At 33.7% G+C, this 110159-nt stretch overlaps 12 protein-coding genes, 3 long non-coding RNA genes and 2 pseudogenes across 24 annotated transcripts in view; 7 read left to right on the forward strand and 10 right to left on the reverse strand.

Moving 5' to 3' along the window:
• Positions 1–44, reverse strand: part of LOC105125636 (uncharacterized) — a 362-nt gene extending 318 nt beyond the window's left edge. The window contains exon 1 of the long non-coding RNA XR_842274.1: positions 1–44. This exon is cut by the window's left edge and continues 24 nt beyond it. This is a non-coding gene — a long non-coding RNA (uncharacterized LOC105125636).
• A 1913-nt stretch (positions 45–1957) lies between these two features.
• Positions 1958–11705, forward strand: LOC105125637 (pre-mRNA-processing factor 39-like). 5 transcript variants are annotated; one of them, XM_011026179.1, is made up of 14 exons: positions 1958–2230; positions 2425–2840; positions 3712–3821; positions 4211–4440; positions 5065–5232; positions 6635–7001; positions 7489–7632; positions 7912–8064; positions 8149–8265; positions 8477–8557; positions 9470–9619; positions 10143–10445; positions 10607–10720; positions 11367–11705. In XM_011026179.1, the coding sequence occupies exons 2-14, from the start codon at positions 2444–2446 to the stop codon at positions 11469–11471; spliced, it is 2439 nt and encodes an 812-aa protein (XP_011024481.1). In that variant the 5' UTR covers positions 1958–2230; positions 2425–2443; the 3' UTR covers positions 11472–11705. The 5 variants fall into 5 exon arrangements, with proteins under 5 accessions (XP_011024481.1, XP_011024477.1, XP_011024479.1 ...); XM_011026175.1 differs by having other exon boundaries at positions 1959–2230; positions 11364–11705; XM_011026177.1 differs by having other exon boundaries at positions 1959–2143; positions 11364–11705.
• A 971-nt stretch (positions 11706–12676) lies between these two features.
• LOC105125638 (Nuclear transport factor 2 (NTF2) family protein with RNA binding (RRM-RBD-RNP motifs) domain-containing protein) lies at positions 12677–17606 on the forward strand. Its single transcript, XM_011026181.1, has 9 exons — positions 12677–12933; positions 13040–13174; positions 13765–14116; positions 14457–14713; positions 15147–15330; positions 15834–15955; positions 16032–16100; positions 16607–16688; positions 17111–17606. The coding sequence occupies exons 1-9, from the start codon at positions 12889–12891 to the stop codon at positions 17245–17247; spliced, it is 1383 nt and encodes a 460-aa protein (XP_011024483.1). The 5' UTR covers positions 12677–12888; the 3' UTR covers positions 17248–17606.
• An 880-nt stretch (positions 17607–18486) lies between these two features.
• Positions 18487–20625, reverse strand: LOC105125639 (uncharacterized). The gene is made up of 4 exons (XM_011026182.1): positions 20457–20625; positions 19259–20131; positions 18887–19059; positions 18487–18799 (listed from the first exon to the last, which is right to left on the reverse strand). The coding sequence occupies exons 2-4, from the start codon at positions 20117–20119 to the stop codon at positions 18652–18654; spliced, it is 1182 nt and encodes a 393-aa protein (XP_011024484.1). The 5' UTR covers positions 20120–20131; positions 20457–20625; the 3' UTR covers positions 18487–18651.
• On the forward strand, positions 20334–23004 carry LOC105125852 (uncharacterized; annotated as a pseudogene).
• A 1252-nt stretch (positions 23005–24256) lies between these two features.
• Positions 24257–26906, forward strand: LOC105125640 (cytochrome oxidase complex assembly protein). Of its 2 annotated transcripts, XM_011026184.1 has the most exons (5): positions 24257–24485; positions 24567–24701; positions 25827–26014; positions 26476–26686; positions 26735–26906. In XM_011026184.1, exons 1-4 carry the CDS (start codon positions 24427–24429, stop codon positions 26667–26669), a joined length of 576 nt encoding a protein of 191 aa, XP_011024486.1. In that variant the 5' UTR covers positions 24257–24426; the 3' UTR covers positions 26670–26686; positions 26735–26906. The 2 variants fall into 2 exon arrangements, with proteins under 2 accessions (XP_011024486.1, XP_011024485.1); XM_011026183.1 differs by having other exon boundaries at positions 26476–26906.
• A 5046-nt stretch (positions 26907–31952) lies between these two features.
• On the forward strand, positions 31953–38504 carry IAA11 (indole-3-acetic acid inducible 11). Of its 3 annotated transcripts, none has more exons than XM_011026187.1 (5): positions 31953–32599; positions 34826–35133; positions 37325–37460; positions 37959–38030; positions 38147–38504. In XM_011026187.1, the coding sequence occupies exons 1-4, from the start codon at positions 32244–32246 to the stop codon at positions 38026–38028; spliced, it is 870 nt and encodes a 289-aa protein (XP_011024489.1). In that variant the 5' UTR covers positions 31953–32243; the 3' UTR covers positions 38029–38030; positions 38147–38504. The 3 variants fall into 3 exon arrangements, with proteins under 3 accessions (XP_011024489.1, XP_011024488.1, XP_011024487.1); XM_011026186.1 differs by having other exon boundaries at positions 31958–32599; positions 34823–35133; positions 37959–38041; positions 38147–38475; XM_011026185.1 differs by having other exon boundaries at positions 31960–32599; positions 34823–35133.
• Positions 38505–39044: 540 nt separating this feature from the next.
• LOC105125643 (Leucine-rich repeat transmembrane protein kinase family protein) lies at positions 39045–42789 on the reverse strand. Its single transcript, XM_011026188.1, has 2 exons — positions 39771–42789; positions 39045–39660 (listed from the first exon to the last, which is right to left on the reverse strand). Exons 1-2 carry the CDS (start codon positions 42418–42420, stop codon positions 39254–39256), a joined length of 3057 nt encoding a protein of 1018 aa, XP_011024490.1. The 5' UTR covers positions 42421–42789; the 3' UTR covers positions 39045–39253.
• Positions 42790–46438: 3649 nt separating this feature from the next.
• Positions 46439–47623, forward strand: PSB28 (photosystem II reaction center PSB28 protein). Its single transcript, XM_011026190.1, has 2 exons — positions 46439–46629; positions 46844–47623. The coding sequence occupies exons 1-2, from the start codon at positions 46554–46556 to the stop codon at positions 47311–47313; spliced, it is 546 nt and encodes a 181-aa protein (XP_011024492.1). The 5' UTR covers positions 46439–46553; the 3' UTR covers positions 47314–47623.
• A 179-nt stretch (positions 47624–47802) lies between these two features.
• On the reverse strand, positions 47803–50570 carry SDD1 (Subtilase family protein). The gene has a single exon (XM_011026189.1). The coding sequence runs from the start codon at positions 50458–50460 to the stop codon at positions 48151–48153; it is 2310 nt and encodes a 769-aa protein (XP_011024491.1). The 5' UTR covers positions 50461–50570; the 3' UTR covers positions 47803–48150.
• Positions 50571–58413: 7843 nt separating this feature from the next.
• Positions 58414–61085, reverse strand: MUR3 (Exostosin family protein). The gene has a single exon (XM_011026192.1). It carries the CDS (start codon positions 60538–60540, stop codon positions 58747–58749), a length of 1794 nt encoding a protein of 597 aa, XP_011024494.1. The 5' UTR covers positions 60541–61085; the 3' UTR covers positions 58414–58746.
• Positions 61086–69911: 8826 nt separating this feature from the next.
• On the reverse strand, positions 69912–73803 carry LOC105125649 (uncharacterized). Its single transcript, XR_842276.1, has 3 exons — positions 73366–73803; positions 73161–73219; positions 69912–70131 (listed from the first exon to the last, which is right to left on the reverse strand). It is a non-coding gene; the product is annotated as an uncharacterized LOC105125649 (long non-coding RNA).
• A 682-nt stretch (positions 73804–74485) lies between these two features.
• On the reverse strand, positions 74486–75988 carry LOC105125648 (uncharacterized; annotated as a pseudogene).
• LOC105125647 (uncharacterized) lies at positions 75273–75529 on the forward strand. The gene is made up of 2 exons (XR_842275.1): positions 75273–75349; positions 75392–75529. It is a non-coding gene; the product is annotated as an uncharacterized LOC105125647 (long non-coding RNA).
• A 1100-nt stretch (positions 75989–77088) lies between the features above and the next one.
• On the reverse strand, positions 77089–81633 carry LOC105125650 (NAD(P)-binding Rossmann-fold superfamily protein). The gene is made up of 12 exons (XM_011026193.1): positions 81436–81633; positions 81253–81349; positions 81018–81082; positions 80727–80812; positions 80500–80584; positions 80342–80412; positions 79987–80118; positions 78486–78601; positions 78275–78398; positions 78132–78200; positions 77547–77667; positions 77089–77454 (listed from the first exon to the last, which is right to left on the reverse strand). Exons 1-12 carry the CDS (start codon positions 81527–81529, stop codon positions 77315–77317), a joined length of 1200 nt encoding a protein of 399 aa, XP_011024495.1. The 5' UTR covers positions 81530–81633; the 3' UTR covers positions 77089–77314.
• Positions 81634–82630: 997 nt separating this feature from the next.
• Positions 82631–91176, reverse strand: ABCC5 (multidrug resistance-associated protein 5). 3 transcript variants are annotated; one of them, XM_011026195.1, is made up of 13 exons: positions 90988–91176; positions 90637–90760; positions 88162–90427; positions 87709–88029; positions 87546–87632; positions 86355–87050; positions 86041–86205; positions 85050–85344; positions 84733–84947; positions 84195–84500; positions 83737–83800; positions 83403–83642; positions 82631–83239 (listed from the first exon to the last, which is right to left on the reverse strand). In XM_011026195.1, the coding sequence occupies exons 3-13, from the start codon at positions 90256–90258 to the stop codon at positions 83127–83129; spliced, it is 4599 nt and encodes a 1532-aa protein (XP_011024497.1). In that variant the 5' UTR covers positions 90259–90427; positions 90637–90760; positions 90988–91176; the 3' UTR covers positions 82631–83126. The 3 variants fall into 3 exon arrangements, 2 of the variants coding, with proteins under 2 accessions (XP_011024497.1, XP_011024496.1); XR_842277.1 differs by lacking the exon at positions 90988–91176 and having other exon boundaries at positions 82633–82820; positions 82859–83239; positions 90637–90973; XM_011026194.1 differs by lacking the exon at positions 90988–91176 and having other exon boundaries at positions 90637–90973.
• A 10708-nt stretch (positions 91177–101884) lies between these two features.
• Positions 101885–103108, reverse strand: LOC105125653 (myocyte-specific enhancer factor 2-like). The gene has a single exon (XM_011026196.1). It carries the CDS (start codon positions 103106–103108, stop codon positions 101885–101887), a length of 1224 nt encoding a protein of 407 aa, XP_011024498.1.
• Positions 103109–110159: the final 7051 nt, after the last annotated feature.

The following is a 110159-nucleotide window of genomic DNA, read 5'->3' on the forward strand; positions in this document are numbered from 1 at the left end:
GTACTAGTTGCCCCTTCTACGATTGGAGATAAATACTCTTTTCTGCGATCGGAGATAAATACTCTCTCTTCTTCTATCTATATCCACAAAAACCTTAATTCATTATCTTTTTTGGAAAAAAAAAATGGATGGATTGTGTTTTAGCCCTTATAGCTTAGAAATGTTTCAGTTTGCTTTCGTAGGTTAAATCTTTCTAATACTGACTCTTTGATTTCAAAAGTTGAAGATGGAGCGGTCATGGCAATTAAACGTAGAGTTATTAAACTTGATATAAGTTTTTAGTTAAGCGAGCTAACTCGGATTGAATGGGTCAATCTAAAATATTTTTTTTGTAAAGTTAAAATGATATCGTTTTAAAAAATAAAAAGTACTCAAATCAAGATTTAATTATACTGTGGATTGACTTGTCGTATCAACCAAGCTAGCCTTACCTGATTTAATTTGATACTTAATCAAAATTAGGTTAATAATTAATAAATTACCAGGTTAATCTAACAAGTTTTAAACAAATTTAATAACACTGGTTAAACATTGATACGAAGATGCTTGTCACTTTATGTTAAACAAATAAAAATAAATGAGCTATGGTTTAACTTTGGTAGTTTAAAAATGTCTCCTTTTGCTTCCATGTTAAAATTTTCTAATATTGACCTTTTGATTTTAAAAATTAAAGATGGTTCGGTCATGACAATTAAATATGGAGTTACTAAACTTAACACAACCCATGACCTAACTCAAGGTTTTAGTTGAGCAACTTAACTTAGGTTGATTAAATCAATTTAAAATGTTTTATTTTTTATTTTTTTTTAAAGTTAAAATAATATTATTAAAAATAAAAATAATCAAATCAAGTTTTGACCATGCTATGGATTGACTTATAATGTCTATCAAATTAGCTCCATCTAATTTAATTTAAAACTCAATCCATGTTAAGTTAATAATCAAATCAAATTAACCTAATAAGTTTAAAATAAGTTTAATAACACTAATTAAACATTTAGCTAACTGTAACTTTATGTTAAACAAATAACAATTGATTCAATTATGTAAAATTCATGTAATAAGAATCAACCTGGACGCCATGTTATGATGAAAGATTCATGCAACAAGAATCAACCTGAACGTCATGCTATGAATATATTTTATTTAAATGATATATTTTAACATCTCCTTTTTAAACTATTAATTGATTTTTGATATATAATAATTCTTTTCATATTGTTTGAAAGCTACATTAACTTGTACCATTACTCTATATATTATATTACAACTACAATTACTCTATATATTATATAAGACAACTACAGTAATTCTTTTATGTTAATACGAATCATTATTATGTATGTGTTTGTGTTAGTGGTGGAATTTGTGGTTTGGATATGAGATCCACTAAAAAACCTAAGAAAAACAAAAAATATTAGTTTTTGTGGTTGAGTTTTGTGCATAAATGGGTTGTACCCAACCACAACCTCAACCACAAAAGTTAAATTAAACACTTTCTATATATATTGTTTCAACTGTATGATTAGTATTATGATGTAAAATATTTTTTCAAATAAATTTTTTAATTAAAAATATATTTTTAAATTTTTTTTATCATATTAAAATTATAAAAAATATCAATTGAATATTTTTTTAAAGTGAAAAACAATGAAAAAGGGTAATAATGCAAAAACAATCACCACTCTGTCGAAGCTGATGGATAGTTTATTCGGCCTATATCTCGGCCCATGAATTGGGCCCACTTGGTAAGTCGGGACTTCCTTTCCTAGCAGCGGGGAACCCTAACTCATGATGACGTGGCAAGTACCTCACAAAAAAGACCATGAAATCACACGGTCAAGATTACACCAATCCGCACTCAACAATCTAACGGCTCAAAGTTAGAGCATCACGGAAACTAGAATCGACAGCAACACACGTCACCCCGCTTTCTCAACTGTATAAAACACTGATCTCCAGCTCTCTCTGCTCTCTCGGCGTCCCAGGAGTTTAGTTCCCCACCAAAACACGAAACTCAAAACACACAACACAAAAACCAAAGCTCTCTCAATAGAAGACAGAACGCGACGTCGTCTCTGCACCACCAGGTTCCTCCATTCGCTCGCTTGCCTCTTCCCCTCCATTTCCGCTTCCTCCTAAGGTCTTGCTTTACAAGTTCGTCAAATTAGGGTTTATCCATTGTTCTTATTGCTTATTAACTGAGAAGCTACTAGCGATCTACTTTTAGGTCTGTAACTGAATCGAACGGTGGTGCAGTATTTGCAGTCTTTTCTTCGAATTAACTGTTAGCTTAGCAATTAATTAAGTGCTGTTTATGCTATCGTAATAATGATTATGGATTTGAATGCTTTGATTAAATCCTTGTGATTTTAAGGCCGGAACGAATTGATAATAGAATGTGTTTTGTTTGTATAACTGCAGACTGTATAAGTTGTAGAGTATGGGAGATAGTGAGACAGTAGTAACTGAACCGTCTGCAGTCATGGATTATCCGGCAGCTGTGTATGCGTCTACTGGCTATGCTGATTCTGGTTCAGTTGTTGTTCCTGGCCCTGGTGATTTTAATGTGGAAGGCACTGGAAATTTTGCTGCTTCTACTGTTGCAGCACAGGGAGGTCATACGGGAAATACATATGGTGCGGACTCTAGTTCTGGTGTACCAGAGGCGCATGTTGGAATAAACAGTAGTGCTGAAAACACAGCTGCTGGTGGTTATGATTCGGCTGTGAATGGAAATATTGGAACTGAAGCTGGAGTTGCTGTATCAGCTGAGAATGGAAATGCTGGAGAGGCTTTGGGTGGAGCTGCTCCTGAGCAGCATTTTGTGGATGGTTCTGGTATGGCTTCTCTGGCATGCTTGTTGTCTGTATATTTGATGATAGAGGTTGCAGTCTAGGCTTTTAAAGAATTTGGCTTGCACAACATGGTATGCTTGCTATGTAAGATCTTGTTGTGTTGATCTTGCTATATGAAAATAGGAGGGGTTTATTATTGAATCATGGAAACTTACATGATTCTGAAAAAAACCAGTTAGGTAGAATCTCCCTTTTTTTTCATTTCTTGAATAAGCTCACAAATGACTGGTAATTTTCCTCATAAGGTCATCCAATGTCAATTAAAAGCAAGTTTTTTTTATGATTTCACGTGGCATTTTATTGGTCCATGCGTCTTTTTACTCGCGCTGAGACACTTAAGTATTGTCTTTTCTTTTTCAAGTGCTCTTAGGCATTTCAACGTTCATTTCTTTTCGAGGCATCTTGGTGGTTTACATGATGGGTTTGTTCCCATGCATGAAACATAGTGGAACTTGGTTGGTCACAAATGCTTCAATCTAAAGTTAAATGTGAACAATAAATTGGTTGTTGAGCACAGGAGGCTGTTCACTCATATCTGGTTGAAAGGTAGATGTAACGTAGAATCCTGAAAAAGTTTGTGTAATTTTATTTAGAGTTTATGACAAATTTAGGAGTCCTTAAATCCTTACTTCAATAATCACTGATGAATGATTTTGTTAAACTCATAATCTCGACTTCCTTTCTTTCCCTTTAAGGGTTGACCGGAGTGTCTGTTTCCTTGTGAAGTAAATGTTTTTGGCTAATCCTTGTTATTGTTTTTCTATCCCCCCCCCCTACCCAACAAATCTCTATGCAGACGATTCTGTTTAGTAGTTCTTAGGTGTTACCTAATCAATTTCCCCAATCTCTTTAGTGCCAGAAATGTCAGCTGAAGAAGACCACCTGTGGAGCATTGTTAAGGCTAATTCTTTGGATTTTGATGCATGGACTGCCTTAATAGATGAGACAGAGAAGGTGGCTGGGGTATGAACTTTCATTCATGTGATGAACTGCTGGTTCCTGTGCACATATTTTTACCGCAATCATGTTTTCTCATGAGAAATAAAGATATTTTGAATTTTCTGGAAAAATTGTGTTTGTTTGATCTTCCTTAAGTTGGATGAAAAGCAGTTGACCTTTAAGCCATCTTTTTAGTTAGATCCTAGCTGTCCTCAAATGATTGAGCTATCAATAATGCTGTAGGATTCTAGCATCTGACATTTGAATGATGGAGGGAAATGAATTAACATGCTATATCATTTATCAATGAAGCTAATTTCTATCCTTTCTGATCTTATTCTTTGATGTGTATGTATCTGCAATCTGATTTCTTGTTCTAGTGGAGCTAACATGTTCACCTATAAACTATGCAGGACAGGATATTGAAAATTCGAAAAGTGTATGATGCTTTTTTGGTGGAATTTCCTTTGTGTTATGGTTATTGGAAGAAGTATGCAGATCATGAAGCACGCCTTGGTTTTATGGACAAAGTTGTTGAGGTATATGAACGGGCTGTTCTTGGGGTCACATATTCGGTGGACATTTGGTTGCATTATTGTATGTTTGCCATATCCACATATGGAGATCCAGAGACTGTCAGAAGGTAATAGCTGTTCACATATTTGTTCTTTTATCTGCCCACATTAGAATCATGGTCATGCGGTTTTTTGTGTCACAAGGATTTGGTGACTTGTTTTGCTCTCTAACACTATTTCAGTATGGCTGCAACAGTGGCTTCTCACATAATGGCGAAAGGTTTGATGGAGATGCTTTAGAAATAAAATTATTTTTTGTGCAAACCTTTTGATTTTAGGCTGCTCTATGGGTAGCTGTTTGATTTTTAAGAATGTCAACTCTATTTTTTTTGGTCTCATCATATCCCATCTCTCCTTCCTCCTTACAAGGGCCCCATCATAGTAATGTAGTTAATTATGAATTATGGCTGTCTTAAACTGAGACTCTGTGGTGCATCAATATGCAAAATGCTGCTGGGAAGATCTCATCCAGTAAGGGCTAAGATGGCCTCATTCAGTGCTCCGTTTTCAGACTTTGTGTGGTTTTATCAGGAAGGTAAATGCAGCATTTGGAAGTGTCATGCTGTTAAGAGTGAATTGTTCCTTCTCCTTCAGCATATTCCCGGGTCTCCGATTTATGAATATGTCTGCATTGGCTGTATTGCTGTCCATATTTATATCTTAACCATACGTTCACTTTTCCTTGGCTTCAGGCTTTTTGAGCGAGGATTAGCTTATGTTGGAACAGATTATATGTCTTATCCCCTCTGGGATAAGTACATTGAATACGAAGAGGTGCATGCAGAGTGGGGCCGTGTTGCCATGATTTATACACGGATATTAGAGATTCCTAACAGAAAGCTGGATGATTATTTCAATAGGTAATAGTCTGTTCCAGCATCTGCATAGTACTTGCTGGCCTCATTTATTGAGTTGTTGATTTGCATTATATAATTATCAGATCATTATATTTAACTGCTTATGCTAACAACAATTTTTTCATGGTGAAGTATGTCTGTAGCAGGCTTAGTCTTTTTGTATTTGTTTGAGTTGACAACTCTTTGTGTTGTTATGCATAACGTTTAGTCCAGGTGTTGTATGTACTCTATATCTTGTGGTAATGACTGTGCAAGACATGGAATGGTCTTCTGATTAGGTTCAACTAGTTAGGGTGCTTAGTTTTGTTCTTTTTAGCTGCACACAATGAAAGTTTGTGTGCATTAGATTCGATGTTGTCCCATATTTTGAACTTGACAGTTAGTGGGTTTGGTTGCAAACTAACTTTGGTAAGACATAATGGGTTCTTGTTTCTCTCTTTGTGAACTTCTTCTTGAATTCCCTAGACCTGTATTGCTAGAGGTTTCTTGTGTGCACAAGCATTTTTGTGTTTCAAACAAAAAGGTCTTTCTCAAGAAAGCAAATTCATGCTGGTTTTTTCTTTAAATTATCGCTGCATTTTACTGGGAAAGCAGGTGGATGTCGACTCTTGGGGAGTTGCCATGACTTGTACTCACCTGGATGCGCTCATGGCAGAAATGTATGGATGCCTCAGGTTGACATGGATGCTCGGGTTGATCCTTCAAATATTAGAAACTCAACAAAAAAAATATATGATATAGTTATATCTGGTTTGGATGTTATCCTACTCCTATATTTGAGCAGAGTAACTCGCCTTCTTGCTCTGTGTCCAAATTTGTACTTCCTTTGGTGTTTGAGGTTCTAGAAAAATGTTTGCTTGTATGCTTCTAGTAAAGTCCATGTTCCTGCGTAGCATGTAGCATTTGTGGCACGTTTATGATTTCGACTTTGCACTTTTTTTAGGGATGGGCATCTGAAAGGTCTCTTGGAATGGCAGGCTGCAATTCCTCTGCATTAAACATCAAATTTTTGGGAATTATGATATTATTGGATTTTTTGACTGTGGCTTACCAAAAAGTCTGCTGATTGGTTAGCTTTGATATAGAAGTGCTTTTTGTTAATATCTTCAGTTGCTCTACAAGGTTCTTGTCTGTTGCAGTGGTTATGTGTTGCTAGATGCTGATAAATTTCAAATCCCTTGTTTTATATTTGTTGGCGATCTTCTATCATGGATTGTAATTCTGCAATGCAAATAATCTGCTTTGTGCTCTTTGACAAGGTTTTCTGGCTTGTAAAAAGAAAAAGAGAGGCGATGCTTAAATAAGAATGTTGAATGCAGATACACGACACAAGCATCACATCTTCTTTTGTTTTGCAGCATGATATTTTTGTAGTTTTATATATATTCTTTTTGTTGGTTTTCAGATTTAAGGCTTTTGCTGCAAGCCGGCCTTTGTCAGAATTAAAGACTGCTGAGGAAGCTGCTGCTGCTGTAGCACCTACACTTTCAGAGGATAGAAGCCAAGCAGACGAGGGGGAGGTTCATCCTGATTTAGCTGAACAGCCTTCTAAACCTGTAAGTGCTGGCTTAACAGAAGCAGAGGAGTTGGAGAAGTATATCGCTATTAGAGAGGAAATTTACAAGAAAGCTAAAGAGTTCGATAATAAGATCGTTGACTTTGAAAATGCTATTAGGAGGCCCTACTTTCATGTACGGCCCCTTAATGTTGCAGAGCTCGAAAACTGGCATAACTATCTGGATGATATAGAAAGAGAGGATGACTTTAATAAGGTATTTGGGTTTGTTTACTGTTGTTCATTGATCTTTTTGGTTTTTAGTTTTTAGCTGTACCTTGTTATACATTGGCTTACAGTTAAGTAATATCTGCTGCGTCATATGCTTTATTGGCTAAACCATTGGATGAAGCAACATTTTTAACGGGAAATTGAACTGAGACTAAAGCATGGGCCTTCGATTTGGTTTCTATGAGGCTAAGTACTTCAAACCCTCGTTTGTCAGTGGACTAGGTTCCTGTATGTGTTAAAATTTTATTATTCTTAAAATTCATATGTTATGCATGCAGGTATCTTCTTGCCTTCCTAACCATCTTCTGTCAGGCAAGGAGGGTCCCTCCTTTCGTATTTGAGGGGCCCTTTTGTTCCCCAATGGAGTATTTCTTATGCATATCTCCTTTGTGCTTTGTGCATTTCCTTTTGTTAATAAGTTGATGGATTCAGTTGTACCTTCTAGAGCGTGATGATATGTTTTCTTGAGTCAGGTGGTCAAGCTATATGAAAGATGTGTAATTGCATGTGCTAATTATACCGAGTATTGGATACGCTATGTCTTGTGCATGGAAGCCACTGGGAACATGGATCTTGCAAATAATGCTCTTGCTCGTGCAACTCAAGTATTTGTCAAGGTATGGAGTTTTTTAGACTTGTTTGATCACTTTGTATTATCTGTTATTTCTAGTTCAATTGAATGTCATGGTAAACTTTTGGTAATTACCACAAGGAGTTGATTGTGTTTTTATGTATCTTGTACAAACCTGAATGTTGAAACATGCTATTTGTCTAATACATTGATCATAACAAGCTTGCATGGGTGCATGTTAGCAGTGTTGTTTGCTTTGTCCCTTGCATAACTTTGCCAACTTTCATAGTTATGCTTTTAACTTCATCAACTGAATATCTAACAGAGACAACCAGAGATCCACATTTTTGCTGCCCGTCTCAAAGAGCAAAATGGAGATTTATCTGGTGCTCGAGCTGCTTACCAAGTTGTACATGCTGAAATTGCACCTGGTCTTCTTGAAGCAATTATTAAGCATGCAAACATGGAGCATCGATTGGTATGATAGTTCTAGCAAGTCTTAGGTCCTGTCAATTTTGATTGAGATGCCACATGTTCTGACTTGGCCATTTCTCTTACCCAGGGGAATCTTGAAGATGCCTTCTCCTTGTATGAACAGGCTATAGCCATTGAAAAGGGAAAAGAGCATTCACAAGTGTTGCCAGCATTGTATGCACAATACGCTCGATTTGTATATTTGGTAGGTCCATATTTACTGTGCACATTGTGAGGCCTTTATCTTTTTTTTTTTAAAAAAATAATTTTGCTTCTAGTGATTGTGTATAACATCAGAAATGATTGCCTTTCATGTCAGTTGTTCTCTTCTTTTTACCTATTATGCTAGATGCCTGATGTCCGGGCCAGTATTTTGAGATTTCCATTCTCTTTACAATGCTTTCTTTCTAATGCAGGCATCGAACAATGTAGAGAAAGCCAGGGAGATTCTATTAGAAGGACTTGAGAATGCCCAATTTTCAAAACCACTTCTTGAGGTTTGCGCGCTCTCTCTCTCTCTATCTATATATATAAGCTAGTGTTGTCAAGAGGAGCTCCAGGCAAGGCGAGGCCCTAGCACTTTTATTAGCCTCAGGCATTGGATTTCAATGAGGCGCTGCCTAGGCGAGCGCCTGCTTGAAGTTCTTCCTTTTCTGTTGGATTTTCAAATGATTTATGTTTTGACCTATTTGTCAATTTTTTTAATTTACCACAAGAAACAACTTAGGGGTATTTTTGTAAAAAACAAAGATTAGGGTAAAATAATTCAAAAAATCATTAAAGTGGGAAACAAATAGACAATGAAGGACACTTAAGAGAAACACCAACCACACTTTCTTTTTTCTACAGTGGGAGTTGAAGAACAACACATCTGTACAGCTAATACTTTAATGTTTTTTCCTAAACAAGTGCAATATAGTTTGAGAGATAAGGATTTCGATTATAATCATGAAATGGAGGATATGGAGGATTCAAGTAAAGGAGAGGAAAGCATGGATGGAGATGTTTTTGAAGATTAATTAATAATGATGATGATATTTAATTTTGCTTTTTAATCTATATAGCTACTTACTACTTTAAATTATCTTATTTTGTTTTAAGGGTGAAAATATAACTTTATATGACTATATTATGGTATTCTATATTTTCTTTTTATTTTCAAGCTATCTAATCTTAATCGGGAAGATATATATTTTAGATTTGTATAATATAATATATATATATATTTTTTAATTTATAGCATATCGCCTTGGTCAGTGCTTTGGGCATTGTACAGGCTTGGTGCCTTTTAGCACCTTTCACCTTTGACAACACTGATATAAGCATGAAAACACCAAATTGTTTCAGCTATAACTTCTACATTGATCTCCTGGCGCTAACATGCTGTCTGTTGTTCCATTTATATGCAGGCTTTGATACATTTTGAGACATTTCTGCCACATCCAAAGCGAATTGATTATCTTGATTCACTGGTAGATAAGTTCATTTTGCCCAGCTCAGACATCGTCAATGCTGCTAGTGCTTCAGAGAGGGAAGAACTATCCTGCATTTTCTTGGAGGTGGTCTATATTTTTCTTTTCTGTTTTTATCTCTTCTGATACAAGAATTTAATCAGATGTTTTGCTTGCAGTTAGCCTTATTGTTAACAGTTATAGGACTTTATGCTGCCATGTAGAATCTCACTCTGTTGATACAAGTCCTGCTGTGTTAGAAATTAGTGTTCCACTACTCTGTTGAAGAGTATGTTAAGTGGTTCTTTGTGGTATTGTGGTGTATGTTAAGGAGATATAAATACTCTTGTAATCTAATTTGGTTTTCATTTTGTCAAACTACAGACTTCCTTCTGTTATATAATCTAGAATACTGTTCTATATTTATTATTTTATTGAAGCATACTCTAGTTCAGTTGCTGCACAATGAGTATACTCTATCTTGATTTCAATTTTGCACGTATTTTGGCCATTGACTGTTCTTAAAAGATAATGAGTGTCAGAGCTGAGAATTCTGGTGTTGCAATGGGCTGAGCCTAGTTAGATTTCTCATCGCATTTCTTTATGTTTCTGTTGGTTTTTGCTCCTTCAGTTTTTAGGTATATTTGGAGATGCTCAATCTATAAAGAAGGCTGCTGATCGGCATGCCAAGTTCTTCTTACCCCACAGGAGCAAGTCAGAGTTGAAAAAGCGCCATGCGGAGGATTACCTAGCTTCAGACAAGGCAAAAATGGCCAAACCTTACCCTGATGCGACTTCACCTGCACAGTCTCTGATGGGTGCATATGCAAGTGCACAGAACCAATGGACAGCTGGTTATGGTGTACAGCCTCAAGCATGGCCACCGGCTACCCAAGTACAGACTCAACAGTGGGCTCCAGGCTATAACCAACAAGTAAGCTGCCTTTTCTCGATGGTTTTATTGAAGTTCTAACTCAAGGACACTAGTAATTGGATAATGAACTCTCGTCTCCAATCATTTAAGAAAGTTTTCTGCAAGCAGTATCATAGTTTACCTCAAGAAAGTGATCTTTCAAATAATTTTCATGTAAATAGGCTGCATATGGCGCATATAGTGGTTATGGAGGCAGCTACCCTAATCCCCAAGCTCCTACATCAGTTGCACAAGGTGCAGCTTATGGTGGTTATCCTCCTACCTATCCTGCCCAGGTTTCCATTTAACTATATTTTGAATTCATGTTATATTGTTGCATGTTCTTTTCTTCACTTTTTTCTTACTGTTTTAGCCTCGTAATTCATTTGTTCTTTCAATCAGTTATAATAGTGCTAGTCTGTACTTGTTTTATTATGTGGGCAATGGAAGGGCTCAAGGTCCTGTCTTTCCTTGTCCCATCAAAATTCTAATAAGTTCCTAAACAGTGGGTTGTTACGGAATCGTATTAATAGACACTTCACCACCATTGCTATCGACCTCGCGTCCTGTTATTTGGCTACACAACTATAGGCATGATCGAGAGTTCATTTCTTTATTGTTTACTGTGCTTGTCTACAGTAACTTCGATCTGGACTTTGAGGGTCATTTGCATTATGTTGCTGCCTTTTTGGCATGGATTCACGTTCAACTTTAATAGCCCAGACAAATAGACATTGTCTGCCCTCAAGTTTCTTTGCAAGTGTCATATCCTGTGTCATTGAACTTTGTTTGCGTTCTCAACGGGCCTGGGTATTCCTTTTTTCTGTAGCCTCTGTGTTGTACACTCGTCTATTGTTATCAGGGATACTGCTGGAAGGGAAAAACTGCGTTTCAAGCATCCTACTGTTTCTACTGCTGACAGTGTTTTTCTGATCTCAGCAGGCCTTCCCTCAACAAAGTTATGCACAACCCACAGCTGTGGCACCATTGACTCAGCCTCAGCAGCCCGCTGCTGCTCCACAACCTTACTACGGGACTTACTACTGATCTGGCAGGAACTTCCTGCGTGTAATTTATCTTTGCCGAATCTATTTGTAACTTGGGGTTTTTTCCGGAACCATGGACAGCATGGTGTAAGCAAGAATGCACACAAGGGAGAGGAAGATGAGAGAGTAAACTTGTAGGTGCAATGGTAGCAGTTGTTCTTCAGTGAATGATTAAATCTTTTGCCATTCTTAGGCATTCTTTAGTAGATTCTGCTTCTTTAGTTCTTGGTTCACACCACAAGTTCCGTTGATCGTGGCTGTGCCAGTAGTGAAAGAGTAACTGGAGTGATTTTAGTCGGCTCGGCCGTGCTCACTCCATCGTCAGGACATAGCGCCGCTGTGCTCGAAATATTGATTGAAATCTCTCTGATTTGGTTCGTATGATCCCGATTTTAAAATTTTCGAAACCTGTCTCGAAAACTATAAAGTAATTGAAATTACACCAGATATTTTGAAAGAGATGAAATAAAATACTATGGCATGATAAATTGTTAAGCTGGTCGTTTGAACTTTCAATTGTTTTCTAGCACAATTTAAACTAATGTAATTAATCTATTTTAATAATAGCACGACTATCATGTGGTAATTAGGTTTTGATTTCAAATTTAGAGCATGTTTATCGAGCGCTTTTTGCTTTAATTTTTCTTTTTATATATATATATATAAAAAAAAAAAAATTATTTCAGTGTATTTCTAAATAAAAAGTATTTTAAAGAACAATGGATATTACAATGTTTAAATCTTCATTTAAAAAAACCAAATAAAAATTTTATGCACAAAATCACCAACAATTTACAATTATATCCTAACATGATGTAAATTAATAAAATTAACCTGTTATAACAAACAAGTTTACTTAAAATATAAAGCAGTCATGTTAATTAATAAATTTTTAAAGTCAAATTTATTTCTCAACCATAGAAAAAAGCCAAATGAAAATTGTAAGCAGAAGAAACAGCAATAATCAATGCAAAAATTGTAATGGATGTAAGAGTGTTTTTTAATTAAAAAACGCATTTCAACATATTTTTTTTAATTTTTAATATAGTATTTTAAAACTATACAAAAAATATATCTAAAAAATATTAATTTTAAAAAAGAATTTTTTATTTTTTCTTCAAAAAAAATGAAAATTACTTTAGCGGTGAGCGGGCACAAAAACCCAAACCAAACCACATGTACTCATATCAACGGTCGCGACGGCTCGAAGCGTACATCTATTATTTCCTGCGGTCATCCCTATAGCTCTCTCTCTCTCTCCACGGATCTCTCTATCCAATCTAATCTTCTTGAATCAAAATCAGAAACATATCTATCTCAAAACCCTAATAAAATCCTCTCGCTCTCTCTCACGCACTTCTTCTCCTCACCACCATCAATCATAAACCCTGATTCGCTAAATCTCACTCAGTATAAAAATGGCGAGTCCATATACACCGCCGGTAACCGTAAAAGCAGTTCAGGTACGTGCGTGCTTACGGTTCCATATTTTTTCTTGTAAATATTTATGCTTATAAAACCCTATCTTCTTTCATTTTGATGGATAGTTTCTTGTGTGGGGCTCGTTAGGTTGGTTCGTACTTTGTTGGGCAGTATTATCAGGTACTTCAACAGCATCCAGATCTCGTGCATCGATTCTATGCCGATGGCAGCACCATCATTCGTATCGATGCCCATTCTACCGATTCTGCTAACACAATGCTGGTACCTCTTTTATTTTTTTGGTGATTTGAATTTTCATGTTCTGTTATTTTTTTTTGATGGACATGAGCTGTTCCTATAAACTCTACACTTGTTTTTTTTTTTTTTGTAGAACCTGATTTGATTTGGGTAGATGTGCATTTAGCTTTCCATGAAGGGTTTTCTTTACTGTTTATATTTAATAGTTGGTGCCTTAGTGGGTTCACTACTTAACTTGTATTACTCTACTGGGTGGCTACTCTTTTTTTATAGATTTTTTTCTTTTTTTGCTTTCAATGGATGTATACGCTGGCTTTTTTAGTCTATTTTTTTTTTGTTTTTATTCAGGGGTAGTCGTGCACAACCTTTTTTGAAATGTTTAGTGTTTCTGATTTTTTATAGCAGAAATGTTGTGTATATTGAATGAAAGTAAACACATGTATCATTGTGAATTTTTTGTTGAGGGTAATGGTTTTTGGTAGGATGACCAGTGTTGAAAATGAGCATGGGAATAATTATTTATTATGCTTGGAAATTTTTCTTACCAATTATTGTGCTGTCTTTCCTTGTATTGTAATTATTCATTGAATTGTTTGTGCTTTATTTCTCTCCAGCAAATTCATGCGCTTGTCATGTCTTTAAACTTTTCTGCTATTGAAATCAAGACTATCAATTCGCTCGAGTCGTGGAATGGAGGAGTTCTGGTTATGGTGTCTGGTTCTGTTAAGACCAAGGATTTTGTTAATAGAAGGAAATTTGTTCAGACCTTTTTCCTGGCTCCACAGGAGAAAGGTTACTTTGTTCTCAATGATATCTTTCACTTTGTTGATGATGGAGTTGTTTACCAACAAAATCTAGCACCCAGGCCATCTGAAAACATGTACATGCAACATCCAGTGGCTGTATCATCTGACGAGACTTTTGATGCACAATTAGATTCTTCTCACTCTCCCCCGGAGCCTCCAGGTAATAGGATGATGATGGGTACAGTGAAGTATTAGATTTAATTGTGAATCGAGTAGTGTGGTTTTATATTGGTGTGATGAAGTAAGAATTTCCCTTTTTTCATTGTCTGCTTGTCCTTGGGCTTTGGTTTGAGCTATGAAAGGGTGGGGGTGGGGTGAGTTTATAAGTTTGGATCTAGTAGTTTAACTGAAAAAAAAAAGAAGTATTGTATGAGTGTGCACTTGTTTGTTAATTTTAAAAGCAATGAACTTTTAATCTCTTGGTTTCCAGTTTCTGAGGGTCATTTGATATTGCAACATAATTCCTTGTATTATTTGGGCTAATCTGTGAGTTTTGGCAGTTTCTGACTATGTTTTGGAGGAAGAAGCTAGAGAATATGTGAACTCAGTTCGCATAGATGATGATCCAGTTGACAAGTACAGTCTCCCAGAGCAACAAGAGCAACAAGACTTTGAGACTGAAATTGTAGTAGATGAAACTCCTGTAGTGGAAACACCTGCTTCATTTCACAATGCTGTAAATGTTGGGCAAGATTTTCCAACTGCTGCCCCAGAAGAACCCATGGAAGAGCCTCAAAAGAAAACTTACGCTTCAATAGTAGGCATCTCTTCTTTGCTTGTGTTTGTTTCTTGTTTTGTTTTGCATGCACCTTTGCATCTTTTTGCTTTTTAGCCACACAAGGCATACTAAAATGATTTAGAAGTGGTTATTTTAACATTTGAGTACAATCAATTCTGATGAAGGCCACTTTGTTGATGCCTTCTTAATATACAAAGCTAGGCATAAAAGTTGTGAAAGATCAAGGTGATAAACTTTGCACATATATAGTCAAAATTTAAACCAGCACAAAAAACATAATGTATGTACAAAAGAGAAGGGGATGAGGGATAGTATTTGCTTAAAATATTACAGGAACAGAGTTGTTTTTATTTTCATTATTTTCCTGTGGTATCTCTTGTTAACTTATTTTCACTGGGACATGGAAAGTAACTTTTACTCTGTACTTTTTCTGATGGTGGACATGTGATAGCTACTAGTTTCCAAGGGGCCATCTTCTTCATCAGTTGCCACTCAGCCGCCTGTTAACAAGAGTGCCCCTGCAACTTCTGATTGGAATCATATGCCGACAACCACTGCACTGCAGCCAGAATCTGTATCATATGCAACGGAAACTGGAGTTGAGGCTACAGAAGAAAGCTTTGGAGTGGATGAAGGTCAAGCATATGATTCTACCTTAAAAGCTGATCTTTATAACATGACTTACTGTGCTCTGGTGATATTGTTCTCCCTTGTCTGAATTTTTCAGTGATCCTGCTTAATTTATGCATTCTACCGTTTTTTACTTTTCGATGAAACTTTTGAATTTTTTAGCTAATTATACTCCAGATATGACTGGTGTCTTTGAAGGAGTTGATGAGCTCAATGCCAGCGAACACAATACCTTGATTTCTTGTTTAATTGCCACAATCTTTATACATTTTGCAAGTTTTTGTGAGATGTTTTCAACACGAACTATTTTTTTGGCAGCAGCACAACTATCTGGGCAATTTTTCCTCACTGCACAATGTTTTTTGTAGCTGATCACTTTTTTCCCTTGAATGATATTTATATTTGCAGTGTTGCATTCTTTATATTTGAAACCTGGGAGAACATATTCCTGTAGCAATTAACATAGTTGGAAAGCATCAAGTTGATTCTTGATCATCCTCCCATACAGGTGAACCAAAATCTGTCTATGTGAGAAACTTGCCCTCTGATGTTACTGCTGCTGAAATTGAGGAGGAGTTTAAACACTTTGGTAGAATCAAACCTGATGGTGTTTTTGTTAGGAATCGCAAGGTGAACCTTCTGTCTTCTCCTCTATATGTTGGCATGTAACATTCACGGTGGCTGAAATAGCAATTGATTCATGCAGGATGTTGTTGGTGTTTGCTATGCTTTTGTTGAGTTTGAAGATCTTCTTAGTGTTCAAAATGCAATCAAGGTTCGAATTTAATATCATTTAAGGATTGTTTTCTTTTTATGTTATTTGCTTTCCAATTTATCTCTATGCTTATTGTCAATGCGTTCCCCTTTGTGCTTGTTCGTAGCCTTCAGCATCTATAAGGATGGAATTTCTCAATCATTTGATTTATCTCATGGTTCTAGCTTTGTTCAAGTTTCATTTGATTTTCTTTAGTCCTTGTAAATATTTGGTAAGATGCTATGAATTGGTTTATCATGTTCCTATGATTGGCTTTTGACGGGCAAAACCTGGACCGACAGCCATGGGAAACCTTCTAAGATTAATTGTAGAATGAAAATTAAATCCATGCATGTTTGTATTTCGGAGAAATATAGACATGTTATTTGATAGTAGTGCTTTGTTTTTTTTGTGATGCAAACACCAGGCACATTTATGTCTGGAGATTTCAACATTTTCTGATGCTGTATTTTGCATAGTATTTCTTCTGCTCAACTTTTTTTCTCTCTCCCATTTATTCAATGCAGGCATCTCCAATACAGCTGGCTGGAAGGCCAGTCTACATTGAGGAGCGAAGACCCAGCAGCAGTATTGCTTCTCGAGGTGGAAGTATGTGCATTCATTCATTCCTTCTCTCTCTATCTCTCTCTTTTTATTTAGTTGTAATTGTTAAGTGGAGAAGTCTTTTGTATTGGGATCAAATCCATACAATAATAGGACAAAGGTGGCACTATGGTACCTGATTGATGATTTTTTTTTTAAGCAGTGGCAGTTTTGATAGAGTTGATGCCACAAATAAATGTTTATTTGTGGTGATTGTGAAGGTATCCATTACAAGTGTGGGAAAACCTCAATGGCTGAGGTGGCGGTTTGTTCATGTACCTGTTATAGGACTTAGATTATTCCATGTTGCCTTTGGAAAGCAATATTACTGTCATCACTTGCCATATCATTCTTAGGGCAGTCAATGCTTGTGACCTTTGTGCTATTGCAGCCCTGTAAAAAAGTTGCTTGATTTGTGTTCTGTGCAGGAGGGAGAGGGAGAGGTTACCAAACAGATGCACCAAGGGGGCGTTTTGGTGGCCGTAGTTTGGGAAGGGGAGGCAATCAAGATGGTGGTGACTACAACAGAGCAAGAGGCAATGGTTTCTATCAGCGTGCTTTCTGATAGGACGAAGGTTATCAGGGAAAGAAGCGTGAAAAGGAAGAATCACTCTGCCTGGACCTGGGTTTTTTGATCTGAAGGTTATATACAGGTTTTCTGAGTTGTTGATTCCTGATTGAATATTTTCCTTTGATTGGTTTCAGGAAAGATATGTACTATTTAAGGTGTGTCATTTCACGTGAAAGGAGTTTCAAATGTATTCTGTGTTATTTGTTCTTGTTTATATAGATACGCTTCGAATCCCCTTGAATGGTTTTTATCACACAGTTCGAGTGGGAAATTTTTGATTCAAGCTCAATGTGGTGAATCGATGTGATCTGCTTGCTGATTTTATGGTTTAGAAGAGCAATTTTTCTTTTGAACGAGCTTTTTTCTTCGTGGGATTGTTTGTCGTTTTGCTATATGCGGAGCCCAAATTAGCCCCCTTCCCATTTAGGGGTAAAATTGGATGTAATTTTGAATTTTGTTTGGAAAATTTATTTTGGTATTTTAGGTTTTTTTAGTTAGTGGATGCTCAATCTCTTTGGTGGATTTAAATTTAATTTTACGTATCAAATATTATTTTCTTTATATTTTTTAGATTTGTATTTTATAAGAGAGGTTTATTAGATTTTTAGAGATAAAGAAGTCATTGTGGATTATTCTACACGTAAAAATTGTCGATTATTCTGCTCATAAAGTAGTTAATTTCAGTGTTAATAAGTTTCTTTTGTTTTAGGTTTTGATAAGAAGTGTTTTATTTTAGTATTTTTGTTAATGAAGATTTTACTTGGTGTTTTGGATTAAAAAAATATTGAAAAATAATTTTTTTTTATTGAAAAAACTAATCCTGTGCAGGCCCAGGTATGTAAATTGAAAGCTCCACGCCTCTGGGCTATTTCTTTTGTTAATGGGCTATTTTTGTTAATGAAGATTTTACTTGGTGTTTCATATAAAATGTATTTTATTGTCATATAATTAAGAATATTATGAAAATTTTGTTTTATTAAATGAAAATAATATTCTAAGAAATATAATTATTAAATACAACTAAGTAAATAATTAATATTATAAGATTAAATATCTTAATTTTAATTGTATTTTGAAAATTTGTGATTGAATTTTTCTTATATCACTAAAAATACATTGCCTGCGTATTCATTTTTTTTAATTGAAAAATAATAGGCGCTCCGCGGTGGGGTGCTGAGTACAAAACTAGTGCCTACCAACTGCTGTCATTCAACACAGTTGACAGAGTGTTCTAATTTTGAGCAATTCTAGTATTGGAATCGAAGGCATTTATTGATAGACACGATGATCTTGATTATGATACAGTTTTTACATAGCTGGTGCTTTTCGCCATGGATTCTCTTCTCTTGTACCTTCCTCCTCTCTTTTCCATAACCACAATGGCTTCAGTTTAACAGCTTAACCTCTGGCAAAAGCCACTTCTCCTTCATGGAAATGTGGTGGCTTAGCATCGAAATCTTTCGGCGGCACCTTACATTCGACATCATCATCACCATCATCATGCTCTGTTTCCCATAGGAAACTAGCATATGCTGCGTGAACATGGCTGTAAACAAAGATCGAGAATTTGTTAAGCTGAAGCGCCTTGATGATCATAATCTGATTCTAGGATATAATGTTGTGCTTTTCTTACCAATCTTCTGGAGAAGCTTGAACCCCACGCTCGAAGTAGCTCGAAGCTCTATCTTGGTCTTGATGCAATTCCCATACTAACTTTCCATATTGTGACAGTATTTCACCATCTTTAGGATCTGCTAAGATAGCTCTGGAGTAATACTCCTCGGCTCCCTGAAGGTCTCGCTTTGTCTGCGAAATATTTGTGGTTTTAGCATCAGTTTTGAGCAAGTAACAGTTAAAAATTCCATGCGAGGGATGTGTTCTTAAGATCATCCGAGAAAGATAGAGACTGGTCGATTGACGCTCAAGCTGATTTAAACTATACTCGTTACCATTGAACCAAATAAAAAGAAAGAAATTAGACTTGAGGTAATGGAACAGGACTCACCTGATACAAAAATTGAGCATAGTTCCTCAAAAACAAAGGGTTGCCTGGATTTTCCTGCACCATCCTCTTATAATACTCCTCCGTGCCATGCATGTCTCCACCTCCTGAATCAAACTCATCACCACTACCACCTCCACTTCTGCCACCATAACCTCCACCACCACCATTTCCATTACTACCACAATCAATGCCAGGCCCTCTTGCAAGGTGCATCTCTTCACTAATCCACTCTCTTTTCTCTTCAAAATTTACGCTCCAAATCCTATCCATGACTCTCACCTCCTCAGTCAAAACCATGTTCTCCGTCTTATTACTTAAACCGAAGTGGCCATTTTCCGCCGCCGCATTCTCATCTAATTCTGCTCTCTCTTCCTCATCTTGGACGTCACTCTGATCTTCATCTTCTTCATCCTCATCCTCATAGCGACCTCGCAAAGTACTAAAAGAAAATGATGGTATAGTTTCTAACATCAAGCACTTTGATCTCCCGGAGACTTTCCTGGTTTGGTTCGGATTGTAGTGCTGTTCATCGTTGTTGTTAGAAGAATAGTCTAGTATCCGTTGAAGGTTTCCCTCAGACTGAGCACGACGAAAGCCTTGATGGGAACGACCAGAGAATTCAGAAATGGAAGGAGAGATGGGAGAGGAGTTGCAGGAGATGGTGCTGAGACAGAAGCAGCCAGTTTGGTGGTACGGAAGTTTGTTTATGCTTTGGTGGTGAATTGGGCTGTGCTTGAATGCGGTGTTAATATCATGGTGGTGATTGCTGCTGCTGTTGTTAGCGCTGTCGGAGAAAGACGAGAGCAGGGATCCAAGAACTGGTGTTGAAGAGCTCCTTAGCAACATGGTTGCTTGTGACATGTAGCCCTTTAGCTGTTAAAACCAAGGGTCAAGGGTGTAAGATTCCGTGAATAGATCAAGAAAGAAACAAAACTCATGGAAGATAAGATTTTAAAGGCTCGGAACCAAAGCCAGAGGCCGAAGCTAATAAGCTAGCCATGCTTAAATGTCCAACCCCTAGAAGACAAAACTCAATAAAAAACTGCTTTACAGTTGAGCAAATGCCCTGAAAGTAATGTCCTATAGGGTGGAATTGGCTTTACAAGCCATGGTGTCTATGGACACGGGACAAAGTCAAATCAAGCCAAACTACATCCTTGAGCAAGAGCATCACAAGCAAAATGAAAAGGCACTGTACCCTTTTGAGATGCAATCACGCAAAAGCGAAACAGTCCCTTGAGCTTGAACACCTCGTATGAGATTAGTCGAAGAGAAAGAAGCCAGCTAGCCCAGAAGGATGACAGACTAGATGAACAAGACCATCTAGAACTTCGTCAACAACCTGCATTTATAGCATAGTAAAGAGGGGGGGGGGGGGGGGGGGGGGGGGGGAGGAAAAGGTCTTTGACATGATAGATTATTTGTGTGGTGGAGAAATCTTTGATGCTAGCTGTGAGATGGGGCTGGCATGATAAAATATCAACTCGTTTTCCTAGTACAAGTTGTTAAAGCAAGTCCATTCATTCTACAGTTGCAGGACACATGGAAAGTTCTCGTCGTTGAACTTGAAAATTAGGAGGCGGATGCTCTTCGGATGCCACCACCGTCTTTGAAAAGTCTACATTGTTTTTTCTTGCTTAGATCGTTGCTACGAAACACGAACCGGGCCGGTTGAATGACTCGGAGGCTAAACAGGTTTGAATTAAAAAAAATAGGGTGAAAACTAACCCGACTTAAAAACTAGAGTTGACTCTTGATTGGGTAAGAAATTAATTGATTTTTAAAAAATAAAATGGTCAAAAACCATATTTTAAGATATTTTTATTATAAAAAATATATTAACTTGTTTGATCCTTGCCTCGAGCAGGTTTTAACCATGAACAAATTAGTTTTAGATTTAATAAAAAAAATATATTATAGATTGTAGAGTTATTATTGTAATTTTAATTGTATACTAAATCATTTATTTTTAATATAATTTTACAAGTTTTTATTTTAAAAACTTCAGAATCTATTTGGAAAAATTATATAGTCTATTGATTGAAATAGATGGACTAACCACTTTAAAATTAAAAAAATGAATTATTAATAAATTATCAAATCAATTATTCAAGATTTACGAGCGAGTAGTATTACTCTCATGGTAAATTTACATTTCAAATTTATTATTTAAAAATCATAGAAAAATTAATAATTTAAATTTATAACATGATGAAACATGGCACGAAAGAACACGCCGCAGCAGCGTCATGTTTAATGTTTTGGAGTCTAGCTTGACACGTGTTCTTTACCAGCTATTGCTGTCTAATTTGGCTTGTTCTTTTGCTTCTTGCCGTACACGTGGCGCTCACGGTGGATTCTCCCATGCAGAACGCGTGCGTTTTATCGTTTGTCTGGGTGTAGAAAACAAGCAAGTTCATCTTTTGTCCGGTTACTGAATTTCTCTGGGTACAATGTGCTCTCAAATTTGTGTTTGCTTCTCATTTCTTGATGGGTATAATTGATTTTTTTTGATAAAAAAATAGATACTGAAAATACAAAAACGCGTTAGAATTGAAAAGATGCGGATAAAAATGGAATTCTAGATTAGATATATATATTTTAAGAACAGGAAAATATGTTTTTTCCCCCCTCCATTTTCCCTGTTTTTTCTATCTCGATACACTAACCAGTGCCATCTAATTACTGTTTAATTAAAAAAAAATAGTTGATCAAGCCTGAGCCTGATTGCTGATGTTTCATTTCTCATTTGGATTGGATATAACGGAAAAGAAAGAGCTTTGAGAGTGGCTTCGCATGACTTTGCCTTGTCATCTCAACAGTGCTAATTTGTGAAGTTGGACTCTGTTCTTTTGTTTATAGTCTTCTAGGTGGTGGCTAATGTCTTGAAGAAACGTTGTCCTTCATGCTTTGTAGTTTGAAAGAACCTATCAATTGCTTTAATGGTGTTTGGAGTCCAAGGCCCAGCCAACGAGGAATGCGAGGGAAAGGTGTTTCAGTTGGAACATTTTTCTGCGGCTACTGGGCCTCTCAAGAGGAGTTGAACATTGCTTGCTTGAAGAATTTAGATCTGATCATCAACTACATGCCATGCCAAACCTTGAGCAAATCCATGCACTCATCAAGCACTACGGCCACGGGCCTTCGGTTTTCTTTCATCCTGATGAAGTCTATTTGCCATCTTCTATGTCACGGTTTTTCAAAAATGGAGCCCTCTTGTACAGAGCTGGGGATTTGTCCGGCGAACCCATAGATGCTGGGGGCACTAATTTTCCAGGCGGAGGGGAAAATGATGGTCATTTTGGAGAGACTTACCTTCCAATGACAGAAGACATATTGTCAAACAGGGCAACTTGGAAAGTGCTAAACTTTACGTCCATGCGAAGCCTTGCTCTAGTTGGGACTTTCACTGATCTTGCAATGTGGGTTTTCTGTCCCTTCAATGGACCAACTGAATATTGCTCTCGACATAATTGGGCAGCATGCAGGCGATGGGGAGCATTTCACTCCCGCGCATGCAACTTACTGGACAGCTATGGAACAGTGGTGGTGAAGGTGTTGAAGCTTATGATTTGGTGTGCATAGCCGGGAACAGAGCTACTGTTTACTCGTCAAAAAGTGGACATGCTAGCTTCCCTCATCCCGGGTGTTACATTCAGGGTTCCCCTAAACTTCGGACAGGAATAAGGAATGATGCAGCACGTAGTAGTTTATACGTGGATTAAAGCATGAAGCATCCATTATGAAAATATGGCAGCAGAGTATCTTCAAGAACTGAGCTAGATAAGATTATTAATCATTTGCCTGAGAGTATAGATATTCAGTGAGAACATATTTGATAAGTTACCAGTGGAGCTCTATGGAGAAGAAGCTTCTACTGGGCCGAAGGAGAATAACGACTGGGTGGGGGATGGAAGAGGCTAGCTGTCCTCCTCCTTATTGCAGACTCTACCTCATTGGCTCTCATTACTCTCTGTCCTATTTTACACTGCTATAGAATGATTAACCTTCAAGAGGTATCCCTTTGTGTGTTTATATCTCATTGTTGTATAGATTTATAATCGAGTTAGAGTATGGTTCCTCATCAAGCGAAAGTTTTCTGGGACACAGAAATCTGGCTGACATGTATCCTGTGTGGAGGTGCAGCAGCTCTTCCACATGCATCTGCCCTGTATGTTGCTGTTTTTCCTGTAATTGATTCAAATGGCCAGGTATAGGATCATGAAGGCTTGTGATTTGTGAATGTAACAGATAGATCATTACCTGGATTCTTCGTGTAGATTCACTGTCTTTTTTTTTTTTTTTCATCCTCAAATTTCTGTTGTAGTTTCCGGGTTATCTTATAATCATCATAATTATATCAGATAATTTTTATGCAATTTAAATTTAAATTTAGGTTAATTAAGAGTTAATTCAAGAAATTTTTTTCTATTAATTTTAATTTTTTAATTTCATCATCATATTTTTTTATAGGTTAATTGAGTTATCTTTATATTAATTAAGTTGTTTAAATTATATTAAAACAAATCTTATACAAATAAATTTTAAAATTTAAATTTAAATTTAATAAAAAAAATAAATTAAAAAATTAAGTCATTAAACTACGGTTAATAACATTAATAGATAATTTTATAAAATTTTAGAATAAATAAATTACAAAATTAAAAAAATTGATTCGTTAAACTGCGGTTAATAGCATTATCAGATAATTTTATAAAATTTTAAATTAAAAAAATTAAATAATTTTTTATATCAATTAATATCTTTAGCGTTCATGAGTTTTTAATTGAAAGCTTTTTAATATCCATGTTTTGTTCGAATTCTACTCTTTTTTAATGAAAATTGACATCATTATTATATCATGATACAGAGAATTTAACCGTTTATGTTAAGTGATTCTGAACGAAATTAAATTAAAAAAGCTTTAAAAAAAATAGTTTAGGTGCAAACTGACACTACCCTGCAAGCTTGAGGGTCTATTTAATGCTTGCCCTTCTCTCTTTCTATATGTGTTCCAATCCAGTCCATTAAAAGCCAAATCTCTTGAGTTCGCTGCAGTCTCTCGGTAAAACGGTGTGAATGGCGGCTTTGACAAATCGCTGCAGCTAATCCACCAGCTCTAACCCCAAAAAGCACTTGTGCAAATCCTAGCAGTGACAGACAGACAGATGTTGGCAAGAAGATTTATTTCCTTGTTCAAGAACTCCCCAAGTTCCCAAACTTCAAGGTAACCGACGCTTCTCTTCTACCAAACCAAGAATCCACCTTTTAAATTTTAATTTAATTCGATTTAATTTTGCACAATTAGTGGAGGGAAGTACTTGGATGAAGGAAAGAGCAAGTCTTATGGTCGAAAGGCAGTTACTTTTGTGTTGGTTACGGTTACAGGTGGTGTGGCCTTGAGTGCTCTTGATGATCTTGCTATTTATCATGGCTGTAGCAGGTAATTTACATTTTTTACTGCGTTGATCACAAAAAGTTGATTTCTTTTTTCTTTTTTTGTTGTGGGATTTGGGGAATTGATGCCTTGATGGGGTTGCTTTTGTTAGATGATAATGTTTGTTTGAACTAAGAAATTAGAATGGTCCTTAAAATTGGTTCAAATGGAGAAGTAATATGTTTTGACCCCCTATATTGGCAGTTTTTACTTGAACATGATTATCAGGATTTTGTAGATTTAATGTTTCTTTATTGGTTGCACCTTCGTTAGGCATGATATCCATTTAGGGATCGTCTGTGAATGCAAGCAAATCGGTTTGTCTCTTCTTATTTTCTTGGACAGAATGAATAGATAAGTAAAGGTTGCAATGTTAGGGACCGGTGAATCATGTGATTTTCAAGCTATTTTGCTTCAATTGTTAAAGATTGAATAGATATGTAAAGATTGCACCTTCTTTAGGCATTATCCATTTCGAAGTTGCCTGTGAAAGCAGTCATATTGATTCGTCTCTTCTTAGTTCCATGGATGGATTGAATTTTGAGCACTGGTGCATCAAGCGTTTCTTTTGCTTCAATTGTCAAGCAGATAACCTGCAACATTTATTTCTGATTTTATGCATTCCTAGAGCTTAAGAAAGAAACCTTGTTATCATGATTGAAACCCAAAGTTGCTTTAATGTATAAGTCAACACCATAGCCATGCTGAGATCACCAATGCCACCACAAACACACCACTGCTGGCTTTACTGCCCCCTCAACTAGCACAAGAGTACTGTTACCTGTATCAACATCTCTTGTATCACAAACATGTTAATGATGAGTCAGTACTGGACCGTATTGATTATTTAAAATCAAGAAACAGCCAACAATGTAATTGATAGAGAATTTAACTAATCATATTTAGTGTGAATGAAGGAAAAGGGCAGTTAGAGGAGGGTTTTTATGTGGATGGTGAGGGTTCGATGGTTGGGTTGGAAGGAGGATGCTTGGGGAGGTTGTCAGGGAATTGTCCAATCAACTTCGGAAATTCATACTTTTCCGGCAATATTTGATTGCTGCTTGGTCAATTGTTGCCTTGTGTGATTTCTCATCTTGGTAACATATTTTTAGTTCACTATTAAATTTTCAGCAAGGCCATGGAGAAAGCCAGCAATAGTCAAGAAATCAAAGATGCTATTGGGGAGCCGATTGTCAAAGGTCCATGGTACAATGCATCTCTTGCTGTAGCTCACAAGAGGCAGTCTGTGTCTTGCACATTTCCTGTGTCTGGACCACGTGGCAATGGAGTATTCCAATTGAAGGCAGTTCGTAATGGAGGTTTGTGCATTAGTGATCTACTATTTTTCCTTTTACAGTCTTCGTGTTTGATTTGTACTTTGAGCTTTTCATACCTGCCAAAGCCTATCCTACCATGCTCAAAGACTTGACCTGCATAAGAACCCTTGCTCAGATATGTATATCATTGCTAGCTTTTTGCTGCTAATCCTTTAGAACTTTCTGCACTGGTCCCAAATGTAAATTCTGTCGAGGGGCTCTTCTGCTTCTACTGTGTGTGAGTGCATACCTTGGGATGGACTGTTCATCACCTCCTCCCATGCTCATACCGGGGGCTAGCTGCCAAGACTGCAGGCTGTCAGCTGTTATATTTAATTGAAATAAGAAAAAAGTCATGCCCCTTTCCTGTTGGAGTCTCCACACACACATCTGGGGCTGCCTATTTATTTTGTATTTGTAGCCTATTTCTAAGCTAACAGGCAAATAACATTTTTCTCTATCAGATGACAGTTGGTTTTCATTTTTCCTTCCCCGGAACTGGGAAATCCTGATAATGGAAGCTCTCCTTCATATCCCTTCTAATGAAGAAAGGCAGCAAACCATGCGGATTAGTCTCTCAGACAGCTTCTCATCTCCAGCTTGTAAGACATGCACCGAATGCCCGCAGCAGGAATCCCAAGATCCGGAGAAGAAATGAGAAGGTGCATCCTATTTATGGGGTATGCTGAATGTGGTGATGATTTTCAGATTTCTGTTTCATACAAGTCCCTGTTCTTTCTTAGATCGCATCATATGAATGAAGCTAGATCTCATGTGCTCATAAGAATTTACGCTGACTGTCCTAATGTAATTTTTTAGGGCATAACGTTAGTAAATTGTAGTTATGGGATTAAGTTCTTTTTTAATTTAATTTATTTTAGTTTGTAGTTGGCGGTATTTTTGTATTTTAATAAACAAAATATTTTTAAAAAGCATGTTTATATTGGTACACTTTTAAAGTGGGTAAAGTGTGTTTGAGAGTGTAATAATAATTATTTTTTAAAATATTTTTTATTTGAAAATATACTAAAAAAAAATTTTTTTTTAAAAAAAATTTTAATATTAGTAAATTAAAATGACATGAAAATATATATAAAAATAATTTCAAGTAAAGAAAAATAATAATAAAAATAATTTCAAGAGGGCACTTATATTTTGTGTTAGAAGCTCCTTCTTCAGCTTGGGTTAATGACAGTTTCTAAGGTATTCTCTGCAAATCAATTTTCCTGTTAATCAACAATACTTTTAACAAGCTCAATAATAAAAATAATCATTATTATATTTAACTCTCAATGTTTCATTTTGATTTTTAATGAAATTAATTATATATAACTTCATCATTTAAATTTTTTATTAATAATTTAAATGATTAACCAGCATAAACATTTTATCATACTTTTATTTTTTTTTATTTTTCCTTGTTAACTTGTATTCTAATTACACCATGGTATAGCTAAAATCCTCATACTAACTTAAACCATAACTAATTTAACTCTCCCTTCATCATTGTCGGCCAACCCTAGAGAAGAAAACATGAACCATTTGATTTCTATATTTTTTCTTATTTAGGAACTATTTACCTTATTCTTTTGTCTAATAATTTCTTCAACTGTACTAAATTCTTAATTTATTAAACTTGTCATCATGAAGTGAAATAACATCAAATACTAAAACATCATTATTTATAACATAATCACAACACAAATGAATCGTTGGATTATATATAAAATATATTTTTAAACAAAAAACATTGAACTTTAGCAGACCTCTATTTAGGGCAATGTTAAATATTGAGAAAATATGAAAAAAGAAAGAGCTTAAAAACACAAATGGATTGTTGGATTATATATATATAAAGAGAAACGAATGGGCAAAAAATAAATAGTGACTTAGCAAACATGCATGATTACAATAACTAAATTTATTAATATTAAATTTAAAATTTACGTAACATATGTTTAAACATGACTTAATATTAATAATCTTAAAAAATACATGTGACTTAATAGAATTAATGAGCCTCCAACCACTCGGACACATGTATATATACAGAAAGATATTAAACCCAACTTGACTAATAACCCCCCAAAGATCTAGATCATAAATTATATGGATTACTTCGGATTAATACAAAATAATATTATTTTACATTAAAAAAATATTATATTAAAAAAATAAAAATAAAGAAATCAAATCAAATTTGAATTGGATCACGAATTGATTTGATTAGTCAGCTAGATTTGATAAAATTATTTTTTAAAAATTTAACTTGAATTAAATCTAGATTTATAATTGTTAAATTAGCCAGTCCAGATAGATCAGGCAAGTTTAAACAAAGTTAGGCATATAATTAAATCGCATTAGGAAAAGGAAATACGAGACTTGTGTCTGCCAGGTGGACGACATGAACTAAAGGGTTCGATGTCTTTAAGTGGAAAATATTGTAAAGAAAGGGTCCTCGTGGCACACGGGAAAGGTGTTGGTGCTCATTACCAAAAGCAAAGCAAGCCAACATTTCTCTTTGTCGGACTCCAGAGCCTTTTATTAACCACGGACCTCAAAGCCCGTTCATTCCTATTTACCTTTTCTTTTCAGAAGCATTGGTCTTGTTGATTCGAGGTGTTCTTGGAATATTTCACGTGAGAATTAAACTTTTTTTTATACTTCTGCGTGGTATATGTTTTTATATTGGTTTTAAAATCTGAATTAAAAAAATGGAATTTAATTTTTTAATTATTTTTTTAAAACTCAACCTGGCCTAGCTGAATAAAATAATTCAAAGATTTGATTTAATCAGAATATTTTAAAAAAAAATACTTTTAATATTCATTCTATCATATTTAGATAACTTTATAAATTAACCATGTAAAATTCAAATCCAAGAACCTAATCTAGCCTTGATATTGAAAGAGAATCTTGCCAAATAATTGATTTTACACTTCTCCTCTTCTCTTTCCTCTCTACCATGTCTTTCCTCACAATATCATGGAATTTAATTCTAAACTTGAGCTTCTGGAGTTTAAGAAAAGTTGAGGAAGTAAGTTATTCTCTTTTTTATTGTTTTTTATTAGGAAATTGATGTTTGGATGATAATAGAAAAGTTTAGGATTTTTATTATGATTCGATGATTAAATAAATTTTAATGTAAGCAAATAACTAAGTATTTCGTCTATTGTCTAATTTGATAATTTTATTTGATTTTTGACATCTATTTTATTACCTTTCTCCACACACACACATTTTGATTTTTGACATCTATTTTATTACCTCTCTCCACACACACACACATATATATTTACACACACATACATATATATATATATATATATATAATTTTATATATTTATAAATTGCTAAAATATATATTAAATATTGTTTTTTTATAAATTAATTGAACACAACTCTCTATTTAAATATTATTTTAAGTTCTTAACTTCCGTTAATAGATTTTTAACTCTTATTTTTTGTTTTATTTTTGCTTGTCTTATTAGTTTTGAGAAATATTTAAAAAGTTATGAAATAATGCATTAATTTTATATATATTTGTTTTATGGTATGTATGCTTTAAGACTTAACATAAATGAGATGTCTTTAAAGTATTATTGCTCACAAATTTAAAATTTATGTTGTGATAGGCTCACTGCATGACTGACTCGATCGAGTTAATATCAATGGTTTGGAAAGGAAAAAAACCCAAACTAATGTTGTTTTAATAAAATAAAAAGATTCAGGTTAATTTAATAATACATAATTTAGTAAGTAATTGGTAATGCAATATCTTTACTTTGAGGTGTATTTTAAAAGTATGTTTCACTTGAAAAAATATCAAATTAATATATGTTAATTTCCTTTGACAATCTTAATATGCTAATTTTAAAAATAAAAAAATTATTTTAATATATTTTTATTTAAAAAATATTTTAAAAAAGCACTTAATATTAACTAATACACATTAAGCTATAAAAGCCTGTTTATTTTTGTTTTTTTTTGAAAAAAAATTTATTTTTTTACCTTGAATTGGTTTTTAATGTTTTTATATTTATTTAATATATTAGTGTAGAAAATAAATTTTTAAAATAAAAAATATTATTTTAATATATTTTTATATTAGAAAAATACTTTAAAGACTGTCCTGGACCAGGTCCGAGACGAGATGACAAGTGGCGGTCTTTTGTGGTGAAAGCTTTGTTGATGGGTCGCCATAGGGACGGTCTTAGGTGGTCACAGAATGATCGTTCGATCTGATTAAATCTGATTTGATCATGATGAGGTGGGCCCCGCGTGGTCCTATCTCTTACTTGTTGTTGAGCGGTGGGATGTTTGGTCCCACCCTTGTCGGCTTGTCGTTTGGAGGGGCATCACCAATGGGTCCCGCTTCTCAACCCACGATATTAAAGCTCCTGTCAGTAGACGCGTTCCACAATTTATCGTGATATGAGTGATAACAACACTTTTGGGCTTCATGGGCCGCAAGGAATTTTTTTTTTTATATATATATAACTCATAACTACATTATACACTAATCTGTGGGTTAAATTATTTTTTAATATAAAAATATTATTCAAGAAAATAAAAAACAAAAATCGAAGTTAAATGGGTATTTTTTTTTTAAATATAAGTTATTAAATCGATAATATCTTTTTATAAAATAATCTTGTTTTGCTTTTTTTGAATTAATCAAAATTTACTCAATTTTTTTTCTTCTGATTTATAACTCAAAGCTCGTTGCGTATCATATTTTAAAACTATGGTTCGTATCTCATAAGGAATTATTATTATTATTATTATTTTGAGAATAACAGATAGATGGCAATAAGCCTAAAAGACCTAAAAAACAAAGAAGGAATAAAGGAATTGCAACATGAAAACCAGGTGGTGGTGTTTACTGCCTTTAGATGTTTTTTAATTCTAATTCTGATATTAAAAAATATTAAATTAATTTTTTACTATTTTTTTATAATTTAAATATATTAATGATAAAAATTAAAAAAATATATCATGAAAAAATAAAAAGATACGAGAATATGGAACATTCCCTGGTGGTGCTAGGTGGGTGATGAGGGCCGAACAAACAATCATCAAGAACAATGGGAATGGGGTTGCCTTGCCTCTAAGGCTCTGGAAACTTTCCTAAGAACATCATTTATTGCACTTGCTGTGTTTTGTTTTTATCAGGACAGTCGACAGAAATGACCAAGTCTGTTTTTCTAGACGATTCCCTTTTAACTCCTGGGTTTTCAAATATTTCGTCATTTATAGCTTTTATCTTTATGTGTGACCGACCGACCACGTTGATTCAATGATCTACATCAGTTTTTCTATTTTTCTTTCAATTTGAGTATTAATTTGGTTAAATTTGATAAGTTAATTTTCGATTCAATTGGTCCTCAAATGATTTTTTTTTTAAATACTTATAATCATTTTATGTTTTTGTATTAAAAAAACAGGTTGATCCATGAATTTGCAAGTTAATCAATATAGAATTTAATCAACCCTAGATTTAAACTAATTAAGAAACATAGAAGAAGAAAAAAACCAGCTTCTCCCCGATCACAGCTTCTCCCGATCAAAAATTCAAGTTCACGCCTGTCATGGGTTCAAATGCACCTAGGGGCTTGATCTAGTGGTGGAAGGGGCTTATCTCTTTTCATTATACATGGGTTTGAGTCCTGGCATGCATATTTGTCACTCCCGTAGTGCCTTGCATGTCTACTGGGTTTGCAGGGTATTCAGTGAGCCGTGAAGATTAGTCATAATGGACGCAAGCTGACCCGAACACCCCACATAAATAAAAAAAAAATTCAAGTTCAAAGCTGGGTTTATTTTTTTAAAACTAATTAAAATGAAAGCATTTTGATTTTTTTTTGAAAAAAATCTTGGGTCGACCCTTTCTACCGTGACTTGAGCCTTTTCCTGTCGACCCCGCTCGGGTTTTAGAATAACGGGAAAGTGGAGGAGTTTTCAAGGGGCAAGAAGGTAGAGGGAGGCCTAAAAGCAGACAGGGAGGACCCACAATCATCATCAAGCTCTCCTTCCTCGTCCACCCCACCAAACTAAACTAAAAAATGTTACCTTTCCCCTTTGCTACTCTTTCCAAGCCAAGCCAAACCAAGCCAAACCAAATATCAATATCAAGCCATCAATTTTGTTGTTTCTCCTCTCATATATTTACGATTTCTTTGCTTCTAAATTAACCCTTTCGTGAACCTCTTCTTTCCCTTTCTTTTCTTTGATGCAAGGTGATTTTCTTGGTGGAGGAAGTGGTGGGTCGGTGTGTATGTCGACGGTGTCAATGGAGGATAACGTATTGATGTCATCTGAGGACTCGTCAAGCCCGGATGAGGGTGAACTTGAACTGGGTCTTGGTTTGAGTCTTGGTGGTGCTTCTGGTTTTAAGGATTTTGGTCAGCGTAGCAGTCAACAATATGCAAGGATTTTGACCGCTAAGGATTTGCCTTCCAAGGTTTCTTCTTCTTCTTCTTGTTCTTCAACGACTTCGTCTTCTTCTTCTACCTTGAGTAGAGCTAATGCTACCGCTGGGACTAAGAGGGCTGCTGATTCTGTTTCTGCTTCTAATGGTGCTGCCAGGTAGCAATCAACTCCCTAATAATCTTTATATTGCCAGGTAGCAATCAACTCCCTAATAATTTTTTTTTTATATATATATATTTAGATATTTTCTTGTCAAGTATTTACCTTTTTTATTTTCTCTGGTCTTGGTATTGTTGACTTGACTGATTTTGATGTTGAATTTTGCTTTGTTACGTTCTTGTTTCCTTTTCCCTCTTGCTGTACTTGCCATGAAAATTTGAGGTGTTTATGCATGTGCTGTTGATCCCATGATTCTTGTGCCTAGAATATTACTGTTAGTGTTCTTGTTTTGCCTTGATTAGGATCTTTTTCTATGTTTTCTTTCAATTGTTTTTTCTTAGCTCCCACTTTGGCTTGAATGAGAGACAAAGTGGAATTTACGTTTCAGTTTTTGGGTTATGTAATTTGTGAAATTAATGAATCAAATAGATTAATACATAATCTCAATTGTGAAACTCCCCCCCTGAAAAATGATTCCTAGTTTAAAATGTAAAAAGAATTATAGATTGTGACATCAAGTTGATTCTTAGTTTAACGTACTAATACATGGTTTTAAGAAATGAAGGCTGGTTCCATACCTCCAGATCTCTTCTCTCTTTGATGTATAATCTTTAAATCATCTGTGAATATTCTCATACCTTTAAGGATGAAGGTTTGGCAATGGTGCAGTCAACAAATTCTCTGCCTTAGCAAGTGACTATCATTTTTTTTTTTGCTTTTGAATAGAAATTGCATAATATGTTCATGTATATGCATAAATATTCACGGGCATCTTGTTTCCTGTAATAGATCAAGCTCAAGTTCGAAACTTGTGGTTGATGTGATGTCCACCGCTGCCTTCTTATTGTACCTTATAGCTAAAGAAGTATCAAAAACTGTTTTTGCTATCATTGGTTAAACACTGCCAAGTTATGTGTTGGAATTTTGTAGAGTGACCATGGAGTTGAGCCGTGTAATTTTGTTGTTTTGTTTCCCTTAGGAAAGATTTATACCGAGACTGATCACAAGTCACTCACCCCTTATCATTGAGCCAGGCCCTGAGACATGTTTAATATTTTTCATATAAGAAGCATTTTGATCCCATTTTTTTTATGGCACCTGGTAATGCAAATATTTTCCTTTCTGTTTTGGTAAGGTAGCATTGCCTTTATTATTAACTATGCTTGTTCCTGCCTGCTGGGCAGGTTAGATAACTTCAGTTTATGCAATGTATTTAAGTTTTTAGTGTTTTAATTTTTGATGCTGTTATACTAATGATTAAAATTTAATCCTTAGATGTCAATTATATGCATCTAGCAATAATATTTTATTTACATTTTTTGTAGTAGCAACAAATCTAATTTACATACACTGATATTTTTTATATAGAAAAGATCATATTTGCTGATCTAAACTAAAAAAATCCCCACATGCATCGTAAGTGGCTCACTGAATCTGATCTTTGAGCTGTTCTTGTTATCTTTATTATTAACGTTTTGCATCTATATTCCTAACTCAAAATTTAGCCACAATCCTATGTGTGGAACTCTTATCCAAGTACTAATCTTGATAAAACAATAAATAGTTCTTTGTAAAGCACTATTATGTTCTCTTCCAAACTATACAAACAATCAATTAAATACTACTAAGTCATAACTGAAAGTTTTTTTATGAGAAGTTGAGAAATTAAGCTTGATGAAGGAGATTGAAAATACATATAATTTTTTTTCCACAAGTTTTTGGATTAAATAATTAAAAGTGCCTCAATGATTTAGAGATGATAGATAGCTTGCAACTTTTATCTTCAGCTCAGGTAATAAGAAAAGTTATAGAAAGAAGAAATACATGAGACCACATTAATTAAAACAAATGCATTAATCGAAACATAAACTATAACAAATATAATATATAAGACTTGTTGTTCTAGTGTCTATATAATTAAGATGATTTCTAGTCCAAATATCGGATAGAAAGTTGGTCAAATTTAAGTTATAAATATGATTTATATTCTTATTGGTATGCACAATCTTATTGAGATTCATTTGAATAGTATACCACATGTGAATTAAATATTATGTGAAATGTCTAACAGAGGCAGTGACTACATTAATTCTAGATTGCTTGTTCTCGTGCCTCAATCCTTATAATTTATAGATATATAGATGTAGATATAGATATTCTAAATTTACTTTCAGCTACTGATGGCTTTGTTTCTGTATTATTTCATTTTGAATCTTGAAGCGGTCAAGTTGTTGGGTGGCCTCCAATAAGATCTCATAGAATGCACATCATGGTTAACCAGGCAAAGTCACAGGCTACGGAAGAGTTCAACTCAATGAATAAACGCAAGAATGCTGTGGAAGAGAAGGTGGGCAACAAAAACATTAATATTGGTAATACCAAGACTAGGACTTCCCTATATGTCAAGGTGAATATGGATGGAACCCTGATTGGTAGAAAGGTTGATCTGAATGCTCATGGCTGCTATGAGACACTAGCTCAAGCCTTGGAAAATATGTTCCTAAGAACTACCACAACTTTGAACATGTCACGTGAGTTTTTCTCATCCTTTCATCTGAATCTTATAAATGATGACTTAACCCTTTTAATGGGACTTAATTCTGGATTTTTAACCTGTCAGTTGGAACTAACTAGTGGCATTGGTCTTCTTGAAATTTGGGATGCTCAACCTGATTTGAAATATTACCAAATGTCACTTTTATATGAATGCTTCGCTAATTGCAAACCTGGCTTTGCTGGTTAGATATGTTTTTTCTCATTTTAGATGCCTAATATATGTCACGACCTGAATCTCGGGTCTGTGACCGGCAATGCAGGAGTGGTGTTGAAAGGACACTTCACCTACGCTAAGCCTCAGAACAGATGTATCAAAAGAACAATTTATTCAAAATACGTAGCATTTTATAATCTTAAGAAATATTATATTATTCAAAACTGATTAAAAAAAAAAGATAGTTTAAATATAATTTAGCTCGATAGAATGTTAGTACAAATCTAAGAATAGATGAGTACTCAGAAAAGAAGTACAAATCTAAGAATAGATGAGTACTCGGAAAAGAAAGCAATATATATATAAATATTCAAGAGATTGACTAATCGTATTAAGCAATATATATAAATATTCAAGAGATTGAATAATCGTATTCATCATATAATCAACATGCATATTTATTTATATTATATGCATATCAAAGATTATCCCACTCATTTGAAAGAAATATAGAACTAGAAAGAATGTTAGCGAAAGACCCGGAAATCCTATTGAGGATTGTTACGAGAATCTATAACAAATATGTGAAATATACTAAAAACAAACCAAAACAACACAATTTAAAGATTCCAATGCATGAAAGAAAACTATGCTCAGTCTTCTAAGTTTAGGGAATAAAACGAATAGGGATCAAAATGTAATTTTATCAAAACTGGAGGACCAAACTGTAAATACATAATCACACTGAAATTCCACCCATGAATCATCCTCAATTTTTTCTAGAATGAACCAAACTGTAATTTTATAAACTTTACGGACTAAAATGTAAATTCCTAAAATTAAGGGAGCAAGCTGAAAATATTCCAAATCAATTATCAAACTGGGATTCATCATCCTTAACCTTATAATAACACTGTCCAGAAACTCAAAATACAGTTAGGGGTCAAATTGTAATTTTTTCAAAGTTTAGGGACTAAACCGAAATTTTCATAAATCAAGGACCAAACATCTTCAACCTCAAGATCATTCTATCCAGATTTTAAAGCAAGGTAAAAAAATAAATTTCTTAACCCATAAAAATTAATTTAAGCAAATCAACTCATAAATCTTTATTTTCAACATAATTCTAATTAATCACCTAACATTAAACCCTTAATAATCATAAATCAATCTTAATAATATAAATTTTCAATCCTCATAAACCATAATATCTTTTTTAATCATTCCATAAACAAACTATAATCGAAAGTAGTATGAAAGAGAACCATTTACTTGTTATTTCCACCTTTGTTGAACCAAAAATTCACAATCTTAATAATATAAACTTTCAATCCTCATAAACCATAATATCTTTTTTAATCATTCCATAAACAAACTATAATCGAAAGTAGTATGAAAGAGAACCATTTACTTGTTATTTCCACCTTTGTTGAACCAAAAATTCAAGATCAAAAACTAAATCTTTGGTTTGAGGAGGGGAGGGTCATGGTGGCTATAAAAATTAGAAAAGAGGAAAGAAATTCTTTTGCAATTCTTACTTAAATACGTAGGTTAACGTAGATTGGGTTTGAACTGACTTGGGCTTAGGTTTGGACCTAAAGTTTGGGTCTTACAATATAGAATTTGGGCTTAGGTTTGGACCTAAAGTTTGGACCAAAAGTTTGGGTCTTACAATATAGATTTTGATGACTGATAATAAACAAATGTGAGTGCCTCATTTGTTTTGCTTGTTCTATGTGGAAGAATGTCTATGCATCACTTATAAGCTTATGCATGCATACACGCAATAAAATTCTTTTTGATTACAAACTTGATTTTTGAAGGATCTTCAGCAATATCAAGTTTCTTGGGTAGGGAAATTGAATATTTTTCAACGCAGCATATAAAAGTTCTAAAATAGCTGATTCAACTGTATGTCTAATCATAGAATTGCATTCTTTTACTTGAGTAAAATCATTAAGGTAGATAAACCATATAATAATCTAATTGCTGGTGATTATATGTGTTCTTAGGATTGAGCACACCTGAACATAAAATAATGATAGATGCAAAAAGACACTCACAATTGCTGGGCGGGTCATCTGAGTTTGTGCTCACTTATGAGGACAAGGATGGGGATTGGATGCTTGTCGGAGATGTTCCTTGGGGGTATGTACCATTCACTCAATATGATCATTTTGTACTTGATTGCTACAATTAAGGAATTACAAGGAAAACAAATTATTCTGTTATTGGATCCGACATTGATTGATACTTACATGACATATAAATGTATCCATTTACTGAAACTGGAAGCCTAAGCAACAAATTATTCTGTTATTGGATCAGACATTGATTGATACTTGCATGGCATATAAATGTATCCATTTACTAAAACTGGAAGCCTAAGCAAGAGAGGCTTTCCGATATTTTAAGGGTGACCAGATGGCTCTGACATCTTATTTGCAGATTATGATGGAAAAGTTTTCAACTATTTAAATTTGAAAATTACATTTGTTGGTGTTCTGTTTTCCTTTTCCCCCTCTTCATGGCTCATTAACAATTCATTGTCGTGCACTTTTGTAGCTTCTAACAATTCATTTTATATGGCCTGTTGGTGATGTGAATAATCTTCTTGCTTTTAACTTGTGTTTTGCATTCATTCAGGATGTTTATTAGCTCTGTGAAGAGACTCAGAATCATGAGGATGTCTGAGGCAACTGGACTTGGCAAATGAAAGTAAAATCAACGTTATGATTTACCTCTAGAATTTTCATTTTTCTTAACACTTTTTTTTAGACAATACAAAAATATTCACAGGTACTAATTAGGTTCGATCATTTCTTCATTTACAGCTCCAAGCTCGCAAGAAAGGAGTGGAAGACAAAGAACCAAGCCTATCTGGACATCTATCCCTAAATATAAGTAATGAAGAAAAACGCTGGATTGAAGAGTGATATACAAAGGAAAAAACAAAGAGTGTTTATAGTGAAAACATTTTGATAAAAAAGTAATTAATGGTCCTCAGCGGCTTTGTGTTGGATTTTGGTTGCTGTATGGTCTTATTATACTATTTGTTCATTCTTGTTATACCTCTGAAAATACCCACCTTACTGTTTTGGAAGCAACAAGCACCTTACCTTTTGCTGTAATATATACATGCATAGTCACTGAATGGCACTTACTGACCTGTAAATTCCTGAATGCTTAATCTTTTTCTCATCGTTAAGGAGGTGAAGAACCTTTTGCTATTGAACGTCTTGAGTATCATGTGTTAAGCTCATAGAATTTGGAATGCTTAGCCAATTACTTAGATTTATAATTTAGTGTTCATGATTATGTGGAATTAAACTCTGCGGATTATAAATGGAGTTGGTCTAGCTTTGCTGTAATATCTGATCTTTGTTATGGATATCACTTCCAAAATAGTTCTTATACTTAGCAGGTTATTTTTGAAGTTGCTCTAATGGGAAATGCTTGTGGACAATTAGTTCAAAAAGATTTATGGACTTTAGAGAGATGAGGTTTGTCTTTCATTTTTGCATCTGGGTGTGCTTTGTTTGCAGGCTGGATCCGAAGGTAATGCCAAAAAACAAGCTCTTGTAGTTTTTTGAGATTGATGAGAAAAAATTCTCCCTCGGAATTTTAAGCTTTTGGATCTGCTCTCCTGTTGTCATTTACTAGGGAATGGTGCACCAGTGTAGTAATTCATCAAGAGATGATGGGTTGTGAGCATTTTGTACTAGAACTTGATTGTTCTTAATACTCGTTGCTTGATTAATTGAAACCTTGGCTTATAGCACAAAAATGATTGTGTTCTGGTTTTGTGAGTCAAACTTCATATACCCATTAAACTTCTGGGCAAATAATTTGAACCTTTTGAGTACAGACATTAACAAAGACTAGATACAAAAGAAGAATCATGAAACAAAATAAACAGCAAGGGAACTCAATTAATGTTCCTATACAAGGCCATTTACAGGTGATGTGTTAAAGACTGGCTTATCTTTGTTACTATCATATCCACTGCCGTTGCTACTGCTTTTTCTCCTCGGTTTTGCCTCTCCAAGCATTGTTATCACATCTCTCATTGATGGTCTGTCCTTGGGGAGCTTGGCAGTACAAAGAAGTGCTATTCTAAGAACCAATAGCATCTCTTCTTGAACATGCTTGCAATTTCCTACATTCTGGTCTAATGCTTCTTCTAATGATCTGTTGTCTCTAATCTTTCTCCGAATCCATTCAACAATGTCGACAGATTCCCCAAACTCAGGATCTAAGGGCCGCTTTCCTGTAAGAAGTTCTAATAAAACTACTCCATAGCTGTAAATGTCAATCCTCTCATCAACTTTCAAGGTGTATCCATATTCTGCAAAAGGATGGTGTCAGAACGTTGTTATTTACAGAGAAAACATCTTGAAGCGAAATGGGATTGTTTAAATGTTCGTGGGAGAATATAAGAGAGCATTTCTCACTTACCAGGGGCAATGTATCCGTATGATCCTGCCACCATGGAAACTGTCTCGTTCTTCCTAATCATCATTCTTGCCAACCCGAAATCAGCGATCCTTGCTTCAAGATCTGTATCAAGCAGTATGTTATTGGACTTGATGTCCCGATGAATAACCGGTGGGCGGCAGTCATGGTGAAGATAAGCAAGTCCTTGTGCAACTCCAAGTGCGATATTATATCGCGATACCCAATCTACAAGCAACCTTCCTGCTTGTTTGCCATGCAAGACTTCTCCGAGGCTGCCATTGTGCATATATTCATATAGTATCATCATGTCGGAATCATTATGAAGAAAACCTAATAACCGAACAATATTTCGATGCCTTAGCTTCCCCAAGAGGTTCACCTCCCCGACAAAATCACTACTGCTTCCTGTTTCGATGTCTGCTCCTGATCTCCATAGCTTCTTTACTGCAACAACCGTGTTCGACCTAGGCACCTCAGCTTTGTAAACAGTCCCAGTTGCTCCCATTCCAATCACGTTTGATTCCTTTAAGCAAGCTAGAATATCAGAACTAGTGAAACCAAGCCTTTGGTAAGCCATCAATCTCCATGGCCACTCTCCACCGCCCATTTCGTAACTTTTTTCGAAGCAGCTTCCATTTGAATACCACCTTTTATAGAGAAGTCGAGCACCGACTAATGCAATCCCAACTGCTAAAACTGATGAAATCCCAATGAGCCACCCGGCAACCATGCGCTTTGTATGCACGTTTCTTTGCTCCGTTGCATTTAGCAAACTGTGGCTACATGGAGGCAGGACACCGCCACAGAGACCCACATTCCCGACAAGATCATCTGGATTGATGGCTCTTAGCAAGCCATTTGCAGGAACAGGACCTTGTAGCTTGTTGTACGAGACATTCAGCATTTCTAAGGCAGGGGAGGAGCCAAAATTCTCAGGTAATCCACCAGTTAAAGAGTTGTTTGATAGATCAAGAATGGCCAGTGCAGGCATCATTGCAACTGCTTTTGGGATTTCTCCAGTCAATCGGTTGTTCTTAAGATTCAAATTTACAAGTTTTTGACATGAAGCAATGCTAGCTGGAATGGAACCAGAGAATTGGTTTGATGAGAGATCAAGCGCAGAAAGTGAAGGACGGTCCTGGAACTGGTCAGGGATCTCACCTTCTAAGTTATTGTTTGAGGCCATGAAGGTTTCTAGATTTTGAATGGAAAGAACTGTGGAAGGAAGAGAGGATCGGAGTCGGTTTCTCGAGATATCAATGAAGGAAAGTGATGAAGAAAAGGCTAGATCAATTGGGATTTGACCAGTGAGGCTATTATTTGCCAACTCTAACCTCTGAAGCTGCCCTAATTTGCCAAGTCCAACTGGAATTGCCCCAGAAAGAAAATTGTTTTGCATACGTACACGAACAAGAGAGAAGCATGTTGATAAAGAATCAGGAATCGGACCTGAGAAGGAATTGTTGAAGAGAATGAGCTTGGTGAGATTACCACCATTACACAAGCTTGCTGGAATCTCCCCAGATAATGAATTGGATGATACGTCCAACCATTGCAATGGTGAATTCTTGCCGAGATCTCTTGGCAGTGGACCTGACAATGAATTGCTCCACAGCTCAAGCACTGATAACTGAGTCAACCCTCCAACTCCAGCAGGAATTGAGCCTGAAAGCTGGTTGGACATCAGATTCAAGAGCTGCAGGTTTTTCAAATTAATAATCTCAGCAGGGATTTCTCCTGATAAATTATTGTCAGACAGGTCTAATAGTTGCAGTGAAGTGATGTTTCCAATCGCCGCTGGAAGTTTGCCTTCAAGATTATTCTGATACAGGAATAGAGTCTCAAGTGCCTTAAGTCTCCCCAATTCAGCTGGAATCTCACCACTAAGATTTCCAACTGCCAAATCAAGATACTTCAGATTAGTGAGATCTCCAAACTCTGCTGGGATTCCACCTTCAAACTCATTGTATCCTATAATTATTTTCTCCAGTGATGAAAGCAGCCCCAGCTCTGCTGGTAATTGACCAGAGAGACTATTCCCAGAAAGGCCAAGAAACTTCAGCTTTCGCAAGTTCCCGAAAGATTTTGGAATGGATCCTTCAAAGAAATTCCCTCTGAGATCAAGAGTCTCTAGTGAAGTCGCATTGCCAAGATCCTCAGGAATAATTCCAGAGAAATTATTGCTTGAAGCATTTAGCGAAGTCAGACCAGCTGCTCTTCCAAGACCACCAGGAAAGCTACCAATAAAGAGGTTCTGACTCACATCAATGTCTTTCAGTGAAGTGAGATTGGATATAGCTTTTGTCAACGATGAAGAGAACCCATTGCAGCACAAGTTTAGAGAAGTCAAACTCTCTAGTCTTTGGATGTCATCGGATACATGTCCAGTGAGATTCATGTGGGAAAGATCAAGCTTTTCAACAGCTCCATTAGAGTTGCACCAAACTCCAGCCCAGTTACAGTGAGCTGAACTGGACAGTTTCCAATCTCGAAGACTATTCGATGGATCTAGAAGACCAGCTTTTAGAGATAGCAAAGCTGACACTTCAACACCGAGCGCATTTTTCTCAACCACCACAGCAGAACCAATCCCAACGCAACAGTATAACAACAAAACCAGGACTTGCAACCGCAAATTGTTCTTGTCCATTGGCTTTGTAGGCAGCCTATCAGTTCTCCACCATTTCAGTGACAGCAGTTAGTGAAGGTTGGGAGTGCCTCAGAGAGAGGCAGAGAGCTTTCGTGGGAAGAAATGGAGAGGAGATTAATTTGCGTAAGAGTAGTTATATAAGTAGCAAAGAAATGGTGATTAGTATAATCATCATAGAGGGAGCTCGTGAGATCTTGGGTTCCGCAATAGCTGTTAATCAGCAAGTAATGAGAGGGAAGCTTTTGGACCCATTGGAAGCTTCTCCGACATTAAACATGGCTAGAGAATGTGTTTTTTGATTCTTACTCTTGTTATATGCAAGCACATTGTTCTACTTCTGTTGTAGTAATAGCCAAAAACTTGGGGTGGCAAGTCTATCATATTTTTTTCAGGTGTGGATATCTTTTAGCTTTACAGGTACTTTTTTCCACCATTTTAAACCATTTTTATCAAATCTGCTGCGATTCCGTCGATTACCCGGGATCCAGTTAATTAAAAACCATCTCGGATCGAGTTTTACCACTATGATTTATCCTTGGATTCGGTGGTGTAGTAGGGTAACTTTTAAGTATTGACAAGAATGCAGGAATCATGATATTGATGTGCATGTGAACAATACTTTGCCAATAAAAACCCACATGGTGTCTACTAAATCATGCTGCTCTCTCTCCAAATAATTCATTCAAACAAATCAAAACCAACTGATGATCACATTGCGGGGCTCAATTATTATTCTGAAGGCTTCAGATCAACATCACAGTTCATGGATTAATTAATTAATTAATTAATTGGCTCTAATTACACCTTTAGTGGGTTAGTTATTTGTTATGATTGAGTAGGAAAGAATCTTTCCATGTTATGTGGTAATCCCATCACACAAACAAGGCCAATACCACCAAGGCCATTCTCCATGAAACTCTCACTGGTTCATGGGAGGCCAATACTCGACTAGATTTGATTTCGAGTTAGATATAGATATCAATCTACCCGACTCTTAAACCCGATCAAAGATGGTATAACTTGTGTTATTTAATATATAATTACCTTGGTATGCATATAATTGCTATATGGGTGTTTTCTTGTAATCAAGAAGATTGACTATGGAAACGAAAAATGTCAAGAGGAGATAATTAAATAGATAAAACAAGGGAAGGGAACATGAGGAAATGGAAAGAAGTGATCGACATTACCCCCACCAACAGCCAATTCTTTTCAAGATAAAGTTTTCTTTAATGACAATTGAAAGGGAGAGTGGAGAATTATGTCAAATTTCACATGCACACATGTGGAAGTAATTTTATTTTTCAAAGTGGAAACAGAGAGTTAGTGACATAGTAACAGCATTGCTTTTATTTTTTTTAATTTGTATTTGTTAAAATAAAGTAGGAAAATGGGGGCCATGTGAAGCAGCAGCTTCCTAGAGAGAGAAGCCTATTCCCTGCTTCCTATTATTAGAGAGAGAGGGGGGAGCATGAGGAAGAGCAGCACTGTTCATAGCTCATATATATTTACATAAATAAATGAAGAAGAATACAGACATTTATGGATTGAAAAATGCTAGAACAGTGAATATTTGGAGAGTTCATGGGGGCGAAGGGCGTGAGGTGCTCCACATGGATTTATGCCATGGCAAAGCGTTGCCAGCCCTTTTATGATCCTGAAATACAAGGAGGATGGGACAAGGGGAGGCTGCCCATGTGCCACATGCTTGAGGTGGATGCTATGCCTGGCATTTACCAATTACATGGCATCGGAAACCATAGCCAATCAACCTTATATCCTGCTTGTTATCGAGGACGAAGACAAGAGCATGGTTGCAAATGTTTTTTTTTTGGTTTGAAAATACAGTATAATCATAAACGTAATAATATTTAATCCAATAATTTAAACAGGTAAATAAACTAAACATAATTTAAGATGTTATCTAAATTTATTAAAAAAAATTTCAAGATATAATTTATATTAGTTTTTAATATATCTTTTTAAATGAAAGTTTTTTAGATTTAAAATTTAAATATACTAATATATTTTTTTAAATGAAAGTTTTTTAGGTTTAAAATTTAAATATTTATACTTAATTTTTATCAAATAAATAAGAGTGGTGAGATTCAAACTTGTGACAACTTAATTATCAAAACTTTGATACTATAATTATACTTAATTTTTATCAAATAAATAAAAGTAGTGAGATTCAAATTTGTGACAACTTGGTTATCAAAGTTTTGATGCTATAATAAAAAATCAACTTAATCCAATAATTTAAGTTATTAGATAAAATTCTATAATTTATATTACTCTCTAAATATAGTTATTAAATTTGAAACGGCTCGACGGGTCGACTTGGAATCCAATAACTAGACCGGTCCAAATAAGAAAAAGACTGGCCAATGAAAAAATGTAGTTGACCCAGTAGATCGACCTTTGACCTGGACAAACTTAGACAAGATCTTTCATCTTAATTCAATAATTTAAACTGTTAGATAATATTCTATAATTTATATTATTCTCTAAGTATAGTTATTAAATTCGAAACAGCTCAGGGAGTTGACTTGGAATCCAATAACTAGACCAGTCCAAATAAGGCAAAAAATTGGCTAATGAAAAAACATAGTTGACGTAGTAGATCGATCTTTGACCTAGACAAACTTAGACGAGATCCTTTTTTTTTTTCAAATCTGGTTTTTCTCTTAAACTCTGTTTTTTAATATTTTTCTAGTTGATTATTAATTTCTGGTTTTTCTCTTAAACTCTGTTTTTTTTTATATTTTTTTAATTGATTACTAATTCTTTTCAAAGTTCATTATATAAATACTAGAAGAATATTTTATTTTTTTAATGTGTGATTTGAACTCTTTAGTATATATACTTTATGTTTTTAATATATTTTATTTTTTCAATGTGTGATTTGAACTCTTTAGTATGTATACTTTATATTTTCAATAAAAAAATTATTTTTTCAATATGAGATTTAAAGTTTTTTAATATATATACTCTATGTTTATAAGAAAAAAAAATTATATTTTTGAGATAAAAAAATTTATTTAAATATTTCAATTTAAAAAAATAATATAATATCTTTTTAATATGAGATAAATTTTTTTATATATATTCTTTTAAACTTTATTATATATATATATATATATTTATTCATATGAATTATTATTTTAAACTTTATTATATATATATATATATTCATATGAATTATTATTTAATTTTTTTATATATAATATATTAAAATATTAAATATTATTTAATTTTTTTATATTAACTTGTATAACCCCCAATCTATGCTCTTGAATGGGTTAACTTTTAGTTAAATTTGATATCTATGCTTTAAATAAAATATTAAATTTTTAAATATTTTTTAATTTTTTTATATTAACTCGTATAACCCGCAATCCAACCTCTTGAATGGGTTAATTTTTAGTTAAATTTGATATTTATGCTTTTAAAGGAACAAACACACACACATACATACATATATATATATATATATATGTATGTATGTATATATATATATATATGTATGTATATATACACGCGCGCGGGGCACGAAATAGTTTTGAAGTCAATTTTTTTATTTTCAAAATAAAAAGATACAAAGAAATATGTATCTTCTGGCTCATGATACACAGTTCATGAAGAGGCGAGCATTGTGATTCAAAGCACCATGTCTTGTGTTTTAGTACCTTCAAGAATGAAATATTTGGGCTAAAATGTAGAGATAGAACACGATAGGGTGCTTGTGGGCAATATTGTGTTGCAGGAGATGGGCATGCAATTAAGTAGGCCTTTTCACCTCAAGCAAGCCCATGATTTTAGAATGGCTTACATGGCATGATCCACCTCCAAAGCAAGCAGACCCATCAGGTATCAGGCCTGAATTAGAAGCAGAGATTTGTCCACCTCTGCATGGCCAGGCTCAAGACAGTACCTAAGCTAGGAAAATCTTAACCATGTGTTGCCGACCAGTCCTTGTGGTTTTGGTGCTCAGAATGTGAATGGCTGTCATTGATACACACCATCTCGCCTCTCTTGACACCATACCCATACAGCAAGCACTGGTCTGAGGTCTCTTTATTATACTCTTTCTCTATCTCTGTAGAGTCTATACGTTCATTACTCACACTACAATGGCAACTCTGCAGTCTCTTGCATTAGCCTCTCCTGTGGCACAGCACTTGCAGCACCAAACCCGTTCTTTCTCAGGTACTTGGTTACTTTGCTCTTGCAAAACTGCTTGAATTCATCCATCTTCTTTGTTATAAATGTGCAATACGGTAGAGGTAACTTCGTGGTTTTCCAAATCCAAAACTGTAAGTTAAGGGTATCCTCGAGTCAGCTTGAGACTAAGTCATCGTATTTCAATTTGCTAGTATTTGTGAAACCTCTAATCTCTGAGTCTATCCTGTTTTTTTGGCACGCTCAGGATCTTGGGTTGTGAATAAGAGTTCCTACTCCCTATTCAATGGCCAATCGTTGTGCTTGCCTCGCCTGCGGTTGCCCTTGATTAGACGAAAGTTGCGGACCTCTGGACTTGTTACTATGATGGTGAAACCAGCAATTCAGTTTGTTCAAGGAGCTGATGAACAGACTATACCAGATGTAAGGCTTACTAAGTCGAGAGATGGTACGAATGGCATGGCGATATTCACCTTTGATCAACCTTCAGTTTTTGACTCATCTGCTGAAGTTGGTGATATCACTGGTTTCTACATGATCGATGAGGAAGGGATTCTTCAATCAGTTGATGTTAATGCCAAATTCGTCAATGGCAAACCAGAAAGAATAGAAGCAAAATATATCATGCGGACTCCTAGAGAGTGGGACAGATTCATGAGATTCATGGAGAGATATGCTAATGCAAATGGCTTACAATTCGTCAAGAAATGAGGCAATGCATATCCTTCCCTTTCCCTTCTTTCTTTCACCTGTCCTCTTACTGTTTTTTAAATTGCTCAAAAGCAAAACTTGAAGACATTGGTTGATGCTCAGTTAGGTTGTCTGCAACATCACATTCTGCCTCTCTTTAACAAACTTTGCAGTTCTTAAGTAGTGGTGTACACTTCCACTTCCTTTCACTACTTCATATGTGTAAGTGAGATGGCTAGGGTTTTAGAACCTGTGCCTCTCATGTATAAAATCTACTGTTTCAAATTCCAGTTTGAGATAAGATGGATTGATGGATGGTCATTAAGGTAAAGCTTTTAATTGTGGGGTGCAATTCAATGATTGATTAGCCATGGATATGTATCTTCTTTAACATTGTTTTACTTCCTCGCATCTCTTTGCAAATCATTCCCCTTGAATATAGAAATTTAATGGCACAAATTCATAGCCTCTAGAACTGCTTATCATGGATAATCTGCTTCGTGTGTGTCGTTTTGTTCAAGAATGAAGGGTAGTAAAACTTTATTACCTTGAAAAAAATGCACTCAGAGTTCAATTGTACATTAAACTTCAACTTAAAAAAGATAAACTTCTTTATCAATGAGAACTCCAGCAATTCTCAATGATCATGATCCCGAGGCAATACTAATAGCAAATAAAAGCAGTCTACTGTAGTTCACAAAACGCCCATGTCACTTCCAGGTCACTGCAACTTATAAGAGATTAACTTTCTTCATTAATGCAAACTCCACCAATTCTTAATGATCATTATCCTCTGAGGCAATACTAATAGCACGTAAAAGCAGGCTGTTGTGGTACACAAAACCGGCACCGCCCATGTCACTTCCAGGTCACTGAAATGGGGCTTCTAACCTTGTAAGGTCCATGTTGAGAGTGCACCCATGTCAAATGCCCTTCTGCGAAGTCTGCCTCCCCTCTTCCTGCTTTCTTTCTTGATATGAACCATACTTTGTAACTCAAACTTTGATTTATGTGCTTGAAAATTAGCCTTTGAGGTCTTACTCTCACTTTGACTCCTTCAGGTGCTGTAACTTCAACTGAGTAGATGGAATTAGGACTTCCAACATTCGTTACGTGCCTCTTTATCATCTTACTTCTTGTTCCGTGCTTGAAGATTATGGAAATGGAAGGATAATTGAGGCTGAAACCCCTATTCATCTGCAATAAAGCATTGCAACTAACATTCCTCTGTGTGATAGTAAAAATGTCTGATCTTGTGTATCTTAGAGTGCATAGATGAGTGATATAATCATCTGGCCTGATATCATATATTAGTCCTGGACTCAGGGCTCTTTCTGGGTTTACATGTCCAGCTCCAATGGCGAAAACTCCTGCCGGTTTATCTCCATCCATTATTGGATGTCCTGAATGGTCAGTTACATCTGCAGTAGTCATTATTGCAGATTTAACGGCTGCAGGAGTCCAGTTGGGGTGAGCTGAGCGGATGAGGGCAGCAATTCCACTAACATGGGGACAAGCCATGGATGTCCCTGACATGACTGTGAAATTTGTCCTTCTAGTATCTTCCGGGAGACTGGAGGGACCCAGATTTTGAGGCCAAGCTGCAATTATGTTGACTCCTGGTGCAATTACATCTGGTTTGAGGATTGAGGGATTGGAATAACTCGGTCCTCGAGCTGAAAACTGTGCTACTGCTGGTGCTCTAGATTTCCCAATAACAGTTCCTCCATATACAATTCGAGCATGAGGTTTACTAGTAGAGTTTAAGTAAGCTTTCAAGCGAACTGCTTCATTAAAACCAATTGATGTTGCAGGCAAGACATGGACATCAACCGAGTCCTCCTGCAGATTGATTGCGGTATTGGCTAAGATCATTGCAGCCCCACCAGACTCCTTCACAGCAAGTCCTTTCTCTGTCCTCCCATTAACACCCCTGTCACAAACCACTATTTTCCCGAGAACTTTTTCCCTTGGGAGAGAACCTCTGAAACAAAATTCACTCCCATTGTCTCCGCCTGTTACATAAACCACTTCAAGTTCTTTTGTGGTGCTTGATAACCGGTTCCCGGGATACATGGATTCTCCATAAAGGAATTGTCCATTGTCCAACTGGACAAAAGCTGGAAATCTCCTATCAAGTGTGCTTGCACCAATAGTAGCAATCCATGGAGCTTCGTTAGCAACTGAGTTTTGGATAGGGCCATTGTTCCCTGCTGCACATACAACTGAGATTCCATGCTCCATTGCCCGAAAACTGCCAATCGCAATGGTATCTGCAAAAAGTGGCAATGGAAAGCCACCCAGAGAGAGGGAGAGGACGTCAACTCCATCTCTAATCGCAACGTCCATAGCTGCTAGGATATCAGAGCTGTAGCAACCGCTGAACCAGCAGACTTTGTACACTGCAACGTGTGCTCCAGGGGCCATGCCTCGAGCCACACCAGAACCTAGACCAAGCACACTTGCCATCGGGACTGAGACTCCTCCAGCTGTGGATGTTGTGTGAGTGCCATGTCCATGCGAATCTCTTGGTGATGCATATTCCTGGACATTTTCTGGTGAAGCTGAGGTAGAAGCAATACGGTGACCTTTAGTGAAGAACCTTGCACCAATAAGTTTTCTATTACAATTTGACGAATTAAAGTCTTGTCCTTCTTGGCAAATCCCTCGCCACTTCTTGGGAACCGGAGGCATTCCTTGATCATTGAAACTTAGACTCTCGGGCCAAACTCCAGTGTCAAGCAACCCAATTATCACTCCACGACCAAACCCAGACTTGTACCAAGCATTTTCTCTTGTGGGGCTAAGTCCCAAGAACTTGTAGGAATATGTTGTCTGGAGGTGGAACCTCATGTCTGGTCTAATAGCAACAACATCAGGCAACTTTTGCAATGACTCCATCTCTGATTCAGAGAGCATAGCCGCAAAACCCTCCATGGCAGAACTGTAAGAGTAAAGAAGCCGAGAGGAATGGTGTTCTTCAGACGAAACACTTCTTTCAAGAAACGAGAGATGCCATCGAGGCTTGGAGGAGAACAAAGGCCTTGTGGTGCCATGTGGATGGAGCTGAACAATGTAGGTTTGGAGTGCTGTGTGTGCATGGAGGAAGGCAAAGAAGTTGAAAAAAAGAATGGAAAAGAAGGGATGTGTTTTGGATTCCTTAGACATGTTAAGACCACTGTTCTGCAAGGATTCTGAAGCATGATTTGGCGATAGAATTGCGGGGTATTTGAAGGAGCTGGAGAGAATTCAAAGATGAGAGACTCGGGCAACAGTTCTTGGCTCTAAGAATACGAAACTCGTGAAATATAAGAGCTCTTCATCACGAGGATCCTTTGCTTATAGACAATGAGAACAAGGCTCTCTCGTTTCCTGAGGATCTATACATGGAGTCCATATCATCTGGTTTCACGAGATGTTTTTGCTAGCTTTAATGCATGCTATATCCGTTAGATTCCAAGTCTATGAATCTTGGTCTGATCGGCTTTGTCTCTGTCCTTTTGGTTCGATGATAACGGGTATTTTTAAGCCAACCTGCGTGTTAACTGAGACTGGGATTTCTCATCAGACGACCTTAAAAAGTACCCCACATCGACTCGATGCATTCAAGGGGAACATACTTCTTAATCACAAGTTTAATCCTTGAACATATAGAATTTGTTATAGATAGAGTAAGAAGCTGCAAGAACGTATTAGGAAGGCGAGAAATTGACAAGGGACTCATTAAATGTCGTTCATAGTGCATTTATGCACACGCTCTATGCTTGCTTTCTCTGGCTTCCCTCTCCCCGTGCAGCTTGTGCTTGGCTGCATTTATTGATTTCTTCTCTCCATGCTCTTATTTTCTTTCATTTTGCTCCTTATTAGTTGTGCTGCGGAGCGGGAGCTCTTTGCATTCGGAGAGATGTTGGATTCTCTGTCCCGTGCTTGCGCGCTCGAGAATTTACATACAATGACAAGCATGTATCAATGTGAGGACATGGTAGTACTATCTCGTTTTGTTTTTGTATTTTAAAAAAATTAATTTTTTAAAATTTTTTAAAGTGTTATATAAAAAATATTTTTTAAAAAATAAAAATATATTATTTTAATATATTTTCAAACAAAATATATTTTAAAAAATAATCATTATTATACTTATAAACACTTGTTTTTAAATTATATCATAAATTAAGTATCTGTTTAATTTTCATATGCAAAATATGCTTGCTCGTATTAAATTCCTACACAATCTTCTTGAATTAAATCCCAATGCTGAGGGTAAAGGGTGGTCTTAAGAACCGGACCGAGCCTGCTGATTTGATCAAAAAATCGATAAACCGAACAAAGAACAGTTTAGTCCGAGGGGACAAAACACACATTACAACTGGCCTTAACAATTGGCCTATACCTACCGGAGAGATATAATGGTGGCACATTCGTGCTTGAAGATACATTCAAAATGCAGTGCTGACGCTTGGTGTCAAACCAAGCAGCTCTCACGATTTCGGATCAAATAGACAACCATTTTCCTTTGTCATTGTTCGAGGGAAGAAAGGCTGACGGATGCCCCTTGCAGGACTCAGTAATCCAACAGCTTGTTTGCTGGCTTTGAATCACAGTAAAAATTGCGATAAGACTTCGTCCCTTTACTTCTTTGAATCACTGAAAATGCTAACAAATCATGGTAGGAATACATCCGACTGGGTTAAGCTTGGTCTGTCTATGTCTATAAAAGGAATGAAACTGCTCTAAATATTTAGAAAAATTACAAAAACAAATAACTACAACCTCTAATTAGATATAAAAAGATATAACTCATATAAAAATAAAAAAAAAAAAAAAAAAGTTTTTCAGTGATTAAAGAATATAATTTTTTATTTTTATTTTTTTTATTTTGAATTCTCTGCATTAACTTAATAAAATATAAATAAATATTTATACTGTGTAATATCTTTTTAATTTTAATAATTAAAATATCACTAAAACATTTGATTTAGGAACAACAAAGTAAATTCTCACATTACAAGTAAGTTTTCTTTATATCTACATTGATATCATAGCATGGTTTTAAGATGTGTTTTTTGTTGGATTTTATGCAATATATTTATTATTATATAAATATTTTTTTATACATAAGAATAAATATTAGGTTTTTGTTTATATCGATGACTACACCATGTATTATTTACAAGAAAGATTCTAAAAATATTTGTTAAATTTGCAGACATGATATTGAATTTTGACTATATTGATTGTATCATAATTTTTTTTTGTTTTTATTTATTTTTTAAATGATTATGATGACATTTGGCATTATGTAACATAAATGCCTTCTATTATTATTTTGAAATTCATTAATTTGAGATAATTAATTAAAACTTTAAAATCAATTAATCTAATAATTATACATGGCATCTTCTATTATATTGTTCAAATAATTAGTTTGAAGAGGTGTGACTATTACCTTTATAGATATATTGGTCTGAAGAAGAATGTCCTTAAACTTTACAGACACATTGGTATAATGAGATGAGCCTCTAAACTTTATAGACATATTAGTCTGAAATAATATTATTTTATTTATAAATATTAGTTTAATGTTGACAAAAAAAATATATAAGAAACAATCTTTTTCTTTCTCTAATTTTTCTTTATAAACTCTCTGTTTATATTTATCAAAAATAAAATAGAACTTCATAATAAACTTATAGAAGTTGTTGTTTATAAATTTAAAGCTTTTTTGTATCTTAAAGGTATATTGCCTTAACCCTATAACAAATGTAGTGGGGTCAATTAATACTTTAAAGATAGTCATCTTCACACCTCAAAATCTATTTATTATAACCTTAATTATTATATTTATGTGCTTTTAAAATATTTTTTTTATTGTAGTGGATAGATAACAACAAATTGATGTGATTTATTAGATTATACCATTAATCTTATTCACAAAATTCTAGAGCATATTGATTAAATATATCATTAGATGAGTAGACTGACTATAAGTGGTATTTATGAGTTCTACATGAAATATCAAATGTTAATTATTCTCAATAATTTGCCTAAGAAATGGACATCATGCGAGATTTCAACAATCCCACTAATCTAATGTTGCTTGAGAGGGAACATTAATATACCAAAAAGGGTATATGATATATGATGCATTAGAAAAAACACATATTTTATGGTTGTATTACACATTCTGAACAATGGAAAAAGATGAAACCATCTAGTAGAGTGTTAGGCATGTTCAACAATGGTTCGTTAATCTTAGGTCAGTTTTGGTCTAACTTCGATCCAAAGAGATCCAACCGTTAACTTGAGCTGATATTTGGATATGTGCCACATAAGATGCATGTTTACCTTTGTACCATTGGGATTTGTTATTATTTGAATTATTGGTAAGTAATTATTGTTTGAAGCTCTGCCCAGAATCTGTCATGACTTTCAATCTGAAAACCCAAACACCCAAAGCTAACAACACACCCTCAACCACTAAAAATCCCACAAACCAACACCAAAACACCCAAAACACAGCCTCCCCAACCTCTATCCAACCCACTCCCCCCTCGGGTTTTTGGGCTAATAAGATAAGAGTTACCGACTTTAACACTCGATGCACTCCTGACCCTATCCCTTGTAAGCTGGTTGGCTCTCGTCTCAAAATGACTAAGGGATTATGGGATAAATCCTCTACGGTGTGGCATTGTTGCCTAGTAGGTTTTTTTCCTGGTTTTAAGCTTTCTTAGTCTGCTATGAATTCAATTGCTCACAGGATATGAAAGAGGTTTGGCCTTAAAGATGTGACATCCTTGGCCAATAGATTTACAATGTTTCGTTTCAAAACAAAAGATGACCTATAAAAGGTCATTGAAAATGATCCTTGGATGTTTGGTGTCGCACGTCCCCCGCGCGGCGATTCGGCGATTTTTCATTCTTTTTGCTTGATTTGGGGTCTTGGGAGTCGCCACCTAGTATTTACATGAAGGTTACTAGGAAACCCAAATTTACTGGTCTTTGTCAGAAATTCAAAGGTAAGGGACTAGTTGTGGCTAGAGAAGGTATTAGCACCCCTAGCACACCCTACCTAAGGTAAGCTGCTTTGTGATTTGATGATTTAAAAATTTAAAATATTAATTAAATTCTAAGGTTTTAATAAATCAGTTATTAAATCCCCGAATTTGTGTAGAAACTTGTTCTTACACTTTCATGGAAAATATAACTTGATTTTATTTATCCTTAAGATATTTAATCATATTCAAATTATACAATTAATTCTTTTTTATCTTTTTTTTTTTTATTTTTATAATTCAATAACATAAAAAAAACAAACACACCCACACACATCTCCTTTTTTATTATTTTCTCATGCACCCACATTTACATATCACAAATTATCAAAATTTCAAATAAAACCAACATTACATAAAAAAAAAACCACAAATTACAAAAATAGCCCCAAAGAATCTGGGATTTGCTGGGGAGGCCCTTCTGCATAATGGAGCAGTGTGAAGGAAGGTTTTTGGACTGCCGGAACAGTGGCACGCGCCGCCGCTGGATAAGCAGGGAAACAGGGGAGTCTGGCCTGCTTTCTTCTTCTCTTCCCTCTCTTACCGACGATGAGAACAACATCACCTACAAAGCAACAAAATCGCAACAACAGTGTTTTTAACTTTCCCTTTTTTTTCATTCTGTTCCCAGGCTCCCTTCTTTTCCCGATCTGAGTCCATATTCCCTTGTTTCAGATCTGTTTCTTCTCTTTTGTTTCACCATCTCATCTGTTTCAAGTGGCCAGCGAAATGTCACAGGGGCGGCTGGCGGCTGAGCTTCTGTCGTGTCTGTGCAGCTGCCAATGGCCGATTCTGGTCTTGGTGAGAACGAGAGCTTGCGGGCTGCTAGGCGGTGTTCTTGGTGGCTGCTGCTGTGTGGCTTGGTGGAGGCCGGAGACCTGGCTCGGTCTGTGATGGAGGCTGAAGCTGCCGGCGAGAGGGGAGAGTGAAGGGGAAGAGAGATGTCTCTTGTTTTCTTTAAGGGAAGAGGGCAGCTGGCCTCTAGTTTGTTTTTTTTTTAAAGAGGGGAAGTGAGCGGCTGAGAGAGAGGAAGGTTCCAGCAGTGTGGAGAAAAAAAAAAAGGAGAAGGCTCCCTTGGTTTCGGAGAGAAACAGGGAACCAAGGGAACGACGACCTGCTTTGTCAAGGCAAATGGGAGCTGCTCAGGAGCAAAAATCGCAAGCTAAAAGGGAGGGTTTGTGGTGGCGGCTTCTTTGATAAAAGATGAAAGCTTCAATTTTTTTCTCTTGGGCGGCTGTAGGGAAGATGATGAGCGACGACTTTTTTTTGGTTTTGGGAGGCAGGGGTAGTCTCTGTTCTCCAGGGAAGGTGGGGGGCAAGCAGACTCCAATGGAAGAGAAAGGGGTTTTTGCTTCTTCTATGGAGCGGCCGAGAGATAGAATAACTTTTAGGTTTAGGTTTTTTTTCTGTTCCCCCCTCTCCCTCAAAATTTCTCCATCGAATCTATTTTTCGTTTCCAATTCCTCCCCCCCTTTTCATTTACTGTAGCATGCTATTTATAGGAAAAGTTTTGCTAGGTTTTCAAACTAGTCCCTCAACTTTCCCTTTCCTTTTCTTTTCCTTTCTTTTTTTTTAAAAATTTTGATTTTCTCTTTTTTTTTGTATTTTTTAAAAAAATTAATATCAACGTCAACTCAACAAGAAAAATCAGTGATTGTAAAATTTACGCATTAAAAGTTGAACGCGTTTAAAATATTTTTGAAAATTTAATTTTTGTAAAATGATGTTGAAAATGCTAAAAACAATGCAAATATATTAAAGTGCATTTTTTGGGGTTTTTCATTGTTTTTTTCTATTTTTGATTTTTTCTGAAAATTTATCAAAAACATGGGTCAAAAATTGGGTAGCAACATTTGGTAGGAAAACCATTATTCTTCAAAAATGGCATTCTAGGTTTGTCTTCGATATGAATAAGATCACCAAAATTCTAATATGGACTCAAATTTATGATCTACCTTTTCCTTTATAGACAAAGGAGGGTTTAAGTGAGGTAGCCAGTATGGTGGGTCAACCACTCTCTTGTGATAAGTTGACATTTAGATGTAAGCGTTTAGACTACGCGCGATTGTGTGTAGAGGTAGATGCATCTCTACCATTTATCCATAAATTTGAACTTGAGTTCTCCACTACTATAAGAGAAGTTCATATGAACTATAAATGGAAGCCGAAGAGATGTGAAAAGTGCCAAGTTTTTGGTCACTCATGTTAGCCTTCAATTGATAAGCAGGTCAATAGTGATATCTCTCCTAGTCATCGAGGTAAAGGTAATGCCTTACCTGCCACAAATACAAATGATAAGCAGGTTCATGGTGATGCCTCTCCTAGTCATCAGGGTAAAGGTAATGCCTCAGTTGCCACTGATACAAATGATAAACAGGTTAATGGTGATGTCTCTTCTAGTCATCAGGGTAAAGGTAATGCCATTACCTTCCCTGCCACTGATAGAGATGAAATGTCCTCTGAAGACTTAGATTCCTCAGCTGAGACAAATATTGATTTCTTAGACGCAACAGACACAAATGAGCCAGCCTCTGATTCCTCAACTGAGAGTCAGCTGAAGCCATCTGATACTAGGGATGTTAATTCATTAACTCCACTGTCTAAAAACGACCATATTAGGACATTGCTACTAGAATTGCCTGTGTGCGCGACTAGTAAGCAAATGTCTTTGTCATCTTCTTGTGAAACCATTTTTTTAATCTTATGTACCTACCATTTATTTACCTAAGATGACACCATTTCAGCACGTCCTCTAAAATCTCTATCTGTTGCACACTCTGTTGGATGTGATGACATTGGATTTACTCTTGTTACTAGAAGGGATAAGAAGAAGGGTATCTTCAAGATGAAAACTCGAGCAGCTACACATCATGTGGAACCATTTTTTTTACTTTCTAGATGAGCGATTATCTTACCTAAGTTTTGATAATTTCTATATCAACCGACTGATCGCTTTATGCTAATTTGTATGTTTTCTTTCAATGTACAAGCTTGTTTCTTTTTTGTTAACCTTTTAGGTCCTTCATAATACTTGAGATATGCCTCTTGCATCATGTATTTTTTTGAATCTATACAAAACTTTTATTTAAAAAAATGAAATAATTATCAAATTTATTATTCTTAACTTTTTTTATTTTAATATTATTTTTTTTTATTTTAATTCTTATTAGTTATGCCAGGGAATGAGAGTTCTTTGTATCCAGGAGATGTTAGGATTTCATGTCCCAAACTTGCGTGCTCAAGAATTTACATACAATGACCAATATATTTGATGTTTCAATGTTAGGACATAACACTTAAATTTTGTTTATTTTTGGGTTTTAAAAATATTTTAAAAAAATAAAAAATTTTAATTAATTTTTTTAATATTTTCAAATTATTTTAATATAATGGTATCAATAATAATTTTTTAAAATAAAAATATTTTAAAAAATAATTATTACCTTGTACTGTTTAAGTAATATCCCAAGTTATATGATGAGGTATGCATTTAAATAATTTTCATCTGCTAACTAATTTTCATCTGCAAAACATGCTTGCTATTATTAAATTTCCATCACCATCTTCTTGAATAAAATCCCAATGACGAGGGTAGAGGGTGGTCTCATGAACTGGACTGAACCTGTTGATTTGATCAGAGAATCGATGAACCGAACCTAGAACGGTTTAGTCCGTCCCCGGGGACAAAACACACATTACAACTGACCTGTAACAATTGGCCTACACCTACTGTCTAAACCAGGTTGGACCGGAGAGATATAATGGCGGCACATTCGTGCTTGAAGATAAAATAAATATGCAGTGCTAACGCTTGGTGTCAAACCAAGCAGCTCTCACGATTTCGGCTCAAATAAACAACCATTTTTCTCTGTCATTGTTTGAGGGAAGAAAGGCTAACGGATGCCCCTTGCAGGACTCAGTAATCCAGCAAGCTTGTTTGCTGGCACAAAAAGTAGAGCAAAATTGTGATAGGACTGCGTCTCTTTTCTTTTTTGAATGACTGAAAATGCTAACGAATCATGGTAGGACTACATCCGATGCCTACTTCCCACACTAAGGCTCAAGATGCATCAACACTCGTTTATTATTTCTTGTATTTAATAATCAGAGAAACAAAAAATATCGATATTTCACTACAATACAGAAAAAAATTGCTGCTAAGCAAAACAAATAATGCAGAAGGAGAAGAGAACCTGTAATATAAGTAATATTAGAAGCAGTGATTGTATATTTTGGATTAAAACAAGGATCCGTGCCTGATAAACTTCATTATAGGTTCCACAAAGTTTTCTTCACCAGGTCTTGACAACGGTCCATACCTTAGCTGGGCCGGCTTGCTCTATGCTCTGTGGCTTCCATTGGAAGTTTCTCAAACTTCTATTGCTATATCATCAGCTCTACATCATGACTGACCTCTTCGCTCATTCTTCCATGAATTTTTTGCAGCTTCAGCAGATGAACCACCAGAATCAGCATTGCCATCCTTTGGTTTTGAGAAGAAAGGATCCCACTCATGACCCCCCACCTCTCGCTGTCCTTCATCGAGCAATGCATATTTCCAACTGTTCTCCTCCACAAAATTATCATATTCTGTACGGCCTTCAATAATGTTCTTCCTCAACCTTGTGACTTTGTCAATGACTGCCTGTGCCGCGACATCAAAAGCATCTTTAAGAGTCTCTAATTTTGAGCGAGGATCTGCATATATAAGCGATGGAATGAGGTTTATAACATTATCCCTCATGATCTTGACCTGCTCAGGAGAAATTTGACTAAGCCGTTCTTCAATGCTAACATTTCTCTTACGGATATCATCCTCTGGAATGAACACTGAATATGTAGTATAATTCTTTGGAAGATGCCAAGTATACTGTGTGTACGCCGAACCAGGATGGAAGAAGACAGGGATGCAACCTGCCAGCATTGAGTCGAAAGCTGACCTCCGTGTGTAAGAATCACCTTGAGGCTGGAGACAGAAAAGAGAACTCTGAAACATCTGCATTATGCTGCTTGGTGAATGACACTTGCTCTCCCCAAAATCACATTCCAGCAGCTTGCCCACCTTTGACTTCTTGCACTGATCTATGATCTGCCCTCTAATTGATTTGGGGTTATCAGGGCGTGGTGCCCCGGCAAAAGAAAAGAGCCATTTCCTCTCTAATTTCCTCATTCGATCTTGCCAAGTAAACACATCAGCATCCTTTGCAGGATGAAAATAGGTCGGATAAGGAATGCCAAAATCATTAGCATTCCATGGACTTGATTCGACCACAAGCATTGACATATTTTTTGCAGCTGGCAAAAATAGAAGCTTATTACCCCAATCCGATTCTTCATCCGTTAGCCTCCTAAAATCCCATGTTATCCTCCCAGCAACCAGAAAATGATCCCTGCCTTGCATAATCCCCCACTCTGGCCTCTTCATGAGCCAGTCAACCAAATCAAGTGAAGCAGCATCCCTCCTCGAAACGTTATGCCCCCAAAGATACCTAGCAATATCAAACCCCGCATAAAATGGCACAAAAATCGCAGCAGCAACAGAAGAATCATTTGTCAGGCACTCATACTGCTTCATCCTATTACTGAATATCACATCTACTGCGAACTGATTTGTGGCATACCAACCTGTATTTGAAAACACCCCTTCAACATTCTCCAGTGGGGGTCCCATCCCAGCATTAGTTGTGAACTTACACATATTAGTCCAAAGACTCAAACTCCTACACTCCTTCAACATATCCTCATTAAACCTAGAAGGCAAATCATGGACATAAATATACCTCCCTCCACACGGATCACTCTTATTTTCCACCGTTCTCAAAGCTCTCGAAAAAGGGAAATTCTCAATCTTTTGACTGCTAGTAGAGGTAGTTTTCAATCGGGTGGTTTCAGTACTACTAGGAGTAGCGTTTGATGGGATGGTCTCACTAGTACTAACACTAGGGCTACTTTTCAAAGGGTTGTCTGGTAACCGATAAAAAGCAGGGGTTTTTGATTCTGGATTTAACGGGGTTGGATCCAATTTGACAGATTTATCAACAGTGCTACCTGCTAGAACAACAAAATGAAAATACAATAACAAAATCCAAAAGAAGGCAGAGAGCGAAGCCAACAAACAAAGGCGGTTATGCTGATTCTTTCCTCCCCCTTTCTCCATCAGCTCAGAAGAAACATTTGTCGGAGACCGGCGTCTCATTGCAAAATCCTAACACTCCAAACCTCAAACCCTAAATCAATCACTACCTAAATTCAACATTTTTAATCTCACAATCCTCTAACACAAGAAACCCGGTTCTCAAAATCCCAACAGTAGAAACCAGCTAAAAATGAAAAAAAAAAAAAGATCTAAAATTTATCAGTAGTTATGCTGCATCTAGTACTGATAGAAGTACAAAAACTGGAGAGATCACAATCTGAGCCCAAGCTAAGACTACAAGAACCCAAAAAAAACTGTGTTTCTACCCTGAGAATTCGATTAATAAGCACGAATCATTCTTGATCACTGATCAAGTAGACAATCTTTCACCATTTTTCACAGAGAAAAAAATAAAGGAAAAGGCTTTTTCATTGGCAAATCAAAAGGGAAGAAGCATCTTTGGTGAAAGATAGAACGGGACTTACAGAGATTGGATTGGCAGAGAATTGAAGATGAAACAGAGAGTGGGGGAGACGGAGGAGAAGACGAAGTGGGAACTGGGAAAACAGGAAAACAGAACGCGTAAAATAAGAAACAGAGGTGGAGGCGCACGTTAATTTTATGTTGAGACGAGGAAGCTGTCTTTTGTCGGTAGCCGGCGGGATCTTGCCACGTGGAAGTAAAGAGTTGATGTGTCGGTTGATGAAAGGTGATTTCACTTCCTGGAATTGCCTTGTTTGGAGTTCAATTGCAATCATTTTCCTTGTATGTTCAATAATTTGAGTGTTTGATTTCTAGTTACAACCTGTTTTTAAAAATTATTAATTTAAAAAATTAAGCTAATTATTTTAAGTTTTTAAATTAATTTGAATTACTAATATTAAAAAAATCTGAAAAATATCATCTTCATCATAATACTACTTCTCTTCTCCTCCTAATTACTACCATCAACTCTTCAATTATCAATTTTATAATAATATGAAATTTTTGCCTAAACCACGTATTGATTCCATATCTATTAGTTTTGCATAAATACTATAATTTATAGAATTCATTTAAAAAAAATAATTATAAAAACTAGCATAATACTAAACCCATAATGATTAATGCCGTTAACTTTTTATCAATTTAATTAACTAAAAATACTAAATTGTTTGGATATTTCATTATAAAGACTTGTTCAAAAGTTTTTTTAAAATAATTTAAAATTGTTTTATTTTTTATTAACTTTAAATTAATATATTTTTAGTGTTTTCAAATTATTTTGATGTGCTAATGTCAAAAATTATTTTTAAAAAATAAAAAAATATCGTTGACATGTATTTTGACATGAAAAGCTATTTGAAAAACAATAATAATCACACTTTCAAACAGGTTCTAACTCAATCCACAATAAAATTAAATTTATTTTTAGTTATAGTAAAATTATTAATTTATTATTTATTTATTTATTTATAAAGCTTTATTTAAAGAATAAAATGATTTATACATGGTTAATTTATCATTCTTTATTTATTTGGGGCAACAATATGTTTTTATTTTTTTTTATAAGAGTACAATTATCATATTGCCATTGAAAAAGTTAATAATTAAGGAGAGTGAGGTGAGAATTGTTTAACAAAGTTAGTTGATTACTTTCTACACCTAATCTCCATTTATGGACCATAAATTACTCATAGCCCCTTTATTGGACGAAGAAATGTTCAAATCATTTAGCTGGCAAATAGTAATGTTTGTCTTCGATTAAATTGGAATAATGAACTTAGATCCGTTTATTTTTTGCGGTTTTAGACTTAAACTAGCTTGTATTTTTAAAGGGTGTTTTACAGAGTTTTTATTTTTGTTTTTGTTATTTAAAAGTATTTTTAATTTAAAAATATAGTAATATGATTTTTTAGTGCTTTTTGATGGTTTTGATATACAATATCAAAAATTAAAAAAATATTCTAATATACTTTAAAATAAAATATTATTTTTAAAAATACTCTTTATTGCAGTCTCAAAAGAAAATATTATTTAATATTATTTTAAACTGTTTGCCTAGTATCTTTATTAGAACACAGGAAGCATGATTCCAACATAGAAGGGTGGTAAGAGAATAATCCTCTAAAATGTCAAATACTAAACTTGTGTTTAATAATGCAATGTAAGTGTTTCATAGAAAAACATTTTAATTTTAATTTAAATAGTATCAAATTTGATGGTTTTTTTATGATTTTAATACATAAATAATAATAGTAATTTGATATTTTTAAATCTAAATAAGTTTTTAAAAAAACTTTTAAACACAATTTAGACTCATTATTAAACATATTTTAAAAATTAGAATTGTTTGGGCTACATAACCAAGCACGCAAAAAGACAACAAGCGACATAGCACAAAGCATTAAAATCAGAGGAGAAGCAAGAAAATATATTTAGCGCGCTCCAGAGAGCCAAAAGGGTGGCTTGCTGATTTCCTCAAGGAGTAATTACGGCGGAGATGGCGGCGTCTGGAGGAGTGTGACCGCTGAACGTGGTTTGTATTAACTCGGGATCCTGAAACTACGTTGGGCGATGGAGGCAGGATCCTTATCATCAGGTAAAAATCAAATGCCCATAGACAAGTTTATATATCTGTCATGCATTATTATTATTATTATTACTTCACATATTCATTGAGCCTCTCTTAGTTGATTTCTCTTTTCACCTTTAAATTAACCTGATTTGAAAGAAGAAAATAAATAAATTTGGTTAACGTTAGAGACACGGTATGGATAAAAAAAGACACGTGTCTTTTTGTATTTTATATTATAAAAATATTAAAATTTATTTTAGATACATATTTATTTTATATATTTATCTATGCTTTTTTAACCAAACACTAATTATCTATCAAGTTAGGGCTTTTCTTAGAATTTTCAAAATTCAAACCATTTACTAATTGAACAAAATGAAATTCTCGCTATTGAAATTCAAATCAATAGTTTGAATTTTCTTCAAACAATAGATCATGTTATCCCTAATTTGACAAACCCCAATCCCTTATGTTAAAATTAATTTGTATAAAATCATAGTTTTAAAATCTAATATATCTCAAGGATCAAACTAAAATCCCAAATTGAAACCAGATTAAGTTTAAGAAAAAGCTAAAAAAAATAAAACCCTGATTAACTAGTTAAAAAATCCAACAAAACCCGTTTAAAAATTTAAATACAATTTATTAATTATTTATTTTTTTAAATATTATTTTTTTGATTTATTTTAAAAAAATAAGGATAAACTGATTAAAACCCATCAATTGGATTTTGTGCTGGATTAACAACTAAACCAGGTTTAAAAATTATGAATAAAACTAGTTTTTAATGAATGGTGGCTTCATCATTGTGCTTAACTTGTGCCTTTGATTTTCCACCATGTAAAGGCGCAATTAGCAGTAGCCTACCATTCTTTTAACAAACCAGTCATCGATCTTTATCAAATATTGTGTAAAGTTATCTCCCATGCCCCTCGAATTTTCTAAAGGAGGAATCTTCTTTCAAGTAGACTCTATATATATATATATGGAAACCCACAAGAGAAACTTGATGTCTTTTCATTGTTTAGTATGTGTTTAGTAGTGTAATAACCATTATTTTTTATAATATTTTTATTTAAAAATATATAAAATAATATTTTTTTATTTTTAAAAATTATTTTTGATATCAGTATATAAAAATAATATGAAAATATAAAAAAATATTTATTTAAAATAAAAAATAAAAGTTTTTAAATTTTTTCAAAAAAAATTTAAAAAACAAAAAAATAAACAGGTTGAAGGTTTATTTATTTATTTATTTACAATGTTATTTACGATATTTAATTCAATATTTATTTTAACAAAACACTTCTGTTTTTATAATTATATTTAGGACCACAGGTAATTAGGTAGGCAATCACTCCCTTCACATCTTCTCAAAACTAAGTCAACCTTAATTTCAGGCATAGACGAGGGGATTAGTGACGGTAGATACAGGGTGCCGGCCTCGTCGTGTAAAAACTGGTCGTCTATGGCAATGACTCGAAGCTAATGTAATATTATGTACCTTTATTTTAATGTTAAAAGTATCCCGGGTTAGTTTATATTTCATTGAAAAACAAAATTTATTTAATATGTTACGTTGCACGTATAAATTTTTTTTTAATATAAAAGTATTTAGACCGTATGGGATTTTTTAATATTATAATTATGTCTGATCTAATAAATTAATTTTTTATTTTTTATTTTTTATTTAATATTATTATCTTCAAGTGAATGATTGATTTGATGAATTAAAATTTTTAATTTAACTTTAAAAATATTATTAATAATAATATATTAAATTGATTTGAATTTTATGGTTTAACTATTAAATTTACTCACAACTTGAGTAATAAATTTTATTAGATTTAATTTTTTAAATTATTATAATTTTAATTAAATGTTTTTAGTAATAGCAAAAAGCCGGCCTTGGTATAGGATTCGGAAAGAAAAATCCATCGAATAAACTATGTTTTCGTACTCTCAAACACTTGTAGTGTCTTGTCACCATCTTACATCAAGGTTCCATGCATGTATTAATTGGAGGCCTTAGAAACTTGAAGAGTAGTTTATATATATATAATAATGTTTTTGAAAAGATAAAATTACAATGATTTTGTCACTGGAAAAGAATTTTGGTTGGGGAGGGTAATTTTATCTTTTCAAGAACATTGATTAATCATTAATATATATATATATATATATAAAATAATGTTTTTGAAAAGATAAAATTACAATGATTTTGTCACTGGAAAAGAATTTTGGTTGGGGAGGGTAATTTTATCTTTTCAAGAACATTGATTAATCATTAAAGGATTCCTGGGGATTACTTTTGTCTTTTCAATTGTCTCAAAACAGTATAATTATTTATTTGCCCCAAGATAAAGAAAATGAACTGATGGGCAAGAAGGTTGTTTATGCCTCTGCATTTTTGCAAGATCATGAAAGGAACTTTCTATCCTTACATTTGAGGGAAAATATGGAAAGGGTCCAGAGAAAATTTTATTTTTTCATTGGTTTTTACATGAATGTCAAGATCAGGAGGCTGCTTTAGATTTTGCACATTGATTATTAGTTTTTTAAATAAAAAAAACAGTTAGCGTGTGAGATGTATTTATGATTTTATAATGGTGTATATAATTTATTTTCATGATTAAATATGTTGTTTCGTCATGTCAAGCATTGTTTTGACCTTTTTTTATGCTGTGATAAATAATAATGATCGATGGTTGTTTTTTTTCCCTTCATGCTTTTCTCCTTTTCTCTCTAATAAAAAGTGCACACCTCTCCTATTTATTTTTTTTTTATAAATTTTAGTTCTTAGATTTTTTATTCTTTATTTTAGTCCTGAGCTCTTTTGAAAAAGTTTTCGATGTTTTCAATTTTATTATTAAATTATAATTTATCATGAATTATTATTTCTAATTCGGTTTTTATTCTTTTGATTTCTGATTTTTTTTTTTAACTCTTTTTTTAAAGTTTTGTTGTTTTTGATTTTATCATTCAATTAAAGTTTGTATTATTTTATTTTTTAATTTAGTCTTTATTCTTTTGATTTATATTTCTTTACTTTAAAGTTTTTTGCCTTTTTGATTTAAGAATCTAATGTTAATTTTTTTATGCCCTCTAATTTATTTTTTATTTTGATTCTTAGACTTTTGATTCCCTTATTTTCTTAATTATAATTTTTTTTCCTGGTTTCAACCTTCATCGTTTGATTTGTTGGGAATTGGGTTTTGTGGTTTTTCTATTTGTTGTGCTTCCAATCTAATAATACAAGTCATGAGTTTTAAGAGTTAATATAGTTAGAGATTCCTTTTATTTTCTCATTTGCGGTTATGATTTTGCATTATTTTTTTCAAAAAATATTGATTTTGTGGTTATATTCAAATTTTTTTCTATCGGTTTATCCTGGTATTTTATTAATAAAGTTTAAAAAAATATATTATTTTGTATTTAATTTTCAAGTTCTTTTATTTTATTTTATGCTAATGAGCTTTATTTTATAAAAAATAATTATTTTGAAATAATATTTCTGATATGGCCGACTTTGCATAGTTTTTTTCTTTTATTTTATTCACTTAATTTCATATATGTTTTTATTTTTATTATTTTTTATTGATTTTAATTATCAAATTTGGTTGGTACAAACAGATAAATATCTCATTTTGTGAGATTAAATATCTTGATCTACATCTATTTTTTATTTTTTTAATTGCTGTTAATAACTTTTTTTTTGTTTATTTCTATTATTAATTATTGATTTATTTCATTAAATGTTTGAGTAAACTTTTTGCTGTGTATTTTGAATTTTGATGTAAACAAATAATATTAAAATAGTCTATATAACTAGATTTTTTAAAAAAAAACTATTATGATACATGGGTCAAATATCTAGAATGTGTGAAGACACACATATGTGGTAATGTCTCCTACAATAAATTAGGGCTCCATGGTCGAATGGAGTTAAAAATATTGCTTATAATTAAGTTGTAACCACCGTACAAGTGGGGAGGGTTATGCCAGGAGGTTGAGCACCATCCAGTTAATGTTGACGCCTTCGAAGGCAATGGTGGGCAACCACTAACATGTTCATCACCACACGACCATATTGGCAACTCCCATGTTGACCATGCATTATTACAGAACCTTGGCTTGTTTGTGGCCGAGGTTTTGCTGCAGTTTAGCGTCAAATAATGGTTATTTCTAACACTATTCAGCTATATATATATAGCCTAATTTTACATAAGTATTAGAAGAATTTCAGAAGAAAATACTATATATTTAATTAAGATGTTGCTTCTTCTTTTTTTTTTACTTGATTCATGGATATTCATGCATCAATTTAAATGTTGATTGAGATTAGGTTTTTTCCTTTAATAATTTTAAATCTATATTTTGGCATTGATTCCGTCTATTTAAAAGGATAAATTCTTCTACATATTGACCTTAAGATTCAAGCTCAAGAAAAAAAAAAAACATCCATCACAATCATGCCGACCTTTTTGAAAGTTAAGATGTTGAATGCTACATAATAATGTTCATTATTATTGTAATAATTAATTAATGAAATTTAGTAGGCTTGAGGTGAGGTTTTGTGGAATATAGTTGACTTGGAGGGTATGAATTAAGTTTTATAATCATACCATACAAAGAGAAAGGTTGGTTAAAGAGTTGCTGAATATAAAGAATGTTAACCGACTAAACCAGCAGACTAATCAAAAATTGAGAAAGTAAATTCAATGGTAATATGGATGCTGATAACCGGTCATTAAAAAGGATGATCGATTATCATGTTCTATTTATTTTCAGTTTTTTAATGAACTTATTAATAGTAAAGTATCCAATTATCTAATTTTACCATCTTCTAATTTCATAATAAAATTATAGCTATTATCAAAGTTAAAGGCATTATAAATATATAAATAAGTTGTTTACTCATTATAATTTTCAAAATCCATTTAAAAATAAAGTTGATATATTAGATAATTGATTGATCTTATAATTTAAGTAATTCGATCCATTCTTTAAAGTCAAAGTATTTACTAACTTGATATGAAAAATAAAGTAAGTGATGCTTGATAAATCAAGTTACCAGTAATTATTGTAGTTGTAGGTAGTACTTGGTAAGTTAAATGATTAAAGATTCCTGATTAAAGATTTCTTTTTAATAGATGTGAGGATTCTTTGATGGTAAAGTTAGTAATTTTATAAAGAGAGAAAATGCAATGATATTTTAGAGAGATAAGCTCTGAAAACATTTATGTAATAGAGAATAAAGATTGTGAACTTTTGACTTGAAGGATTTATGGCATATTTTAACTCACAGATCTTGTACTCTTATGGAGAGGAGGGGATGAACTGTAACTTTATTCTTACAATATTTTAAGTTATATTTTATTTAAAATAAAACATATTGAATTAGTATAAATTATCAAGGGATTTGTGTGGGGTTTGAAAAAAATTCTCTAGCGAGTTTTAGGGTAAGGCCTATGAAAGGCAAAAGTGGATCCAGACATGTTGCTCGGACTCAAATACGTTGGGCTTAGGTGTGACGGCCTAAGCTTACAAGAGATGAAAGTTGATCTAGATATGCTGTATAGATCAAAACACATTAGGCTCTAGCATAACATCTCGAGCCTATGAGGTTATTGGGTGGACACTAAGTGCACTGTATAATGCCTATAAATTAGGCACCCATGCGCCCATGTAAGGAGCATGGGCTTTGGCTACTTGCTTGAGCCCATATTCCTAGTGTGCAGGCTCGAGCTTCTTATTTGAACCCATATTTCTCAAGTGTTTTTTGAATTTTTTTTAGAGAATTTTTTTAGATCTATTTTTGGGATTTTCCAGGTTTATTGTTTTTATCCATCAACTCGCATATTTTCTTCATAACTTTATATGAACTTGTTTTTAATTGTATTATTTAGCGATCTTCTTGTAATGCTTAGAATGTTTTGACTCTAATAGTATGATTATTTATAAATAAGCAAATGTTTCACTATATTAATATTTTTCATGGTAATTTTGTCAAAATATTATGCTAATCGATATAATGGATTTTGCTAAAATATTTTGCTGGTTGATATAATTGTTTCCATTTATATTGTTTTTGTTATATTTAAATGAGAGTGGTAATAAATTTGATATTTATGAAAGACGCATATTGATCCAAATGCTAAAGTTTATGTATAAAAATCTTGACAATCTAAAATCATGGGAACATAACCTGGAAGGGTGTAAATGAAGAGATAATACATGTGATGACCAAATTGCAAGGAAGAAGAAATATTAGAGACCAAAAATAAAAGAATTAGCTATATAAACAGTGACATGAATAGTGAAATGTGAGAGAAACTAAAACATAACCAAATAAATTGGTTAGAACATATCAAAAACTCAGAAATCTTTATGATAGATAAATGCATGTCACCCATATATATATATTGTTGTGAATTATAATTAAAAACATATTTTGTCTGCATAAACAACGTTTCTAGATACTCATCAATACAACAAGATCTATGAAAATAAAAACAACAAGAACAAGATAAATGCTGCTGCTAACATAGCCATCCCAAGAGACCCGAGCTTAGAAGAACCTGATGCATCATCTGCATTTCTTCTTTTTTTCTTTGATTTCAGCTTCATATCTTCCAAAAATATGCTAACTCCCGGATCTCTCATGCTCACCTCACTTCCAAGCAGAATAGAATTGTTAACCCCTTGAACATTGTTGTTTACGAAAATGTTGATGGAATAACTATCTTGTGGCTCATCATGGACACCATGACGGATGAACATTGTAGCCCCAACATTTCTTCCTTTCAAGTTAACTCGATCAAACGAGCCATGGCTGCTTTCTGGGGCCATGAGATTTTGATCACAGGTTGGTCACAGCAACGAAGCTCTTATCGAATGAAGAGAGGAAAGCTCATCGCGGGTTGATCCTCTTTACTTGCATTGTTTTCGGTGGTATATTTTCACTTTTCTGATGCTACAAGGAAAGGTAATGTTCTCATGGAATGACTTGAGTCACAATCCAGTGCTTCTTGTGTTGTTTAAGCCTTTGGAAATTGGGAAATTTGCACATATTCTTCAACATTCCCATGCTTCAATTGAAGTGTGTTACATAACAAATAGAATTACCATCTTATAAAAATAAACAGAGACCATAACCCTAGAGTAAGACTCTATAGCACATGTCTTAGTTCAAGATGAGTCGCGAGTTAGCTAAATTAATTCGATTTAATCTGAATAATTAAATAATTTTATTTTAATTCTTTTAAGCCAACTAAGTCATAAATTGATCCGTTAGTTCAATCCGCCCTCAAAATTTTTTAAAAGCTAGGCCAAGAATGCCCTAAATTAACTAAATTTCAAATTAACTTTTCAAATCAAGCTAAATAATAGGTTAGTCAAGTCTTTGATCAACTTGCTAGATTAGATTTAATAATTCATTCTAGCGAGAGCAACATTGCTAAGCCATATAGCATTAGACAAAACGAAACCTTTCTGAATTCAGTTGCCCAATCGATTTGAAAAAAAAAGAAGGGATACCTTGCTTCTGAAAATGGGAAAATAATCTCAAATGTGTAACACACGTACATTATATTTTGTATTACGTGAAAGGAATGGAATTCTTCATTATATTCGTTTGTTTGGTAGCAAATCTTTTAATAATCTAATGGAGACATTATAAATTTTTATTTTATTTCTTATAATTTTTTAATATTTATTTTAATCCATATTTTTTTATTTACAAATATTCCTTTATTTTATAAAATTTACAATTTAATCCTTATGCTGGGAAATATCAATTTAACCCCTAGCATATCACCTCGTTTTTTGTTTTATTAAAGTTACCCTAAAAACATAATGAAAATTAGACATATACTCATTAATTGCTTGCATCCAAAGCACCAAAATAAACCTCAACATGCAATAAGCATAAAATTATCAATCTGCGTATGAAGTCTCTTGATTTTTTTCTATTCTTAAATATTTATGATATATCATAGTTTATTTAGACACTTGTAATGAAAACACTTTAAAGAATGTTTATAATCCCGGTGTAGATCCAAAAACCCAACAAACCAAACCAAACCAAAAAATAATTCAAACTAAATCAGTTTAGATAGAATAAAATTAGTTTTTTTTACATTAAAAACTAAGAAACCTAATACCGTTTTTAAATAGACTTGTATTAAATTGAGTTTTAATAATTTTTTGTTGAGTTCAGTTTTTTGTAGACTTTTTAATTAAATATTTTTTTATTAGGTTTTTTAACAAAAAAAAAAAAACGTCCAACTTCATTACTAAATTAGAAATTGAATTAATAATAAAAAAAAACCTTCTTTCACCCTAGCCAGCCAAATCTTTCCACTATAAATGATCAAATTTGCTTTCCTATGACTTTGGTGCGCACAAAAATAAACTTTTGGTCCAATTAAAAAAGTCACCTTGTGTAACATTTTTAATATGCAGATACGTTAGCAGCATATTAGCAAATCTTATATGAATAAATCCAGATTAGGGCAAACTGAAGAAAAAATTCCAGCATAGGGAAAATACTATAAAATCCAGAAACAACATCTAAAAAATCCATCAACCACAAAAGCCCAAAGATCTTGCAAAGTTAATACTATAAAAAAATACTAGTAAATTAATAATATATTAGAGTTCAACTAATAAAAAAAAATTAAAAAAGCAAAATTAAAAGGGAATTAACAAGATACAATAAATCAATTACCTAAAAAAATTATATTCTAGGATTTCACCACCATAACCAAAAATAACAATAAGTAGAGATTTTCAAACTTTTCAAGTTCTACAAAATCATAAATTAAACATATGTAAAGAAATAATGATGTAAAATAACTAATTTTAAAATTGTAAAACAAATTACTTGAATGCTTTAATATCAAGAATTGGTGCTAAATATAACTAATTTTAACAACAAATAAGTATTTCACTATTGATGGAGATAAAAAGCTTTGAAATGGATCTAACATACAATAGCTAGTGTTAAAGGCTATTTTAAAAACAATTATAGATACCAGGATATCTAATACTTGTTGTGTCATATTAAAAAAAAATCTTGTATTAAATATCTAATTTAGAATCATTAATATCCTCTTAACCATCACTTAAATATACATCTCAACATCATTTTTCTCTTTCCACATCATCTTTTTTTTTTTAAGAATGTGTTTGTTTTGTTTAAAATATTTTATGAAACTTCTTGAGCTAAAAATATTTTTAAACAAATAAAGTAAGTTTAAAGATTATCTATAAAATATTTTACAAGAAAAACATTAAAAAAACATTTTCTAGAAAATATTTTTTCAAAACAAACATATAAAAATTTAAAAAATATTTTCCTATAAAATATTTTATACAAAACAAATAGACCTTGTCTCAATAAGTATAATATAACAACCATAGTCTTTCTCACAATATATGCGTGCCTTATGAGCTTTAGAATCATTATCAAGTTTTTGAAATTGATTCTAAATTTGGGATTTTTTTTATTAGATCTAGAAAATGGATGATTTCTTTAGTATAGGATATTTCTAATTATCTATATTAAAAAAAACAATAATAATATGAATTAACTAATAATTAACAGCAACCAATTAAGTATTAACAGTATATTACAAGCTAAAAAATTACATCCACCCAAATGAATCTAGCATTAATATATATTAACATTATGTTAATCACCGAAATCCTTCATCAAAACCAAAAAAATTATATTAATAGTAAATTTAACCAAAGAAAAAAAAAAGAATAATCAAACAATCTATAGTATTAATATCTATTAATATTATGTTGGTTCATTGTCATGGATCATCAAAACCCAAAATTTTATATTAACAGTAAGTTTAATCAAAGAAAGAAATAATCAAACAATCTAGCATTAATATCTATTAAGTTAGGTTAGTTCATTGTCATGGATAAAACCTGAAAATAGGTAGCACTGAGTCAATGAATACTTCTTCGTTTTTTCTTTTCTTTTTATGGTATCAAAACAAAATACTTTATCAAAACCCAATTTGAACTTGAAAAGCCTTTTAAATTACAAAATTAAAATCAGCAATCAGTTAAAATTTTTAAAAAAAAAGAAGAAGAAACATACCATGTTTGCAAGAGAATAAACAGAACAGAGGAGAGAAACGAGTCATGAACTCACGGCGACTGTCAAGAGAGTAGAAAAAATATTACAGTTACTAATTAATATAGTAAATGAAACAATTAAGAAATTTCAAAAGCAATTAAGAAAAACCTTAACTACTAATTACAATCCAAATTATGAGAAATTAAAAAATAAAATTGATGATTACCTTAAAATTGATGGATTGGGTCTTCGATCAAAAAGGAAGAATGACAGAGGGAAGGGGGGTGGAGAGGTGCAGCTGCTGCCAAAAAGGAACAATCGATGGATTTAAGGTAATCTTTCAAGGGAGAATGAGAGATATATGATAGGAGGAGATGCAGCTAGCAGCTGCTGTCAAAGGAGAAAAGGGGGGAAATGATTTAGGGTTATTTTGGTTTTTAAATTGGTTGCTTCAGTTTTTTCTTGCGAAGAGAACAGCCATCGTTCCGCAAGTATTTCCATGGGAAATGAGCTTCCCCTCCAAAATAACAAAAATATTTCCAAGGGAAAGTGGATAAAATAGAGGGGAACACGTACTTTTGTTGGATCAAGGTAACAAGTAGAAACGAGATGCTCCACTCCAGAGGAATGGTGTAAAATATACTTAAATGTATGATGGAATTTTGCTTTTGGAATTTTGATCCATCATTAAGGCTAAATGACAGCTTCAAGATAGCCACTCTTCTTCAAAACCAATTTTCACAGCCTCTATTTTACATTAAGAAACACAAAGCACATAAATGGTGATAAACAAGGCAGTGTATGCATCTAGATCGCTGTAAGGTTGAAACTTGGCTCCCATGATATTATCACTATAAAAAGCCCAAATAATGCATCATTAGCATGGACCATAGTAAAACCAAGACTAAATATTTACCTCAATGCATTTCTCTCAAAACAGCTTCCTCTCCAGCAGCCTTAGCTTTTAGCACTCTTAATGGAGATGATGCAGATGCTCCTAAGCAAGAATCTCGAATAAATGATGCCTCCATGTTCTCTAGAAATCTGCAGAAGTCGAGAAAGATAATGCAGTAAATCTGTGGAACTGAATGAATTTCTCAGAGAACAGGGTCACAAATGACAGAGACCTAAAATACTAAGATAACATAGGACATACTTTGCTTCCCCAAAGTACACATCCAGGAAAATCAGAATACCCACAATATAATAATCCAACAGTAATATCATGGTTTAACGAGAAGAGAAAAATATAACATGGCGAATTGTTCGGCCGTGTCATGGTTCAATTCCTCAAAACTATAGTTTCCCCAATTTTCATGGTTGTTTATGACAGCATGAAGAAATTGTTAGCACAGGCACAGAAACCATTACTCAGATTTGCAGAATATTTCAAGAATATGAACATAAATACATCTGCAAAAATTTTGCAGTTCTAAAACTGCAGTTCCTTTCTCTGAGCAAGCAAACAATCTAAGCAATCACATAAGTTCTTGAATTAAAGGCTGGTAGAAAAGCTTGTACGACTCCATAACTTCAAGATACCACATTGCTTCTCATCCGGCAATGCTGAAAGATCAACCATCCTCCGAACCTAAATTAGAAAATAAACTGTTATCATCCACACGATGAAATTCTGTTCAAAATGAATTCTTTGCAAGTATTTGATTGAAATTTGAGGGATCAATTAGTTAATTTTATCAAACTATGTATAAAAACAAATTGTTCGCAAGTATACATCAATCAATTTAATGTTTTTTTCAAATAAAAAGCAATTTGAAAAGCTATTAAATAAAAAAACTCGGGGGATCAATTCGTAAATTTATCTTAATCACAAGAGTCTCACCAGGACGGACAAAGTACCCTCCAACTACCATCACATACATCCCTGTACACTTCAAAAATACACCCAAGAACAACAGAGCGGTCTATATATGCTAAAATGTGCCAAAAGAAAAAATAAATAAGAAAGGAAAAGGGGTACCTAAGTCCCGGTGACGGAGACGGAAGTCGCCAGAAAGGCGAAGCTCGATCACACCAGCGCCGTCATCGAGAAGAAGACGGCCGTCACCGTCGTTGGAGACCAAAATTCCCTGGAGAACAACAACAGAAAGGAATTACATGGAGGATGGGTAAAATGGAGAACCGGTAACGAGAGAAGAGGAGGAGCCTGTAACCAGGTGCTTTGAAAGAGAATGCCGCCGAGAGTCAAGGCGTTTTGAGAAGGAGTAAAGGCGTTTTGAGAAGGAGTAAAGGCGTTTTGAGAAGGAGTCTCACTGCTGTCTTTCAATGGACACGCAGTAGCTTAAGCGCTGCTAGACTGTAATCCATCTCCTGATCTCCACCGATTCCTCCTCCTCCCTTTCTTCTCTGCATATAGAAATTTTAACAAAGAATACCCCCAGAAACAAAAATCAATTTATGACACCAATTATAATCATTTGTCACTAAAAATTTGCAATCTCGACTCAAAATCAACAACAAGAACAGCCCATATGAGCTTTCAATCACTTTTACACATAACAATTAGGATTAAAGAAAACAACAATTCTGGAAAGAGAAAACAAATTTTCCCAAATAATGTAAAACAAAGCGAAATACTAAACCGCAAGACTATTAACAACTTAAAGAGACAATAAAGTGACCGATGGACATACGGAAACACAGAGAGAGAGAGAGAGAGAGAGAGAGAGAGAGAGAGAGAGAGAGAGAGAGAGAGAGAGAGAGAGAGAGAGAGAGAGAGTAATAAGTTACCGTTAGGATTACTGCTGCAAGGAGAAGGGAGATGTTGCGGGCCTTGTAGGGTAAATGTTGCCGTTGGAAGCCTATCAAGTAGAAAAGTTCAAAGAGATAAAATGAGAAAACGGGTCCTAGACTCGAGTAGACTAGACTAGATGCTGTGGTAATAGTGGGCCGGGCCTTCATGGTCTCAGTGGATAACAAGAATAATTTTCGGTGGTTCTTACTCTTCGTTCCGATTCAAGGTTTACTTATTTTATATCCTAATATTCTTTTTAAAAAAAACACTCATTTCACCCTGTCTGTTTGGAAAAGCGTGCGTTTCCAAAAATAAATTTAAAAAAAACACAGCAAAAGCATGTTTTTCGCCGCTTCTAATTTTCTGGGAACGGGATTGTACCGCTGTCAATCCCGTGGTCCCGGACAATGCCTGAGTTACCTCGAGGAGGAATCGATGGCGTCACGTGTGCTCCGAGTTTCCAAATAAATGACGGAACATGATGAACATTTTAAAAGGAAAGATCAAAGAATCTTATGGGAAAGAATTAGGGGAAACCCTTTCGCTGGTTTAATTGTAGACTTCAAATGATGCTGTGCTTATAACTGCTACATGGTTTCTTCTATGTTCTGATAATAATAAATTTCAATAAGTTTCAAACTTAATATTATGAGAACATAGAAGAAAAACATTATACTTGAAAAGGATGTAGTAATTGTTATATATATATATACGTATAATTTATTTTTATTTACAAACTGGTTCTCATTTTCATGCTTTTTATTCTCATATTTTGTAAAATTCACAATTTAATCCTTTTGAAGGAAAAGAAGGGATTTAACCTCCAGCATTATCAATCGAGTCTCAAATCTTTTGATTTTATCAATTTAACCCTAAACCATTCATTATTAATAAAAGTTAATATTCCATCTAACACACACAAACTTGTTATGTGCTAGCATCCAAGGCACCAAAATAGACCTCAATATACAGTAAACATACAATTTTAGTTTCAAAGCATAATAAAAAATTCTCCATAAACCATCCAACTTCTTTGTTTTCTAAGAGTTGCAAAAATGACAATGGAATGTCAGGCAATCATACAACCCTGAAGCTACTGCTGGGCATCTACAATTCAGGTTATTCCTAAATTCAGGTTATTCCAAACTACACAAACAATCAGGAAACTGGACACTCCTTAGAAACTTTTGATGCTGAGGCCATGAACTTATTATGAACTTCATATAAACTTTATAAGCGATAAAACTGCAATATCCCAAGTAAAACATGGTTTATTCAGATGAATGTTTCTTTCACCATGAAAACAATGTCATTTCGTCCATGTCTTAGTTCCCTCAAGAAACCGATGGTGAAATATGTGTTCCAAGTTTCCAAATAGGTGATGGACCATAAACATTTCAAAATGAAAGATCAAAGAATCTTATGGGAAAGAATCAGGGGAAACCCTTTCACTGATTGTAGAACCAAATTGGGGGCCACCCTTCCGATATGAGATGAGAAACTCAATAGGGTATCCCTTCAGCTTATGCGGTACAATCCCAAGATCACTGAATGTTAAAGCTGCAAGCCAGACCCAAAGCCAAGGAACACAAAAGTGAGAAAAAGAATGAAACAACGCAGCAAAAAGGGCAACCTCAACTTACTGAACTAACCATTTTCTGACACAACTGAATTGATAGTAAGGGCATTGATCTCATCCAGGTTGAAGATGTTTGGAGTGGGTAATGGAAATGGAACCTTATTAATTAATACTGCTCGTGGTGTTGCAAGTGCCTGCAAACATTCAATATGCAGGTGCAATTAAATGAAATTAAGATGTCAACTAACAAGAAGTTCAAAATTTCCATCTAGAAAAGATAGGCAAGAGGATGCATCGCCACAAACATATTGGTGAAAGCACGCCCAAGGTATGTTTATTTGGCATTGTGCATAATAGAAGATATCTGCTGGGTATCAGGAAGTGTGAGCATGTGCATGCACACTCCTCGTAATAGTGATATCTGCTGAATATGAGAAGAAGTCTGTTTGTTCCAAGACAAGCATTTTTGTATCTTCAGTACAAGTGAATTTCAGATCAATCATATCAAACTCGAGCAGTATCATCTCCTCAGTGCAGGCGAATCAGATACTCAATTTCAAATGACCTAGAGCCTAATGGGTAGTTCAGAGCAGTAATAAAAGCACTTTCTTCTTTGGAGTAAAAATAACTACCAGCAAACAAAAGCTCACATATTTACCTTGGCAATGGGAAAAGGAACTTTCACATATCGAGGCCATTCACGAATCACATCATACATAAGGTCTGCCTGCATTGCACAGAAGACTTCAGCATTTCGAGCATCACAATATGAAAATTAACAAAATGGGAGAAAGAGGTTACCAATTCATGCACGGTAAAGATTTCTGGCCCACCAAGCTCGTATACTTTCCCCATGCTGCTTCCATCATCTTTCAAGGCTGCAATAATTGCAGCAGCAACATCAACAACATATACAGGTTGGATTCTGCAAACAAGACCCTGTTAGGAATAGAGACACAAAGTTCAGAAAGGTTGTTTTTTTTCATGCTTAATTCAAACATTATTGACATACTTGGTAGATCCATCTCCAATGAGTGGAAGAAACGAATATTTTTTTGCAAAGTGGGCCCACCGGTTCAAGATCCGATCCTCTGTACCAATCATCACAGCAGGTTTCATGACTGTTGCCTGTAACAAGTCAATGTATGCAAAAACTTAACTTTCAAAAAAACAGCATGCTTACAACCAAGAGGGGGGAAATTATAGAAGGTGGAGCAGTTTCTTGCATGGTCTTAAATCAGCTTCGATTTGCACCTTACAAAATGGTTGTCCAACAAATTTTTTTCCCTTCCCCTCTCCAATATGTTTTGGATACCACAGTGGAAAAGTTAACCTAAGGAGGACATCTATGTATTTGCATTAGGGAGGTCCTAGGGGGGAAATGCTTGAAGGTGGAGCAGTTTCTTGCATGGTCTTAAAATCAACTTAGATTTGCACCTTACAAACATGGTTGCCCAACTAATTTCTTTCCCTTCCCCTCTCCAATATGTTTTGGATACCACAATAGACAAGTTAACCAAAGGAGGACATCTATGTATTTGCATTAGGGCAGTTCCTGTTAAGGTAACTTTAGAAATATCTGTAAAAATAAATGCGGTCCCCAGAAAAATACATGACATTCTTATAGTACCTTACATCACAGGGTACATAGTTGAAGTTATCCAAAATAAAAGGGGTTGTACCAATTCAAATCAGATTAAGAGGTTATCAATTCTCACACCCAAAATACTTCTCTAATCCCGCATGGCGTTCACAAGCACACACAAGTATTGTGTGCAATAAAGAAAATTTGATCTCCAAATATTAATGTCTGTGATTGCAATCAGCTCAAGAAAATATAAAAGCATCAAACAATCAAAACATGAATGAAACAGGTGCCACATGCAAGCAAACAAAACACAACATAAGCAATAAACCCTTGTCACTTGTGCTTTGAATCAACAAAAAACACATTAAAACACAAGTGCATGCAAAATGGAGGTAATTGGAAGAGAAGATAAAGAGGTGAAAGGAATGGGAAGAGAACAGGCATCTTTCTTCTTTTGGCAAGAATGATAAAAGGGAAAGGAGCTTCCCCTCCAAAATAACAAAAATATTTTCATTGGAAATTGGATAGAATAGAGGGGAATGCATGCTTTTGTTGGATCAAGGTAACAAACGCTTTCCACTAAAAGTAGAAGCAAAATGCTCCACTCCAAAGGAATGGTGAGGATACTTAAATGTATGATGAAATTTTGGTTTTGGAGTTTGGATCCACCATAGGGCTTACAGCTAAATGACATCTCCAAAATCCCCATCTTCTTCAAAACCAAATTCACAGCCTCTATTTAACATGAAGAAACACAAAGCACATAAAAGGACTATGGGTGATAACAACTCCTGTGCACATAAACCATGTATGCATCAAGATCGTTGTAGGGTTGAAGCTTAGCTCCCATGATATGATCACTTAATAACGCCCAAAAGATGCATCATTAGCATAGGCCATGGTAAAACCAAGACTAAATATTCACCTCAGGCATTTCCCTCAAAACAGCTTCCTCTCCAGCAGCCTTAGCTCTTAGCATTCTTGACGGGGATGATGCAGATGCTCCTAAGCAAGAAACTTGAATAAATCTCATGATACCTCCATGTTCTTTAGAAATCTGCATAAGTCAAGAAAGATAATGCAGTAAATAAGTGGAAAGCAAAAGGAAACTTCTGAATGAATTTCTTAGAGAACTGGGTTACAAATGACAGAGACTAAGATAATAAGACAACATAGGACATACAGTGCTTCCTCAAAATACACATCTAGGAAAATCAGAACATCCACAATATCATAATCCAACAGTGCTATCATGATTTAAGAAGAAGAGACAAATATACCATTGCAAGTTGCTCAGTCATGCCATGGTTCAATTCCTCAAAACTGTAGTTTCTTGTCTCATGATCCCTTCCTGTGAATAATAATGCAAAACTGAGCGAGCAGATTTGCAAACTCTAAGCACTAGAAGGCTCAAAGATATTACAAGTGAAGCACTTACCAATAAGATTAATAACAACATTGGCCTTCGCCATTACAGCCTTGATAGAATTCTCATCTCTTGGGTTGTATTTCATTGGTACTATCTGAGCAAGTCAAATGACAAGATACCAACATTATCAGGAAAATTAACATGACAAAATATCCTGAAATATGCAACAATAAAAAAGCGTGCTTCAGCCAGACAGTTTACATAATGAAAAACTCTATATTAATTCACCACTCTACCTGACCCAAATCACCCATCAACTTGAGGTGGCGATGACTATCCTCAGAACCTCTAAAAGGAACTAACACTTGAGAACCCATTTTTGCTGTAGTACAATCAAGCAAGCATTAAGAATTACTGACCAACAAACACGCTTCAAGAGAACGATAACAAACTAATACTGCTGAAACGCAAGACTTGAATCAAGGTAAAAAAACAAAAAAGAACACATTTTGGATAAAAATTATCATATTAGTAGTTAAGTTAACGCCATAAGAGAACCTCAGCACTGTACTTCCCATTCAACTCACCAAGTTGTTGCACAACATATCGACCCAGGAACCCCGTTGCTCCAAAAACCGTAGCAACAATTCCACTGCACACACAAAAAAAAAAAAAAAACAAGCATTAAAACACAATTAATTAACCCTAAACATCAAAACAAAATTAATTAAACCTATTCATTAAGACACAATTACTCAATCATAATAAGCAAGAAAACATCCTTCTTTATCATTTCAATTGTAAAAAAAAGGAAAGGGAGACCTGACAGAGGATCTGCCACCGGTTCCCTTGCGAATAAGGTGGCCTACACCTTTGGCCGGGAGAGAGGAAGCGTGTCGTGGATGATCAGCTCCATAATCTGAAGATTAATGACTAAAAAAATAAGGAAATTGAGAATTAGCGCATCGTAAATGTTTATAAAAACCTGAGAATGTGGAGGATTACGGTGATCGGAGAGCGGGTAGATTGACTTGAAAGAAGATAGTGAAGCAGCTGGCTTCAGCGATTGGTGCCCTAATCGCCTCGATACGGCTTGCATCCTTCTTGGTTAGAGAGAGAGACTTGAGAGTGAGCGTTCGGCACTAGAGAGATAGAGAGAGAGATTTGAGAGAGATGTCGTCACTCGTCAGAACTCAGATGTGAAAGATTTGGATTTGGATTTCTTATGTTGCGATCCGGCCCAAATTATACGGGCTGGGTTAACAAAAGTAGGCCCATATGTTTATGACCTGGCTACATCGGGATTCGATGTTTTTTATTTTTTTCCTAAAAAGCACCGATGTTTTTTTTTTAATATAGTTTTAATATTAAAATTATTAAAAATCACTTAAAAAAAGTATTAGATAAATACCTTTTTCATATAAAAAAACATTCTTAACCACGTAATCATACACACATTTAAGATAAAATATATTATGAGACTAAATCTTGTCTGAACAATCTTAAAAACACACATCTTAATACATTAACATGGTGCATTCATAAGAATTTAATAAATGTATTTAGATTTCAATCTCAAGATTTTAAACCAAGAAATAAAATTCTTTATGAGATATCAATGTTTATTAATTTTTGTAATGGTTTAAAATTGACTTTTAACTAAAATAAATAATCCCTTTTTTTCATTTAAGATAAATTTTACTTTTATTTTTATTTTAAAAATTATACTTGGCTATTTGTAATTACCTCAATTATTATGAAATTAAAATAGCCTTAGCCATGTCAGGTTCCATTCCATTCTGCCATCTCAGGTTTAAAAGGTTGTGTATGAAAAGAGATGAATCTATATTTTTTAAAAAATTAAATTTTTATTTAAAATTAATATTTTATATATTTTTTTAATGATGTTTTAATATTAAAATAATATTTTTTATTTTAAAAAAATTATTTTTGGCATAGTATAATTAAAAAATATAAAAAATTATTAATTTAAATAAAAAAATAAAAAGATAACATTTATTTTCAAAAGCTTTTAGAACACAAGCTGAATCTCCATTTCATAGCATAAAAAGCATACCAAGACAGGAAGAAGAAAAAAGATATGTCCCTTCTGTACCATTATTTCTCTCTCCAAACACCAAAGTAGATACTAATGGAAGATTAAATACATGAATAAAAACAAAGGGGGAAGCAGCAAAAGGAGGATTCAAGGAGAAACTGGCGGACAAAATTTCTTAGCATCAAAGAGTTTCTCTACTACCCCAACAACACTGGATCAGGGTGGAATGAGTGGGGATTGGCATGTGACTAGTTCAGCTCTAATGATTTTGAAATACAAACCCTACTTATGGACATCATTGAACAAATACAACTGTTCCCTCTTATTTGTTCTCTTTCTCTCTTGTAATTATTGCCAACTTTCAATTGCCCCTTCCCAACTAATAAACTTAATTCTCTGTTACAAAATATGATAGCGATGCATGCTCGAGGGTAGTGAATTGCCTTGCCATGATAAATTACTTATTCCTAAAGGGACTTGGTGCAAGCACCTACACCTGTGACTTCAGCCTTCCCATTTGTCTTCCAGTTTGCTGAATGCAACAGCTGCAAGGAAAGCAGCACCAGCCACTTTATTTTGGAACCCTTGGCCTGCTCTTGCTGACTCTCACCTGGAGGTTTTGGGCATGCCATCCAGTTCAAAATTCCGGTATGCCACTTGACCTTGAAGAATACTCTGTTACCAGCTTTAGAAACATGGATGATTTATCCTCTAACAGCCGTGTTGGAGTATCAAACTCTGCAACTAGACCTGCACAAAAGAACATGGTTCATGAGCATTTTGTAGTGGCTCATTATACACATGGGATACCCGTCTCAAAAAATTGCTTAATAATGTGACTACCACAGCAGTCCCCGACAGTTGTAAGAGTTCACTAAGAGGGGCAATAGGGATTATATATATATGCACGCACCATCACTGAGAACCAAAACAAGGTCACTGTCAATGACAGTTGGGATGCGATGTGCAATTGTGCACACCGTGCAATTCTTAAACTCTGTCCGGATAATCTTTTGAATGAGATTATCAGTAGCTGTATCAACAGATGCTGTCGCTTCATCAAGCACCAGAATTCTTGCCTGCTTAAGCAAAGCACGACCCAGGGCAACAAGTTGCCGCTGTCCCACACTCCAGTTATCTCCATTTTCCACAACTGCAGATTATGCACTCAATTACAATCAATCATTTATATGAATGCATCAATAAAACTGACAGTACTATTACATTAACAATTTGTTGTTACATACCTAGTGAGTCAAGCTTTAGCTCTTTCTGTCGGACTATCTGTCCTAGTTGAGACTTATCGAGAGCCTGTGCCACATATTCAAACTGTTAATTGGGGCACATCATCATAAATGCATACAAGTAATTTTAAGATTCAATGCAGTTTATGTTTTGGCATACAAGGCAACATATTGTTAAAGGCTGGAAATAAAAGTCATCTAATCTACCGTGATTTAAATTGGATCATTCAGTACATGCTTTGGGGATTGTGTAAAAAAAATAGAATTGCAATTTGGAAAGAAAAAAAATACTCTTGAATCTAAATTCCAGAACAAAATAAATAAATTTATAATAATAACAATATCACGCACAGATTTCTCAGAATTCTTAGACATTTCAAGATCAGTTATAATTTTAATAATTCAGGCACCGCCGATATTTTTTTAAATTCTTAGAGATTGTTCAGGAAGAAGAGAAAGACCTGCCAAATTTCCTGATCTGAATGTTCTTCAAGGGGATCAAGGTTTCCCCTAATGGTCCCTTCGAATAAAGTAGGATCCTGGGGTATGATACTCAGGCGGCTACGAAGATCATGGAGGCCAATTGAAGAAATATCAATGTTGTCTATAATGATCCTCCCACTAGCTGGTTCAATTAACCGAAATAATGCTTGTATCAGTGTAGATTTACCACTTCCAGTTCGTCCCACAATTCCAATTTTGTTCCCACCAGGAAAAGTACAGGATATCCCATGAAGCACCATAGGAAGATTCTCACCATAACGAACCTTCAGAAATAAAAACATTGCTGATTGTTAATAACAGACTCAAATCAAAATGATTATGGCCAAAGGATAAGGGAAATCAATTCCAGAAAAAAGGGATTATGATTCTCCTTTAGGAAATGCTTTGCAAATAATAGAACATATAACAGATTAAGAAATCTGACTCGAAATAATATTGAGCAATTAAAAGACAATGACAATGCACATGCATTACTGGAATAACATAACAAAATACCTTTAAATCGATCAGATCAATTGTTCCATTCTCTGGCCATGAGGATGGAGGGCGAGAATCCTCTATAACTGGTGGGGCTTCACCAGGAAGTTGGCTATACTGATAGATCCTTTCAATGGAAATAATTTTATTTTCAAGCTTGCAAAAGCTAAGTATCCACCGTGATAAGCGTGCATTTAAATTAAGGCCATATGTCACAGCAAGCCCCGCCATGCCTGTAAAAAACAAGCAAATGTAAATAGAAGAACCATAAATTCACAAATTCCAAATGTTACATATTATCAGATAGATCAAGTAATGCACAGTAACATCCTTACTTGGATCAATACTTCCCTGGGGAAAGCTAACAAGTAAAACCATGCAGAAAGCAAATACAAAGGTTGAAAGCAATTCCATGCGTAGGCAGAGCCACTCAATAGCAGCAAGACTGCAAAAGAATGGACGAGCAAAACAATCAAGAAGATACAGATTCCTCTTCATGAACCTTTTCTCTTGCCCAAAGCCCCTTATTGTGGCTGCTCCTGCAATTGTCTCACCAAAAAGATGGATGATTGGAGATTTCTGGATGCTAACAATACGGACCAGTTCCCTTGATGAAGCCATGTAGTATTTCTGCAATCATGGATACTAATAATAAGGCAATTTATCCTTCAATACCATTGATACAATAGATTTAACAGAATATGAATTCTTAAATGGGTAGTTAAAGTCAAAATGCTATAGGATTTATGTTCATCATCAACAACCTCAAATCTTTTCTAATTATTTAGTGGAAATTAAATTTCATCGGTGATGATTGGAACAGCTCAAGGTACTGGGAGAGAAATGAATAGGTTTCAAGCATTTGAATCATCAAACCAAAAAAAAATCAGTTTCTGAAACCATACAGATATCAATTTATACGATGGGTACAGCGGCAATGTGTATTGACTTTAGTTGCAAAAAGGGTAATATAATGTTTAAAGACGTAAAAGACTACATTGAGTGAACCTTGAAGGAACAAAGGATTGTTACTGAAATGGAAGTCAAGAAAAAGATTGACGATTAACTCCCAACATACACCTTGTGGATTTTATGCTTTACTCAAAATGAGACTCTTGTGACTGCCTAGTGTGAACGAGATATTAGACCTCTGCAGCTTATATTTGAAGCAACATGATGTCCAATTTCGTTCATGACCACACATCACATATCAGTGGTCTCTAGAATCAGTTTGCATAATTACAAAGCAATATCTGTTCATTTCCCTAATCTTGTCTAGCAACCAGCAATGCCATTGTTAACTCAGGGAAAAGGATAATTAATCACCTGCATCCAGAAGCAAGCAACAGCCATTGGAACAACAAGCAGCAAAACTTGCCAGGTGACTTTGGTCATTACACCAACAATCCCAAAAAGCTGTATGGTAGTTGAAGCAAATCCACCAAGCCTGAAAGGAATATCAAGATCCACTACACTTTGATCAATTGACACCTGTAAGATTGTAAATGATCAGCACAAAGCAAAGTGAAAGACACAAAAGAGAGACAAAGGAAGCAAAGAAAAAGAAAATGGTCGTCTACCATATATGGGTGGAGAACATGTATAGGATATATATTTCCAGCAAAAAAAGATGAACTTACACGATTCAAGATCCGTCCAGCTGGAGTAGAGTCAAAAAAAGACATTGGTGCTCGGAATACACTCCTAAGCATCTTCAGAAACAATTTCTGAGCTGCTGCTAAACCAAATGTAGCAACCAGAACAGCCCTGACAAATATAAACCACGAGCTCCCAAAAGCAAGGGCCATATAAACACCAAGAAGGACCATAGGGCTCACTCTAGGCTGGCCTCCTTCCATTTGGGGATTTGCCCAGGCCATCCACCAATTACTAGCTATTTGAAGAAACTGAAATAAAGCTTGTGCAAGGATTATGAGTGGAATCAATAAGCCTTTATATGCTGCAGCCATATAGGACAAGTAAACCTTCATGCTGACTCTTCCTCTTACTCTTTCCTCTTCCTGAACAAGCTGCTTTTTCCTTGAACGTTTTCCTTTCTTTTTCTCTTTGATTGCTTTCTGATCTGAAGCTGATGCACTCTCTTGCACTTCCTTTGCTAAGCATTCGATACTACATTCTGCCGCATTGCATTTTTTATGTAGTGTGGCAGATCCATCCAACAACAAATTTTCATCTGATTCATCTGATGAGTGATTTAGAATATCCATAGCCCCAATTGCTTCATTGTGAGCTGAGACTAAGGTGTTAAAGTCAGTTCCTGCTTGCAAAAGTTCATCATATTTCCCCGCCTGTATTATGCGGCCTTCCTTGAGAACCTGGTGCGATGAAGATGGATATCAGAGAATATTTTTTTATGGAATAAAGAAGGAGAAAGAGAAGCATCAAAGCATCAATTACATGATCTCTGATTTACCTTTTGTAAAGCCCCCCTTCCCCCAAAAAAAATGTGAAGTGAGGGTCTTACAAAATGAAGCAAGCACAAACATGATCTGATACTTTTGTTGAAATGTGTTACAACATTTTTAGTCAAACATGTGCTAATATTCTACGAAGTGACGATGCCCAGTTGTACATGCTAAGAACCTATGATGCTACCAGAAAATTGGTTGAGTTAAAAAAAGGTGAGATGGCTATGCACGAATGTTAGAATGACTATCCTAGTCTCAAATTAAACACAACCTGGTATTTAAATCAAGCTAACAGGGAAACATGCAACTCTATGAGATGCAAAACATAAACCATAGATACCAAATCAGTTCTTTAATTACACAAGCATTACATAGAGGTGAGATATTAAAACAACTCCATACCAGAATTAAATCGGCGGCGGGCAGAAATTCAACCTGATGGGTTACAAAAACCACAGTCTTACTTGCTAATGCTGTCAATATGTATTCCTGCAGTTCACAACACATTTAGGCAAACTGCATTCATTTGAAAAGCAACATTGATTTTACACAGGAAAAGTCCAACCTTGAACAACTCTGAACCAGTATGCGCATCAACAGCACTGAAGGGATCATCAAGCAAATAAATGTCTGCATCTTGATATAATGCTCTTGCTAGTTGAACCCGCTGCTTCTGGCCACCGCTCAAGTTTATACCTCTATCACCAATAATTGTCTGATCACCATGTGAGAAGAGTTCCAAATCCTTTTTCAGAGAACAGGCATTGATTACGTTTTTATACTTTGCTTTATCCATTGGACTTCCGAATATAATATTTTCTTCAATATTTCCAGATTGTATCCATGCTGACTGTGAGACATAAGCAGCGGTGCCACAAATTCTCACCTGGAAAATGAAAAGGGAGAACAGGAATGAATCTTCAATGCATAATAGATTCCAGAAAGAAGAAATCACATTTAACCGGAAATATCATTTAAGCTATGAAATTAAGAAAATAGGTCCATGAATCTAACTTACTTCGCCAGAGATTTTGGGAATCTCGCCAAGGATGCAGGAGAGAAAGCTTGATTTACCAGAACCAACCACGCCACAAACAGCTACCCGCATCCCCCTCTCGACTTTCATTTGTATCCCTGATAGTGTGGGCCTTGAAGAAGAAGAAGGATCCCAGCAAAATACAGCATCTTTAATTTCTATGGCCAGGTTTGTAATGCTTCGAGGCAGAACAATGGTTGCATCTTCCTGCAACTCTTCCTCCTGCAGGAATCCGGAAATTCTATCAAGAGAAACTTTAGTCTGGGCCATCATCGACACCAAGTCAGGGAAATTCCTCAGTGGCTCTTGTAGTATTCTGAAGGTGGCCAAAGCAGAAAGAACACCTCCCGCTGTGAGCTGATCACCTAACAATATAGAAGTACCAAAAGTGACAGCTGAGACAAATATGGGAGAGCTCCAGAAAATGAAGGTAATAAAAGCTTGTGAATAGAGGGCTCTCCGAAGCCACCGGAACTCCACACCTCGCATCTCCTCCAATTTTACTCTATACCTGTCCTCCCAAGCCTGCAACTTCAGAATCCTCATGTTCCTGAGGCACTCTGATGTTTTCCTCATCCTTTCATCCTTGGCAGCCATCAATTTGTCTTGATAATCTTCTTGTATCCTAGCCACGGGGATTGTGATAACAATGGAGATAATGGTGGCAATCAAAGTTGCAAAGGAAGCAATTCCAACATTCTTATACAAAATTGCAAGAGCGAGAACTATTTGCAGGGGAAGCATCCATATATCATGGAGATACCAAGAGTAATCCCCTACTCTTTGGACATCAATTGCCATGTAGTTAACAACCTCTCCACTGGTGTGATTTTGCTTGGCCAAGCTCGACAACTTCAGTCCCTTTCGGTACACCATTGCTGTTAAAGCTGACCTCACTTGCATACCCAAGATGTCAACCCCAAGATACCATTGCCGGGTCGTTAACGTCTCCACAAGCTTGGCTGAGAAGAATATCCCAGCAAGAATATAGCCCTCGTGAGGGAAAGTCTCGTTACCCCCCAGATAATCAACAAAATAGCTAATCATGTACGGACCAACGTATGAAACAAATGTGTTCAACAAGGCAAAGATGGCATTGCAAGCTGCTTCCTTCCAGAATGACTTCAGAATTGCCCAAGCTAAAGACGGTTGCTTGGAAGGATTTTCAGCTTTTCTTCTTTCCCAATTTGAATTCAAAATCTTATAGTTTGTCTTGGCACGATCTTTCGGTGCAAGAAGAGGAATGTCCTTAAGCTCTAGCGGTCTCTTTGCGCCAATAGAAAGAAGGGGGTTTAACCAAGAAAGGGTTACTAAGCTGAATAGCCCAGCATCGCTATAAGGAGTGACCTTAAGACACCCTGCCTCTTCTTCAAGAAGCAATGGCTCCTGAAGATCAGAGTTCCTACAAACTTGTATACCAGTAACACCACTAAATGCAACAAAACATAGAAAAGCAAGAGCTGGGGTTGCAGCAAAATTCGCCACAACATGAGAACTCAAATGCTTTGATCCTTCAGTAAAAAAACTGCTCCCGTCAACATACAAAGTACACAAACAAATCAAAAATGAGAAAAACCACCACACCCTCAACAAGACAGGAAATTTCTCAGACAGCTTAAATTTACATTGAAGAGCTGAAAAGCTCAAGACAAACCAAGCCAAACCTTGTGCAGCAGGTACACAAATCTCAGACAAATCCACATCTTTCCCCTTAACAGCCTCTCTAATCAGAGCAACTCCATCAAACCCCAGCACCAAGAATTGCAAGAGCAAAACATAGAAACAACAAAACAGACACAACTTAAAACCCGTACCGATTATAACATCACGAATCTCTCCGTCTACAATAGACCTTCGAATTGGAGTCGGATTGGGAACTGTAGAATCATCCTTAAGGATTCTAACTCTGCCAGCACAGACAAATATCTGCCTTGCAGAGATAAGGAAGAGATACACGATAAAAAGTGTCAAATTCACACAAATGGAGGCGAGTTCCAACGTGGGCAGGCCTTGAATTGCCTTCAAAACAGGGTTGGTTGATTCTGAGCTGATATTATTAAGCAAGAAAATGATACCCATTATTGGAAACAAGAGGTAGTGATTGAAGAAAGTAAGCCCTCGTTGTGGTCGTCAATGAAAGGCAGCAGCAATTTGATGAAGAGGAGAAAAGATCAAATCGTATAAAGAAGAGGGGCATTTCACCATCTGGGTTTTGGACAGAAAGGTGTCGCTATATTGGAAATAGAATCTGCAGACACATTGCACAAAGAAACAAACAGGTTTTCATCAACAACGGACACGAATACAGAAAGAGAAAGATTATAAAGAACCCTCCTTTCGCCTTTGCTTTGATCCTTCTACCTACAGACTCTCTCTTTCTAAAGAAACAGAAGGAGACAAAGAGAGATGGACGGCAAAATCTCGAAATCTGAAACGTAAAACACCAAAGTTACTGACCTCGAAAATCGTCCAGGGTAAGCCGGTGGCGATTGTCGAGGCAAAACCAGCCTGTGATTGATAGGAACCTCTTCGTATCACCTTAAACACCCAAAAAAAAATATCTCTTTTCCTTCTCCTCCTCCTACACCACACGCGCACACATATAAAGAAACAACGAGTAGCAAGCAAAAAGGACTTGACTTCCAAATGCAAAAGATGGAGAGAGAGAAAAGGAGAGAAGTAGAAAGACTGCAACTTTTTGATCTCCCTCTCTCTCTTATCTTTTATAACGATAGGAAATAAATGTATTGACTAATGTTTCTATCTCTTGGTTTTTACATATATCTATAATTGAAGTTTGCTGCTAACCTTGGACGGTGCTGGTAGTAACAATATAGCACTTGCCGTGTTGGATGTTTCAATGTGCTGTGAGTGACTCGTGGTGGCAGAAATGGGAGGTGTTCCTTTGGACCCGAGGCTAAAGGTTCTACCTTTTTCCTTGATAATTAACAATGTTTTCAGGATTTTAGCTTATGCTATCACCTCGCTTGAGTTCCCATATCACATATATATATATATATATATATATATATACAAAAAAAAAAAAAAAACAAAGAGATAGCCAGCCAGCCAGCCAGGGAGTGTGAGAATAAGAATATCAATTGCCACAGCATATTTGTGAGGCACAATATGGATCAAAGTATGTGATAAGATCTTGATGGGGATCCAGTTAAGAATGGGTTGAAAATAAATTATATTATTTTAGATTGGAGATAGAATTGTTTGTTTATGCTTTACAGTGGAAGATGACGTTGGATTTCAAGTGAGAGTGTTTGAGTGTGATGCCCATGATGGTAAGCTTTTGAGGTCATTGATTTTTAATTTCTCATGCTCTCTGCATTGGACATCCTCTATTTATTTACTAGTATATAGTATAAATAAAAAGCACGCATCAAGTGCTTCTATAAAAGAAAATAAATAAATCATTATATGTTTTTAAATGGTTTTAATGCTTGTATATTAAAATTAAAAAAAATAAATAAATAAACATTTGTGATCATACTCGAGCTATATACATCATCAAACAAGAGTGAGTGTGTTGTTGCATGGTATACGAAGGACACCAGTTCACAATGTATGGAGAGACAAGATCATGCGTCATTGATGTCACAAGTGTTCATCAGACAAACTGGCATTGTCAGTGGGACCCAGCTAGTAAAATTGTAAATAAACATTTTTTGTTTCTTGTGTTGAATACAATCAGCTACCCACTCATCTCAAGTTTCTTTGCTGCAGTCATGAAAATAAAGATAAAAATGGTGACCTAACTTTTTGTGCTTGCTGTGTGACCGTGGACGTGATTTTATACACGGACTCTTTGTTTACAAAGTGCTGCTGGATCGCACTTTTCTAGGTTTTAAAAAAAAAATTAAGGAAATAATTTAATATTTTTAGTATTATTTTATTATTTTCATGTTAAAAATAAAAAAAATATTTTAATATATTTTATAAAAAAATATTTTAAAAAACATCTTGAATATGTTAGAAAATAATATAAATTATATCTTGGAGTCTCACCTAGTAGTTTAAAGTTTTATGTGAGATGGTTTTTTGACATAATAGCAAAACTTTGATAATTCACGAGCTTGAATTTTACTATTTTTATTTATTTGATAAAAATTAAGTATAAAGTAATATGGGTCTGTGCAAGTTTCAAATCTAAAAACCTTTCACTTGAGGGAATATATTAAAGAATAATATAAATCATATCTTGAAATCTCACCTAATAACTTAAGTTTTAAGTGAAATAATTCTATGAGAAAATCATAATATTAAATATAATTTAATTAAAAACTTTTAAAATTATAACTTCATGTTCATTTAATATTGTAATTGCAAGTTTAAACTAACTCGAAATTACTAGATCATCAGAAGAATTTACAGGGTATTAGAACAATTTTAATTGATTATTTTTTTATTAAAATAATAATATTTTTTTGTGTTTTTCCTTAACTCTACCAAGTTTAAATCAAATCAAATAAATTATTAAAATTCTAACTATATCAATTAGTATTTATCAAGTAAATATTTTTTCCATTCAACTAAAAATCTAAACCCAATCAAGATAGGATCACAAATTTCTCGGGAGATCCAGCAATCATGCTCCCTAGCTCTCCGGCATTGCATGAAACGACAGCGCACCGGCAGCACTGCCAGGGAAAGAAAAGCAGCATCTCGCATGCCGCATGAACCAGCAATTATATCTTGGCATGATTGGAATTTAAGATAATTCCAAGATGGCAATCAAAGCATCTAATTAATTGCCTTGATCCACTATGATCACTGTACAATTATTGTTAATTAATCAAAGCATCTAATTATTTACCAAAAAAGGTTGGAAAAAAAGTAATGCAGGACATTAAAAAAATATAACAAGGAGAAATTCCATTAATGAAAATGAATTATTTGATAAGAATATGATAAAAATATATTTGCTCAGGTGAAAATATATTATTATTTATTTTTTTAGAGGATTATTTTTTAGTTGTTTTTAATCACTATGAGTTTTAATTCTACTAATCGCATTTTTTTGCGTATTGATTGTTTAAATCTGTATAAGAACACATTAAGTGACAATTGATTAAGTAGATTTATCACTTTTTTTCCATTCTGTAAAAATAATAAAAGATTTTATATTATATATTCCAATATCATACGATGTTTGTTGTGGAGAATTCTCATTGGATATAAATTATTGTTTTTTATTGAAATCTTCTCATTACCAAGTACCGAATGATGGAGAATTAAGTAATAAGCTAAATTGGATGGAGAATTTAGTATCTGCTCAAAATGAATTTAGTATTTTTTTTTTACTATTAAGAATTTATTTTTATATTTTTTTTAAAATATTGTTATTGTTATAGTGTTTTTTCATGTGTTTTTTTGTTTTTTATATTTTTTAAAATTATTATTTTATTTTATTTTTTAATATTGAATTGATTAATAATGACAATTACAACATGTGAGGATAACATTTTAGTTTTTTTCATAAATTACTATAGATTGCTATAATATTTTTTCTTATATTATTTTTTATATTTTTTTAAATTATTTTTTTAAATCTTATTTTTTTAATATTAAGCTGGTTAAGAATTAAAATTACAAGCAAGATTAAATTATATAGGAAAAACAGTGTAACTTTTCTCATAAAACACCAAGGATTAATACAGTTTTTCCTTGCATAATTTTTTTAGTTTTTTTTGTGATCTTTTTAATATTTTTTTTTTTAAATTATTTATATTGATATTATTTTTTTAATATTAAACTGATTAAAATTTAATTTTATTAAAGTTTTTTTACGTAACACTATAGATCACTATAATATCTTTTTATATAATTTTTTTATGATTTTTTAAAATTTTATTTTTTAATATTAAATTAATTAAAAAATTATAATTATAAATCATTATAAATAATAATTCATTGCAACTCATAACATGCATTTTACAGCGATAGAGGAGCGAGCCAAGTTTACGTAATAATAAAAAAAAAAAATTTTATAAACGGGATTTTAGACGGTTTACATGGTAGTGATGCTGGCTTGAGATAATGATTTTTATTATATATTTTATTTCACAGTAGTGTAATGGGAGCAATCACATCAAAGTTGAGCCCCGTCACTGGACCTGTACAGGATTGCTCCGCAATTTGTCCCCTACTAGAAACTTCTCTCGTACGTATAATTGGACTCCTGATCAAAATTAATTATCTTAAGTATATAAAATATCTTTGCATAATCATACTTATTCGTTTAAAAAAAATGTTTAAGCACACCAATATATATATATATAAAGGTCAAGAAGAAGAAGAAAAGTTAAAGCTCTCTGGTGGCAGGGGCGGTGGCAGGGGCAGGGGCAGGCAGCGGCCCCGGCACTTGCAAGAATTTTCTTTTCGGCCCCAGATGATTTATAGTCTTAGCTCTGAAGTCAAGAGAAATTTAAATCTTGATTCCCTGAGAAACCTTTTTTTAATTTAACCCCTCTAATTAAGTCTTCTGGCGCCGCCCCTGAAACTTCACATTCAAGTCTATTTTTCATTTTTAATTGGCGAGTATTTCTGAGACTTGGATTGATAGGTTGACCCTTCACGTTATCAATTTTGGTTTGAATTTAAAAAAACTATAAAAAAATATTTCTTATAGATATATTCTCTCAGTCCCACGGTGTTTGTACAAAATATTAAGATGTAAAAAAATTAAATAATGGTGTTTTTTAATAACAATAATAAAAAAAGAAAGCATGGTGGCTGTGATGTGATTTTTGCAAGAAATATTTTGAAATAAGTTTTACTATTTTCGGGGTTTCAAAAATACTTTTAAAAAAAATTTAAATTTATTTATTTATTTTAAATTAATATGTTTTTAATGTTTTTAAATCATTTTAATATTTTAATATTAAAAATAATTTTTTAAAATTAAAAAATATTTTAATATAAAAAATATTTAAAAAATAATCACAGAAACATTTCAAATAAGATACGAGGCTAGAATGCTAATTGCGTTTGCTGTGGCTTTTTCTTTGAAATCAATGACCGGCGGGTTGCATCCTCGTCATCAACCAAACAGTGGTCTGGAGTTAGCAAGTAACTTACGTCTGTTGACTTCGTTTGGTTCTCACTGTCAAAACCAGACGCGAGACTCTGAGTCATAGTTCAGAAGGTGGGTCCAGACTTATTATTTTTTAAAATAATAAAAAAAACTCTATTTTTAAAAAAATTTGACCGAGGCGGTCAAATATTTTAATATGTTTTTAATTAAAAAACATGGACAGTGTTTTCTGATTTTGAAGGGAGGAAGGCCATGAACAGCTCAGCCAGTCTTCACTGTTGACAACGTGGCTTTCATTTTGACACAGAGGGAATTGGACCAGCGAAGGACAGGGACGACCGACCAAAGTAAAAGACGTCCTATAGCGTGTCCCATGACAGGTTGTAGCCTCTCCCAAGGTGTGAAACGCTTCAAATTTGCTTTGATTTTAAAGGAGTGGTGTTCGCTAGGCAAGCTTTGATTTTAAAGGAGTGGTGTTCACTACGTAAAGCTTGCCTTTTTTAATTTAAATTTTGATTTAAAAAATAACAATTTACTTTTTAGATATTTTTAATAATTCTAACACGCTAATATACAAAAATAATATATTTTTAATTAAAAATTATTTTTATAAAAATACCGTGCATCATATTGCTAATGTATATTAAAAAAATAAACACCACTGTTTGTTCCATAAATATTTGCTTGATTTTATTTTTTCATGTTACTAGTATCCTCAAACTCAAACTAAATATTTTAAAATTATGTTTTATAATTTATTTTTAGATTTGAACTAAATGGTAGTATGGCAAATGAATAATAAATACAAAAACTATACAAGAATATCTATAAAATCTCATTTTAACTTTTACTATCATGAAGAAGGCGAAAGTTAGAAAGTTTAACATAAAAAAAAAGCTTTTATTTAGAGGAATATGAAACTTAATGGAAAAATAAAAAATTAGAATTCAATATAATTAATTGATATATACATAAACTAATCTGGATATATATAATAATAAAAAAATACATAAAAAGAGAGATTTATAACTATTTTTTCATTATCTATTTGTCACGTGGCTACATTATCTAGTAATTTTTATTTTTAGTCTGGTCATATAAAAAGATTATTTAATCAACTAAATAGTTTATATTGACACGTATATAATTTCATTCTAAATTTTAATTTTATAAAAGTTAAAATAACATAATTTTTATTTATAAACACCTGTTATTTAAAAATTAGAAGATCCGCTACATGCACATCTCAAAACACCATGTTTTCAACAAGATGATAATTTCAACCACATAAAAAAAAGTAGAAAAAAACAAAAAAATGAAATACCTTTCATCCGTGCGAATATATCTTCAAAGCTAAAGTTTTACAATACCGTCCAAGATGGAGACGTAGATGCTTTATCTTTTTTTTTTTCATTATTATTATTATTATTATTATTTTGTGTGTAGATGCATCCACTAGAACAGATTTTAAATTCAAAGTTGGTGAAATTATAAATGAAGTGAGCTGCCTTGCAACGTATTTATTACATACGAATCTCAAAATACCATGTTTTCAATGAGGCATGAATTCTGACCATAGAGAATAAATAAATAAATAGCATCATTAATTTAAAATAAAAGATCCCTACCACATTTGTATCGATGACGAGGTTCAAAATACTGCTTAAAACAGCTACTATGTCAGACGATTATATAAATATATCATCATTATATATTATTATTATTATTATTATTACATGTGAGATTTGAATTATCATTAAACCAGGACTCGCAAGTTGGGAGTGAAATACTGCAACTCCTGATTAAATAAAACTCTTGACTTCATGCATCAAGGTTTGTGGACTGGTGGTCCTTGGCAAGGAATTTTTTATTTCTGTAATCTAGATTTGAGTTATATATATATATATATATATATCTGTTAATTTTAAAATATTTTATTTATTTATTAAGTTTATAAGATATTTAATGAATTTAAAAATTAATTATGATATACGTAAATCGACTGACTGACTCGGACAACTAGAGTTATACTTCATTTATAAAAAACATTTAATTTAAATGAAGAATGATTCCCAGTCGAATTAAAGTATATATAAGTTTTTTATATATATATATATAAATTAAACTCTTAAAAACAATTTATTAAAAATATATAGAACAAAACTAAATCACTGACAGCTACACCAACCCGCTGTGGGGACAAGAAACCTATGGCACTTATGCAGTGGCATCGTCAGCGCAGAACGGACAGCTCAGTGGCTGCATCATGTGTGACTGATTGGTCGTTGGGTGCCCAGCTCTTCTTTCTTTAATAGTTTTGTTGTCTAGTTCATGTAGCTAAGGATCGATCTTGGCTACCATGTCATTGATTAATTTTATATTTTTTCAAGAATAAATAAAAGAAAAGGGCACGCCTGACCCGTACAATCAAATGATTAGATTTTATACTGACTTACTGCGACTGGGTTGGGTTGCGGTTTAAATTGTATTTTTTTTTAATATATAAGAATAATATTTTTTTTATTTTTTAAAAATTAATTTTAATATTAATAAATCAAAATAATATAAAAATAAAAAATTAATTTTATATAAAAAATTTAATTGTAAAAAAATATAATTCAACCAGGTTCTCAAACACAACTTGTTTTTAAAGTCCTCTGTTTTTATATCACACTCAATTTAGTGTTTATATATATATATATATATGCAATGAAGCCTTTACATATAAACAACTTGTTTTTAAAGTCCTCTGTTTTTATATCACACTCAATTTAGTGTTTATATATATATATATATATATATATATTTGCAATGAAGCCTTTACATATAAATACTCATTTAAATAAACTTGGTTAAATTATAGCTAATCAAATAAAATAAATAAATAAATAGATGAAATAAAAAACTAAAAAATAATGATTTTTTCCTGTTTTACTAGATAATTTTATTCCATCCTCTATAGCGAGACAATAAATTCTTTAAGAAATATCTTAGTTAGTGTTTGAAATTATTTTTGAAAAATTTTGATTTTTTTTAAATTAATATATTTTTTTATATTTTTAGATTATTTTAATATATTAATATTAAAAATAATTTTTTTTAAAAAATATTTTTTATATATATTTTAAAATAATTTTTTTTTAAAAAAACAACTACTTTCATATTTTCACACAATCATCCAGACAGAACAAGGAAATATACTTGGAACATTTCACAACTTATCTTGTCATTTTTAAAGTGGTTGGAATCTAAACTCAACTTGAATTGGCTTAAAATTATTGAAAAGAGTTTAGAGACAGATGGTTTGAAAACATATTTTATTTTTTGAACGACTTGGAAGACTTACAATATTCTTCTAAGAAATATCCTTGGAAATGTATTTTCTTGGAGGAATTTTCTCTCTCTTTCGAATACTAAGAGAATATGGATATGGTCATGAGAGGCACATTGCCTCTTTGTCAATTTAAGCATGTGGGAGAGGCCCTTTTTTCAAAGAATAATGGATACATAACAAGAATATACCTTGCAAAATAACTCAAAAATAAAATAAAATAAAATAGAGACATCCTTGTGAAATAATTTTTTCAAAGGTGGGAGATATTCTCGTATTGATTTGTGCATTAATCAAAATTAAATTCTCTAATTGGATGATTTTAAAGATATATTTCATATTTGGTTATAAAACAAATTATATAAAATTTAATCAAATTAAAACATTCATTTTGATAAAATTGGTCAAATTTTATTTAATCAAATTAAAGAAAAAAAGTGATAAATAAGAAACGGATAATATAAAATTCCATCTTTTATGACGGGACAAGAAATTTGCTCGGGGGTAATTTCAGACAAATTACAACAAGGATTTTAGTCCTTATTCTGTCCGAATTATACATATTCTATTTTTTGAACGACTAGGAAGACTTGGATTGCTCTAAAAAATATCTTTGGAAAAGTATTTTTTTGGAAGATTTTTTTTTTCTTTCATAGGCTTTAAGAGAATATGGATATGGTAGATGTTGGCTGCCATGAGAGGCACCTTGCCTCTGTCATTTTAAGCAAGCATGTGGGAGAGGCCCTTTTTTCAAAGAATAATGGATAATCGGCTATACCTCACAAAATAACTCAATAAATAAATAAAATAAAAATAAAAACATCATCTTAAAATAAATATTTAACTCAATTAGTTAAAAAGAATCAATGCAATATGATGATTTTCTTCCAAGAAATGAAGGCACAAAGACATAGAAAGCTATCATATTGGTAGAAAAATTCCTTGTAGATTGAATATTCTTATGAAACTATATGAATGCACATCAATCACCAAAATTGACCTTCAATAAACCTTTAAATGAACAAACAAATTACTTTAATATATTTTAAATTAAAAAATAATTTTTTAAAAACACTCTACACACGCAAGGAGTGATTCTACATGTTAATAATCTCACAAGCATCTTATTTTATAATTTTCATAAGCCATCTCTGTATTTAACATCTGAATCTGGGTGGAAGGACTTATTTACGTAAGAGGGGCATATCAAGAAAATTAATCGGTGAAGGGCCTCATTAAGAAAATTATGAAACTAGAGGGACGTCTTAAAGCTTAATTTTAGAAAAAAAATTGTCTCTTTCCAGGTACCATGTTGTTTGAAAAATTAAAAAGAACTTAAGGTAGAGAAAGAATATATGTAATGATTTTTCATTTCTGTGTAGCATTGATTCTCAAACGGGGTAAGTAAGAATATATGCAGAGCTGTTGAGTCGAAGTTTCTCATGGATTTGATCTTATCATATATGGACCAAATCAATTTGATTCCCCATTTGGTTTAGCATTATTGGTTCCTGTAATTCATCACTAGAGAAGGGTTCTGTAACATGATTGATTCTGTCACGATAATAATTAAGGTTTTTTTTATGTTAGAAAATAATTTAAAATTACTTTCAGGACGCAATATGTCGTCGAACAACAAGTTTTTGGTTCGAAATCGTTCAATGACAGCTTTTTGAATAAGATCTAGTGTTGGATCTGGCAATCAATCCCTTTGCTTTGCTAAGCTTGGATATGCTCTGGTGGGAAATGATATGCCTGAAGTAGCAATTCTAATGCTCACAGAACTATTTCTCAGGTTCAGGATTCCGAGAGAGGATAAGAAAACCTGACAGGTCCGATCCTGTCTGGTGGTGAGAATTGAAACTTCATCTGAACGTAACCAGGCTGATTGGGACTATCTTTCAAGAATTTTAGATTGGATATTCCCAGCAGATTATAGCAGAATCAGCATTGGTACAAACTTTTTCAAGTTGATTATGGTATCCATCCTTTCTCCTTTAGATCAAAATTCGATAGAACTTGGAAGAAATGTAAACAATCAGGATGGCGATTGAACATTGAGGCAAAATATCATGAAAAAATTAATTATTCTCCATCTTTTTAAGCTTTGCCTATAAAATGTCTGTTACCTTTTTTAGTGTCATGTCAAATTTGGGAATCATACAGACATTCGAGCATCAATTTCATGATGGAAAGAAAAAACCCACCAATTTTTTTTCATTTCCCTCCTTCTTTTGCTTGTGTAAAATAAATGGCAATCAATCATGAAACTAAGCAAGTTCACCATCAAGAACATTTTATAATGTTATTTCAGGTTAATTTGGAGCAGAATCTGATAGATGTTTTTATCATGAAACTAAGCAAGTTCACCATCAAGTACATTTTATAATGTTGTTTCAGGTTAATTTGGAGCAGAATCTGATACATGTTTCAAGTTCACCATATTTTTTACGATGTTCATAGGGCAAACAGCAGCAAGGTTTGTCAAGTGCTATGCTGCATGAAACTTTGAATGCATCCTGGATATGAAGAAGATAATTCCACGCTGAGAACGCATATGCCTTTCTTTTTCTCAGGTTCAGGATTCCTGATAGGCCCTATCTCATGGTGAGAATTGAAATTTCATATGAACGTAACCAAGTTGACGGTGACCATTTTTAAAGAATTTTAGATTGGATATTCCAAACAAGCTATGGCAGAATCAGCATTGGTACAAACTTTTTCATAATCTGGTTCAAGCACATTAATATCAAGATTAATTCAGCGTTAAAATGCATAAACACAATTCAAAATCAAAACATTTACTACTACTGTAAAACTTTCAAGACTTGCATGCATAATAATTGGTTGCTTCTTGATTGGACATGGAAATGTGTACTGCTAGAGCTAGAACTTGAGGGATGGGTTTAGACTTCAGACTTTGCTCTTTATAGAGAAAGTGAAATGCACTACTGCACTAGCTAGCCAGCTAGCTGATAATAGACAGCTACTGGTGGGTTTTAAAGGAGGAAACAACATTTTTGCAAGGGACATGGGAGAGAGCTTCGATAGTCTCTTTCTCTCTCTATATATATGTTTTTGGTTTTTGAACTTCTTTAAACGTCTTGGTCTCCACTAATACACATCAAAATGTAGAACTAAAAATCACTGTAATTATGGATGATAATTTGATATTCCCAAATCATCTCCTCATACATCAAAATGTAGAGCTAAAAATCACTGTAATTAGATCTGGGTTATTGTTCAAAGCTGTTCAAGAAACTTGAAGTGGTAGCTTACTGTTATTAAAGCATAATTTGTAAGAAAAAAATTTAAAATCCTGCATGCATCTAGTTGTAGCCTTGACCCTTCCCTTCAAACTCAAGGTTACCAGTGAAATCACTTGCTTCAGAAGACTGCATCTGATGAGGAAAGCTTGACATGGGAAATTGTATAGATGACATAATTGGCTGCGTGGTTGGAGCAATATAGCTCACTGAGGAATCAGCATTGTTGAACCATACATTATCCCACATCCATGGTGTGCGGTTAGCACAAGGCAGATTACTACTACTAGACAGCTTACAACCAAATTGATCGCTGGTATTCTGATCGCATGCCATCTTCATAATCGCATCTTCCATTGCATGTAGATATGAAGAAGTCCTACGAACATTCTGCTTAGGTTGGAAATGCATCGGTGGTTGAACAATATTCAATGGATTTGGTTCTAAGTAAAGTTGCAGGTCTGTTGAATAGCAGTTGCCATTGTTGCTCTCCCAAAAACTTGCATTCCTTGTAGTCCTATAAGAAGTCTGTTTAGATTGAAAACCGACTAGTAATTGATCATCTAAAGGCCTTGGTTCATAGTAAACCTGCAAGTCTGTTGGGCAGCCATTGCTATACTTCCTCTCCAGTAAGTTGGTGACGTGAGAACTCTGCTCAGGGTAGAATACCATAGCTGGTTGAGCATCAAAGGGATTCGAATTGTGAATAAGCTGCAGTAAATTGTCATCTCTGCTCTTCATGTAGCTTTCCATATTGTCGTGAGAAACGCTTGGACTAAGCGAGGCAGCTTGCACCCCTGGTGCACCCATGGAATACTGATTTGAGTTGAAACTTCCAAGTTTCTTCTCAGTAAGATCGATTTTAGCATCCAAATGACCAACAAGAACCCTTAATTGATCTGCATAAAGGCTGTTGAGACGATCATCCCATGCAGGGTACTTAGTTTTGATAATTTGCTTGTGCAATCTTGCAAGCTCAGAATCAATCTGTTTCTTTTTATCAGCAAAGTAATCAGAGACCTGATAGCATCTTCTTGGTTGATCACTACCCTTGTACCTGCTAATAATACACCTAACCTCTTCAGAACTTGGAGGCCAAGTCTCAGGTGCTACAGGCTGATGATCATCCTTCTCCTTTGGTCCAAAGATTATGACGCATGCATCAACACCGCAAAGAATAGAGAACTCAGAAGCCTTTTTAAGCAAACCTGCCTTCCTCTTCCTGAATGTAAGCATACGAGATTTCTCCTTCCTTATCAATTCCATTTTGATTCTTTTTTGACCCATTGTTTGATCTAGCACAACGGTGACAATTATCATAAACACAAAGCATCAATGACATAAAAAACAAAAACATAAATAAAATAAGATGTTTTCACTATCTTTATCTATTCTATATATTTATCTCTTTTATATCAATATAGTAACTAAAATTCGTATTGCACAGTAGGGAAAATTAATATCAATCACTATAAACTGTGATAAATCACTATCTTTAGGGATAAAGGTTTCTTATGCTCTAGGAACTCTGAATATATCCATGCAACAAAAGCTGGGATAAATCCCAGTTTACACAACACGCATCACTTGATAATGCAACTTGATTAAAAAAAATCATCGACAAAACATATTTTTATGTAAGGAGGATAAGAAAATATGATATGATAGTTTGCTGCAAGAGGCAACATGAATTATAAACAAGCCGAGAGGGAAGATTGGATTGAAAATGAGCTGCTAAATGTGTCGAAAACAAAAAACGAGCCATTGAGTGATGTTTGTGGAATGCTGCAGCCTCAAGGGTTTCTCAACAGCTCCCCTGCTGTGGATGTTCCTCCCAGTGCATGGGAATTGGATGCTAAAGACAACGATGTTAGAGACAACAGTGTAGCAAAGCCGCTTCAAAATGGGGTGCTGGCCATGCTCTAAGCTACAGTAACATCAGTTAGTATTTTAGGTAACAGGGTTGGAGGAGACATTACCAAGAAAGGACAGAAACCAAAGAAAAAAATGATTTGATTCAATTATACGAGTGGGCGATATAATTAATTATTTCTCCACAAACAGTGCACTAAACCACACCATAGAAGCACTTATTCAAATTTAAATAATAATAAAAAAAATAAAGAAATGGAGTCAATACATCACCAGCATAGAAAGCAAAAGAGCAACAGAAGGAAACCGAACCACCACAATCAGAACACAATTTCATTGATTTATTGTTCAATTAAATTGAAACAAGAATTGTGGTAACAAAATAATCATTACACCGTAAATAAATAAATAAATAATCATCTCTTGCTAGGAATATTTACATGTTCCCCTTCAACCTAAATGGTCCTAAATTAGGATTAAAATCAAGAAAAAAAAATCTATAACCCTATAAAGCATATGAAAAGAAGAGTTTAAAAGGTAAAAAGCTCTCATGCAACCTTGAAATAGAAGCTAGATTTTTTCCTTCCAAACAACAAAAAAAGCTAATTTTCTCATGAAAAATAACAGTTATTATTACTATAAAAGATACAAAGACAAAGAAAGAAAATAAAATCAAAATAATAGAAAGCAAAAGAAAGTACCTTTAATAGCAGACTGCTAAGAACTCCAAAAACCTAACACAACACTCAATGTAACAATAATATTTCTATAACCCTTATGGCCCTTTATTATATAGGAAATATAAAAGATTTCCATGACCACTAACATTGATTTTCTTTCCAAATCAAGATAAAAATTAGTTGCTGTGATAATTTTTCCTGTTTTTAATTTAGGAAACAAAGCTATAGCCATAATGTCTTGGAAGATTTTTTTCTTTCTTTCACAGACTTTAAGAGAATATGGATATGGCAGATGTTCGCTGCCATGGGAGACCCTCTGTCACTCTAAGCATGTGGGAGAGACCCTTTTTTCAAAGAATAATGGATAATAGTCACGTAAGAGTGCATGTAATTGCGATACATAGCAAGAATATGCCTCGCAAAATAACTAAACACACACACACAGATATAGATTTTCTTGTCAAATAATTTTCTTAAAGGTAAGAAATATTCTCTAACCAATTTGTGCGTTAATTAAAATTAAAATTAAAGACATATTTCATATTCCCTCGTGAAACAAATTAGGTTGTCAGCAATTCATAGATCCTATATTCAATAATAATAGCTTCGCATTGTTCAATTACAACCATGCAAGTGTATTAATTTTTTTTTTAATATTGATATAATAACATATTAGATTTACTTTGAGCTTTAGCCTTCCTATGACCCAAGTTATACACTCTATCAGGTATAATAAATTTTTTTAATAAATTTTTTTATTTAATTATATGATAAAAATAAATACTTATAAAATTGAACATCAACTTAAAAATAGATATTTATTTGACACAATTATTCCTATAGAAAGTAAACAAAAATCAATAATACAAGTTATTTCCTAACCAATCTAATATTAAAAGATAAAATAAAAAAAGAATAAATTAAAAGAAAAAAAAACCATATCTTGTGAGTAAACTCGTTAAACCTAGGAATCGGGTAGGTCGTGTTAGTATACCAAATCTGTGAACTGAATTATAGACTCCATTGAGATCATAATTTTTTTTTAAAAACTATTTTTTAATTTAATTATATAATAAAAAATAGACGATTGTGAAATTAAATATCAACACAATATTGAGATATGTTTTTTAAATTATAGTAACATCATAAAAAGTGAAACCAATTATGAAATTGAATTTCCAATTAATCTAGTATCTAAGGATTAAAAAAACTAATTAAAAAAATTTAAACTTTTTAGACACACGAATCAAGTCAATTAGTCAAACATGCGAATAGGTTCGTGGACTTTATAAAGTTTGATGACATAACTTTTATCTAAAACTGTTTTTTTTTAACTATATGAGAAAAAAATAGATGATAAAAAAATCAAGTTCAATTAAAAAAAAAGACAGCCCACCAAACTCAAAAACCAGGGCAACTCAGGTTACCTTGACAAACTTTTAAACTATACTAACCTTATATAAATGTAAAATTAAAAAAAAAACAAATTATGAAATCACATTCTCAACTATCCTGATATTAAAAGATGAAATTGATAAAAAAAATTAAAAAAATATTTAACAAAAATTAAAGAACATAAAGAAAAAAGAAGAAGAAAGCAAAACACTATAGATTACTATTGTCATTCATAGTGCAATGTTTGTGGATGAATAATAATTTCCTCAAACCCTTTAATTTTTTTTATTTTATTAAGTTTAATAACATAACTTTTCTCAAAAAATAATTTTGTTTAACTATATGTGAAATTTTTTTTATAAAAAAATTAAATTCAACTAAAGTAAAAACAACCCATCAAACTCGTAAACTAAGGCAATTTAGATTACCTTGACAAACTTTTAAACCATGCTAACTTCGTATAAAGAAAAAATAAAAGGAAAGAAATTATGGTGTTAAATTCTCAACAATCTCAATCTTAAAAGATAAAATTAACAAAAACAGATTTAAGAAAAATATCATTACAAAACTTTAAAAAAAAATGGTAAAATATTGTGGATTACTATCGTAATCTACAGTATAATGGGTGATGAGTGAAAAGTGGTTTCCCCATATCCATTAAATTTTGTTACTTTATAAAGTTTAATAATATATTTTTTTCTAGAAAACTAGTTTTTTTTACTATATGAGAAAAAAATGACTATAAAAAAGCCAAGTTCAATTAACAAAAGAGAGAAAAAAGGAGAAACCCACCAAACTCATAAACTGAGTTAATTTTGGTTACCTTGACAAACTTGCAAACCATTTTAATCTCATAGAAAAGAAAAAAATTACAAAGCTAAATTATTAATTATTTTAATATTAAAAAATAAAATTGATAAAAAAAAATTTGAAAAAAAATTATAACAAAAAGAAAAAAACCATGTATTCAAGAAAAAAAAGAATACACAATATTTTATGGGAAGATAATATACTCATAAAAAAAATATTTTATGAATTTTATGAGTATTTTAAGAGAAAAAATAAAGTAATTTATTACATGTTTTAGCTTCTCTTTTGATTAATGTTGTTGGAAAAAGTAAAATAACTTTAGTTGGAGAAAGAATATATGTAACGATTTTTCATTTTTGTATAGTACTGATCCTCAAATGTGGGGTCAAGTAAGAATATATGCGGAGCTGTCAAGCCCAAAAATTTGAATTATCAACTTTTTAAAATATTCACTTTGATAAAATTGATCAAATTTTATTAATTTAATCAAATAAAAAAATAAATCAGTTATAAATAAAAAATAAATATAAAAAATCAAGAAATAATGATTTTTATCCATCTGTTGTGATGGTACAGGAAATTTGCTTGGGAGGTATTTTGGACAAAAACAAGGATTTTAGGGTTGGTTTGAAAGTTTGAAAGTGTGGTTGTGGTTGTGGTTGCTTTTCAAATAGTTTTTTGTACCAAAATACATGTCAATGATGTTTTTTTTTTTTTTAAATTATTTTTCACATCATCACATCAAAATGATTTGAAAACACTAAAAACATATTAATTTGAAATTAATTAAAAAAATAAAATAAAATTCAATTTTTTTTAAAAGTGCTTTTAAGATGCAGAAACAAACAGGGCCTTGATCCTTATCCTGACCGAAATATTATATTTATTATACAATATAATATACTAAAAGAATTTAATATCCCTTCTATTATTTATTTAAAGACAAGAGAGGAGAAATGAAGTAACCTTTTTACTAAAATATGTTTGACATTGAAAATATAATTAAAAAAAATAATCAACTCAAGTTTTAATAGGGTTATCCTGGACTTAAGTTAGCCCGCACCCCCGCGTTAGTGTATCTATTGTTCAAGTTACCTTGCTCTTATGCTGAGTTAGACCTGGGCATCACGTAGCGTTAGAGTTGGCTTGCATTTGCACTGAGCGTGAGTCATGCCCACGCCTCCATGCGAGGACACCTGACATTTGAACTACCTACTTTTTTGTTGGGTCAGACCCGAACGTCATGTTGTATTGAAGCTAGCTTGTTCTTGCCGTGGATAGAGCTAAGCCCACGCCTTTATTTAGAGACACACTGTGCTTTGGTTATAATAATGCATTTCTCCTTCATTATAAATTCCATTTTCATTTTTTTTTACCCGTTATTTGATCTAATGCATTGGTAACAATTATCAAAAACACAAAGCATCAATGACATAACCAAAAAACAAAAACGTGTTCAGTTGAAACGGCAAAAATAAATATATTAAGATGTTTTTACTATCTCTATCTCTTCTATATATTCATCTCTTTTATATGGATAAAATAACTAAAAGTTGTATAAAAATATCAATCACCATAGCATAATCGTGACCGAAAAAGAAAAGCAACAAAATATCCCTTTTCCTACAATTAAATTGAAACAAGAATTGTGGTAAAAAAAAATAATCATTCCACCAAAAATAATTAATTAATTAGCTCTTTCTAGAAATATTTACATGTTTCACATCAATCTAAATTGTCATAAATTAGAATTAAAATCAAGAAAAAAAATAACAACCCTATAAAGCATATGAAAGGAAGAGCTTAAAAGGTAAAAAGCTTTAAGCTCTCATGCAACCCTGAAATAGAAGCTATATTTTATCCTTCCAAACAAAAAAGAAGCTAATATTCTAAAAAATAAATTAAAATCAAAATAATAGAAAGCAGAAGAAAGTATCTTTAATGACAGACTGCTAAGAACTCCAAAAACCTAATACAACACTCAATGCAATAATAATATTTCTATAACCCTTATGGCCTTTTATTACATAGGAAATATAAAAGATTTTCACGACCACAAACACTTATTTTCTTCCCAAATCAAGGCAAAAATCAGTTGCTGGACATTTTTTCCTGTTTCTTATTTAGAAAACAGAGCTATAGCCATAATGGGTTTTACTTTGGCCACCAAAGCACAGCTTAATGGAGAGCCACAATGGAGCTATTGACGTAGAGAAAAAGATACTTGACGCTGGCATTTCTCTGAATGTTTGAAGTTCATTCAAGATTATATTGTTCGATTAATTTAAGGTTTTAATTCAAGATTTTTAAACTTATCAGATATTAACTTCCCGAGTCCTGTAACTTTTAGCTCTTATGCATGTTTACACTATGATATTAGACATAGATATCAAATCCCAGGTTAAATTAATAGGTTAATCTTGTAATCTATTTATCTAAAATAGGATTTAAGCCGTGTTTTTTTTTTTTTTATTCTAACACCATTAGAGAAACCTTTTCACCTTGACATAATTAAACTCAAATCTAGATTACAGAAATAACTTGACGAGTCTCTAACAAATAAACTTCAAAATTATTTTTTAATTTTTATCAAAATAATAATTTTTTATTTTTTTAAATTGATATTGTTTTATTTATATAAGAAAATAAAATGATGTTATTTTATTATTTAAAAAAAACTCTGAAATAATATCCTAACGCACGACTAAGTTTAGGATATAAATGGTGAGTTGCATGCTAATTTGCTCAGATCAAGTTTATATATGTGTGCCTTTTTTCTTCTATGCAAAAGCTACTATAAAATCTATATATTACATATTGCTAGGATGCCAAAGATTATCCACGGGTTGAGCTTTTTTTATATTTATACTTTATTTATTATTTTTTGAGTAAAAAAATTATATTTTCATAAATTATTTATTGTGTTTTGAGTATGGATATCCATTATTTATTATTCAATAAAAAATAAAATAGTTAATATATATTTAAAGTATATATATATGTATATTAAATGATAAAATAATAAATATTATACACATATTTTTATGTCAATATTAAGATAAATATATCATAATTTATTAAGAAAAATCCAAATGTTCTATATATTGCAGGTTAGATTTAGACCGTTTCACAATATCCATTTTCTATCTATTATTTATTAATAAAATAACTATTAAAAAAATACTTATTTATTCAAATTGAGTCAATTTTCATCGAGTTGAAATTAAATTGTAATCTCTATTTTTTGCAAGTAATTAGGTCATCAATATCTGCATTTGGGTTATCCTACAGAGAGAGTATAATCTCTCAATGATCAAATTACAATTACAAAACATGCTAGACCTCTTAGAAATCATCCATGGTCAGGAAAGGTCTATTAATTGAATTCTCATTGTTCCAAAATCCAACCTCACTACTCGGAAGAGTGTCATTTGCTGAGCCTGGATATGCTCTGGTGGGAAATAATATGCCTCTTGCAACATTTTTAATGCTCATAGGACCATTTCTCAGGTTCAGCATTCTGAGATAGGATAAGAGAACCTGACAGGTCCTACCTGATGGTGGTGAGAATTGAAACTTCA

Source organism: Populus euphratica, unplaced genomic scaffold (genome assembly GCF_000495115.2).
Source record: "Populus euphratica unplaced genomic scaffold, PopEup_1.0 scaffold58.1, whole genome shotgun sequence".
Lineage (NCBI taxonomy): Eukaryota > Viridiplantae > Streptophyta > Magnoliopsida > Malpighiales > Salicaceae > Populus > Populus euphratica.

Excerpts from the sequence above, each read along its gene's own strand:
- LOC105125637 (XM_011026175.1), top strand. The coding sequence starts at position 2,444 with ATGGGAGATAGTGAGACAGTAGTAACTGAACCGTCTGCAGTCATGGAT. Across the intron at positions 7,633-7,911 it reads CAACTCAAGTATTTGTCAAG|AGACAACCAGAGATCCACAT; the intron begins GTATGGAGTTTT and ends AATATCTAACAG. Across the intron at positions 9,620-10,142 it reads TATCCTGCATTTTCTTGGAG|TTTTTAGGTATATTTGGAGA; the intron begins GTGGTCTATATT and ends TTGCTCCTTCAG.
- LOC105125638 (XM_011026181.1), top strand. The coding sequence starts at position 12,889 with ATGGCGAGTCCATATACACCGCCGGTAACCGTAAAAGCAGTTCAG. Across the intron at positions 12,934-13,039 it reads TAACCGTAAAAGCAGTTCAG|GTTGGTTCGTACTTTGTTGG; the intron begins GTACGTGCGTGC and ends GGGGCTCGTTAG. Across the intron at positions 14,714-15,146 it reads AGAAAACTTACGCTTCAATA|CTACTAGTTTCCAAGGGGCC; the intron begins GTAGGCATCTCT and ends GACATGTGATAG.
- LOC105125639 (XM_011026182.1), bottom strand. The coding sequence starts at position 20,119 with ATGTCACAAGCAACCATGTTGCTAAGGAGCTCTTCAACACCAGTTCTT. Across the intron at positions 19,060-19,258 it reads ATGCTCAATTTTTGTATCAG|ACAAAGCGAGACCTTCAGGG; the intron begins GTGAGTCCTGTT and ends AATATTTCGCAG. Across the intron at positions 18,800-18,886 it reads CAAGCTTCTCCAGAAGATTG|CCATGTTCACGCAGCATATG; the intron begins GTAAGAAAAGCA and ends CTTTGTTTACAG.
- LOC105125640 (XM_011026183.1), top strand. The coding sequence starts at position 24,427 with ATGTTGGCAAGAAGATTTATTTCCTTGTTCAAGAACTCCCCAAGTTCC. Across the intron at positions 24,486-24,566 it reads CCAAGTTCCCAAACTTCAAG|TGGAGGGAAGTACTTGGATG; the intron begins GTAACCGACGCT and ends TTGCACAATTAG. Across the intron at positions 24,702-25,826 it reads ATTTATCATGGCTGTAGCAG|CAAGGCCATGGAGAAAGCCA; the intron begins GTAATTTACATT and ends TTAAATTTTCAG.
- IAA11 (XM_011026186.1), top strand. The coding sequence starts at position 32,244 with ATGCAAGGTGATTTTCTTGGTGGAGGAAGTGGTGGGTCGGTGTGTATG. Across the intron at positions 32,600-34,822 it reads GCTTCTAATGGTGCTGCCAG|CGGTCAAGTTGTTGGGTGGC; the intron begins GTAGCAATCAAC and ends TGAATCTTGAAG. Across the intron at positions 37,461-37,958 it reads GTCGGAGATGTTCCTTGGGG|GATGTTTATTAGCTCTGTGA; the intron begins GTATGTACCATT and ends GCATTCATTCAG.
- LOC105125643 (XM_011026188.1), bottom strand. The coding sequence starts at position 42,420 with ATGGACAAGAACAATTTGCGGTTGCAAGTCCTGGTTTTGTTGTTATAC. Across the intron at positions 39,661-39,770 it reads ATACGGATACATTGCCCCTG|AATATGGATACACCTTGAAA; the intron begins GTAAGTGAGAAA and ends ATCCTTTTGCAG.
- PSB28 (XM_011026190.1), top strand. The coding sequence starts at position 46,554 with ATGGCAACTCTGCAGTCTCTTGCATTAGCCTCTCCTGTGGCACAGCAC. Across the intron at positions 46,630-46,843 it reads CCAAACCCGTTCTTTCTCAG|GCTCAGGATCTTGGGTTGTG; the intron begins GTACTTGGTTAC and ends TTTTTTTGGCAC.
- SDD1 (XM_011026189.1), bottom strand. The coding sequence starts at position 50,460 with ATGTCTAAGGAATCCAAAACACATCCCTTCTTTTCCATTCTTTTTTTC.
- MUR3 (XM_011026192.1), bottom strand. The coding sequence starts at position 60,540 with ATGAGACGCCGGTCTCCGACAAATGTTTCTTCTGAGCTGATGGAGAAA.
- LOC105125650 (XM_011026193.1), bottom strand. The coding sequence starts at position 81,529 with ATGCAAGCCGTATCGAGGCGATTAGGGCACCAATCGCTGAAGCCAGCT. Across the intron at positions 80,585-80,726 it reads TGATGGGTGATTTGGGTCAG|ATAGTACCAATGAAATACAA; the intron begins GTAGAGTGGTGA and ends TGACTTGCTCAG. Across the intron at positions 78,201-78,274 it reads TCTTTACCGTGCATGAATTG|GCAGACCTTATGTATGATGT; the intron begins GTAACCTCTTTC and ends TGTGCAATGCAG.
- ABCC5 (XM_011026195.1), bottom strand. The coding sequence starts at position 90,258 with ATGGGTATCATTTTCTTGCTTAATAATATCAGCTCAGAATCAACCAAC. Across the intron at positions 83,643-83,736 it reads GCTAAAGCTTGACTCACTAG|TTGTGGAAAATGGAGATAAC; the intron begins GTATGTAACAAC and ends CATAATCTGCAG. Across the intron at positions 83,240-83,402 it reads TGTTTTGGTTCTCAGTGATG|GTCTAGTTGCAGAGTTTGAT; the intron begins GTGCGTGCATAT and ends TCTTTTGTGCAG.
- LOC105125653 (XM_011026196.1), bottom strand. The coding sequence starts at position 103,108 with ATGGGTCAAAAAAGAATCAAAATGGAATTGATAAGGAAGGAGAAATCT.